Below are 144179 nucleotides of genomic sequence, written 5' to 3'. Positions count from 1 at the left end.
ACCTGGGCAGGTGAGACTGACAAGACATCTTCTTGAATAAGTGAGCAGCATCTGATCCATCTCAACTCACCTCATGCACATGCAATCCTTCCTCTGCTCAGATGCAAACAGGTTTGTTGTCCGAAGAGATGGGAGGGTACAGTGTCAAATTACAGGACACAGAGCTAAGTAACCCTTTTTTCCCAAATTAGGAAGCTAGCTCCCCTACCCCTAAACCTGAAATAAACCCTGCTTTGCTGATTTTGGCTTGGCTAGAGTTAATTTTCGTCATAATGTCAAATATGGGGCTGTGTTTCAGATTTGTCCTGAACACAGGGTTGATAATACAGAGATGTGTTTGTTATTGCTGAGCAGGGCTTACACCAAAGCCTCTTCTGCTTTTTGTACTGCCAAGCTAGAGAGGAAGGTGGAGGTGCCTGGGAGGCTGGGAGGAGACACAGCTAGGACAGGTCACCCAAACTGACCAAAGGGATATTTTAGACCATTTCACATCATGCTCGGTATTTAAAATGGGGGGAAGAAGGAGGAAGGGTGGGACACATTTGGAGTGATGGTGTTTGTCTTTCCAAGTCACTGTCAAGTGTGATGGGGCCCTGCTGTCCTGGAGATGCCTGAAGACCTGTCTTTCCATGGGAATTGGTGAATTAATTCCTTATTTTTCTTTCCTTTTGTGTGCAGCTATTCCTTTCCCCATTAAATGATCTTTATATCAACCTACAAGTTTTCTACTTTTTGCTCTTCCAGTTCTCTCCCCAATCCCAATGGTGGCGGAGTGAGACACTGACTGCATGGTGCTTGGTTGCTAGCTGGGGTTAAGCCATGAAATCATACAGATCTTTCAAACTTCTTAATGTCTTTATGAGCACACTCATTGCTCAGAAGAAGACAGAGCACAGATGTATGATTGCTGCTCAGGTCCTATGCTGAAGGCCTAACTAGAAGCTAAGAGATAAGTCAGTCTTAAGCCTTTGTATAGCACTGATCTCAAAGATATGGGAATATATAAAATATGCAGACTGAACTGAAAGACTAAACAGAAACACTCTTCAAAATAATCTGAAAGCCCAAAGTGAAGGACTTTGAGACACCTTTTGGCTGGCAAAGTGCTCAACAGTCTTTTATGATCAACTTAACAGCTTCCTAGAACCTACACACTAAAATACCGCCCAGGTCCCACCATTGGAACAGTAGTTAGGAAACTATTAGTTTTCCAAAAGTTTGCCATAATTTAACAATTTTGTGACATAAGTAAAGAAGTCCTTGTTTAAGTAATGTATCAAATAGTATCAAATAGCCCCAAGCAACCCAGTCCAACCCCGGAGACGTGCCTGCTTTGAGCAGGTCTTATTAGACACCTCTACTGGTCCCTTCCAACCTAAATTACACCATGATCTTAGAGTGCAAACCACCATGTTGTTCTTATAACCCTAACTTCTCAAACATTTCTTCCCTTATTCCAAAACTCCTAGCAGCAACAGCTGCCAGGAAAGCCTTACATGTTCAGCTTCTAGCATAGGCTTTGCTTTCTCTATTTTAAATCCTTATGTTATCTTCCCGACCTCTCTGAAATGTCACCCATTGAAGCAGCATCTGCAGAAGTTTTTTTCATCAGTGCCCAGTGACCAGTTAGGTCCAGACTTTTAGCCTTATATAGGTCCTTTTCTAGCATGTGTTTACCATAAATTCCCTGCAGAGATGAGTCTTTCCCATAAAACACTGTGAAAATTAGAGAACAGCAGGCCTCTAGCACACAGAAATATGCTTGTGGACCTTGTAAATGGGAAAGAAGATGAATCAGAAAGAAATACAATGGGTTTCACCTTCAGAGTTTCAAATTTCTAATTTCTAATGTATTCTTAGTAACTGCGTGTATAGCAATTTTTGCAAGGAGATTTTACAGTCCATAATGTCTGCTATGGAAACAGGAAAAAAACTAAAAGGAAGAAGTGGTAGGAAACAGAATAAGGTATGGTAGGTTACACAGCCATCATGACTGAATAGTTAAAGCTATGACAACCGTTTATCAAACTGGCACAGAAATAACAACACATATATCTTATCATAAACACAGTGTGGGAGAAGAGGCAGACAATAAAATAATGTAATGCACTTCGGTGGCATAAGCTGAAGATCTCCATCTATTTTACAAGCATGCATTTTAGCTTCAAGCCTAAAGTACAAATAATTAGTATCTCTGTTGTCCTTTGTGCCACTGAGTCACCACAAAAAGTTAAGAGGCTGATCTGCACGTTACTGAAAACATCCAGTTCTGTGCACATTAAGCAAAGCAAGCCCACCCAGTTGGTCATGGCAGTGCCTACTCTCAACAAGGCATCCAACCCAACAAGCAGAGCTCCCTCAGCTCTCCCGTGAGCCAAACAAAACTTTGAACCAAAAATTTCCTACCATTCTTTGGAGACAGGAACTGGCCATAAATGACTACCACTGCAACACACAGAAAGCCCAGACTATGATTGTGAAGACAATATTGGGAACATATGTTCCAGGCTGGTGCTACTGTACAAAACCTTATACACTTGCTCCAAAGCCCACCAAAATAACTCTTGAAAACAACTTATAAACTTTGGAAAATGAAAACATGACTAATAAAGTTTAGTGATAAAACAGCTGCCAGGGACTCAAAACTACCTGCAACAACTAATTTAGCGACTGATGTCTGTCAAGGCCAAGTGGCTTGCAGTTCTCTCATCTTTTGTTGCATACAGATACTCTTTTTTTTTTTTTCAGCAGGCAGACCTGGCTGAGGAATTAGACACACACAGATCAGCTATGAACATGCAAATGGGCATCCTAACTGTACTGGAAGGGGCCACTAGCTAGCACTGAGGTGATCAGCATTACCCTTTGGGGTCCAGAGAACTCTTCAGTGACCTTTATTTGCAACAGGAGGTCAGCCCTTCTTTTTACAGTAATGCCAATTCAGTCATCAACAAATCAATCAGTACAGGTATACAGATGTTTTATAGAGTCTTATGTCTACTATTATTAATGTACCAATATCATTACAATGTTTTTAGACCTGTTATCCAAAGAAGTTGACCTTCAATGTGCAGGATATGCTAATGACCGTACTCTGTGTGCATGTGTATGTGTGTGTTTAAAAAGTATCTTGTCACTGAAAATGTGTCACAGTGCAAAGCTGTAAGTAACCTGGTGAAAAACTGGGCTAATTCAGAGCGGCAGCGAAACACAGGAAGTTTATGAAAAAATAACATGTGGTGAAACAAGTTGGCAGTGAAACTTCTGGCTTTGCATATTGAACATGGTGCTTGGAATACACAGAGATGTTTTAGGGAGAAGCAGGTAAAATCTGGAAAAGGTTAACAGCAGCAAGCTGCTCCACAGGAGGAATAGAAAGGTACAGCAGAATTATTAATTACATTATTAACTTTGTGTGTTAGCCTGGCCTCTCACAACGCACAGCTTTGTGGGATGCAATCGAAAATCAGTCTCCTATCACAAACACAGGGAAGAAAAGGTCCTTTCTTTAGAAGATAACACACAAGATGAGGAAGACAATACCAGAAACAGCTGTAGGAACACCTGAAGAACCATGCTGGAGAAGCCTTGTTGGCCACTTCTGGCAGTTGCCAAAATGAGAAGGAAAGGAACACCAAGAAAGGCTTTGAACAAAAAAGGAACAATTTGCTGCCAATGGAAAGTTTGCTTTTTCTACTCTAACTGTTGTAAGTTAAAGGCTGATTAATAAATTGATGCATAAAGGCTTAGAACTTTTCTTAGTTTTGTATTTATTTAGTGTTAATGTTCTCACCATTCACAATAAATATTTCATTTTTTAAAGGTTTTGACAATCAAGTTATACAAATCAAACATTTCCCTCACATATAAGTTTGTTGTGTGTCAGGGAGTGTTGTATTGTGTTTTTATATCTCTGTAACAGTTCTGTAATGTTTTGCCCCTTCACCCCCCATTTTCTCCCAGTGGTTCCACCCCGAGCTCTCCCGCCTTTCCCTCAATGCCAATCTCCCTGAAAATGCTCAGTCATTCCCCTGTCCCCTCCCTGGTACCCTGTCCATCACTCGGCTCCCCATCCCACTCTCCCAGAATCTTCCACCTTGGGCATCGAGTGAGTGGACAAGGGCCACGGGTCCCTCCCTTGAACTTCCCCCATTGGTTTGTGTGTCTGTCTGTCTTTCCGCCTTCCACTCCCCTGAATCCCTCCACTGGGAGGTGGGCGTCCCTTCCCCCTGGTTGCCGCCCCGGTATTTGAGCTGTTGCGAAAGGCTTGAGGGTATTTTTGGCCTGGTCGGATGCAATGGCATTAGGTGCTCCTCGGAGGTCGGATTAAACCTGAGACTTTTTCCCCGGCCTTGAGTCGACTCCCTCATTACTTTGTCGGACGCCACCTCTCCTCCTTACACGGCAGACAGCCAAGCACTCTGTCTTAGCCGCTCCCCGACTTTCCACAAGAAACAGGGGAGTGTCCCCCGCTGCTGACTGTGCCTCTGCCGGGCAGGCGAAGCCAGGGAGCTTCAGGGCAGACACCATGGCAAGGGAGTAAAGCACTTTGCCCATTCTACATATAATTAGTTCATTAAGTGTTTACTCCCCACTAACTACATCTCCTCATCCTCCACAGAGAGTGTGTCTACCAGGGTTCTCTGGATTAACAGCTGGATTGAGAGTTTACATGTGCTTTCCAAAGCAGTATTTTGGTGCTCAATAGAGATCTCAGGAGGTGCATGCTACAATTTATAAAATCCTGTGTGTCCTCTATGTATCCATGTTTTAAGAGTGATGGGGTGAGTTCTTTTCCAGACACCTGAAGATCTTCCTCAGCAGTCCAGGCACCATGAGCAGAGCCAAAGTCACAGATCCTACAGCAAAATCTTCACATGGCCACAGATCAGCAGGCCAACACACTAAATCCAAAGCATAAGGGAAAACTTGAGGATGACTGGGGATAAGATATCCAGCCACCCCTTTTTCGAGGGACAAGACAGGTCTTTTGTCAAAACACACAAATCAGGATTTTTGTGTTTTCTCACATACTCAGTGCTCCATGAGCCCTTTGTGAACAAGAGGGAGAGAGCAAAATTCCCTCGTCTATGGGGTCCCACAGGGCAGGATGGCACATCCCTTAGATGCTTTTGGATACTGAGCCAATGATAATTCTGGATACTGCAACTTTTAGAGAGCTGGTCTCCAGGTAGGACAGCCTCCCACCAAATATCCCTGGGAGGACCACTGCCCCATGCAGGGCCCAGAAACCTCTCTTGAGGAGGAGCAGCTGCTGCAAAGGAGACCTGTACCCATCTGCCCGAGATTACAGCTGCGTGCTGTTGCTCCTCAGGGAGGTGCCAAGAGGGCCTACCCCGACGGGACAGAGGGAGTAGGTCGCATCTTGCAGAAAGCTAAACACCGGATAATGCCACACATGCCCCTCCTGCCACCAACAGGTGCACTTGCACTGCTGGAAGAGAAAACGATTTGGAAAACTGCTTTTTCTCTCTTGCTTGCTCCCCTGAATGCTAATCAACGGCGCCGGCTAAAAATACCCAGCAAGGCTGGCGTGTGCACGGCAGATAGGGAAAATGGGGGAGCTGAAAGGTTACAGCTTCCCGGAAGAAAAAGGGACTGGCGAAGAAGAGCCTTCCTCAAGAACCCCTTGCCAGACTTGCCTGCTCCAAGGCTGAGGTTCCAGCTTCTCCTTCACAAGGCTACTGCAGGTCCTCCCGGAGGAGTCGCCGGGCCACCATCTACCGGGGCGACTTTTGGCACCACCCCCAAACTGGCTTCCACCCCGGGCGCTGCAGGCGCTCCCGGACGGGGCGTCCCGAGGGTGCTGTCGTGGCCATTCGTCCCTCGAGCCCCGCCGCCCACGGGGTGCAATCCCACAGGGGTTCACCGGCGGTGCACGAAATAAAGAGGGCTTATGGGGACCGCCGCCCCCGCCGGCACGGAGGACTTGCGCCGGGCACGCGGCCTGGGGGCCTTGGTCCACTCGCTCGCTGCATCAGAGCCGCCGACAGACCGCAACGCGGTCATAGCGATGCACGGTAGCTCGCCAGCCTCCTGGTGAGCGCAAGAGCTAAGAAATAAATAAATAAAATTAAGAGAGGGAGAGAAGGCAGGAACACAAGCAGACAAGCAGCAGCCCTCGGCAACGGAACCCGCGGGGGTGTTCAAACCCCCGCCACCCCCTGCCCGAGCCGCGGTGCGGAGCCGGCCGGAGGGCGACGTGCGGGCCCCCGCGCCACGCGGGTGGGAGGGCGGGCTGTGCTGCTCCGCCGCCCCCGGCCTCACCGGGGACTCCCCCTGCCACCCGCGACGGCCCGGTGGGCCGCCCCCTCCATCCCCCCGCCCGCCGCGGCTTCCATCCATAATTAATCGCCCCCCCGCAGCCGCCGCGATAAGAGAGGGCGGGCGGGGACGAGGAGGCGGCGGCGACCGGGAGGCGGTGGGGGGAGCGTTGCGCGCTCGCCGCGCCCGGCTCACTGCGGCCGGCAGCTGCCTGCCGTGCGGAGCGGAGCGGAGCGCAGCCGCCCCGTCGGGGAGCGCCGCGCTCGCATGGCCGCGCCGCGCCGCGCCGCCGCCGCCGCCGCGGGGCCGGGGGGGTCCGCGGGAGGAGGATGAGGCGGACGGCGGGGCGGCGGCGGCGGCGGCGGCGCGGAGGATGAAGTGGAGCGTGCGGGGAGCCTGCGCCGCGCTCTCCAGTTGCCTCCTGCTCGCCTGCGCCCTCAGCGCCGCCGCCGTGGGCCTCAAGTGCTTCTCGCTGGGCTCCGAGCTCAAGGGCGAGCCCTTCCGCCTGGGCACCGCCGCCGGCGCCTTCTACTCGGGGCTGCTGCTGGCCGCCGGCCTCTCGCTGCTCGCCGCTGCGCTGCTCTGCTGTCGCCCGCCCGACGAGGCGCCCGTGCCTCCGGCACCGGCCTCTGCTTTGGCCCCGGCCGGGGACCCGGGCCCGGCGAGCGGCGGCCCCGGCGGGGCGGAGGCGGCGGCCGCACCGTCGGGGCCGGTGGAGAAGGCGTCGCCCGGGGGGCGGCAGAACTTCCTGCTTCTGGGGGTGCTGGTGTTCATGCTAGGCGTGCTGAGCGCCTTCGCCGGCGCCGTCATCGACGGCGACACTGTGTCGCTGGTGGAGAGGAAGTACTCGCACTATTGCCTGCTGCAGCCCGGCGGCGCGACCCGCCCGCGGAGCGGACCCGCGGCCCCTGACGGCACCGCCGCGGCGGTCCGCTGCCAGAAGCTGCGGGACTACCAGCAAGGCTTGGTACTCTCCACCGTTTTCAACGCGCTGGAGTGCCTCCTGGGCCTGCTTAACCTTCTTCTTGTCAAGAACTACAAGGCCGCGCAGCAGCGCGGACGGAGGCGGCGGCGGCGGCGAGCGGCCCCGGCGGCGGCGGCGGCGGCGGGCGGGCGGCGGCGGCGGCGGAGGGGCGGCGGCGGTGGGCGGCGGGTGCCGCGCCACAGCCAGGGCTCCCTCTTCTCCGGAGGCGAGCCCGAGCTCAGCCCCGGGGATTGCCCCTTTCGGGCCGTCTCCTACATCAACGTGGGCGTCTTCCACGTCTTCGACGAGGCCGGCGTGGAAGTGCACTGTGGTGGACATCCCTCCGTCGAGCTGCCCGGCTACTCGCCCATGGACCCCGAGCTCAGCGCCTCCTATCCCTATTGCTACCCTCTGCCCAGTGAACAGCCCCCTGCCTACGAGGAGATCTATCCTGGGGAGCCCTGCGCTCACGGCACTTAGCGTCGACCGCCGCCGGGACGCCCGGCTCCCCGCCCGGCCCCCGGATCGCCGTGACAGCCAGGAGCGGGCCCGCCAGCGCTTCGCAGCCGCGGGGCTCGGGGACACTTCTTGCACCACCGACGGGATGGTCCCGCCGTCGCGGGCGCAGCGGGACACGGGCGGTGTGCCGCCGTGCCTCTGGCTCTGCGGAAGCTTCTCCCTCCCTTCCTGCTCTCCTCTTCCTTCCCCCCCTTCCCTCCCCCACACCGACCCTTCGTCTGCCGGAGGCTGAATTTTCCGAAGGCTGCGCAAGAAACTCCTAAGGGTTGGTTCCTCCCGTCGCCTCTCCTCTGTAGCCAAGTTTAGTTCCCTTCAAGTGATTCATCAGTCTCCAGCTTTAGCAGTCCAGAGTTACCCATTTATGATAACCAGCCAGTGTAAGGAAAAGGTGTCATGAAGCTTCTTTACCTCTCAAAAGAGCTAAATTTCTAAACAACGCAGAGACATTTGTGTCACGTTTACTAGAGGTGTATTGGGGATCTTTAACGTTTACACTACTCCTTGGGAGAATTGAGTTCTGTTTTAAGATTTAGTGAGTTAAAACATTTGTTTGTCTTGTAAGATGCACATTGAGAAAAACCTGCACTTTGAAAAAGAAACAGGAAAAAATCAACAACGTTTTTGTACACTGACGTGCCTGCTTTTGTTGATAACTTCTTACTGTAAAGGCTTTCAGAAGTCTATAGTGAAAATGTTTGGTAAATTCACTGCAGTTTAAAATTGATGATTAATTCCTTTACTAAAATAACTGAGATGTTGCTAGGATATGGCAGTTAAAAAGGAAGTCCAAATGTAGTACACATTCCTTTTTGTAAACAGGTTCTGTGTTTTTAACGCAAGGCAAGATTTCTTTTTGTTTTGCACAGGTGAAGGGCATAATTCTATTTTGTACAACTACATGGTTTACCTTGTAAAGAGTTCCATTTTACCTGTTACAATTCATCAATCTGGTAAGCTTGAATATTAAAAGTTTTATTTGAAAAATATATATATTGTAAACAGCCTTAACTGGTGCAGTAGTCACAGTTTTAAAGGATATATATATATATATATATATATATATATATATATAAACCATCCTGGAAGACATCTTCCAAATGTGTTTTCAAACAATATTTATACTCCTATTTTAAAGCAAGGATTTTGTTTTGTTTGTTTGCTTTGTTTGCTTATTTAAAGAAAGGCCAGTCTGATTTCTGAAAAGGGGGAGGGGGGATGTGATGGGATCATATGCTGTTAACTCTTCATGTACTGTGAGGTATTAAAAAGGGTTTCTGCAAAGAGAAGAAATGCTAAATTCTCCTTTTGGATTCTAATGTGGAATGCCAGTACCAGATAGTATTAAAACAGTGCTAATTAAAGAGAATCAGATGCGACATATTTTATTACATCATTTGAGAACAGACAAAGGCTTGATTTCATGTTGCACGAAGAACCAAATAGCAACTCTTCTGTTTGCATTTGGTTCAATACCCCCTCCTCCAGTTAAGGTATATTGAAATGAAGTATTACAAAATAACCTTTTTGTTAATCCTGTGTTTGGAGCCTGCTGCATAATGCCAGTGTGTCAGCTACCCAGGGGCTGGGGGGGTGGGGGGAAGGTGGAAGAGGAGAGGAGACAGAGTGGAGAGAGAGTTAAGAGTATGCAAAGTTACAGTCTATTTCTGTGGTTAATGGAAAATTATTTTGAACTTTTTAGCTGCAGAGGGGCTGACGTAATTTGCAGCCTTAGAACTGGAGAGAGAGAGATTTGATTCTAAAATATTCAAATATTTCTGCACTGTTGCTTTCTAAAATGTTTTGACTTGCACACTGTATAATCTAAAATGCAGAATGCCTGAAAAGTCTTAAAGTTGCAAACTGATGTCTGTGAAGCTCACATTTAAAGTTCTAATCTAGATAAGAGAGTGAAAAGCAGCAGTTGCCAATTTGTCGAGTAGTTCTAAATAGCAGAAATTTAAAATAGAGCTCCTTTGGGCCAGCAGATTTCCTGGTGTGGAATGCCAGTCTAAAACATATGCCCTAGCTAGGTCCCATTTTAGTACTGAAGATTGGTTTTATGCTGCCTCTCTGCAGATGCACCTTCTTAACCCCTTATGGGAAAGTAAGAAGTCCAGTAATTTTTGCCTGTAATGTTGATTTAGGCACAAGACCAATTCCATAGCATACCTTATTGCTCATACAAACGAGATTTTGCAAAATGAGTAACAAAAGCAGGGAAACTAAATTCTTATGTAGGTCTCCAACTGAATGAGTTGGAGATATAGTACCCGATACTGAATTAAATGGGAACTGCTAGACTGCAGAGTGATTTTGAAAAACAGACAAACCAGCTAGGTGCCTAAATACAGATGCGTAATAATAGTTGTTGGTTTTTTAAAAATTGGCTACATACATTGTAGTTCATGGAAGTTGTATCCTAGTTTTACTTAAGGAATTGGTTTTTTTGTCATAAAAAGACAGCATTTAGGAATTATGAACTAGACAATTCTGAAACTCCAGATGTTCCAAAGATCAGTGCTCAGGGAAATAAATGGAAAGTCAAGAAAGCTACCTATTATACTCAATTGTTTAAATGTAAACAATTTTAGACTATGGATTTTTAAGATTGTTAAAGTCATAACTTTTTTTTGTATGCATGTGTGTGTACATGCCTGTGTAAGTGTGTTTGTGTTTTATTTAAGTCTTTTCAGGATGCCATTGAATTAGAATATTTATTTGCAGCTCTGTTTTAGTTCCCAAATTTCTACTTTTCTTCATTTGGGCTTTTATCTCTGGAGTAGTTTAATTTAGTGGTGGACAGATTGCCAGAATAATGTCCAAGTCAGACTCCCACGGAAGCCAGTAGGCATTGTTTCATTGACTTCAGTGGATGGGCACAAATGATATGTAACACCTACTCTAAATAATCTTCAAAGTAATCTTGATCTTCTGGCATGACAGGATGCAGCAGTAGCATATTATTTCTCAGTTATTTGTGATTTCTATGGATAGCTGTATTAAGGGAGATCACCTATGGTGTTATACATATGTTTTTAAAAGCAGGAAAAGAAATTGGCAGGCAAATTGACCAAACAAGTCGTGTTTTATTAAAGATGGTGTATCAGTGTTTCAGGTATCTGGTGACTAACTTTTCTGACAAAACGTGAAACACCACACAAATTTATTTCTCAGTGAGAAGAAACTTATAAATACAGGATATGAGATGAAGCTTCACAGGCATGATTGCAGTATTGTGAAGCTGTTTTTAGTAAGCCTGAGTCATCATTCTATCTTCTTGAGCAATAATGTTAGAGTGTATAAACTATACTGTGCCAAAATTGAAAATAGGCTGGTGTGGGAAGCATTGGAGCTTAGGTTAATTACCTGAGAGGACTCATACTGTCCCTTTATTTCCCATTTTCCATCACAGGATTGTCAAGGCGAATGCGAACCTGATCAATTCCTGTCACCGAAGGGTGATAACTGCAAGGCTCCTGCCTTAAGTGGCAAAACCAGGGAGAAGGGAGGAGAAACATGTATGTGCTCTCAAATCTCCATTTTGCCTTCCTGAAGTAATGACAAGACTTCTTTTTGCCTTATGGCTTCTTGTTTTAATTTGCTTCCAGCTTTAGTCACATCTGTTCAAAGGGAAGGAAGAATAGGCTCAATAGTACTCTTTTGGTCACAGTGAAGTATTGATTTAGTAGCAAACTGCTCTCAGCTTTTGTGTTCCTTCTGCAGGTAATAGTGGCTTGTCAAGGTGGTAAATCAAGTCTGCTGTGTTTGATGAGACAGGAGTTGCCTTCATGTGGAAAAAATTTGTTCCCACCAGCCTATTAGCAATTCACATGAATTATTTTCACACTCCAACATCCTTGCTTAAATCTTACTTATACTTTGCATTGTAATTGACAGACTGAATATACATTAATCTAAAAACAGGAAAAAATATTTTAGAGGGAAATTGTATTAAAGTAGTACAGATTTTACTCAAAGTTTGATTTCACTGTAGGACTTCTTTGGTTCACCAAAAAGTGTTATGGAGGCTGGTATAACTTCAATATATTTCAGACATACTGTTTAGTAATCAGAAAAGGTTTCTGAATGTTCACAGGAGAATGGCAATCTGTTTCTGCTTTTGGATATAGTACATATGAAAACCTTTTCTTCATTTTGCCATTTAATCCAAGATTGATCCTCAAGAAAATGTCAGTAATTGATCTTGTAACTTTAAGATCAATAAAATAAGTTTTAAAGCACAGCATATCCTATAAGAAAAGCCTAATGCTCTTCATTTCATATTCTTTATTGTCTTAGGTGGATGTCTAATAGTAATAATAACTGAAACTAGTATTTAATTACCATTTTCATTACAAAAACTTGGTTTTCAGATACTTAAAACTGGTACAAGAGGAACCATGGTATAAAATTCCAGGTTTTACCATGAAGTTGAGTCTGTTTCCATAAGTCAGGTATTTCTCAGTTACAAGATGTTCAGATATTTTAGATAAATTCTGCTGGTAAAAATGTTTTCATTTTGTATGATGGCACTCTATATAGGTGTTAGAGTTACCTCTCCTTAATACAGGCACCTATTTCCAATTAAAATGTATAAGGGTAGGACTCACATTTGTCATGATCACTGTCCAGTTTTTAAATTTCTTAATTATTTCTCAGTAGTTAACGGCATGGGGCTAGGGCTGGTGTATGTTCCAGAATCAGCCGCAGCTCATCTAATAACAGTTTGGCAGATAACAGATGGACTTCAGGAAATCCACAGGCTAATGGAGTGCTGAGGGAAAATCTTCAATCACCTGTTGCAACAATTCAGCATACAGTGTTTCCCACACCAAAGGAGGCCATGCCTAAACAAAATAACTAGAAGAAATCTGAATTTTAATTTTAGTATATTGTGTTCTCATTCTTGCACTACCAGTTCTGAAGTTCTTCCCTTGCATAGCTTTTGAGGAGTGAAATCCTTCTAAAAATATTATTTGAGTAACTGCCTTGCTTTCTATTGGCCAGGTGTGCTATGTACTTTCTAGCCAATGTTGAGGCACCATGGGGAAGTTCAGTTGAAGTTTATGGCTATGTTTCCCTGATGTCAGCCTAGATAGTCTGTAATTGAAGACCAATTCATCTAAGAAGCCATAAGACTCTCTTAGGTGTATCTCCTTTACAGATGAAAAGTCCTGCTGTCCTGTTTCATTCCTTTTTCAGACCCAAACACCTTAAACTTCAGTGAATTTACCTTGAGGCAGGAGTGGAGATGACATTACAGTTTGCCACTACTTTGATTTTAGAATTTTAGATATCTGGAAGACCTCCTTAGGCTTTGTGGAAAGAAACACTTCTAGTGAAAAACATATACTGACTCATCACCAGAAAAGTCAAGTGTAGATGTATTCCCATAGCAATACAACTTAGCAGAAGTTACCAGGGTTTAACTTATGGACTACTTCTGGCACGGGTCTGTCTGATGGGGAAATTCATTTAATGGTCTTTGCAAATTAATAATTTGTTTCACTTCATCAGGTAGGATTTAAACACCTACTAAATACCTCAAGCATCCTTACCAGTTTGTCTCCTCTGTGGCCATTGTTAGTAGAGGATAAAGTGAAGTGTGGGAAGAGAGAAAGCTTATCATGATCCTCTTAATGGGTTCAGAGGACTAAATGTTCCAAAGCATTCATTGGTTTTATATAAAGATTTGAGAATGGAAGAATACCTATAATATCTAAAAGGATTATTTTCCAGGGTTTATATATTTGGAAATCTAACACTTAGGTTTAGAAAAGGTTCTTTCAGAATTTGCTTTTTCTCCCAGGTTCTACATTTTAAATGAAAGCTCATCTCACAAAAATACTCAGAGAAATCTCCAGGCATTTAAATTATTAAATTTAGGGAGATTAAGTAGAGCTGTTCTACAAATTACTGAGTGCCACCAATTCCTGTAGAGGTCATATAAGGAATTTGACACATGGTGGGGATAAGGCCTTACTTGCCAACATTAAAATTCTGGCATTTCGTCACAAATGAAGGAGGCAACAGCACAAAGTTGTGCTACAAAAAAGGAAGTTACAGGCAATCAGTCATGGATTTTGGATGAGGTATGTACAGTCTCAAGGTCTATGCAACTGCCATCCATTCATTATTAAAATGTGTGCCCGCACACAGGATTGTCAATGGTGGATCTGAGTAGAGGCTGATCTTGCTACATCTAGGTCCAATGGCTCCTAGAAACATGGAAAAGTCCTACCAAAAGAAACTCATATTTCACTAGAAAGGAAAGAGCCACTGAGACATTTCTATTTCCTTGCATTTTGGAATCTTTACCATTTCCTGAATGACACAGAAGCTACTGGTATATGCAGATTGTCTAAATTAGACTCCTAGGAAGATAGGAAATGAAAATGTAAGTGTTGAAAACTACTTAATCTGTAGTAAAACCTTTTGATGTGTAATCAAAAGTTATGTTAATTCCAGTAGCATTTCCTCCTGACCTGGGCACTCAAAATTACTAGAATTGAAAAAATTGCTACCACCAAAATAAGACTGAAAGATTGAAAAAAAAATAATATTCTGCTTTCTGATTCATCTTTTGCTCTAAATCAAAAAGAAATTCTGATACAGCTCTTTGTGAAACTGTTGCTAAGAAATATGGTTTGTTATTCTGAATGGAACATAAGGGTGCTTCTCTCAACAAACTGGGAGATGATAGCTGCACAGAAATACATTTGGCTACTACAGAGACTTCCTTATCAATGAAGTCCCTAGAGAGCTACTAAAAATATATTGAAAGGCACCATCATCATCCAGGTTTACCTGGACCAATGTTAACTGCATTGAGCTTCATGTTCCCCTAAGCAATGGAGCTTGTCTTGTCAGTGGGAACAAGCATCTGTCTCTTGTGATGCACTAATCCAGGACCTGGATACATGCAGGGAGCTTCTGGCCCCTGAGAGTCAGAGTGCTGTGGCATCGTGCTGTGCGTGTGTCGAGAGTGGGTGAGGTGCGCAGCCCAGGTGAAATGCTGTTCTGTGTTAGAACAATGAGGAAAGCAGATTGCTGTCACAGTGCCAAGTTCCAGACTTGTTATGAGTGGTCCTGGGGTGCAGCCAGAGCTTGGCTGCATTTGGGAAGCTGCTTCTGGTTAATTTCTGCTAAAGCAAGTTGTTAAAGACAAGTGGAATGGGAAAAGAAATAAATGTCTTTGTTGCTACCCTCTCCCTCCCTCTCCAAAAACAGTAAGTGATCCAATTGCAGACCTTCACAACAGGGGTGTTAAGTTGTGTCTTGGCTTCAATATTTATCCTTTGCTTCCTCGAGCAACTTCTCCAAAGGACCAGCCAAGTCCACACTGTCTGTTGTCTCTTTGCTTATGGGGAGAGCCTGCTAATGGTGTACTGAATTACTCAATCAGCTGGTGGGGCAATAAATAGAAATGAGCAACAAATTATACTTGGCACATTACAAGAGCGATGAGCTGCTCTGGGCTGTCCTTGAAGGGCTGTGGCAATTCTTATCTGCTTAAGGTCTGCAAGATCTAGAGGTCCAAGAATGAGGATCCCTGTTGGAAGTTTTCCTGGATGAATTTATCTCAGAAGTGAAAAAGCAACTGTTCCTGTGTTTCAGTAAATGCATCTTGGCATCCAAGCATGAAAAGGAAAAAAGTATAAACAGGGAAGAAGCGTTGATTCATTCAGGGTTCATTAATTTTTCATCAAGGGCAAAAAAACCAAACATTAGTGTTAACATCTCAGATTCAGAGAATTGCTTCATTGTAAGGGATTTTGAAGCTGACTGATAAGGAAGCAGCAGAAAGTACACCAAAAGAAAATTGATATTTCACAATGCTACTGTCAGACCATTCATAATGTTAGCAAAGGCTAACAAGACCATGAGTTTCCTCTTCCCTTATACACGCAGCTAGAAATACAGCTAGTCTCTAGATGGTATTCAAAACCTTCTATACATGACTAGACTAGACTTGTGGTCCAGTACTTTCTGTGTTCATAGCTACATGTTGGGACTTTTCAGTGGTGTGTGTCTGTGTGTCTGTGTGGGTTTGTGTGTGTGTGAAAAACGTGTACACTGGCTGTGGACAGATGGCCATCTTCATCTTCCCTACTGCCACTGCAGAGCCAAGCTCATTCATTCTGTTCAACACTGCAGCAGAACATCAGAGCACGCCCACTTAGGCACTAAATCTCAGCAGAAGTGCAGGCACTGCCAGCATCGTGGAGCCACACCTGACTTTTCTCCCATCACACTCCATGGGGGTTCCCAGTAGAACCTGCAGGTCTGTGGGCAGAAAGATTCCACCACAGATTTTCTCAGCAAAAAAAAAAAAAAAAAGGCCAGCAGGGTACTGTTCAGATCTTCAGCTTCTCAATTTATACTACAGGCCCCTGACATCCTCAGCAGCAGAGACTCTCAGTGCAACCAAGGGTGCAGCACACTAGACTTTTGTCAGGTGCCAAAATAAATGCCTTTCTTTCCTGGAGGAGGAATCACTGCCACAATATGCGGAAGAGAAGCCAAAGCACTCATCTCCCTAACTTACAGAGTTATGTAGTTTGAGATAGAGAGGGCCAGGGTGCTGTCCTGTGGTCTCCAGCCCCTATAGCTTATCACCTGATGCACATTGATACATGGGGAAGCAGAGGGAACAGAATGACAATCACATTTAACCACTTAAATTAAATACTGATGGACCAGCCAAGGGGCAGATATGGAGTTAAAGCACACAGAGGCAACCTAATCCTCATCCTGCCCTCTCCTGGGCACATACCTAGAGAACTTCAATAGGGAGAGATTTTGTGAGGGGAAGTTTCAATTGCATCAAGTGGAAAGAAAACCCCGGTTTACAATGGAAATGTTGCCCCCCCAAAATGGTCACCTTGCTACAGCAATATAGAAACACAAAAGAAATTCCCAGGAAAGGCAATGTAAATGGAGACATCCAGCTAAAACCCACGTAAACAGAGTAGAAGCTGATCTCTTAAAATTCCACACCTCTTCTTTCTTTTGGAACAGCCACATCATTTTGTTCTTTGCATTTTCAGCTCGAGCTCTTGGGAAAGATAGAAGCTGGTAGGAGACAGACACTGATAAAGGCTGTACTGGCAAAGTGTCAGGTAAAGGGAAACCATTTTTACATTTCTGCTCTGACAAAAGAGGACAATATAGTCTAGACTGAAAGCTTAGATGGCAGAAGCAGCAGTGATTAATTGCTCTAATTAGGGCTCCAAACAGGAAAGAGTGAGTTTCCTGAGCTATTGCATGCTAAATTTCCTCGTTCCTATGAATAACTGTATTGCTCAGAGGAGATGGGCATCAGAGTGCATCATCAGAACATTTACCCACTTCAACCTAGAAATGCCACTACAGCCTCAACACAAATAACTAATGCAAAGAGACAACAGGCCATTTTGGCACCTGGGAGGCAGCGTAACAGTCCAGTTCCTCTGCTTCCCTAAAGAGATCATGAGTCAGAGAATCACAGAATCATGGAATGGTCTGGGTTGGAAGGGACCTTAAAGACCAACTACTTCCAACACTCCTGCCATGGACAGGGAGACCTTTCACTAGAGCAAGATGCTCAGAGCTCCATCCAACCTGGCCTTGAACGCTTTGACGCTTCTGGCAGCCACAGCTTCTCTGTTTCAGTGCCTCACCACCCTTACAGTAAAGAATTTTTTCCTTATATCTAATCAAAACTTACTCTTTTTCAGTTAGAAGTAATTTCTCCTTGCATGTCACTACATGTTCTTGGAAACATCTCTTCCCTTCTTTCTTGTAGGCTCCCTTCTGTTACTGAAAGGCCAAATTAGATCACCCTGAAGCTCCCTCTTCTCCAGGCTGAAAAATCCCAATTCTCTCAGCCTTTCCTCATAGGAGAAATGCTTCATTCCTCTGATCATCTTGGTGACCTTCTCTGCACTTGTGCCAACAGGTCTATATCCTTTCTGCGCTGGATGAAAGTTCATGTATTCTGTACCCAGAGCTGGATGCAGTGTTCATGTACTAAAATGCATGCATGAAAATGGGTGAGCTCCTAGTCTACCACACCACCATGTGCTGATTTTAGTGAACTACGAATTTCTGCTGGCCACCAAAGAATTAAAAGGAGATTTTTCTGTAACAGGGCTGGTATCTTAATCCTTTCGTGTTCTTTACTGATGTTTATACCCTTCCACCACCACCTGCCTTTTACCCACCAGTGAATAAATGTCAGGTCCTGATTCTGACCACTTGTGGTAGATAGGGACAGGCGAACGGAAGATTTCGGAATGTAACGGAAAGCAAAACCCTCTCCCCCTCATCCTGCGATATGTAACCAATCACCCCTGAGACATGTAGCACCTCCTAACACCAGTAGTCCTCCACTCCCTACTAACCCTAGCCAGGCTCACCATCCCCCTTTTGACGTAGTAGGGCCCCTTGACTATTTAACCTCATGAGATAAGGTAATAAACGCCATTTGACCATCCACCACATTAGTGTCTGTGCATGTCAGTGGCCCGAGTGACCCGGGCAAGGCCGGGTTACCGTGCTGTGTCTTGAAACCAAGTCGCCTGCCTTCTCAGCAAAAAGCAACACCATTTTGATGTGGACAAATGGAAATAAAATCACTACAATCAGTAGAATTACACAAAAAAAACCTACCTTAAATCACTAGAAGGAGAAGAGATCACATGAAGTGCTGACTGTCAGCTTTGCAAAATGCAAAATGCATTATGGGAAATTCTGAGTATGTTTCTTAAAAAAAAAAAAAAACCAAAAAAAGCTGTAAAGCGTTTAGCAAAAAAAATCCCACAACATTCTTGTTGGAATATATCCTACATGGCCTGAGAATCAGCCAACTTTAGCAACACTCTTCTGTCATATGCAGGAAAAAGCTTTTGCTTCAGCTGAGTCCAGCTGCTTCTTATTGACAATCAGATGTACTGGCACAGAGAGCATCTAATCTGGATTGTGGCCATCTACAAGTAGTTAGAAGCACACAGATAATAATGGTTCATCATTGCACACTGATTTATATGAGGCAGGCAGCAACATGCATATGTCCATTATTTTTCTTTCAGTCTTTGTTTGAACTCCTCACTTGCCTGACTAATAAAACACAATGATAGAGGCCACCAGGAAAGGAGGAGCTTAGCATAGGTGCATGCCAGCAGCACTTCACATTCAGTAAGTACAGGGTTCCTTTCACTGTCTGTGCCTGTCAGAGGAGTTTCTACAGTGCTACATCACTAGAGAGGCTGCCATCAGGTCTGCAGAGGATTGCAGGCTGGTCTGAGAAATGTGCCTACTGGTAAAGCAAAGCAGAGCAGAAATATGCAAAGCAAGCCTCACTGCTGATTGTACCCTCTCATTTGTATGCTCAGCACTCTTCCAGTAATGAATCATCAGCCCAAGTTCTGCTCAGCTCATCATGGCTAGAAATACTGCAATAGCAACAAACTGGGTGGGGGGGACACAGATTCATCTCCAAATGACCAAGCAGGGAAGATAGTGGATGGCTATGAAGCTGGCAAAATTATACCTTGCTGATGTTGAAAGTGTCATAATATACAGATATCCATGGCAGAGTTGAACAGACAAAGAGATATGCCATGACGAGGTGCATCAGTGGTGAATCAAATGTTATTCCCCTCTAGTCAGAGTACTCTAGAGTACAGCAAAATTACACAGCTATGTCCATGTCTCCTTTAGTGAGGAAACTTTTCATGTCAAGGCAGGGGGAAGCAATGTAAGCCATGGGAAAAGAACACTCCATCCCTTTCCAATAATCCAAACAATCTAGGGAAAACCCACAATGTTTTAGACAAAATGCTTCATACATTCCCAACCAGAAAGGCACACTCTGTTCCAGGTGTCTGCAGCACTTACATAGTGCCTGGAAATTGCACCCTGGCAAGCAACAGAAGGGAACTACCAGTCCCATGGACACCTGAGATCAACTATGAACTTTTTCCTAGTGATCCCATCTCTGGAAAAAGATACACCTGTGCCTGCCAAGAACAAAGCTTACAAGGGGAGATAACAGAGCAACACAATAGGGGTTTTTACAAAATTTTATGATGAGAGAGTGAGGGAGTTTTTTGTTAACAGCTCAGTTTTGGTTACAGAGATTTATGCATCAGCTTAGCCAAGTGGAACAAAGCAGAGGGCTAGAAGAACTGGAGGGACACACCAACTTCCTTCCTCATGGGTTGACCACGTGGTTCCTTAGACAATGTATGCTCCTTTTCCTCTGTCTCAGTTCCAGAAATTGCTGCCTTTGCCATTTTTGCTGCCTGGCAGTGTTGTGGAAGGAGGTAGCAGCTCTCCATACCATTACAACCAGGACAGATAGGGCCAACAGGCCAATAGCCCTGCGCAAACACATTAGCTCCAAGAATTAAGACACTTCCTTTTTCTGCTATATTGTTGATAGGGAGCTCCTGAGGTTCCCCTGCATACCATGCAAGAGATAATAAAATGTTGTCATCTGTCTGAACTGAACAGTAACTGCTACCAATAGTTTCTCTTGTTTTCTCTCCTTTTTTTTTTTTTTTGTTTGTTTGTTTGTTTGTTTGCTTTACCCGTCATTTGTCCCCAAAATCAAGGGATTGCCTAGGGTTGGTTTGGCATAGGCAAGAAAGCAATAAAATAATGTACATTCAGCCTTGCTTATTGTGCAGACACTGAAGCAATGCTGAGCCAACACTGAAACTGCTGTGCATGTCAGTAGCTTTGTCTGAACCTGCTGGGAGAGGCAGAGATATGTTCAAGGCTGTGACCTAATGCTTATGTTGAGCCCAGGTCCTCATTACATAACACAGCAGCACTTCTAGGGTGCATCCACAGCATATTCTTGCCTCTTAGTCACTCTCCTTGATTGCCTGAGGTATCTGCTTATGTGCACCTCAAAATGCATGTAGCAAATTAGATTCTGAGTTGAAGCCAAAGAAATAAATACCTTCTTGTAAACCACTGTGACCCACCCATATGCTGCCTGTGAGGATGCAGGCTGGGGAACAGCATGTCTGAAGCAGAAGAAGAAATGTCAGATTGGCTGGAATCATAAAGTAAAGCCAGAAAGGGAAAAGTGCTCCATTCATACCTCTGCCAGCAAAATTTGAAGAAGATGGTTTCATCAGTTGGATTTCCAAATGAGCCAAGATTCAAACATGCAGCATCACTGAAGTCTTGTTCATGTACCTTTCAGCTTCCTGAAAATCTCATTGTTTCTCTATACCCCCAATATTTCATGTTCAAATCACAGCACAGATCCTATCTGCAGAATCTGCAAGACTGAAAAAACTTCACAACCAGAACAGCAGGTACAGACAATCACTGTAACAGATCTAGCTGAGACCAGGTACCAACAGTGATACATCATGTCAGCTTAAGCAAGAATAAAAAAAAGCCTGCCCAAGGATCTCAGTGGCCTAACACATCTCAAGTATGATAAAATCTCAGCAATATTAAAATTATTCTACTAGCCAGCTCCAAAACCTCCTCGATAATCATCCATTGTTATGGGGCCACCTATAGCCCTTTGGTGAAGGCAAATAAGTCCATATCTAGACTTTCAGTGACAGGAATACTGCCTCTTCTCAGCTCTCAGCAGGTACTGGCATCCCCAATGAAAATTAATTTCCTGGCTCCCTTCAAGGAAAAGTGAACCTTGGAGTCCCCAAGATCAGCCAGAAGATAGGTGGGGACCAAGTTAGTATGACCTCTTATTCAATGCATTTTTCTAAATCAGGACAGAGATGCTGAATGACTGATATTTGAGCATTTGCTTTCTTCCGCTTTTCAGATGCTTTTCCTATGCTTTTCTTTCACCCGTGAGAGGAGTTCCTATATTTCTCCTTTTGCAGCAACTTGCCCTGCAGAAGAATGACATCATTCCCCACCTTGGGACTGCACTGGCACACAGAGCCCAGACCTTGGAGCAGAAGTGGGATACAACAGAAGGTCATTTGCCCAGCTTCTGTCTATTAACTGCTGGCCACAGCACCACTAAGCTCCCACTGGTGCTCCAGAGGTGCTGGCTGGGTTGTCTGGTACAGAAGGAAGGGAGTACCAGGTCAGAGATCCTAGCCAGTCCTGAGCTGATAGTGTCTCTCAGCCATAAAAAGCGGCTGCTAGAGCAAGATCAGCCAAGCTCAGCAGGGTGTGTGGGGTCTTTTGCACACTGGCCTTTCTCCTCAGGGCCAGCAGGCAGACAGCAGCTCTGAGCTAAACAGGAGACCTGCTGCACTCAGGTCTGCCTCAGTCTCTGGCAGTGCATTCTCCAGTTGAAAGACCCAGAGCAGCAGCTGGGATAAATTGCCCAAATTCAGCTCAACAGTTATTCAAAAGCCAAGGGAGATACTGAGAGGAAGTCTTGACTCCCTCAAAGGCAGAGAGGCTCTGCAGGGAGACCTAACAAATTACAGGGCTGGGCAATCACCAACTGTGTGATATTTAACAAGGGAAAGTGCTGATTCTGCACATGGGACACGTGGATGTACGGATAGATTAGGGAACAAGAGGCTGGACAGCAGTGTCATGGAAAGGGTCCTTGGGGTCCTGGTCGATGGCAACCTGAACATGAGTCAGCAGTGCCCTGGCAGCCAGGATGGCCACTCATGTCCTGGGGGGCATCAGGCACAGCATCACCAGTCAGGCAAGTGAGAGGATTGTCCCACTCTCCTGTAACTCAGAACCAGCTTCTCCTTCTTCCCTCCAGGCAGCTTCTGGGCAAGAGCATTTGTTCTCACCATAAGCCATACATACCCACAAATGTAAACTAAGCAAGGACACCAGATACAGCAAGAGGAGATGGCTTATTTTGTCACCACTGTTGCCCTGTGATAGGGCCCATTCATAATATATTCTGTCCCTTCAGGTTGTGGTCACCACATTCACAGCACTCTTAATCTGTAGGGGGTGAATCAGCTCTGCCTCTTCCTAGGGCACCACAAGCAACGATGCCATAACCCATGCTTTGCAAACCACACAGGCCCAGCAAAGCCTGGCTTTTCACAGGCCTCAAGTTCAGCTGCAAAGGGTTATCTCAATAGAGAGACATGAAACCCCCACCCTTTGTGGATAATAACTCAAAAATGCAAAACGAAAAATTAAACCTGATGGCCATGTTCTGCATAAAAGATATTAATCTGGCAGTGGTGAATTATCTGCTACATTTCACCTCTTCTCTTCACAGATCTTTAAATTACAAAAAGGTGATGTCTGCTCATCCATTTCTTCCTCAAACATCAGCTTCAGGGTTGTGATGAAAGAAAAACATTAAAGTAAAAAAAAAAAAAATTAACAAAAATATCTGTATAATGAACTGATTTTTTTATACTTCCCCACAGACCACCATTGACAAAAATGGCTCCTGAGAATATAACGCCAAGAACTCCCTGCAGAGAAGGAAACCCAAGCCTTTGTAAGTGCCATTAACACTTATGTCAGGACTGCTCTGATCTTCTCTCTTTCTTTGTCACCCTCAACCTTATACATCATTTCCCATCCTATTTGCTCAGCTAGGCACATCCTTGATCTGTATTTCTGAGATGATGCCACCTCACAAGGCCAGGAATAATCGGCAGTACATACACAGCATAACCTAACTTAAGCATGTGAGCTGGAAGCATGTACTCTGCAGTCACTAGGCAGAGAAAAAGGCTCTTTTAAAGCACAAAGCAAGAACAGGAACTTAATTTGGCTGCACTGAATTGCCCTCTGAAGAAGAACAAGGTGCTTGATGTTAAATCAGGAAGATAATCTCTCTAGATAGTTGAGGATTTACCAAATATAGCCAAAATGATGCAGCATGCAAACTCACAGGCACAGGGACTGCACCAAGTGCAGAAATGGAAATTGACTGTGCTGCATGAGGCTAATGGGGAGCTCACCCATGGGCTGGAGCACACCACTGCTCAGGCATAGCTATTTTCCCACAGAAATCAAGAAGGGAAGGCCACTTGCAGCCCTCGATGCTCCAGTCCCCTGTGATGGCCAGCAGGTGCCCAAATATGGACAACTGCCTTTGCATTTTCATTTTCCTGAACTCTAGCTCAGGGGAGGTCTGTGCTGCAGCACATGCCATCACACAGTGCCTGGAGATGAGCCCTACCAGCAGGCAAAGCACAGCCCTGTTCCTGCTCAGTGACTGCTCAGAGGGTGGTTTCCATTACTGCCTGACCCCCACGGGCAGGGAAGTGGAGTAATTCAGCTGCTTGGCTAAAAATAGGAGGAGAGACTTCCCTTTCTCCCTTTGGCCTGTTCAGTGAAAGCTCTCCACACTGATTTGAGCCACTTTAACCGCTGTCTGCCTCTTTCCTTCACTAGCCTTTCACAGGTCTGATATTCTCTGCCCCTACATTTCATACCCAGTCTACCCACCTCTTCTCTGCCATGCCACTTCAGACTTTTTTGTCTTCTGCTTTTGCAGCTGCATCCTACCCCTGCAAGTTCCCTTTCCCCATCACTATTTGTGTTGTCATGTTTAGGGCATCACAGATGCAAACAGAAGGTATATGAAACCATCATTTTGAGTTCAGCCACATTGCTGCCATGCCCTCTGATGGTGACAGCTGGCAGGAGTTGATGTCTGCTGCAGGCATCTGGACTGGTGGATTTGAAGTTCTGCATAGCCAGAGAGCAAACCAAGTGCCAAGAAATACGATCCTGATCCTTTACACAGCATCCACCCTCCTGTGACAGCACAACAGCATCAGGTTAGCAGCTGCCTGAGCACTGGGAGGAAGACTAAGAGGATGGACTAAGGCATGTGGCAGCTTGGAGCAAACTGAGACTCAGACTGTACAGTAGCTGTATATTAACTATCTTTGTTTAAATTCTTGCATTTGCTCCACATAAAAGTTAATCCAAATGAGAGCAGAATCTGGCTTTACTTTCCATGTGTCCCATATTCTATTACATAATCCCTTCCAAAAGTATTTAATTGCACTTGTAAGTACAGTGTCTCTGATACTAGAAAACTCCAGTGATGTACCCTACTAAAATCCTTTGGCCAGCATCTACTGCTCCATGGAAAGACATGAAAGTCTTGGGCATTAAGTTATTACCAAGTAAGCTGCTTGTAGGTTGTTTCTTTCCAGCCTCCAATGAAGCTGAAGGATAATCTCTGCCTGAAAGCATAGGACTGAATATGCTGATTGCTTTCTTGTAACTCCTTTTTTGTAATTTAAGAAGAATACTGTTTTTGATCCTGATTACAAATGCTGTGGGCTAGATGCTAATAAACAGTTGGGAAAGAAGTCATCAAAACAGTACATGCCTTTCTCATCAGCTATGGCACAAAGGAGTCATCATGGAATTTTACTGTCATTACAGTACCTAACATTAAGACTTGTGGGTAGAAAGATAATTTCACGAGTCAGTATTCTGGTCTCAAAGCTGCCACATCACATTTATGTAAGATGTGGACTACTGACCACTTTTCTGGAAAGCAGTCCACACTTCTAATGTTTTTCAAAACATAATGTTGTCAGAACTGGGTTATAAAACAAACAAACAAACCCCAATAAAGGCAAGTTTATTATAGTAACATTGTCAGAATGTAATTATTCTACTGAAAATATAAATCACTGCATATTTATTTTAGACCAACATGGCAGAATCTGTCCCACTCCTTTGCAAAAATTTCAGTGAAAAGCAGAATTTACACTAGATGAAGCCAAGTATCCCTGGTGCAGAAGATGTATAACTACATAGAAAATATATTTCCCAAAGGAAAAATATAGCTGACAACTTCTCATTAGGTAATTGCAGATACTGTCATGAGACATGAGTTATCTATCCAGTGACAAAATGTCATTCATCATTCCCAAAGGTAACTTATTAGATTTACCACCTCTCAGGAGAAAATGAAAGGCTATTCCTGTGTGGTCTGTATTGCTGACTCCCCAGGACAATTTCCTGGAGTCTCCCATACAAACTCTCACTCATGCCTGATGGCCACACACAGACTGGTGCCTGGACTCATGCAAAACATATAACTGTGCAACAGGTTTTTACTGATTTTGGAAGGAAAAGGATTTTCTGACAGAGGAGCTGTTGGCTGGCTTGCTTTCAGTTCTTGTGAGAAAGAAGGCAAATGAAAGTAAGAACTGAATTTAGTGTTCAAATGCTTTGTATTGTTCCAGAAAAGTTACAGTGCTGACAGCAAGAAATTCTGGTGCAGCACATTCACAATGATAGTGGCAGTCACAGACCGTGTCCAGGCCCTGTTTTATCATTTTTCTTTAATGCACTACATCCTTTGCATCAGGTGGGACAGCCTGGGCAGCGCAGGAAACTAGTCAGACTGAAAAGGAGTAGTGTCCTCTTCCAACTGGAAAACAGATAAAATCCAACTGAGGCTTCTCTTGAGCAACCAGAGCTTGTGCAAAGGATCAGGTACCAGGTGTCTGGGGAGAGAAGTCTCTTCAGCTAGAAGAGAACTAATGCATTAGAGGTGAGACAAAAGAGAATCCCAGCCAGGGCAAAGGAGACTGGAACATATTGGTAATGCAACAAAGGTGTTCTTCTCTTTGCTCTTTGCAGCTACTCTACAGTTGCAAGATGATCATCTTCAACCACCTCACAGACAGCACAATCTGCAAAAACTCAGGTGAAAGACAGAATTCTGCTTTGGGAAAGCTGTCAAACATTACTCCCAAGCTCGCTCTTTAACAACTGAAGGCCTGAGTAAAAGATTAAATTGAAGAAGGGAAGAAGGGTAGTTAATCAACACAAGACTTTTCTTTAGCTGAAACCAAACAAAACAACATGTTTTTGGAACTTGCAATATCATACCTCCTGTATAGAAGAAGTATTTTTACTGCCATCCTTACAAATCCTGTGATTTTGTCAAGAGGTTAAATGTTTATTTTGTTATTCAGCTTAAGATTCAGGAATCCTACAGATGCAGATTTTGCTCTCAAAGTTTCTAGCACTTATGGAAATTTTAAAAGCTTCATAAATCCCTTTCCCTGTCTTCTTCCTGCCCCTAACCTTCTAACCCTCAAGAATAAAACAATAATAAAAGAGGCCCTCTATGATTTTTACATCTCTGCCATAATATAGAGATGCCACTTTAACAATATTTTTCATGGAAAATTTATGAAAAATTTTTGCTACCACTAAAGTTACATTCCTTGATAATAATCTAAGCTATTAAAATAGATTTTTTTCCTTTCAAGAAAAAGACTGGAGCATTTAAATTAACCTTCAAGAATTAGAGATAATTTTCTCTAATTAACCATTCCAATTTCTTCCTAAATGACTTCCCCCAGTAAGGCAAAGATATTTTCCTTCTTAATTCTGCTACTACTGTGTCTAAAATAAGTCTACACTCATTTTTACATGTCATTTTCTGCTACGGTGGATCTAATAAAGCACCTGATTTACAGAACAGAATGCACAGTGCTTAGGGGCTACAGAGAGAGGTTGTCCAACCCGTTGGTTTCAGAGAGTAATTAAAATTTACCCTCTCTCCATCAAATAAGAGACATTTTGCAAGCTCACTTCCCAAAGGTCAGCAAAGATGACCATGACTGGAAGAAGAAGATGATTGAGGTGATATGCTCTGAGGATCAGTGATTAAGAGCTGGGAAAGAGTGGGAAGTGCTGGTGTTCACACAAGGTGACCTGCTGCTTGGTGCTGCAGGGGTGGCCACATCAGGCAGAATGGCCAGAGACAGACAGTGGGGCCAGGGAAAGGACACATGCAATGAGTGACAACAAGTGGCACAGATTTCTACTGGGGAGGGACAGCCAGGGGTGGTGAGGGCAGTCCTGGAGTGGCAGAAATCACTACACCCACACCAGAGAAGAAGACCCATCACTGAACTCTGCAGCAGCCTAAACACAAAATGGGAAAAAGCTTTTTGTCCACAAAACTTAGCTGTCAGAGGTATCAAGAAGAGGATTTTAGGTGAATTGCCAAATTGTCTTCCAATATTATCTCACATATTATCCTTATCCAAAAGAACAGTTGTTACTAGTCATAGTCCAAGACTAGATACTGGAGCTGGGTGATCTGTGGTCTCTAATCCCAGTCAAGCATTTGCTCCATTTCACTTATAGACTTCTGTTGCATCCTGGGTCTGGGTTCAGATTAGGGGTTCTGATCTTTGTTAGTTTGATGGTTCCGTGTACCTTCGTGCATCCCCCGTGTCCCCCTCCCTCCCCCCCACCCCGTGGTGGTTAGCTCCAGGCTACCTGCCATTGGAGCTTCCTCCTGCCACTCTTGTAACCACTCCCTGCCTATTCCTGATGATTCTGTGTCCGTCACCCCATTCCCACGATCCCACTCGCCCCAAAGCCCCATGTCCACCCCTGCCATGTTCCCATTGGTCGCTGTAGTACACGTCATCACCACGGCGTCTGTATTCATTGGGTGGGAGGACTCCCTGTCCTCCCTGTCCCAACCCTATATCATCCCGCTCCCCCCCAGTCCTGGTGCCACTTTCGTCCACGCAAGGTTGGGAGCGGGCTGCGGCTTCTACATTGCAGCTCTCGCGGCCAATAAAGCATCCAGACGTCACATGGACAGATTTGGACGTTTTCCCTGCCTCTTTGTTTCCTCCCTCGCGCCGATGGCAAGGCGTGGCCAGCAGCCCGCCCCGGAGCGCAGCAGCAGAAGCGCCCAGAAATCGCAGCAAACACCGGCCCCGACGAGAAGCCGAGACGCTCAAGCTGGGCACTCAGGAGCTGACCGGGGCCAAGAAAAATAACACACTGCCACTGACTTCTCCAGAAAAAAGGGAGACCCTACTCTCAGGGGGAAGATAATCTCTCTTATCTTGTGAAGGAGAGATTTTCAATATCTTGTTAATCAAGATAACTTTAATCATTCAGTATCATACATATTCCCCCCAAACAGGCTTGCCATGTTTCTCCTCATGGAGGATTTTCTAGGACAGAAATCATGTCCATGCATGGAGAGAAACTTTTTATAAGGACATGCAGTGATAGAATAAGGGGGAATGGTTTAAAATTAAAAGACCAGAATTTAGATTAGATATTAGAAAGAAATTCTACCCTATGAGGCTGCTAAGGCACTAGAACAGGTTGCCTAGAGAAGCTGTGGATGCCCCATCCCTGGAAGTGTTCACAGTGACGCTGGATGAGGCTTTGAAACGTGTGGTCTAGTGGAAGGTGTCCCTGCCCATGGTGGGTGATTTGGAGCTGGGTAATGTTTAAGGTCCCTTCCAACCCACACCATTCAAATAGAAGTTATTCTATGATTCTGTGTCCAGCTCACTGCACAGAACAAGTTCCATCACAGACAAGATTGTGTAATGAACCCCTGGGATCCTGAGTGACTTCCTCTGCATTGTGTACAAATGGTTCAACACATCCATTTCAGTGTGTAACAAATACAGCACTTGCATAGAAGAAACCAGTTCCTCTGCAGTGCTCCAACTCAAAATTACTGCATAACAATTCTGATCAGGACATTGAACATCTGGAATTACAGGCAAACATCCAAATATCGCAGATTTCAACCAAACATCCTTTTCAGCAAAGTTGGTATATGTGAAAGAGCTGTAAGCATAACAGCTTTATGAGCCCAGAGCCAGCCGATCCTGTCAGAACTGAAATCTCCTACTCACTCATTATAAAATCAGCTCTTTTTTTTTTCTTTTTTCTTTTTTTTTTTTTTTTTCTTTTTTTTAACAACAGAAAGCAAGTATTTTTGGCCTTTTTTTTTTTTTTTTTTTTTTTTTTTTTCCCCAGATTTTTTTATCAAAGACCTCAGGAGAGCCATCCCATCTCTCTTTCTATTCTCCCTGTGCTTCTCAGGTTCTAATTCTCTGGGTTTCCATGTTATCACTACTGGCCTGACTTTCTATGCCTTATTCAAAGCCTAAGGAGTCACTGGAAGTTTTTCTGCTGATTCAAGCCCTGAGCACACATGCAGTCTCCAGAGAGTTTGTCAGGGAAGGATTTGCCTTTATCCAGTCCAAAACCATTTAGATTGCAAACTCAAGAGAGGCCTCTGGAGTCAATAAAAGGAAGCTGCAAGTGTCTCCCGAAGCTCACTGCGTCCCAGCACTTGCTGTCTCCTCCCTGCCTTGTGAAGCAGTACAGACATGAGCAGAACAGTGGAGAAACAAGGTTCCCACCATGGGAAACACTATGAGAAAAGAAAGAGAAAGAAAATCCCAGGAGCTGTAGCCAGTCTCCCCACAGACCAAAAAGCAGGGGAAACCTGGACAACCAAAAAACACATTTTCCTCCAAAACACAAATTTGGCATACACAGCTGTGGGGCCACTGGAGATGCACATGCAGAGGGCACATTACCCAAGTCTACAGCTTCTAGACTGAAACGTTTATGACAGAGGAAGAACCAGCATTAGACCTCTGGTCAGAAGAACATTATAGCTTTGGGTAACACATGGTCACTTCTTGTTATCATGTCCGTGAAATGTGTTAAAACTGGATAAAAATTTAGGTATAAAAGCAACTTATATCATGCCTACAGTAGCCTTCTCACCTTCCTCCAAGGGAAGAAAGATTGAACCCAAATGATTCTTACAGTCTTCTTCCTGGCAAACAAAAAATTTCCTCTTTACTTCAGTGTTGCAGTGCATATTTCATAAAGAGCAGAAAATCCTTTGCTAGGGAGCAGAAGTTTGCTATTAACAAATGCAGTGTGTTACTGTCTAGTGGAGCAGAGAAGCTCACAGAAAATCTCTTTTCCCCTTTTGATTCAAAAGGTCATACAGTGTCTCAGAGACAGTATCTACTACTTTCATAGCTACTTCTATAGCTTGGATAGAACTTTGCATAGCTGCCTGAACGCTAGAATTAGTCCTTGGCATAACAGTGAAAATTCAGCCATTGAGTTACTAGTGAGAGTTTGGCCATTCAGCTAGCAAGGAAACCCTCTCTGAGCTTTTGTGCAAGGTCTTAGAAAACATTAATATATCCAACAGCAGGAATAGCAGTCAAGTAGTACTTCAATACAGCTGTAGACAAAGCCATGTCAACAGCCCAGGTCCAGGCTCCATCTGTTTCACTCCCAGATTCTGATCCCAGATTGATAGCAAAGATTTCATTTGATTTAACACCCTCTTGGAGGAAAAATGCACAGCTGACAAGATATTTTTTACATTATTGTTTCCATCATGATCATCTTGCAAACCTGCACTTCTAAAGGTTATCCTGTTTCATGGTGCACACAACAGAGCATGGAAACTAGAATGCAGCAGAATTGTCTGCCATGAAATGGGGATGTGCTGGTCCCCTCCCCTGAGACAAGTCTCAGTTAGCCTAAGATGATGTTTGTCTTCTGCAGACCATCTAGAGTTGTGGCAACATAGACAGCCCAAATGTACATGCTTTGACTTCATGCTCATAATTCCATGTGCCTTGCCAGTTCTTCTTCTGTCCATGGCCTTCCTTGCCTAGGCTAAGGAAGAAGTTTCTGCATCGTCTCTCCATTCCTGAAGTAGCACAGTGACACCACTGAGCAGGACGGGAGCAAAGAACTCCAGATCAGAAGGCTAAGAAAATGAACTCTCTCCTTTATTTCAAATGTACCGCTCTATATATAGAGAACATTGAGAAGACTAATTTCATTGGTCTAAGAGTAAAAACATCCCACACCATTGGTGGGCAGTGAATGACGCACAGTGTCAGAACAGATCTATAAACAATGTGAATAACAAGATAGATTAGAGAATTATTTACATTCTTTCCCAGCCGCTTCCCAGGCTGTTGCCTGGTTAGAAAACCTTTCTCTTTCTCTCTGACTGAGCTGAGAATACCCACAGCACAGAGGAAAGGGTGATCTGGCATCCAGCTGTGGCACTTTTCCCTCAATTCTTCCCTCGCTCCCTTGTGCTCAAGCAGAACAGACTTGCCTTGCACTTGGATCAGCCAGGTTTGGGGCCCAGGAGGAGTTGGGGGAGCAAAGGATTATGCTGAGATAAAGGAGAGAAGGGACATGGAGTCAGATCCCAGAATCTGCAGGCAGTTCCCTCTCTAGTATTCAAGTGGCTGGGTACCCTGGGGGTTATCACCAGAGAGGCAGTGCCTTCACCTCACACCCGTGGCCAAGCAACCAATGCCAAGACAGTGCTTCCTGCAGCACCATGGAGGTTGCCAGTAGTCCAGCCTGCCCCATGCCCCCACAGAGCAGTAAAGCAAGCCCTGAGATGAGCCAGGGGGAGGACGCATTGCTGCTGCATTCCTATGTGATTCCTCCACTTTGAAGGATGCAACATGTGCAAGTCACTCTGGGGAAGAAGACTGAGCCACAGTAGTGATTAAAGCAAGCCCACAGTGCCCTGTCAGCTTTCCCCAGACGAATGGCAAGGTAGGGATTGCTGCTCTGCTAAATGCATGTAGCAGGAGTGCTGAGGTTCAAGGGCAACCTCTGGAAGAGGGCTGAGACTCCATCACAGCCCTCAATTAACCCAGATGGGAGAAACTACCCTTCATTTCAGCTTTGAATTTGTTTTGTTTTAAGCTGCAGCAACTGGATCTTGTTATCTGTCTGCCTGCTTTACTGAAGAGCCCTCTGTCATCACAGCTATGTTTCCAGCAGGTACTTACAGATTTGGATCAAGTCAGCCAGCGGCCTCCTGGGTGATTAGTCAAATAAATTGAACTCCCAACTGTTTCATTACAAAAGCAACTTTCCTGGTATCTAACTTCTTTCCCTCCCTCGCCTCAGAGCCTCCTCCAAATTAGCAGCATGTTTCTGAGCTGCAGACTCAGGGCTGGATGCAGCATTTCTGCTGCAGTCACCCCAGTAGCAAGCACAGTGGTGACACCATTGCTCCACTTCTATCCCAGTGCTGCTCTTTTCATCCCAGACTCACTCTAGGATACTCTTCTGGGTGAATATCCAGCATAAGATCTGTCATGATGAATATGGGCTGCCTTCTTCATTGACAAGACCTTTGTCCAAATGGTTTGTTTGCACCCAGCTTAAATGGTGAGCTCCAGGTTCTTTTATAGAGTAGTAACATATGTCAATAATTATTTTCTAATCTGTGTTTATTACAACCTTAGTATTGTAATTTCTTTTATGACCCCTGATGCCTTGATCTACATCCCACTGTTATCTGTTGTAGCAGTCAGAGGCCCTGCAAGGCCTCCATGGCGGTCACTAGCCTAAGATAAGTAATGCAGAGTCATGATGAGTGGAACAGAGCTACTCCTCTTCCGCACATCAGACCCCTGTTATCTCTCTGTAAGGCTATAGGTCGTATGCTCCTCGACCTCAGCCATAGGACAAATCCTGATCCCGCAATAGCCTATATAAACCCATACCATTGCCCAGTTCAGCGGAAGAGCTGTCACTGGAACCCTTTGCAGAAGCTGCCAATAAAGACATCTCCACAGAACTCCACACAGCCTTCACCTCTCTCCTTCCCTGCGTCTGCTGAGGCACTTTGCGAGCACAGAGCTGAAATCACTAAGAGCTGGAATCACTCCACAAGTGCTCGCTAAAGTAGCCAGCGGCTCGGAGCTAGCCCAAGGGCCCAAGCAGGCTGCGCCTCATCAGCACAGTGCTATCCGGGACACCTACGGCGGCTGCTGCCCTGGGGGCCAGACGGACCCCCGGGGAACACCAAGCCGTAATAATCTGTCTCCTTAAAATTGACAGGAAGATTTCTTCTCTTCCTAGAAACAAAGACAGATTTACTTATCAATGGATATGTTGGCACACATCCCAGGCCATGTCAGGAAGTTTTGTCCCACTAGCTGTCAGTCTGAGAAGGGCTCCTGGGTGCATGCCACCAACACACCCTTGTCATAGTTGACTGCAATATGCCAAACCAGCCAGAAGAACCTTCTAGAAGAGACAGTTTCTCCAGGGTAGAGTGGGATTCAGCTCCAAGCTCTGTACCTTGTGTAGCAAAAGCCAAGAGCAAGGAAGGAAGGAAGTGGTTCTGTGGCTATGGCCTCTTCACCACAGAATAGCGGCACTACAGGGAGGATCCATGCTCCTGTCCCCTTGCCATATCTGCTGTGCCAGGGTGCAGCCATTCCCAGAACAGTGATACAGCTCAGCAACTTCACATCATCATGTGAAGGAAGAGTGTCTCCCTGTCTCCCAGATCCCACCTAAGTTTTTATTCCTGCATCGTGGCCAGTGTGTATTCCTTGAGCACCTGGGGCAACCAGGATTGGACCAAGGTTTCAGGCTGCTAGTCTCCAAACCTGTGTCATTCCTTCATCCAGCAAGCATCTGCAGCAATATCACAATCACTGCTATAAAGTTCAGGGTGGCCCCTTGCAAGGAAAAGAAGATGCAGCAACATTGTCTCTCTGTGCCCAGCTGCTGGAAAAAACTTGAAGGTATTTCCAGCTGTTTGAGAGAGAGTTTAATGCATGGAAGGGTCTGTCCCAGCTCTGCTCCATGGTCACATCCTCTCCAAAGGAACAAGAGGATGCCTCCAACTGCTGTGAAAGTGAAGCTCTGCTTGGAAATCTGACCTAAGTCACCCAGCCTGTCATCAGAGAGTGTTAAAAAAGAACTGCTCCACGAAGACAACGAAGGCTTTTCTTCCTCATTATGTGTCTTCTCCAGGGTACTTATTTACCACAAATTTAAAGATTTTGCTTGGCACTACTCTGAGCCCAAAACACTCTGAGGCATTGGGCCATGAAAGGCACTGGAAAACATTTTTTAGCCAAATAATTGTTTAATGTCTTTTCATTTAGAAGGCATTTTGACAACAAATTCCACAGGGATGTATTCAAACACTCTCTCAAGAGTCATTTAATGTGGGGCAGGTGATACATGACCATAAAGGGTTTCAATTTGATTTGGATTCATTTTATTGCCTTTCCAGAACTCTTGTTCATTAACAAATGCTTGCTGTATGAACTTTTTTAACTAGTAAAGTATTAATTTAATATCAGTAGCTGTTTGGCTTGACTGTTACTCAAGACATTCTCAAAAAGCTCACATTTCCTTTGATAAACATGGAGGTACTGTTGCAAGGCACTGAACACAACACGAAGGAGCTTGAGGGCTGAGTTAATTTTGTGTAAGTAGAAAACCTCAAGTGCAGACATTATCCTTTGTTTCCAAGAGCACATTTGTCAGCTCATTGCATAAGGAAGAGAAATCAACTCAGTAGACTATGGATAACTTTTTAGAATAGATGCATATCAGACATATTTTGGTTTTGGGTTTTGGATGACAAGCCATGCAGAACTATGAAACTCTGTGTGTGTGTATGTGTTTGCAGTGAATTTATTGACTGAGTAGCAGAAAATTCTGTAAGGAGGTGGACCAAGAAAGAGGAGTCCAAGCAGCAGACAGAAACCTCTGTCCCTCAGGACTGAGCATTCACATTTAGTTATGCCTAAACTGATGGCTTAAAGCAGCAGGACAAGCAAGGAGGAAGAGCATACAACTTTTTTCATGTTGTGGCTTATCCAAACATTTTGTCATGCATGTTGGGGTTTTGGAGAGATTTAGCGCTTTACAAGCACACATTACAGGAAAAGGTCCATAAATGGGGACATGATTGCATACATAGAGGAAGGCACATTCTGGATGCTGCAAGGAGAGTTACAGGAGTGGTCCTGTGACTTACAAGAGAAAATACGCACTAGTTTTATCATCCCTACAGGTTGTCCCTACCTTGCAGTATTTCCTTATTTTCAGAATAGCCCCCAGAAGCTTACAAGAATTCTCCTGCACACTGCAGATGTTCCAGCCTGTAATACAAATATCTCCCTCCCTTCCTCCCAGGACTCCTGCACAAGATCAGCTGGCAGTCCTGAAGCTACCTGAGGTTTTCAGAGAGAAGAAAATATTAGCATTTTCAAAATCACAGGGTTCCTAGGGGGCAGCAGGGTGGCCAAAGCTGTATCTGACAGAAGCTCACCCCTCTGCATCTCGATCCAGTATCATGTGGCTTTCTCTAGCACAAACTCCTCCATCCAGAATAAAGGCACAGGCAAAAGGTTATTCTCCTTGCTGTGGAAGCAGCGGAAATTTTCCCACTGAAAGGAAAATTTTCTCCAATGTACAAAAAGAGAAACAATAAAAAACAGCTATATAATAACAAATAATATTATTTGTTTTGAGTAGTCAGAACTTAGTTTAGTATCTCCATGTGAAGCTCTCAGATCACAGAAACCGACTCTTATAGTGAATAACTTTTAAATCTGGTATGAATGGATATTGATAATGCTGTAGCAGTAGCCTGGAAGAGTGTGCACATAAACACTTAATCCTAATCCAGAACACATACATGACTCCAGCTCTCTACATTTACCACTCTATATCTTTCAACAGCAGGAATTTCACATACAATCACTTCCAACTCTAGGTATCTTGTTTTGGAAATAATCTTTTAAAAATATGTTAATGCTTTAAGCATCCCACACAGAACTGGTATACTCTGAGTTCTCCATTATTCTTTTAGCATAGTGAATGCACACTTAAAATTTCCTAATAGGTACTAAGAAGCTCAAGGCAGAAAAGATTTCTAAAATAACTCATGCTATTTTCAGAGAATCCAATTTAAACAAGTGCCAGCTAAAATATTTCTGGATTGAAAAGTTTTCTATAGTAACTTGCAAATACAAAATCAGTCACCAGGACAGTTCTAGCTGCTATCTTTTTTGTCACAGACCTATACTTCTGTCCAGTTAAAAAATCCTAGTTTGAAAATAGAAAGGTGTGAGATGAGCACTGATTTTTATCTAAATGTTCCAAAAAAACATATTCATGTTTCTAAACCACAGATTACAGGTGAGGTCAAAGGATAACTCTGTCCATGGGTTAGTACAAAGCTTGCTTCTACAGCTGCTGGAGGAAACAGAGCTATAGCTTCTGAACGCAGGATTGATGGTCAGGTTCTGGCCAGTGCAAGTTTGGGCCAGTTGTGGCCCACAGCCTTCTCTGTGGATCTCACAGACCTTGTGTTGCAGCATCCCAGACAAGTGCATTTGCAAGATCAAGACCAGAAGACCCACTTGTCACAATCCGCTTGTGCGGGGTGTCATGATGGTTCTTTTCACCGATCCCAAAAGTGCAAAAAGGCAAACAACAAGGGACTATCAGTTAATCACAACAAATGTGCCTTTATTAGGGGCCAAAACAGTAAATGCGATAGTGGGGATCTGAAAGGAGATAAAAGGAGAGAGAGAGAGAGAGAGAGAGAGAGAGAGAGAGAGAGAGGGAGAGAGAGAGAGAGAAGAGGGGAATGGGAATAACTACCAACACAGGCGAGATCCTCAGTGGTCCAGACGATGGGGATCCATCTTGTCGTGTCAGGGAAGCCTGCAATTCAGGGGTCCAGTTATAGTCCACAGAGGAAAAAGGGGGGAACATGCAGGACAATGAAAGTCTATTGTGATTGCTGCGGGGGGAACAGGTGAGTCCACTGAAACCACCAAGGCAGGATGAACACAATAAAGAGTAAGTCCATTGGAATCACTGAAGAAGAACAGGTCATGTCATTAGTGGTTTCCCCACTCCCTGTGGTAGGGGTCTCAGTCTCAGTCCTTGGGAGAAGGGTTCTCCATCTCTGTCTGTCACGGTGGTAATGAGGGAGATGAGAGGCCTTCAGTGAGAGACCACTAGAGTCACCCCAAAAGTTCATTCAGCTTAAAGGGTGGAGAGTGAGCAAATATGCAGTAGGCCGTTCCTTGCTGGGTCCATGCCAGGTCTTTGCCAATTCCTTGCCAAGTCCTTGCCAAGTCCTTGCCAGGCCTTGTTCGGAAGAAGCTGGTGTGATGATACAGCAGTTGCACCTGCACTGCCACTCTCTCCAAGCCAGAACTGCAGTGGGGGAAGGGGTTTCTCCTCGTGGCAATTGAAAGGCAAAAGGAGAATGAGGGGGGCTTCAGACAGCCTCTTACACCACTCTATGCCTATTCTGTTTTTCATCCTGGCTCCCCCTTTAAATTCTCACTGCAAAGCAAAAGCTACTTTGTGATATCAAAAGGGGGGAAACTGGAGCTGGACGTAAAGAGAAGCTGAAAACCTGATGTCAGTTGCACAAAGGCTAATGGGTAGTTCTGTTAATTTGTTTCCAAATGGTTTCTGTTAAAGCCTTTGGGGTATTCTCTGCCCATCTGGAAGTCAGGCTGCAGATTTCAGCCTCAGTGTGAGATTTTAAGCACCTGCCTTTCAGCAAGCAATTTCCAGACTCCAGGCTCTTCTCACAGACTCCTGTGACCCTTACTGTGTGCACCCAAGTCAAAGAATCTGTTAGGAGGACGTATGAAAGGTATGAAAGGCATACCTGCTCAGGCAGGCAGGGAAACATGGCTCGTCCTTTTCAACATGTGCTGCTGCTATGAACCCTCCTGCCCACACTGGTGCTGAGCTTGGGAGAGGGCAGCCATCACTCTGTGCATTCAGGTCCTGGGACACAGGGTCCTGCTTCTGCTCTGAACAGCTTGGATACAGCTTCTCTCTCACAGCAACTCCTCATGTCCCTGCACCACTCCCCAAACTCCCCTGCCACTTTTTCATAGCTTGATCTTTCTATTTAGCTCCTTTACTTCCAACACTAAAGACTGGTCCCCTGGGGCAGCTCTGTAAGTAGAATCAGCAGATGGAATTGTCTGTATCAAGAAGCAAACATCAAAAAAACTGCTTCTTTATCCCCAAAGAAGTGGATGTCAAGCACCTTCCCTTCCTGGAAAGATCGAGACTGTACAGGTCTCTAAGTACACACATAGGTCTCTAGCTGCCACACAGCAGACCCCAGCACACAGGAAGATCTGAAAGCCTAGATCCTAGAAACTCAACGAGATCAATCCCACTGGGGATGGAGGAGCCAAAGCAGAGAACTGACTAGAACACACACGCATCACTTCTTCCTCTGTCCCAGTTGGACAGACAGAGCACAAGCCATCAGAAAAGTTCATGCACTGCTGCTTTAAATAGCAGCTAATTCCCAAAGCCCAGAACTCAACAGAAAGCTGCCTGAGGAAAAACATTCAACAGCCTGAAAATCCCAAATTAATTCATTCTGATCACTGCTGCCAAATAAACTGAAATGGATTCATGGCAGCACATAGCAGACAACTGACTGTAAGAGCTGGCTTTTGGTTTGTTACTTGGCTCTCCAAAAGACATCACAGCACATCTCCATGCAGGGAGTTCCATCTGCTCTGCCCCCAAGCAACATTTGTAAGACAGGAGGCCAGGGGCGGGGGCTTGGGTTCCACAGTGTGTGTGGGCATGCACCTGCTTTCAAGGACATGTTGAAAATCCACTGAAATAAGCCTGTGGAGCATCAGGGCTGAGTTCACACTTGCCCCAGCAGCCCCAGTGCAGCTGCTCGCCTTCACAGAGTCGCAGTGCCATTGCCTCAGCATAAGCACTGAACCACCCGCCCTGGCCCATCCATGTCTGCAGAGGGTGGCCTCCTCACCAAGGATCTCACACTAAATTCTCTTCCTGCCACGTTCTGCCTCTGTCAGACCCTCGAGGTAGATCCTCTTAAGACAGAAGCAACAGTTACCTCCAGGCAGTGCTAGTGCCCACATCACTGATATGGGGTTTCTGTCTTCCCTCATAACCCATCTGTGCCAGAACTTCACACACTGAAAATGAAATCTCCCAAATGAGCATGTGCACACCTGGGAAAATGTGGTGGCTTTCTATAAAGCACAGAAATTAAGAGCTCCCCATCTTCCATTTAATTTGGGAGTCTCATCCTCTGGCAGCCCTTAGCTCCTTGAAACAACGTCCCCAAGGAGCTCAACCCTCACCTGTCAGGGCCTCATCAACTGACTTCTTGCTTTTGTGTGGTGCACCCAAGAGAGCAACCTGCCCAGAAAACTGCTCCCCTCTTAGATTAGACACTGGAGATCCATGCACACCTTCAGGTTACTCTATTCTTGGCAGTACACAAGCCCCTTGAAACATTGTGTTGCTTTTCTTTCAGGCTTTTCACCTGGACAAGACAGCCCTGCTCACTTCATCCAGTTTAAGAAAGTTTTTGCCTTTTCTTCACAAATTCACTTTGAAGTCTGGAAAACAGTTGTCTTCAGGTCAGTAAAGTCTCCAACAATTGGAAGGAACCACTGAAATGTTGCTTCTCACACACCAGAGGAGAGGACTCACCAGAGAAATCATTCCTGTCTAGACACTTACATGAACATGGACATTCATAAGTCTGGGTGGGACTGCTGAGTACTAGCTTAAAGGACATCAGTTTCTAAGAGCACCAGTTGAAAGCTTCCCACAGAGCTGCAGGAATTGCCAAGCTCTTCCTTCCTGCACATCAGCAGGCAGTGAGACGCTTTCAGGGTTTTGCCCAGCCATCTGCAATGTAGTAGGCTGCCTTCTTCCACAAGCCCTTGCGGACGGCCATATCAGGAAATGTCATTAGTTGGGGCTTCTGGAAGGTGGCACATGTTTTTCTCTGGCTTTCTAACTTTTTATCACTGATATTTCCCTCACATGCATATTATTTGTGAAGACATTCATACAAGAACTTGCCTGATTTTTGCCTTAGCTAATAAAACTTAGTCTCTCCCCTTTGTGCCTTGCCTTTACAAGAAATCATGTCCTTTCTAAATCTGACCCTGTCTTGTGCACAGGGACATCTTATCTGGTTCCCTGCAGGTCACACTGCAAGCTGTGCTGAGGGCAGTGCTCCTCATTTTCCCTCTCAATCCTTCAGCTTGCCTAAGTAATGTAAATATTCACAGCGCAGAGGAAAACAACTCATTATCTGAGAGAGGAAGCTCAGCTCTGATGGATGCTCACCTGCTTCATACCAAGGAACAGAAAGTCAGCAGGAGGGGGTTGTACTGGGTTTCAGTATGCTTTGGAGGTGGGGGGGACTACAAGAGTGGTCCCATGTCTGTGGATACTGACAGCCTGGTCAGAGAGAAAAGGCCAGACAAACTTTCCCAGGAATTCTTCTGGGAAAAGCTGTGAGAAGCTCAGAGAAAAGAATTTAACAATTCTTATCTTAAGTTTCTGCACCTGGTGTTTGTGAACATATGGAATGTGTTATGGAAAGATGTTTACCAAAGGGTGGTTTCTTAATTAGGCAATGGTGACGGTGTGTTGATTAAAGGACCAATCAGGTCCACCTGTATCAGAACCATGTATAAAAAGAATGGGTTTCCTAATAAAATTATTGTTAGCCTCTGATCATGTATGGAGTATGTGTTACCTATCCTTCCTGATCCTGACTCAATGGTGACACATGTCCAACACGGCCAATGCCAAATGGCTCCAGGGTAGACCTGCCACTGGTCAGGGCTGAGACAGCCAAGCATTATAGTAATGCCTCTGTGATAACGTATTTTAGAAGGAAAAAAAAAAAAAAAAAGTTACTGTGCAGATGCAATTGCGGCCGGAGAAGACTGGGATAAGAATATGAGAGAGGAACAACTCTGCAGACACTAAGGTCAGTGAAGAAGGAGGGGCTGGAGGTGCTCCAGGCACTGCAGCTGAGATCCCCCTGCAGCCCCTGGTGCAGACCATGGTGAAGCAGCTGTGCCCCTGCAGGCCACAGGGATTCACAGGGATGCAGAGATCCACCCACAGCCTATGGAGGAGCCCTGCACTGGAGCAGGTGGATGCCTGGAGGAAGCTGTGACCCTCTGGGAGCCCATGCTGGAACAGGCTCCTGACAGGAACCTGCAGACCCATGGAGAGAGGAGCTGGAGCAGATTTCCTGGTAAGACTTGTGACCCTGTGGGAGACCCATGCTGGAGCAGCTGTGCCTGAAGGACTGCACCCTGTGTAAGAATGACCATTTTGCAGCAATTCATGGAGAACTGTCTTCAGTGAGAGGGATGCCACCCCGGAGCAGGGGAACAACTGCCCCTGAGCAGCAGCAGAAACAATGTGTGATGAACTGACCCCCATTCCCTGTCTCCCTGATCCTTTGGGGAAGGAAGTAGAGCTGGGAAGGGGCAGAGGGAGAGGAGGGGAAGATGGTTTTTAATACTTTTTTTTTTCTCATTATCCTGCTCTGATTTTGCTAGTAATAAATTCAATTCATATCCTCAAGCTGAGTGAGTTTTGCCCATGATGGTATTTGGTGAGTGCTCTCTCCCAGTCCTGATCTCAACTCATGAACATTTTGTTATCTTTTCTCTCCCCTGTGCATTGTTGGAGAGGAGTGAGAGTGTGCCTTTGGTAGGTGCCTGGCATCCAGCCAGGGCCAAACAACTTCAGGAGTAAAAGCACACTTCAGTTAAAGCTCCTGACTGCCTAGAGCTGGAGGAACTCAGACAACTATTCCCTCATCTTGGTCATATTGAAGTTCTAATCAGAGGGCTCTAGAGAAAAACCTGCCACTGCCAGTTTTCTGTCCCACTTTGTGACACATCTCTAAGTTTTACCTCTAACCATGAAATCAGTGCTGTGAATTCAGCCTGGACTGAGGAAGATAAGCATGGGTAGAAGCTCATTTTTCTGTGACTACATTGCACAGCAGAAGAAATGATAGGCTAAGTGTTTCCCTTTTGCCCTTCTTGTGCCTCCTCCTGCAAGATCAGAGCTAGACCAGCTGCAGTTTCCATGCCATAATATGCTGCCAGCCTCATCAGTTAGCAGACTGAAATACTCATGTTTTTGTGGCGTTTTACACAACAGACAGCAGTTAAGAAGAAGCATGCAGAAGAGGATGAGTTTGATCTCTGACATTTAATTTGGGAAAAAAATTAATTTGTCATTAAAAGGAGTAGAATCACAGAAACTTCTCCCTACCCCGTTTGTCTACCAACAAGGCAGTAATTGCCTTGTGAAAGTAGAGGCACAGCACTACTGATCTAAAACAACTTTTCTCCCTCTTGAAACATAGTAGTTTCTGTCAACATAGCTATATGAAATGCAGCAGATGGACTAAAACATACACAGAAAAGCATGCATAAAATTGTGAGATGCACCCTGAAAGAGGCACATGGTAGTGGTGTTCCCACAAGCTGGTTTGTGTGCAGCTCAGTAGTGCAAGGACTCAGCAGTTAAAGCAAGAGAGGGTAGAAGTTGCCTGAAAGCTAGAAGAGATGACACAGAAACAAGTGAAACAAGCAAATGCAGATGCCGTCTTCCACTTGGAGTGGTCTTGCATGTTCCTGTAAGAGGCTGTGTTCAGAAAATAAGGGATTTCTAGATACATATCTATCACAGACTTGCTGTGTTTTTCTTCCACCAGTAAAACTCTCTCTCTTTAAAGCAATGAAAATTCTCAACCATTTTCTAGCTTCATCCTTCTTACAACAAGCTTCCCTTCTTCATTCACAAGCTGTGACAGGACCTTTCTTGAGATGTTACCTTGAGGGAGCAAGCAGCTCTGTGAAGTACAAGCCATAAAATGAGTGCTTTGTAAAACATTAATGCATGAAAAAGGAAATTGCTCTGTACTATCAATTTCAGCAATGCTCAGGGTGCAATGTCTATGGATATTTGTACATGACTTTTACAGCTTTCCCACCCTATTCCTGCTTTTCATAGCATCATTGTTAAGAATGATTTGGCTAAGAAAGATTTAGCTTGTAAGGGATCTTTGAAGATCCTGTAGCCCAAGACTCCTGCAATAAGCAGGGACATCTTCAACTCTATCAGGTAGCTCATAGACCTGTCTAACCTCACCTTGAACATTTCCAGGAACAATGCACCCACTACCTCCCTGGGAAACCTGTGCCAGTGTTTCACCACCCTTATCATGAAATATTTCTTCCTTATATCCAGTCTAAATCTCAAAGAATCATAGAATCCTAGAATCATAAAATGGTTTGAGTTAGAAGGGACTTCAAAGGTCATCTAGTTCCAACTCCCTTGCCACAGGCCAGGACACATTTCACTAGACCAGGTTGCTCAGAGCTCAACCCAAGCTGACTTTGATTGCTGGAAGAATGGGGCATCCACAGCTTCTCTGAGCATTACTCTCACAGTAAAGATTTTTTTCCTAATTCTAAATTTACCTTCTTGTAGTTTAAAACCATTGCTGCAGATCCTAATAAAATGTTTGTCCCCATCTTTCTTTTAGAGTCCCTTTAAGTACTGGATAAGTGCTGTAAGTCTTAAGGAGGTTTTTCTTCTCCAGGCTGAACAGCCTGAATTCTCTCATCTTCCTAGGAGAAGTGCTCCAGCCCTCTGATCATTCTTGTGGCTCTTCTCTGGATCCACTAGGTGGATCTAGGTCCATGTCTTTCTTGTACTGTTTTTCTACCTCCACTACATTGCTCTGTGCAGGTCTGAAGCTGCACAGAGGGTGATCATGACAGGATCCTATTAAGTGCTTACTAGTCAGCAAGCGAGGCTAAACACAATGAGACCTCAGCACTCAAATACTGTACTGTGGGATGCTGTTCATAAGAAATCATCCAGTGTGGAGCAGAATGAACGTTCCTTGAGATGAAGAGGGAGAGTTCTCAGTAAGAGCAGGGAGTTTTAATTGGCAGTTCTTATAAATGCTACTGGTCTTCAAACTAGATCAGTTTTCCAGCACTAGTTGTTTTGTCCAGCCTATGTTTTCAAGACCTCTTTAGTTTTCTTTGTATTTCAATTCACAAATAGAGTGGATTGAAGTTAGTCACAAGCCTTCAAGAAATACCTTGAAAACAGATTTCAACCTAGCTTTTTCACATTGCCACCAATAAGTTGAAGATTCAGTCCCTGACACTGGATTCACATATTTCAGTCTTCCTCATTTGCCTCTGTTCATTTGTCTTCCTGGTGTTTTCTATGTCCCATCTAGCTACTTCCATCTGATTCCAAACACTCCATCCACACTGCTCTTTTCCTGCCTGCAACTGTTCTCACCACTTCTCCTCTCCTGACAAGTCTCTCCTTCCAACGACCAGCAGGAATAAGATGGAGAGTGCCTTTCCTAGTATCAAGTCTGCTAAATGCACCCAGCCTTGAACACAAGAGTAGCTGGATGTCTGTGACATCCCATCAGAAGGCCTTCTCCACATGCTTAAGCATTTTCAGGATCTGGATCTTTGATGCCCTTGAATTAGAGAATGCACCATTCTCTTTGCATGATCAACAGCACTTAAGGCAATTACACTCAGAAAATAGTACTCAGTATGCATATGCCTACATAAAAGCAGCATGACACTAACATTTCAAATGAAGAATTAAACTTATTTGGTCTTTATTTGCTAAGAGTACTTCATACATCTCAAGCAATACAGCATCAGGCAAGTAAGAGATTTCAGTAATGGCAACTGGAAATTGTTTGCAAGTTAGGGCTGTCTTGGCTCTATGAGCAAAACACCCCTGATTTCAGTGGGAATAAGCAAGGCTCAATTAAAAAGCCCATTCCAGGGAAACAGTATGTTTAGTGGAGTTGGGGGGTGGGGGGAGTACATCACACGTAAGAATATAAAATTATCTAATTGTTCTGATGAAAGAAACCCAGCAATTTGATTTAAGCATCTAACAGCAGGTGAAACACTTCCAGGGAAGTTACACTTGCTCTGTATTCAGCTAAGATATTTTCAAACCATCACATATCAAAATACAGACTAATTATAGTCTTTGCATAAAAGAGGAACACTGCCCAATCTCTGTGCTTTTGTTTCATCTAATCTACGTTCATTGCACTCCTCATGCAAATGAGCATATTTGTTACAAATGAAGTAAAATTACTTCGCTAATCATCTAGTATTTTATCATCTGAGTTTCAGACTTTAAATATCTTGTTTGTCTATACCTGTCTGCTAGCTGTGGTATATAGCACATGGTATACTTTTGGTATCATGATGTTTGCTCTGCAAAATTCATCCTAGGGCAAGCAAGCAGGATCCACACAAGTGATCCTTAAAATGCAAAAGGAAAGTCAGACCTTTGCTGTCTCTGCTGATCTTTGAGCTAGGACAGTATTGTGTGTCTCCTCGGGTGGCAGACAGCCCCCCCAGTCATGGCCCTACAGCATTCAGTGAAGAGGAAAAAGCATTAATTCCCAGCTCACTGTCCAAGTCTCAGGCAGGCTGTGTGTCACATACCCTGACAGATGCAGCAGTGTGGAGGAAAGATGGAAAGGGTGACTCATTTTGATCTTGCACTTGTACTCAGGAATCAAAACAGGCAGCAACTCTTCAGACTCCACCACAAGGATGCTAAGGCAGAAGTGCAGGTGTTGACCATGGTTGTAGATAAGAGCCTTCATCAAAACCCAGTAAAATTCTGCTACTGAGGCACATTTGTCAGATGACTGTCTCTTTAGTGAGTAAGAAGGAACTTACAGGAGCTTCTTCACTTTGCATTTAAATAAGGTTGTTCCAGGACCAGGGGAACTAGCAAGGCCACTTTTCATCACTTGCTCTTTGCCCAAAGTCCATGTGCACTGTCTGGTGAGGCTGCTGTTATATGGAATGGACACTAGCTAAGTCCTGACTGCCCAGTCTTTACAGAATCACAGAATTTTTAGGGTTGGAAGGGACCTCAGAAGATCATCCAGTCCAGCCATGCTGCCAAAGCAGGGTCACCCTGAAGCAGGTGTCATGGGAACATGCCCAGGTGGGTTTTGAACATCTCCAGAGAGGGAGACAAAGTGACCTCCCTGGGCAGCCTGTTCCAGTGCTCTGCCACCCTCAGTGTAAAGAGAGAGGTGTTAAGGTTTTTCTTGTTAAGGAATTTCTTGTATTATGGTTATGGCCATTAAACCTTGTTCTGTTGCTGGCACTGCTGAGAAGAGTCTAGCAGCATACTCTGGGCACATGCCTTGGATATATTTGTATGCATTGATGACAGCCCCTCTCAGCTTTCTCTTCTCCAGGCTAAACAGGCCCAGCTCCCACAGTTTCTCTATTCTCATAAGGCAGATGCTCCTGACCCCAAATCATCTTAGCGATTCTCCACTGGACCCTCTCCAGTAGCTCCTCGTCTTTCTTGGACTGAGGAGCCCAGAACTGGACACAGCACTCCAAATGCACCTCACTAGAGTGGAGTAGAGGGGGACAATCACCTCCCTTGACCTGCTGGCCACATTCTTCCTGATGCCCCCAGGATCCCACTGGTCCTCCTGGCTGCAAGGGCACTGCTGGCTCATGGACAGCTTGTTGTCCACCAGGACCCTCAGGTCCTTCTCCACAGAGGTGCTCTCCAGCAGGTCACCCCCAACCTGTGCTGGTGCCTGGGGCTGTTCCTCCCCAGGTACAGGACTCTAAACTTGTTGAACCCCATTAGGTTTCTCTCTGCCCAACTCTGCAGCCCATGAAGGTCCGAGTGGCAGCAAAGCTTTCAGTGTGCCAGCCACTCCCTCCAGTTTAATAACCTCTGCAAACTGGCTCAGGGTCATTTTCTATCTCTTCATCCAAGTTGTTGATAAACAAGCTGAGTAAGACTGGACCCAGTATTGGTCCCTGGGGAATGCCACCACTACAGCCCTCCAACTGGATTCTTACTCTGCTGGTCACAACCCTCTGAGCTCTGCCATTCCAACCAGTTCTTGATCCAGTCTTGACACATTTCCTGAGTTTACCAATGAGAATGTTTTGTGAGACAGTGCCAAATGCATTGCTGAAGTCAAGGTAGTAGCAGAGGCCTGCCCTGGGAACTTTCTACATAAGACACTGTGGATGTTTAGTCAAGAGGTATGGGAACTCAGAATATCCTGCAACATCTGTTTTTCTCCAGGTTTGATTTAAACAGGTCAACAGGGCAGATAAGGTCATATACATTTTGTTTCCTTCTGCTCCCCTTTCTCTCCACTAGCAAAACTTTTTGAGTAGAATGTTGAAATCAAAGCCTATTGGAAGTCAGCTGTTGCAAATTTATATGTAGCTGAAGTATTGGTTCCAGTCAGACAATTGTCTTGATCATTGTGATTGGGTTTTTCTAGTTGGAGTTTGGTTTGGTTTGGTTTGGTTTGGTTTGGTTTGGTTTGGTTTGGTTTGGTTTGGTGTGGTGTGGTTTGGGGGTTTTTGCTTGGTTGGTTTTTCCTTTTTTTTTTTTTAATTCTGAGGTTTTCATAAAAGGGATTTATTTTGGCTCACTCAGAAATGTGTTGAAAGGGCAGATAGCCTTGACAGCACAGCCCACCCTTCAAAACTGCCCCACAACAGAAAAATTCAACACCATTGCTCTCAATAACTACCATTTTGTCTCATCCTTGCACATCCCTTACCACTAGCTCTACTTTCCCTTAAATGTTTATCACATCCCATCAGGGAATCCTCTCAGTCTGCTACTGCGAGCCTCAAAAATGAGCCCCAGTGCCCTTACAGGGATTCCCCAGGCTGCCCTCTGTGCACCCAGACCTGCCAGGCATGGAGCTTCTAATCACACACAGCTGAGAATGGCTCTCCACATATTAATATTTCACACACTTCACACATCAGACTACACTTTGTAAACCAAAGCTGTGCCCCACACTGCTGATCACCAAAGGATTTACCACTGCAGGCACCTCAGTGCAAATGACAATATGAAGTGCTGTGCTGTGCTGGGGTCCCTGAGGCAGTGCCACCCATTTCCCTCCCATGGTGGATCTCCACAGGGCTGCCCTGCACACTCATGGCAAAGCAGAAGGGAAGCCACTACTTATGTGCTGTGGCACACTGTTGAGCAACATTAAACAGGCAATATTGGAGACTTTCTGCCTCACAGAGCAGAAAGGAGGTGTTTGCACTCCCAGAAGCATGTCTTTGTCAGAGCTGTGGACAAGAAATCTCCAGTCATAACTGCACATCCAGCTGTGAAAATCCTCTCTAACAGGCCTCTCTGTCTTTTCTCAGCAGCTGCCTTGTGTTCCAGTTGTGAAAGGGAAGGACCAGGGACCTTACTCCAGTGACAAGGCATGTCCAAAAGGGTTTTTGTGGAGGAACTAGGCTTTCAGTGCCACTGCCAAAAGTCCTTGACCACTGATGTGTAGGGTGAATTCATGTGCAACCAAAATCTAAGAAGCTGTTTGCCTACTCCTAAGCCACTCACTGCTCTGGGCTGTTAACTCCGGCCATGTTAGTCTCTTACAAATTTATTCAAAACAAAAAAACACCCACAATACAAACCAATTTGTGCCAAACCAGCAAGCCAGACACTACACCACTCTCCAGTGCTGTCCCTGTGACCACAGTCTCAGCTTTCTCACGGTACCACCCCATACTAATAGCCTTTGCAGGTCAGCAAAACCTTAAGACCAAGAAGGGCTATTTGGGGAACTCCTTCAGCCTCCAAAGGCAGCAGCTTTTCAGGGCTTTTTTTTCTATTAGGAAAAGTTGAGCTCAAGTCTTCCTATCTACACAGATAGAATCGGCTCTCAGGATAACAGGTGCATGGTCTTCTGTGTGCTTTGGACCTCATGTCTTCCTGGTGGTGAGTAATACACCAACATGCAGTACTGGGTGCTTATTTGCTGTGTGAGTGGGACTGTGTCAGGTTCTGCATCACCACTAGTCTTTGCAACAGACATCAGCAAATACAACACACAGCAGCAGTGATGTCAGAGGTCTAAAAGGTATAAAACAGGCATAGGTGGTTAAAGTTTTGCCATGTATAGTTCATCTTGAGACTAAGTACCATGCTTAAGGCCCATCTCTAATGGCTGGCATCCTTAGTTCTTCAAATGACATGCAAAAACAGTGGTGCTTTGAGCAACAGATCGATCTTTTCACTGAGTTACACCTTAACCACTGTATCACACTGAAAATGTGTCTTCAGTACCTTGCAGGTGGGGAGGACAACAGTATTATACTGGGTGGGAGAGACAGCTGAAGGAACAGGGCTATTCCTCATGGCAACCCAAGCTTTTCATCAAATGCTGAGGGACAGGTAACAAGTCCTTTGGGATGACCCCCTGGGAAAATAAAAGGAATTAATGTCCACAGGCCAATTTCTCAATCTGAAAACAGAAAAACAACTTCAGAAAGTTAGTCACCTATGTGTGTCCTACCAAACATACCCAACACAGACCTGTAGAAATCACAGCCAGGCCTGACAGGCAAGCTGAACATTTTGGGGAACCATCTGAATCATAACAGAGGCAATAGCAATATAGGGCACCTCTTGTAATCAAGTCTGGGAATACTCAAGGTACAGAGGCACTGAAGGGCAGATGACATTACAAATAGGGTGTAAATGCATGGCTATAGAAATTAACAACAATTTTCAACTGTTAGGTTAATCTATTTTTTTTTAATGACACAGATATTTTCTTTTTTGTTGTTGTTTTTTTTTTTTACTATGAAATCAATTACAAAGTTTTTGACTTCAGGAAGTAACCTGTGAAATGGTCACTAAGAAATTGCAGAGACAACTTCAAACACAGCAAAACCACAGAATCCTTACTAAATGTTGGCTGGAAGAGAACTTCGGAGCACACACAGTACAACTTCCAACACACATCAGGGGTAACTAAATGAGGTTGCTGCAGTGCTGGAAGATCTCCCAGGGTGGAGACTTGGGGCTCATCCCCACAGTAAACATGCAGGTAAGAAGAGTCCCCTGACCTCCTAGAAATGTTCTGTGCTCCTATTTGTGCCTGTTGCCTTTGAGGCTCTCCCTCTGCCCTTCTGAGAAGAATTCACCTCTGTGCCTCCCCTCCTTTGAGCTGATGGCAGCCAAAAGGTCTTTGATGCATCCTCATCCCCAGGTTGAAACAAGGCACAAATCACTGCAAACTTAGATGATAATAGACTGTTCATGATTGCACAAAGGTCAGATGGGCAAGGACTTGCTGAGGCTCTTAGCTAACCTAATTGCTTAATCAGCAGTTTATAGTAATTTATTTAGATGACAATATAATCACTCACTAAGCAACTGGACAATTATCCCTGGTGTGAAGCACACCAGAATTAGTAAAAAAAAAAAAGAAATATCTCCTCCCAAAGACCTTGTAGAGTCAAGGAATTTATTGCCTGGAGGAGCACAGGACTCATGGCATCCACAGGGAAAGCACTTCAGGATTCAGTAAAATTTATGGCATGTGTTTAAGGGGATTGATGGAACATGCAAGTCATTACATAGAACTTAGAGAAAAGACAAAAGGACAGGAAAAGGAAAAACCAAGATGGTTCAGAAACGAATGAACATGGGAAAGCAGAGGAAAATGTAGAGAAAAAGTGCTGGCTCTATATAAACAGGCCTCTAGTGTGTGTATTTCTGTGTGTGAGTCCTTCACTTCATCACTGCTGAGTGCTCCCTCCTCTCATTAAATTCTACTTCTTTTGGGTGTATCGTCTACTCTTGATAGATGTTTATGAGCAGCAGTGAACTTCAAGCTGGACTCACTCGTAAAAGAACAGGTCTGGATACCAGCAACAGAAGCTGGAAACCTCTGGGATTCCCTTATCTGAATGACATCAGCAGGGCAGGCCACTGGGATCTAAGCCAAGTACTGGATAAACGGTCCATGCAGACGTGTGTGTGCATTTGCTTCTTGAACAGTGATGAGCTGGAGAACAGGATCAGGTTGTCAGGGCTGCTCAGTAGCCCATGGGCACCATCCTGCACCACTACCAGCCAGGGGCACGTGCCCAGGCTGTACTGCAGGTTGTCAGCAGCCCCTTTCTCTAGTGTGCCAAGCTCCCTCCAAAGGGTGGTCCTCTCCTTTAGCATATATGCCACTCCCCCTACTTGGTACCACTTCCAGATTTGCTCTGGTGTCTCCCCTCATCCAGTTTAAGAATGATCCTAAAGCGCCTGGCCCTGGTATCACATCACTTCTTCTCTGCCAACCAAGGCTGAGATGGGGTGACTCAGACCACTGAAGTCTGAGCCCAGAGATCCAGTCCACCCTTAAAGCACACTCATCTATTAGCTCAACATGTGGCTGCCAAGTACACCCTGCTGAAGGCCTTGCTCAAATTGTCCAGCATCCAGCACACTTCCCTTCTCCACAGAGTCTGTCATCTCTTAAGAGAAGAAATCAAGTACCGGTGGGCCAGAAACAAACTGTCCTGCAAACACCCTCTCAGTCATTTTCCCTCCATCTATTTCTTGGCCAAGAGTCTCCCTCTGTATTATCTACCTGTGGACTGAAGAGAGGCTATGTCCCAGACTTTCCATATTTCTGTTAGATGGTGCAATGCCAGCCTCACAAACATCCCCTGATCACAGTCTTTCATAGTTAGGAGAGCGGGAGGCCTACCATAACATCAGCCAGCTCCTTCTCCTGCCCCATTGCCCAGTGGGATCACAGCTTCCTTCCCCTCCTTCTCCTGGAGAAGCACTCAGGAAAACCTTGGTTTTTCAGAGGATATTTCATGAAAACTTGCAACTGTGGCCCCTCCTCTGCAACTGTGCAATTGTGGAGCTAAATCTTGTTTAGTTTGCAAATGCCTGGTATGAGGGATTCCAGAAACTGCCCTGACCCTTACAGAGAGAACCATGGAGGAATAGTATCCTACCACACATGCCCTGCCTGCTGGAAAGGCTGGGGCTCACATTGTGCACTTTGTGCTGGCTTATGTAGAGGCAAGGAAAATAGAGGCTTCTTCTCCTAGAGAGCAGAAATACATATATGTAGTACCTGAAATATGAATAGATTTAATATTTTTTTCTTAAGCCTGAATTCATTTACAAGAATGAAACTGAAGCTTCACCACTGCGAATCCATGAGACCATACCGGACATCAGTTACAAGCCTGGAATTGTGCTGACTGGTGGTGATCTAGTGAAATTTAACAGAGCAAGCTGTAGCCCACAGTAACTGGTTGCACTGTCTGACCAGCAGTAAAAGTGCAGAGCAGAAATATTTAACACGGCAAAACTTTATTCAAACAAAGAAAACATCCCTGCTCAGAAGGTATTTAAGGAGGAGTCTGTGCCTGGGCACAGGGCACTACTGAGGAAGTCCAGACTGATCCCACATTGGAGCAGGGAATACAGGTGACTTGGACAGAAGAAACTGGTATGCTCAGAATGCTACATTCCCAGTAGCATTCCTGCTTCCCACATAACTTGCCTCCTTGTCTGAGGGTTTGAAACACTCTGAACATGATGAGAAGTGAGGTGAAACAACTAACTAGTGAGATAAGAATTTGTGTTCAGGCATTTGCTTTATATTGATTTAAAATAAAATTATTATAACATAATCCCCCAATTAAAGCCTGGTTGCCTGCAGCAGGAACTAATTCATTCCTTCACTGCCTAAGATTTGCATTACTAGAGCCCATAAGCTCATGAAGCATTATTTCATTTGCCTACACCCAAAGGGAAAGGGTGAAAAAGAATAGAAATGTCAATTCTGAAGTTGAAAGCACCATGTTTCTTTCACATATCATGCAAACTCATGAGCTGACTTGAGACAGAGATGCAGTCTCTTCTTCCTCTTCTCTCTTTTCCTAGTACTGAAGACCTAAGTAACAGCTTTCCCAAGCCATTTAATCCTACATCCAATGTGGACATCTTTCAACTTCAGAGAAGGGGGACACTGATCATTTAACTAAGTAATCTGAAAAATGCAATCTTAATACACACACAATAGTTTAGGTTCCACTATTTGATAAAAGAGATATACTAGAAGAAAAAACAAACAAACAAACAAAAAAGCAAACAAACAAACAAAAAAACCCAGAAGGAAGGAATAAAAGATGTTGTAAATGTCATCCCACATTGTTTTAGGATTCTGCACACCAGAAGCAACTTCTGTTCTGTCCCTTCCATCTCTTTATTAGCACCCTTTCTCTCTGACTCAAATGTCTCTATAAACATACTCTGTACAAATTTTAGGGAAGACTGCTTACAAATTAACAATGCAAGTAAACAGAGAATATGTTGATAATGCCAACATGGCTGCTAGCCAGCAGGTAACAAAAAAAAAAGTTGAGAATTGTGAAAATGGTAGATACACATTCACAAATACAAGCTGTTTTAAATGATCATAATTGGCAGGAAAAAGTGATTTATTAGAAGTATTTAATTTTCAATCTTCCAGTAGGTCACAGTAAATGACATTAAGATCCAGTACTCTGTCCTCCAGGTAAAGAGCAATATGCTGCCAGTGTATTGAAAATTTTTGTTGTTTTATAGCTGAAAAAATATTTCATTATGAATAATCAAGATGGCCTATTATTAATGTACAAAAATTAAAGGCCTACATTTTGAGATCTGCATTATCTGTAACATGAGACAAAAAGTTCATCAGCGATTTTAACTGTACTGTCAGCTATATCAGTCTTGAAAGATTTAGTTTTCCACATTTGTGCGGCGTTCTGGTATCTCTCCCGGGTCCAGAGCAGCCTCCGTGCCCAGCAGGGCACTGCAGCTCCTCCGGTCCCGCCGCTGCTCCCAGGCTCCACGGCTCCGGGAAGGTGGGTCGGCCACTTCTACCACTGCATGCGAGGGACCTCGATAAAAGGGGTGAAGGAAGGACCAAATTCCCCGCAGCAGGAGCTGAGAGCATTTTATTGGTGTACACCCAACCCCTGCGTTGAACAATATGGCCAGCCGGCCATATTGCACAGAGGTTTTATAGGGGGTGGAGCGGGGGGTGTCACATGGTCTGGGGAAGCCAATAGGGACACAGTAGGGGACGGCACCGGGGCCTTATGCGGCCCCAGGGCGTGGCGTGGCCCAGGGAACCAATAGGGGCACGGCAGGGGGTGGCACAGGGGCCCAGGGGTATGGTGTGGAAGGCAGGAGCCAATGGGGAGGCGCCAGGGGTGGCGCCGGGGGCCCAGGGCGGCCCCAGCCGCGGTGGAGGGGTAACAGCAGGAAAGGATCCACAGGAAGAGACAGGGGGGATGGGAGCCAGGCCACGTGGTAAGGCAGCTTGGGAACCGGGTACTGCAGCCAGGGGGGGGGGGGGGGGGAAACCGAGGGATACATGGGGGTACACTGTATTTGCTAAGACACACTAGAACCCCGACCTAAACCCAAAGTCTGGGATGCAACATATTTGTAACAAAATTTAAAAGGTCTCTGTATGCTTCTCTTCTGATACACCTCAAATATATTTAGACTAATTCATATTAGCCACTAAGATGGACAAAACTAAGAGGCAAAAAGACCCCACATGAATACTGATAGTCAGTAAAGTCATTAACATGATGTATCTTCTTGACAGAAGCAAGGAAAACAACATTGTTAGAAATTAATTACAGCACATTCAAGTGAGATGGCTAGACAGGTCACTAGGGGGATGGTGATGCAAGCTGCAAACACACCTTTTACATATTTTATTCTTCTGGTAACTTAATCCATTAAACTGTTTTCCTGTTCACTACTTGCAGCTCTTTACCCATGTGTGGAAAACATGATCAAATGTTCAGCATAGCTGCACTGACCTGATTTATCATTTATACATTGATAAGAAGAAACAACATTTTAGCGGTGAATGGACTCCATAAAAATTCATTACTTTGTTAGACAGTAAGTGTTTCTTATTCAGGGTCTGAAGTGCAGACTGAAATCCGTTACAAATAATGATGGCATGCATCTTAGAAAGAAAATGCTGCTTTTAAACAGAAATGCTTGCTGCCTATGCAAAACAAACAAAATCTCTTACCTAGGATGTTTGTACAATAAAAATTTCAATGTATCCACTAGAAAGAAAACAAACACAAAAACCCCCTGAAGCTAATGGAGTCAGAATCTTGTGAACAGCACCTAGAAATCCTGCACATTTTTAGGATTCTGTGGTCTAAGGAAGTTAAAAAATTGTATGCACACAAGATTTTTTTCTGTGCCCCTGAGGCACTGTTCTGTATTTATATCAAGATATATATTTTTAAAATCAAAACATGTAATATCACCATTCAATTATTTGGGAAGTGCGATAATGACAGCTATAGAACAAAAGGTATCCATGACAAAACAGTTTATTTCAATTCAACATTTTTAAAGCAAACTCAATTGTAACACAAGACTGATCTTGACTAAAAAAACCCAACTAATTTAACAATTTACTCTTCAAAATCTTCACAACAATTTAAAGCCGGTATTTTCCTTCTTCCATTCCAGTGGCACACTGGACATTGCAATGCAGAACCACATACCACACACCTGTTTTCAGTCTTGCACTTTGTGAGAGTGGTTCTGATCTATTGCTGTGAAGAACATGCAGACAACAGCTGTGATGAACACATGCACTCCCTCGTACAGGAGCTTTGGCGAGAAAACACTCCATATGAACAGGTGGTAGCGCAGACCTGTCACCAAAACAACATAGACAGCAACTGGAATTGAACGCATTAGAGCGTAGCAGAAACAGCCGTGACCCACTGCTGCGGAATTCCTGGGAACAAAAACAGACAAGTTCATTCTAAGGTAAACTCATAAAAGATACTGGAGTTCCTCCCCTCTTTAGCATTATTTCACAACACAAGGAGTATTTAGAGATCTCCACTTTGTGTTTGATTGTTAATGCAATGATGAACCAATAAAATTTGTTCTTGTCACCTCTATATATCCTATAATGTGTATGTCATATATGTGTGTGCCATTGCAATAAAGGCGCCCAGTAGTTCACTTCACACTTAGATTGTTCTGTATTTTAATGTATTTTATTCTAATTGTCAAAGTTTCCATTAAGCAGTTTCAAGACCGCTTTGTCTCCTGTTGGTCTTACAGTGCCATTCCACAGAACCTGAATGGTAGGAGAAGAGAGGACAACAGTACTCCTCACAAAGCTTTCTAATCTGTTCAACAGACAATCAGATGGAGCCTGCACCCCCCTTATAAAGAGCATAAAATTTGTCAGAGTGCACTGCTGCCCACAGCCAGCAACACTGTACAAAACAACATAAAAAACTGTGCTATTGGAAAACTTTGCAGAGCTCACTAAGATAACATTCTCCAAAGAATACCATATTCTTAGGCTCATAGGAGTAATACATTGCATTCCTGTCACAGCTGCTTAACTCAGCCGGGTCCACTGCATCCCAAGAAATGTCTGCCCCATGTAACCTACATGGTCCGTATCAGCCATTGATGTATTTTGCTAGGTGACAATAGTCAGATGAAAATGGAAGTGAAAAGGTTTTCTGCACTTTGATTGTCCTCTCTCTACTGAGGCACTAACTCAAAGCAATGCTGGGTTGGCCACTGTCCAATTTCCCCAAAATACATCTGCAGAGATTAATTCACATTAAATTTAGATGTTTACCCCTTCAGACAAAAGGAAGGGAAAAACTATTTCACTGGAATAATAAGCGAACATTTTCCTCTCCCCATCAAAATATTTTACATAAGCAGTTCCCAAAAGAACACACTGGCAAAGAGTGGAAATGTTTTACAGCGAAATCCTGATTTGAGAATCTGTTCTTCTCCTCCCAGTTTTTAATTCTAATCTTGTTCCAAGTAATAAAAATTTAACATGGCTAGCACTTCTGCAAGATGTTAATTAGTCACTTGTGACTAAGTAAGCTACAGAATGCAGTATTTTACATAAACCGTTAAACTTCTTACTCTTTAAATAAAAATAACTTGGATACAGCCCTGGTTTCCAGTGAAGTCAAGATCTAAATTCCCAAGGCTTTCAGTAGAAGGAAGAAGAGGTCATGAAAGCAGAGTTTTAAAATCAAGAACAGCAGGCATGAATGACTGAAAAACATACATTCAGTTCACAGAAAACTATTTCCCTTGCTGCTTAGCCAAGGAAACTGAGACTTGGGAGTGAACTAGACTGCTCCCTGTTTCTGCATAACTACCTTAGTCTTCAGTGAGCTTGTGTAAATAAACCAGCTTTATGTTTAATAACTGATTTTGTTGACAAGGATTAAACAAAGTGCAGTTCACTCAGTCTTAGTTGTTTTCATGCTGATATGAGTTAAAACAGTATTTGTAGTAAAAATACTATTTGTAATAGATGACCACTGAACAAACAGAGGAAATGGCTTTTCAATCAGATAAACAGACATTTTAAAAAACATTTTATAGAGTTAAAAATGCACTTGATAGACCATATAGATGAATCCCCAGGTCAATGATACAATTCTTTCTGTATTCTGGTATCATAAAAATAGCTAACTGTTTTCTACTTATAAGATACCTCTACTTATAAAAGCTCTCAGCATTCACTTCACCTCTTAAGACAACACAGACACATACCTTCAGAGGTAAAACTTGGACAGTTTCACTGTATAATGCAGTGCTGCAACTTAGATAAGGCAGCAAAAGCACACTGTATTCACAAAGTTAAACTTAAGTGGGATTCAACAACAGAATAATTTGGTTTATCTCAGAGCTGGTGAAAGCATTCACACATGGATCACTGTGGACAGAGCACTGGAATGACTGAGCAGTTAGACCTACTTGGCCTGATCCTAAGGCAACAACTTAGCTTCAAGCACATCATCATTCTTTCCTCTTACTTTAGCCAGGGACAAAATTTGAACAGCTAACAGTAATGCCTTTGTGTGCTCCTTCTCTTCATTCTACAGACACAGTGCACACAGTGTCTCCAGGCCACAAGGAAGGCAGCGTCCAGGGATCAGGCAGCTACTGATAACATGATGATGACAATCCAGCTAGTTCCACTGGTTTCTGAGTTACTCCGAATGAATTCACCAGAGGAACAGAGAAAGCTGGCTGTGGGATGCCACTCATGTATTCTCATGTTTATGATCTGGACCAGCCAGTAATGAATAACCTTGCAAATTCTCAGTGCTGTTTCAATTAAAGTAATGGTAGACTACAGGACATATCTAAAGTATCAATCTGTAACTAATCCACACTGAATCGTCTCTTCAGCAATGAATACCTTTCATTATTTAAAGGAGAAGAGCACAGACAGATATAAACTACCTCCATGTTCTGACAAAAACAGTCCACTATTAAGAGCGCTGCACAATGCAGGACTAATAAAAAGGAATACTCAGCTTCTAATAATCAGCTCATGTAGGAAGTTAGCTTATGGGGACATGAAAGAGAGATCCATATGTGTTACAGATGACAAAGCATATTCAAACTTCATATGAGATCCAGGAAAAACAATGTTTTTGGAGAGTTCTGAAGCAAAGAATACTACAGATTAAAATCACTAAACTTGCTGTAATTAGAATGCAAACATTAAGTATGGTCTAGAAAACATACCAGCTTTCAGCACAAATTGTCTCTTTTAATGGAAAATATTTAATACATAGTAAAATATGCCCAAGAAACTGTTATATTAATAGGTTTAACACTTCTTTGGATATCCTAAACCCTAAAAGTAGATGTTTCATCAACAAATTTTTCACCTCTCAATCCATCTCTAAGGTGCTGCTGAGTAATTCAAGGCTTGCAAAATTAAAAAACTACGATGCCAAAAAAAACAAACAAACAAACAAAAAAAACCCAACAAACCACCAACAAAAAACCACCACAAAACAAAAAAAACCAAACCACTATTTTATTGTGAAAACATGTCTCCTAGTCATATAGAATACTTGGCAGCGGATGGCAACAAGTTTTGTAGCTTAAAAATTGTGAAAAATGCATATTTTATGATTGGCTTTACACAATAGTTACAATGAACATTATATGTGGAATGTTGGAAAGTTATGCTGTATTAATTCTCTCAAGTAGTGTGTTGAATGTATTTTTAGGTTATAACACAATGTTAAAATAGAAACTATACTATGTAAGATACTTTTTAACTAGCTCAAGAAAGAGATGAGATAATCAAGGAATTCTTCGCACAAGGATAACAATTACAGAAACCCCTAAATTTTCCAGAGGAGAGGAATTTATGGCTTTCCTTATCAACAGAAACGAACTTCTTCAAGCCTGACTGAGACTCAAAGGCGCCTGGGAATAAACAGAAACTTTTTGACAAGTCCCAGACGAAGTTCTTGTTTTAAATAAAATATATGCATAATCATGAAGTATTTTGTATATGCAACAGGCTATTGCTTTTAAGGTGATTCCTTTGTTCACAAGGCATGCTTGTCGTGGCTTAAGTGCCCGAGAGCATCCGGATGTCCGTAATTCTTTGCTTTTTATTGTCTTGTAATTGTCCTAACTCTAAATTTTTATTACTCTAATTGTATTACTATTTTTATAACCATTTTATTATTATTAAACTTTAAAAATTTTAAAAACCAAGTGATTGGCGTTTTTCACAAAAATCAAGAAAAAAATCTCCATAGACAGCCCTACAAATGCATCCACAAGGAATTTTAAAATACACTTTACAGTGTTTAAAGTGTTCCAACCCTTTTTCCAACACACCATACCAAATAAACAGTTAAGAAATATATAAGCATATAAGGGTGGCATACCCTAGTATTGTTGCTCTTCTAGGGTTGGAAGAGGAGGGTCATTCTGGAGAGTTTCAGTAAGAATGTGCTGAATCCTTTCAATGCCAGTTACCCTCTAGCGTTTCTGCCCTTCCACCCCCCCCCCCATCCCCCACTTTTCTAGCTAAACATCACTGCCTAAGTTATCTCCTACTGGAGATACTGAATTTGCCTGTTTGAAGGCAATTTTTACTGCATTAGCAACTTCTACAGTATTAAATGGTGTTTCTCTTTCTAGGCATTCTACATTTCAAAGATCTCCCTGTTTAGTGCCCTCTGAAAAAGACCTGGCATTTTGCTCATCTGCCCCAGATATACTAATGAAGAGTTGCACTCAGAAACAAACTGTGTAGCACTCCAAATTTCTCCAACATCTTAGAGTATCTGCAATGCGTAAGAAATTTCTCTGATCTAAGAAAGTATCAATTGGTTCAGCAATTGGTTCAAGAACAAGCTTGCTACATCTCTCTCATATGTCCCGTTCTCACTTAGTATAATTCTACAATACTATTTTAGATTATAGAACACAAAACTGCATTGTCATTGAAAAACACTTTATATTTTTAGCAGTTCCAAGGGAACCAGGAGTCCTCTGGAAATTTACATTATTAACTCTGGTAGAAACTACCAATCAGAACAACATTTTTAATCCTATGAAGTTACAAGTTTTGTCACCACACCCTATCAATGGATAGGTGTCAAAAATGGTGGTTGCCAGCAAGATAAAAGGGCTGTAAAGTGTATTCTGCTGCCATGGAAAGGATGGAACTTGGGAATGACTAATTTTTCTCTGCACTCTGTGTTCTTTTTCCCAGTAAGAAAGGCAGAGAAGGTACAACTACCTGAGCAAGGTCATGTCTGTGGCAGTAAGTTACAGGGGACTGTAGCACATGTGGATTTTAGTACAGGGTTCAGCAGGTTCTCACAAAGACTTAGCTGTAAAATGCTATTAGGACTTGAAACTTCTCTTAACTTCAGCATCAAGAATACAAAAAATAGAATTGCATCAATGTTTTTCCCTGTTCTCACTGCTGGAATAATCAGTTGTGCTGTGAGCTTTGTGTCAGCAAAATAAGCAAAAAAAATCAAAAAACCACACACACACAAAGAACCCAAAACAAAGACACATACACCAAATAACCCCCAAAAAACCAAAACAAACAAAAAACCCAAACCAAAACAAAAAAGCCCTCTAAACCAAACCAGCCTATTCCTGTCGACACCGTCCCAGATTTTATTGCAGCAAGGTATAACCAAACCATCTTAACAAGCAAAACACAAAACATAAGCTATTTCAAAGCCCAGCATCAGTCAGTTTTCTGTGACTTTTCTTCAAGAATTCACTGAACAGTTCATAAGGTTTCCAGTAGGAAAAAAACCTGAAGCATTTTACACTGGCGTCATACATGCAAGAAGTAACAAGGAAATTTATAGGTTTATTTTCTGTTAAGGTGCATCTGCAGGCTTTCCTGCTCATCTTTGTAAACAAACAGTTTTTCTTCATGACCTTAGCTAAAGGTGTAAAGAAAAATTGCATCCAACAATTGTTATTGACAGATGGGATCTTAAGAAATTTAACACAGACTCTTAATGTCCAAGTTATTCAATTAAATTCAAGTGTAACATGTTAAAATATACCAGTCTAGCAAGACACATCAACAGTGACACAAGGCATTTCTAGAACGGTAAAGCACAATTTATTTAAATATGGACAGGAAACTGGCCAGGAAGGCCATATGGGTGGTGATCTGTGTTTTTTACTCTGTGTGGCAGCCAGTCACGAGTAGGGTCCCACAGTGAACATTACTGAGCCCCAAACTGCTCAACATTTTCATAAATAATCTAGATGGTAGGATTGAAAGCACCTTCACTAATGTGCTGTTGGCACAAAACTCGGCATTGAGGTGGACACAGTAGAAGGGAGAGCGGTCTTACAGAAAGATCTGGTCAGGCTATTAAGATTTATATGAAGTTTAACAAAGACAAGTGCAAAGTCCTGCACCCAGGTTACGGCTAGGATGCATGTGGCTGGGAAACAGTGCTGCTGAAAGGGATCTGGGGGTACTGGGGGACCATAAGCTAAACATGAGTCAGTAGAGCAGTGCTGCAGCAACAGTTAAATCATGTCCTGGGCTGCATACTCAGGGGCATTACTAGCAGGGAGAGATGTGATTATCCCAACTCTACTGAGTGCTTGTCAGGCCATACCTGTAGTACTATGTTCAGTTCTAGTTCCCCATCCTTCCAAGAAGACATGGACAGGCTGGAGGGCTCTAAAGAAGGACTGGAGAGCATGAAAGAGCTCTACAACATATGACAGTAGAAGTTAAGTCTCTTCTTCACAGAGAAGGCTCAGGGAGACTTCATCACAGCATTCCTGTAATTAATTATTTCAAGATGCCAACAAAGGATGGAGGTGCTCTCCTCACCAGGTGGTACATGGAGAAAATATAGGGCAATGGGTACAAGTAGCACTGGGAGAGGTTTGGTCTCAGTATAAAAAAGACACTATCTATAGTGAGAACAATCAATCACAGATACAATCTTGCCAGGGATCTGGTAGAGTCCCCATCACTGCGAATTTTCAAGACAAGACTGGACAGCATGCTAGATGATTTAATGGAGGCTCCTCTTCACAGAAAAGGTTGAACCAGATCATCTTTTAAGGGTATCTCCTACCTGGGGTGTTCTGTGGTTCTGCGAAGCAATACTCACTCTTCTGCACTGAGGGCAGAGTCAATTCTTTCTTGAATTTTTTCACTACAGTAACTATTTTTAAACTTGTAACTTAAATAAAATAACAGCTCTCTCCTCAAATTACTCTTGCCATCCCAGTAACACACATATTCAAGAAGAATTTGTTAACTTCAAGAAAAGGTGTGAGAAAAGATTATAGAAAAATCCTAGATAAATGCAGAATGACAGTATGTCATGTACAGTCCTATCCACAGCTACCAGAACTAAACAGTTATGTTGGCCATGGAACAGAGGAGAACAGAAAACTAATGGTGGAAAAGGAAAAAACTTGTAAGAATAGTAGGACTAGGCCAATACCAGCAAAAGTACAGGTTACACCTAGAAACACTGCTACAATAAAGAGGTATAAGTATAGAGGTAAAGAGGTATAAGAGGTACAATGAAGAGGTACGTAAGTGAAGGTCTACAAATATGACCCTCTCTTTCCAGTAGTGCTCTTCTGAATGACTCTGCTTCTGCTTGAGCAGCAGCATAAACCACTCAAGAGTCTAACATCATCACACAGCTCTTGCTAATTTAAGAGAGCAAACCAAGTTGGTACTATGCTCCAATCTGTTTCAGAATAAAGAGGAAGGAATATGCAAAGTACTGAAGACAAAGGAGTGATGGAGTAATTTCTTCAGTGAACGGTACGTTCATGCACTGTATCAAAATATTGCTCCCAACTTTCTTCACAGCTTTTTCTAGCACAATGCACAGCATATTCTTCTGCAGAGACTCTTTTATTTTTTGTGGTGCAATGAGATGCCTTCTGGGACTACACCGGGATACTCTTACTAAGCCCAAGTGTCATATACACTTTTTACTTTGGCAAGTTTATAGGAGTGATGGACTTCTTAGTAATTCAGCTTTGTGCAAATTACTTTTAAGAGCAATACTCAGCATTAGGATAAAGACTGCAGAGCCCCACATACTTTCTCTGGAAAAAAAAAAAAAGGATTACAGCATGATCTGTAAACCTATACCCTAAGACCTCTGCAAAGGATGAGACACTGCTAATACCATTAAGTGTAAAAGGAACAGTCAACAAAAATAATTTCATCTTAGGAAGTAAAAAATTGCAAAATCAATCTGATTTTTTATGAAGATACCTTGATTAGTATCTGCAGACCCTCCTCCTATTTGGACCCTAGTTGAGAAGACAGGCAAATCAGCACAGGATTTTTCAGGCCCTGATTTTGATGATACCATAGTTGTAATGGCTCTGAGACAGAAAATGTAAACAGACACAAGTTTCAAAAGACTGCAGACAGTAATTTGCACTTTGAGTAGGGGAGGGAGGTAGGAAGGACTCCAGAAAGGAAGGAAGGACTCCAGGAAGGAAGGAACGAAGGAAAGAAGGACTCCAGGAAGGAAAGAAAGACTCCAGGAAGGAAAGAAGGACTCCAGGAAGGAAAGAAGGCAGGCACAAGAGGGGAACATATATTGATTGAGAGGGACCAAGAGTGTGTAAAAGTGATAAATATTCACAGTAGAGACAAGGGACACTTGTGCAAACAAGAGGTAAAGTGTGTATGGGAAAGTGAAAGAGCCCATCAGAGAGGGAATGCACATGATAGAGCAAGAAATTGAGGAAGAGGAAGTGCATGGTAGAAATATGAGAAGTATGAAAGAAAGATGAAAAACAACAGGGAAAAGGAGGGGAAGTATACCAGGGACATACACTGAATGTATGGCATATGGGGAAGCCAGAGAGAAAATGAGAGAGTATGTGCACAAGAGAGAGGAACGGTGCAACAGAAAGAATGAAAAAGTGTCAGAGAGGGGAAAGGCAGGGGGAAATGTACACATGTGGAATCACAAGCATCTGATAGAACAGGAAAGTACACAAATTAATTGGAAAGTTTCCAAGTCAGCAGAGGAAGGGAGGGAAATGGCTGCGTAAGGGAGGGAAAGTGTGCCCAAGACAGGGAAAGTAAAAGCAATAGAGAGGAAGTCTAAGACTGTGAGATGGGGAAAGTGTACCAGAGAGGAAAAATACATGCAGAAAAAGGGGGACACACTATACAGAGAGAAGGAAAGCATTCATGCAAGGAAGTAGAAACTTGAAAGATGAGGAAATCAGTGATAGAGCATGAGGCAGAGAGGGTGGAGAAGCATACACAAGGGAAAAAAGTGTACAAGGGCAAGCAAGGAAAACTGCAGCAGACCAAAGGAAAACCACATGCAACAAAGTAAAGGCATGAGAGAGAATTCTAGGAATTGAAAGCATTAACTAAAAGGAAAGCATAAAAAACAGGGAATGTGTGAAAGAGGGATGGAATGGGTGAAAGTGAGACAGAAAGCATGAGCAAAAGAGAAGAGGGGAAGTGAAAGAGCAAGTGAAGGCATGGGTAAGAAAAAGGTAGTATGCATGAAATTAGAAAAGTACAAGCAAGAGAGACTGGGATGCTGTTCAACTGAAACTAAATGTGGTCAAGAGAAAGCATTAAAGACAGTGAAGTAAAAAAATAGAAACAAAATATGTGAGACAACCCACAAGAAAAGGAAAAAAAAAGTAAGAAGTGCCACAGGGATAGGGAAGTGCATATGCAGAAGAGCAGGAGCCAACGGAAAGCCCTGTGAGGCAAGTGTGAGAAAGCAAGAAAGTGATAGAGGGAAGCGTATGAAAAAGTAAAAGAGGGTAAGAGGTGAAAGACATCTGATAGGGGGAGCCAAAGGTACAGTGGGTGGGAGGGAAGGGATGTCCAGAGAGGGATGAAGGGAGTGCAAGTGAGAGGGAAAGACCCCAGGAGAGACAGACTGATGGGGAAGGAGCAGGTAGGAGTGACAGAACCTGTGTATGCCAGTGAGTGCCAAGGTGTGTGAGAGGCAAGAAGGAAGCAAGAGAGGGAGTGTTAGGGTGAATTTTGGCAGGAAAGTGAGGGGGCAGCAAGATGAATTAAATTATGGAGGAGAGAAATGCAAAGAGAGAGGGAACTAGCAAGTAGACAGTGAGAGGAGTGCTACTGAGTGAGAGACACGCAAGAAGTACAACCAAGAGTGACAGCATGTGGTGGGGCTAAAGTGCAAGTGAGTGACATGAAGTATGCAAGGGAGAAAACTACAAGGTAGCAAAGTGAGAGATCATGATAGAGGGAAGAGTGTGGGGAATATGGAGGAAAACAAGAAATCATGTGCAGGAGGGAAGGAAAACAACAGAAAGAGAAAGAGAAAGAGAAAGAGAAAGAGAAAGAGAAAGAGAAAGAGAAAGAGAAAGAGAAAGAGAAAGAGAAAGAGAAAGAGAAAGAGAAAGAGAAAGAGAAAGAGAAAGAGAAAGAGAAAGAGAAAGAGAAAGAGAAAGAGAAAGAAGGGAGAAAGGAAAGCAAAAGAGATAATAAAAGATGAAAAGGGGCAGCATGAGAGAGAGAGAGGAAAGGAGCACAGGAAATTAACAGTAGGAGTAAGAGAGGAAGTACAAGCACAGGAGAGGAGAACTGTGTGCCTTGTACAGCAGTGCAACAAAGGGGGGCAGCAGAAGAACAAAGGGACAGAGGGCAAGGGTGCGCAAGAGAAAGATCACACACACAAATGAATTAAAGCATGCAAGCGAGAGATAGAAAGCTAGAAAGATAGAAAGAGAAGGGGTCAAACTGCATCCAAGAGAAAGAAAATGCACAGTCAAGAAACAGGACATGAACATCAAGGACAGCAGTAAGGGCATATGACAGAGGGAAACATACTGTGAGAGATGTAAAACTAGAAGAAGTGTGAAGGGCAGCAAGTGGGACAAGGACAGAGAGCAAAAAGAGAGGGAGGAAGCAAGCTAGAGGGGAAAAGCATTATGCTTCCAAAGGCTGGAAGCATAAGCAAGAGGGAAATCAAAGAGGAATAATGTGAGAAAGGTGGGAAAGAGTGAGACAGGAGGTTAGTGAGAAAGACTTGACACAAGATAACAAAGGAAACCGTACAGCACAAGGGAAAGAAAAAGTATGCAAGGGAAGCAAAGCATTAAGAGAGTGAGCACGAAGTGCATGTCCAAGACAAAAACCACATGCCAGACAGACAATAAAACTGAATGACAGCATGAGGCAAGATGTGTGTGACAGAGGGAATATGGATGAGGTGAAGATGGAGAAGGGATGTGAGAAAGTGCGAGATGAGCAGAACATGACATCCATGTAAAGTTCATGGGGAAGCACATGACAGAGAGAGGCAGGGCATCTGAGAGGGAAGCAAATCATATACTGCTGAGAAAGTGTGTGAGAAAGATGAGGCAAGTGACAGAGAGGGTAGGAGTTGGAGAAAGAGAGAGGTAAGGGGCACTGAAGACAATAAGAAAGAGGGAATGAGGAGAATGGGAAGGCTAGAGAAAAGGAGAGGGAGCAAGACAAAGGGATAGTGACAGCAAGAGAGAGGGAACAATGACATTAGACAAGACAGAAAGCACAAGTGGCAATGAAAGTGCAAAGAGGAAGGGTAATTTTGTGAGACAGAAAGCATGCAGGAGAGGGAGAAAGACATAGAAATGAATAGTAATACACATGACAGAGGGGAGTGCCAGAGAATGATAACAGCAAGCAAGGAAAAGCACACATGAGAGATAACATAAACATGACAGGCAGAATCCATGTGAGAGAGGAAACACATGAGAGTGAGGAGGATGCATGTGAGAGGGAGGCTGTTGAGACAGACAGGCACAAGGTGCACCACACATGGGTTAAGGACACAGAGAGAGGAAAAGGGTGTGGGAAGCCTGTGAAAAGGCAAGTGTGAGGAAAAAAAAGTAGAAGAGGCAAGTGATAGAGCCAGAGAGAAAGGGATAACGAAAGGAAAAGAGAAGGATACTCAGGGAGAATTACAGAATCACAGAATGAACTAGGTTGGAAAGGCCTCTTTGAGGTCATCAAGTCCAACATATGAGCTAACAGCACCTTATCAACTAAACCATGGCACTGAGTGCCATGTCCAGCCTTCTTTTAAACATGTCCAGGGACGATGACTTCACCACCCTCCTAGGCAGATAGTTGCAGTGCCCAATCACTCTTTCAGTGAAGAATATTTTCCTGACATCTAACCTTATCTTGCCTTGGAGCAGCTTAAGACTACATCCTCTCGTTCTGTCAATTGTTGCTGGGGAGAAGAGACTGACCCCCACCTGGCTACAACTGTAGAGAGTGATAAGGTCTTCCCTGAGCCTCCTTTTTTCCAGGCTAAACAACTCCAGTTACCTCAAAGGGCTTGTGTCCTGTACCATTCACCAGACTTGTTGGCCTCCTCTAGACACGTTCAAGCATTTCAACATTCTCCCTAAACTGAGGGGCCAGAACTGGACACAGCACTCAAGGTGTCGCCTCACCAGTGCTGAGTACAGGGGAAGAATCACTGCCCTGGCCCTGTGTCCTGGTTCAAGGTAAATTTGGGAGAGAATCCCCAAAAGGGTTCCTCTAGAAGGCAGATTCAACTAGCCCCTCCCCCAACCAGTTCGGGGAAAAATACTTCCTTGGAGAAAAGTGGAAAAAACTGTTGATTAAACAAGAAAACCTAAACAATATTAAACAATGAAATTTCTTGCCACTTTAAAAGAGAGACAAACTCAGAAAAAAAAAATCCCCCCCAGCCCGGGCTGCAGCTCGGCTCACTCAGTCTTTGATCAGTCCCTCTGGCACTGGAAATGCCGCGGCCCAGGCCCGGCCCATTGGGCCACAGGTACGAGCTGATGGTGCTCTTCTGGTTGTTCAGTCCAGAGCAGTTTGAGCAGGTCCAAAGAAAAGGAAAAAACCACAGTCCAGGGAAGTTCTTTGCCTAAGCTAGCTAAAACTAACTAAAAAGCAAAGGAGAGCTCTGTCTCGCTGTCTGTCCGTCTGCCGACAACACAGTCCGGGAGAAGGAATGTGGAGGAGTGAGTGCCGTTTCTGAAAACAAACTTCGCACTTCTTCTCCCTCCCTTCACTCCTGGAACAAGTCTTAAAGGTGCAAAACTTATTATTCAGCATAAACAGAACAGACGACTGGGGATAAAAGCATCATACAGTCAACCTAGGACATTCCACCCCTTATCCCTGTATCATCAGCTTACTACTAAAACTAATATATGTATTCTAACTCTACAAACACATCCAATATACAGCTATACAAAGACAATGGTAGTAACATTCAGCAAACAGTGATATTTACACATAGTTCTCACCCAGCAATCAAATCTCCCTGAGGTACACATCATGTTCTTCCATCTTTCTGCATTATCCACCATGTGCAACCTGGTCCCTGAGCAAAGACAACCCCACAAATGGGTTTGTCTGTACTCGAAGCAGAATTGATCCACACTGTCTTCCCTAACAAACCTCTGACATGTACCACTGGGACTTTGTCTCCATCTACTATATGCAAAGGCTCAGACTGGGCCGGGCCCACTCGATTGGTAGAGCCTTGGGTGTTAACTAACCAGGTGGCTTTTGCCAGATGCTGCTCCCAGTTTTTAAAAGATCCCCCACCCAATGCTTTCAAGGTGGTTTTTAACAGTCCATTGTACCTTTCCACTTTGCCTGCAGCTGGTGCATGGTAGGGAATATGGTACAACCACTCAATGCCATGTTCCCTAGCCCAGGAGTTGATAAGGCTGTTCTTGAAATGAGTCCCATTGTCTGACTCAATCCTCTCAGGGGTACCATGCCTCCAAAGGACCTGCTTTTCAAGGCCCAGGATGGTGTTACAGGCCGTAGCATGAGGCACAGGGTAGGTTTCCAACCATCCCGTGGTGGCTTCCACCATTGTGAGCACGTAGCGCTTGCCTTGGCATGTCTGGGGCAGTGTGATGTAGTCAATCTGCCAGGCCTCCCCATACTTGTACTTGGACCACTGTCCACCATACCACAGGGGCTTCACCCACTTGGCCTCTTTGATGGCAGCACACGTCTCACAGTCATGGATAACCTGAGAAATGCTGTCCATGGTTAAATCCACCCCTCGGTCTTGTGCCCACTTAAAAGTGGCATCTCTGCCCTGAGGCATCATGGGCCCATCATGCTAGAAACAACTCCCCCTTGTGTTGCCAATCTAAGTCTATCTTTGACACCCCTATCTTTGCAGCCTGATCTACCTGCTCATTGTTTTGGTGCTCCTCACTGGCTCTGCTCTTGGGGACATGGGCATCTACATGACGAACTTTCACAGGTAGTTTCCCTACCCTGGTAGCAATGTCTTTCCACTCATCAGCAGCCCAAATTGGTTTTCCTCTATGCTGCCAATTAGTCTTTTTCCACCTCTCCAGCCATCCCCACAGAGCATTGGCTACCATCCATGAATCAGTGTAGAGGTAGAGCTTTGGCCAGTTCTCTCTTTCTGCAATGTCCAGGGGCAGTTGAACAGCTTTGAGTTCAGCAAGTTGATTTGATCCACCTTCTCCTTCGGTAGCTGCAGCAAACTGCCGTGTGGGGCTCCATACGGCTGCTTTCCACTTCCGTTTCATTCCCACAATACGGCAAGAACCATCAGTGAAAAGAGCATAACGTGTTTCCTCTGCTGGCAGTTGGTTATATGGTGGAGCTTCTTCAGCACGTGTCACTTCTTGTTCCTCTTCATCAGCAAGACCAAAGTTTTCACCTTCTGGCCAGTTTGTAATTATCTCTAAAATCTCAGGGTGATTCAGGTTTCCAATCCAGGCGCGCTGTGTAATAAGAGCAATCCACTTGCTCCATGTAGCACTGGTGGCATGGTGGGTGGAGGGAACCTTTCCTCTGAACATCCACCCCAGCACCGGTAATCGGGGTGCCGGGAGGAGTTGTACTTCAATGCCAATCACCTCTGAGGCAGCTTGGACTCCTTCATAGGCTGCTAAGATTTCCTTCTCTGTTGGAGTATAGCTGGCTTCAGACTCTCTGTAGCTTCGACTCCAAAATCCTAATGGTCGGCCTTGAGTCTCCCCAGGCACCTTCTGCCAAAGGCTCCAGGACAGACCATGGTTCCCAGCTGCAGAGTAGAGCACGTTCTTCACACCTGGTCCTGTCCTGACTGGGCCGAGGGCTATTGCATGAGTGATCTCTTGCTTGATCTGGGCAAAGGCTTGTGGCTGCTCAGGACCCCAGTGGAAAGTGTTCTTCTTGCAGGTGACCAGGTAGAAAGGGCTCACAATCTGGTTGTACTCAGGAATATGCATTCTCCAAAAACCTATGGCAGCCAGGAAAGCTTGTGTTTCCTTCCTATTGGTTGGAGGAGACATTGCTGTGATCTTGTTTATGACATCGGTGGGAATCTGACGCCATCCATCTTGCCACTTCACTCCCAGGAACTGGATCTCTCGAGCAGGTCCCTTGACTTTGCTCTTCTTGATGGCAAAGCCGGCTTTCAGGAGAATCTGGATTATTTTCTCTCCTTTCTCAAACACTTCTGCTGCTGTCTTCTCCCACACAATGATGCCATCAATGTACTGCAGATGTTCTGGAGCCTCACCCTTTTCTAGTGCAGTCTGGATCAGTCCATGGCAGATGGTAGGACTGTGCTTTCACCCCTGGGGCAGTCAGTTCCAGGTATACTGCATGCCCCTCCAGGTGAAAGCAAACTGAGGCCTGCACTCTGCTGCCAGAAGAATAGAGAAAAATGCATTAACAATGTCAATAGTGGCGTACCACTTTGCTGCCTTGGACTCCAGCTCGTACTGGAGTTCCAGCATGTCTGGCACAGCAGCGCTCAGCGGTGGAGTCACTTCGTTCAATGCACGGTAGTCCACTGTCAATCTCCATTCTCCTTCAGATTTACGCACAGGCCAGATGGGGCTGTTGAAGGGTGAGTGGGTTTTGCTGACCACCCCTTGGCTCTCCAGCTCACGGATCATTCTGTGGATGGGGATCACAGCATGCCGATTTGTTCGGTACTGCTGGCGGTGCACTGTCGAGGTGGCAATTGGTACTCATTGCTCTTCCACCCTCAGGAGTCCTACTGCAGATGGGTTTTCTGATAATCCAAGTAAGCTGTTCAATTGCTTGATGCTCTCTGTCTCTACAGCAGCTATTCCAAACACCCACCTGAGTCCCTTTGGGTCTTTGAAATACCCACTTCAGAGGAAGTCTATCCCTAAAATGCATGGGGCCTCTGAGCCAGTCACAATAGAGTGTTTCTTCCACTCATTTCCAGTCAGGCTCACCTCAGCTTCCACCAAAGTAAGATCCTGTGATCCCCCTGTCACACCAGTGATAGAAACAGATTCTGCCCCCACATGTCTTGATGGGATTAATGTGCACTGTACACCAGTGTCAACCAAAGCTTTATATTCTTGTGGTTCAGATGTGCCAGGCCAACAAATCCACACAGTCCAAAAAACACGGTTTTCCCTAGCCTCTACCTGGCTAGAGGCAGGGCCCCTCTAAGCCTGGTTATCCTTCTTTCCTGGGGCATATGTCTTGGAGGTTCCTTCAAGTTCCTTCCTTTCAGGAAATATCGTCATCATCATCATATATGGAAGTTCGGTTATGGGCCACTGGAGCTGCTTCCTTTTTGGTGAAACTTCCTCTCGGAGTTTTGCCTTCCTTCAATTCACACACCCGTTGTGCCAGAGCAGCAGTAGGTTTTCCATCACATCTCTTCATGTTTTCTCCGCAATCACGCAGGAAAAACCACAACTCAGCTCGTGAGGTGTACCTTCTTTCCCCATCTGGGGAACATCTGCGTTGGGTACCAGAACCCCTGATCTGTATTGCTGAGATTTGGAGAAAACCCTCTTTGATTTCCTCCCTGAGTTTCTTGTGGTTCTCTTCCATCCTGTCTTCTAACTTCTGCAGATGTGTTTCCATTGCTGCGATTCTGGCAAGTGCTGGGCCACGTACAGCATCTGCATATGCTCGGAGCTTCTTGGCCATATCAAGCATGGTCTCCTCATTATCATCCCGCTTCATTATTGCTAAAGCAGAAGCATATTCTTGTGGCCCAAGTCATACAAGTTTCCGCCACATCACGGGTGTACATGGTACCAAGTCTGGATTTACAATGGTTACATCATCTGAGAAGACAATCTCTGCCACTGCCATTTCCCTCAAGCATTGAATTCCTTGTTCTATAGTCTTCCACTGGGTTTGCTGCATATAAAGATCGTCTGGACACAGATATCTTTGTGCCACACTTCCCAGGACCTGTGCCCAGAGACTCTGAGAGTCAGCCCCCCTCATCATTCCTTGGTCAATAACTGGATCATGTGACAGGGATCCTAAATGCCTTGCTTCACTACCATCCAAAATTGTAGCCTTGCCTGCAGCATCCCAAAGACGGACCAACCAACTAACTATAGATTCATCAAGTCTTTGAGTGTAATCCTTTCTTAGGCCACGAAGATCCTTCAGGGAATAGGACTCAATAGTGGCTTCTGATCTTGAATCAGTTGCTTTAACTCCAGCTTTTGTGTCAGTAATTGGCTTTGAAGGTCCTTCCCCTGGATCATCATCATCGATCACTGGCCAATTGGTTTTGCCTGTGTGCTTCTTTCCTGCAGTGACTGCCAGTGGCTTAGGGTTACTGTCTGGTTTAGCTACAACCTGAGAAGCTGGGGTGCTGACTGCAGCCTGAGTGACTGGGATAGCTGCTAGTTTATCTCCCTGCCCCCCTTCCTCTGTCTGCTGCCCTACAGTATCTAGCAGGGTGTGATAAGCATAGGCCAGGGCCCAGCTTATTGCAATGATTCTTTTCTCCCTAGAGCTATCATGGCACTTCTCTCTCAGGCAGTTCCCCACTTCATTTGGGTTCTGAATTTGTTCACGTGGAAAATCCCACTCTACAGAGTCAGAAAATTCCTTCAAAATTTGGCCCATATTTTCCCATTCTCCACACCACTCAGGAGTTTCCACACCTGGGTCAGGGGTCTCATCAGCTCCCCTGGACATCTCAGCCCTCACTTTAGAGAAGCTGCAGAAGCTGTATAAAGGATGTTTACCAGGAAAGAGACCAGAAAGATGGTCTCTTTAACATTCAGGGAAAACTGAACATTCTCAAAAAGTGACACAACAGATTCAAAGGAGAAGAAGGAAAGGAGAGGCTGGAAAACCTCATCCCCTGCTCCTCCTCTAATAAACTGGGTGCAATTACTAATAAACCCCCAAACTAGGGGTAGTTCCATACTACTGGAACTAGGACGCAGGGTAGGACAAAGAAACCATAAACCATACATATCTTGAACAGACTACAGTATCTTTGTAAATGCCCTATAAACCACTATCACCAAGGCCAGCACAATAGCTATTTTAATCCGTGCTCCTCTACTGTAAAAACTATGTGTAAGGGACAATACTCCTAGTGACCAAAAAGGTACTAAAACCTCAAAGAACCCTAAAGACCAGAGCCACATGAAGGCCTCCACCCCAAGAGATATTATCAGTTCAAGCAACATGGTTACTGACTGCTGTAACCCACTACAGAACAAACACAACAAAACTGCAATCAATAAAGTTTTTTTCTACTTTCTCGAGCCACACGTTGGGCGCCAATAATGTATTTGTCCTGGTTCAAGGTAAATTTGAGAGAGAATCCCCAAAGGGGTTCCTCTAGAAGGCAGATTCAACTAGCCCCTCCCCCAACCGGTTCGGGGAAAAATACTTCCTTGGCGAAAAGTGGAAAAAACTGTTGATTAAACAAGAAAACCTAAACAATATTAAACAATGAAATTTCTTGCCACTTTAAAAGAGAGACAAACTCGGAAAAAAAAAATCCCCCCCAGCCCGGGCTGCAGCTCGGCTCACTCAGTCTTTGATCAGTCCCTCTGGCACTGGAAATGCCGCGGCCCAGGCCCGGCCCGTTGGGCCACAGGTACGAGCTGATGGTGCTCTTCTGGTTGTTCAGTCCAGAGCAGTTTGAGCAGGTCCAAAGAAAAGGAAAAAACCACAGTCCAGGGAAGTTCTTTGCTCAGCTAACTAAAACTAACTAAAAAGCAAAGGAGAGCTCTGTCTCGTTGTCTGTCCGTCTGCCGACAACACAGTCCGGGAGAAGGAATGTGGAGGAGTGAGTGCCGTTTCTGAAAATAAACTCCGTGCTTCTTCTCCCTCCCTTCACTCCTGGAACAAGTCTTAAAGGTGCAAAACTTATTATTCAGCATAAACAGAACAGACGACTGGGGATAAAAGCATCATACAGTCAACCTAGGACACCCTGCTGGGCACACTATTCCTGATAAAGGCCAGGATGCCGTTGGCCTTCTTGGCCACCAGGCCATACTGCGGGCTCATGTTCAATCACCTGCTGACCAGCATCCCCAGGTCCCTTTCTGCCTGGGCGCTGTCCAGCCACTCTGTTCCCAGCCTGTGGTGCTGCAGGGGCTTGTTGTGACTCAAGGGAAGGATCCGGCACCTGGACTTGTTAAACCTCCTATTTGGAGTCCTATATTGGACTTGGCCTATCTATCCAGCCTGTCCAGGTCCCTCTGCAGAACCCTCCTACCCTCTAACAGATCAATACTCGCTCCCAGCTTGGTGTCATCTGCAAATTTACTGATGGTGGACTTGATCCACTCATCCAGATCATCAGTGAAGATATTAAACAGGACTGGTCCCAGCACAGACCCCTGAGGGACACACTGGTGACTGCCCACGAAGTGGATGTGACACCATTCACCTCCGCTCTCTGTGCCTGGCCATGCAGCCAGTTTCTAACCCAGCAAAGAGTGCTCCTGTCCAAGCCAGCTTTTCCAGGAGTGTCCTACGGGCAGATGGTGTCAAAGGCTTTACTGAATGTCAGGTAGACAACATCCACAGTCTTCCCCTCATCCATCAGGTGGGTTACCTGGTTATAAAAGGAGATCAGGTTGTTCAGGACCTGCCCCTCCTAAATCCATGCTGGCTGCATCTGAGCCCTGGGCTATCCTGTAGGTGCCATGTGACAACACTCAAGATGATCTGTGCCATAATCCTGTCAGGCACTGATGTCAGGCTGACAGGTCTGTAGTGTCCTGGATCTTCCTTCCTGCCCTTTTTGTGGATGGGCATCACATTTGCCAGCTTCCAGTCATCTGGGACCTCCCCAGTGAGCCAGGACTGCTGGTAAATGATGGAGAGCGACTTCACAAGCTCATCTGCCAACTCCCTCATCACCCTGGGATGGCCCATCTGGGCCCATAGACTTGTGAGCATCTAAGTGGCTCAGCAGGTCTCTGACTGTCCCCTCCTGGATTACAGGGGGAATGATTCTGATCCCTATCCCCATCTACCAGGCCAGGAGGACAACTTGCCTTTCTGTTGAAAACTGAAGCAAAGAAGGTGTTAAGTATCTCTGCCTTTTCCTCATCTTTAGTTACTAAATGCCCTCCCGCATCTAATAGAGAATGGAGATTATCCTTGCATCTCTTTTTGACATTAATGTATTAAAAAAAAATAAAATATTGTCCTTCACCGAAGCCAGTCCTTTACCACCAGGAAGCTTTCCAGCCATTCTGCCCCCAGCCTGTAGGTTGTTGTGATCCAAGTGTAGGACCTGGCAATTGGTGTTTTTGAGTATCATACCATTGGCCTTGGCCCATCAATCCAGCCTGTCCAGATCCTTCTCCAGGGCCTTCCTGTCCTCCAGCAGATCAACACTTCTACCTAACTTGGTGTTGTGACCTGATCCCTTGTACAGATCACTAATAAAGATACAGATGAGGGGCAGGCAAAGCACATGAGAAAGAGGCAAAGCCTATCAGAGAGAGGGAAATGTGGGTGCAGAGATAAGAGAGAAGAAGCTTCACAGTGAGAAGGGGAAGAGATGTGGGAAAGGAAGAGAAGAGAAACAACTGGAGATAATGACAGAGGGGAGAGAGGAAGGGAAGCCACTCTGTTTTGGGAAGGACTCAAGAAAGCTTGAAAGACAGATAGGAAATCCCCAAGAGAGAGGAAATGCAAATCTAAGAGGGAGGGAGGCTCAAGAGAAGCTAAAGGCGGTGTATGGCTAGAGGAAGCTCTACAGATTTAAAAGAAAAACTATAGAGATGGAAAGGACAGAGAACGAGTGGGAAGAAAAAAGCACAAGTGAGACACTGCAAGCTTAAGAGAGGCATAGTGCATGCAAGAAAGTATGTCTGTCAAGAGACTGGAAAGCATACAAAGGAGAAAGTAAAAGACAAAGAAACAAAGGGAATGAGGGAGGGAAGTCCTAGAGAAAAATGCATGTGAAAGAAGAAGGGTGGGGGAGAAGATGAGGACCCAGGTAAAAGATTTAACATGGGACAGAAAAGGAAAATTGCAAGCAATTTGCATTTAGGAAGGCAAGAGGTGGGGGGGGGCAGAGAGAAGACAGATGTAGCACCAGACGAAGAGAGAGACTGACACAGGGAGAGAGGAGAATGAACAGAGGTGTTAAACCACATCCAGGTGCCTCAGTTTGACTGGGACACTTCATATGCATAAATAAATAGTTATTCTTGTAATCCTATGCTTTCCATCTTGATCTCTCTCCTCAGTCTGCATGTAGCAGCCTTATCTTGATGCAACTGTGAGAGGGAGAGATGTGATGCACATGCAAGTGAGAAAAAGTATGAAAAACAGGTGCAAAGTGTGTCCAAGAGAGAAGGGAAGTTTGGGGTGCGGTGGTGTGGTGGTGACAAGCGGATAACGAGGGATAGGGAAGATACCAAACAAGCTAAAGAAAGGGATACAAAGGAATGAGAGGAGAGACAGCAAGCAAGATAAAATGAAGGACAGTGAGTCAGAGACAGCAGGAAGGCACATGGGAAAATGAAATTTCATTTTATAGCAGCACCAAGCTTCACAGTTCTTCATCTACTATCAGCGGGGTTGACAAATCAAAATTCTCTTACATGGTAGTGTAGAAAAACCTAATCCCTTTCATACAAGCTTATTAAAATTCTGCTTATTGCAGAATGATATGTTTTTTGAAAATAACATACTGCATGACCACCTATTATCCTGCAACTTTGTGGAAAGTTAGTTTTCCTCTGTTAAGTTCCAGTTCAGTAACAATAGGAAGGACTGACATAAGTTTATTTACAGACACAAAACTTAACCAAGCTTTCATTATTATTTTTCAGCTTTTCAAGTCCCTTTAGAATCCTGCTAACAGTTTCTGACTAGACTGTCATTATTCTCTGAGGATACTCTGCATGCTTACCATTGGAACACACAACTTCCCCTAGGTTACTCATGCCCAACATGGTTAATACCAATTGTCTTAATATATTCAATAAGCTTTGCAGGTATCAACATTTAATGAACTCTTTTGTGTAAGCAACATTGGGAAATCTAACCATACAGGATGGCAGAAAAATACTATCTCACAACATGGAGGTTCCAAACAAAAATAAAGAACAAATACTGCATCCTTTTGTACAGCAAAGTGGTACAACATACATGCAGTGTAGGTAGTTGCAGTTCTAAAGATGCAATGCGAACTGTCAACTCAGTTATGTGCTCTTGAGCAAAAGTCTCATGAAAACCAGAAGAACAAGAGGAAGAAGACAATGTAACCATGACAACCTCAAATCAGAGCTTGGGCAGAAATAAAAAGTATTTTCAGAACCCTTTCAATTTAATATTACCCAAAAAGAAAAAGTGGTAGACTATTTCAATTAAAAAGTATAACTGATATTACTCAAAGTGTCTCTACCTAAGACTGCAGTTCTATTGATGAGAACAAATCTCATAGCAATTGCAATAAAGAGCATCAGTAAGACCATTTAAAAGCCAAATGAGTAAGTCTCAATGATTTAGGCAGTAACTAGCACACTGGAGGACAAGTTCTCAATTAGTCATCAGTCATTACTGGAAAGCAAATCTCATGTTGGATACGCTAACTCTACCAAAAACTGAATCATAATTTTTAAAGTTCTAAATCTATTCAGATACCTAATTTTACCTATAGAAAGCAAAAATAACCTAACCTACCCCAAAACTACTAAAACTGATTCATGGAGCAAAAGGATGATATTTATTTTGCAAATGGATTTGAAGTAACTTGCTATTTGTTTATAACAGAAGCAACCCTGCTTTGACAGATCACTTTCCAATTAGAAAATACTTTTCAATACTGAGAATCATGGCTGCCTGGAAGAAGCCTCATAGGAAAAGTCAGTGTCTTGACAACGTGAAAAATGAATGAATGAAAATTTATCCATCACAGAGCAGTAACGAAGTCCAAGAGAAATCTTCAGCCATCTCTACAATGACACCATCTCAGGAAAAACATAAGTGAGCAGAATACTCTTCCAGCTTGTGGCAACAAAACCCCAGCCTAGTTTTAGCCAATCACTTCCAGATTTCTATGCATATCCACAAACAAGTAAATAATCTCTGTATTTCTTTTTATTTATTTAAAGAATGAGACTGCTACAATATAACAGATAACAAGTGTTAACAATTTTAGAGAATGCAGCCGCATATACTCTTAGATGCCAACATTTTTTCAGCTTGCACCTTTTTCTTTTTTAGGTTTTGCTAAACTAAGTAAGACAGAATGGATTTAAACAGAAGAATTAAAAACTACTTGTATAAAATATTGAAGGGTTCAGTGGAAAATGTTTGGACTGTCCTTTGTCTTTATGGAGACACTTTCAACCTAGGACTCAAAAAAAAGGTATATTGAAGCACTCACTGAATGTCCACCTGACATCAGAAGGAAAAGTTTTTAATGCATTAACATGGGTAGTGAACAGGATTAGATTGCAAATGGGGGTGTGTATTCTATTGCCATCTGTTAGAGGTGAGCCAGTTTCTTCTGTTAATTGGGCCACCTGTTAAAACCAGGTGGGGCAATTTTCTTTATCTCTTCCATGACCCATTCACCCTATAGGCGATATCTTCTGTTAATGGCCATTGAGTGTCACTGCATGACTGATAAAATTACATCATCCCACTGTGAGATGCTCTGCCCAGGGGGAGGGGCCAAGCATTCCTACCTGGATATAATCTGAGATCTAGAACACCACAGGCAGCCTTTTCCTACTGGATTCCCAGAGGAGCAGCTTTCTTCTCCGCTGGATTCTCAGAGGAAGACCAGGCCCATCTACATCACCACTGGATCTTCAAAGGAAAACTGCACCCTTCTACAGGATCACTGCTCCAACAGAACCACATTTGTCACTCCAGGAGGACTGCAGCCAATTGGACTGCATTCCAATTGGACTACTACCAACACCCTGACCAGCAGGGTGTCAGGTTGTATTTTGACTCTGTCAGTGTTGTTTTGTATTACTGCATTTTTATTTTTCCTAATAAAGAATTGTTCCTACTCCCATATCTTTGCCTAAGAGCCCCTTAATTTCAAAATTATTATAATTCAGAGGAAGGGGTTTTATATTTTCTAGTTCAAGAAAGGCTCCTGCCTTCCTTAGCAGACACCTGTCTTTTCAAACCAAGACAGGGGACTCAATCAATCCAACACATTAGGCTGAAGATGGCAAAAGCTGACATGAACTGCTGAAATACCTTAGCTAGCACACCTTCTTAATTCTGTTTAGATCAGCATCATAAAAGAATTCAGAGCAGAATTTAAGTTTGTTGTGCCAGAGCTCTACATTAAGAAAATCAAGGCATAACATTAAAGTTATGCAACTATTAACACATTCCAGTTGGGCATACATCCATTTTTGTTATCTTAAAGCCATTTACTAATGCAAAAGCACTGTTACAACTTGATATCTGAGGAACAAAAACTAATAGGCATGCAGGCTCCTAGTGCTAGGAAACACCCACCCTGACACCTAACTAACTAAAGCAACTAAAACACAGATTTCAATGTGCTGATAATCTGAAAACTATCACGATGCCTAACTGAAGAGTGGTAATTACACAACACTGTGAACATCACCCACATGACAATTTTGTTTGGGTAGGAGCTTGGAAACTGAATCCATCTGGAGTGTACTGCACAGTGAGGTCATATAATATAGGTCAAATTATCCAACAACATGGCCCTTTTCCATTTTTAATGACCCAAAACCCCAAAGTTCTAATTCAGATCAGAGCAACAGAGTGGTCACTGTAAAAACTACCTTTTATATGAACCAGGTACTCACAGGAATTTATGCAAGTCACACACAGAATACTTGGTTAAGTTCAGGCATCAGTTTAATCAGTACTCCCCATCTCAAAAATGGTTTCAAGACTTATTGCACAGTTTCCATGGAGACTGAAACTAAAGAGTTCTTTTTCTGTCTGCAAAAATCCCTTCACATTTAGGCTGCCAACTTTCTTAGGAGAGCCTGAACGATTAAAAGTGGCAGTAATATCCATGTTAGTGTCTATCACATGCCACTTAATTATTTTAGAAACACATTTACCTTTCCATATGAGGAGAATATCTTATAGTTTCATGAGTTTATTCAGACGAAAGCAAATTATTTAAGGACTTCCAACTACATTTCCACAGCAAATGTACAATCTGAAAACCTCCTTATCTTCTATCCCACCTTATCATACCAGCAAAATATATATGGGCTACATGTATCTAATGCACTTTCATCTCACAAGTAAGCTCTTAATGTCTCTCATCACATCTCCACAAGCAAACTGATGAAGTCCAGGCTAGGAAAAGTGGACATTCAGGTGAACTGATAAACTATTGAGATGCTGCAGAAATTCCATCTGAAAGCCAGTCACCAGTGATCAACCACAGGATGTCACACAGGGGCCACTACTGTTTAATGTCTTCACTAATGAACTAGGTGATGGGCAGTGCCACCTCAGCAAGTCTGCACACAATACACAGCTGAGAGTCTGTGCAGGAGCAGGAACAGTCTGTGCAGGAGCTGGGTTTGCAGATGGGTCTGCTGCTACTTAGGGGCATCTCGACAGGCTGGAGAAGTGGACTGATAAGAAGCTCAAGATGTTTAACAAAGGGAGATGCCAAATTCTGCACCACACACCAGAACAGGCTTAGGGCTGACCATCTGGAAAGCAGCTAGGTAGAGAAGGACATACGTCACTTCTGCTGGACAACAAGCTGAGCATGAGCAAGCAATGTTCCCAAGAACCAACCCAGGGCTGTAGTGTGAAAAGTGGAGCCAGCAGGTTGAAGGAGGTGATCATCCCTCTCTATTGAGCAGTTGTGAGATCACATCTAGGGTTCTGGATCCAGTTCTAGGGTCCCCAGTACAAGACAGACATGGGTCTACTGGAGCAAATGCACTGAAAGCTCACAAAGATGTCTCAGCGACTGGAGCAGCTGACAAAATGAGAGGCTAAGAAAGCCAGGACTGTTTAACCTTGAGCAGAGAAAGTTTGGCAGGGTTCTCAAACAATGTCCATAAATGTCTCATGGGCAGAAGATGTACTCAAACTCGTCTCACTGGTGCTCACTGAAAGGATGAATGATATACAAATTGCCCTTAAACACCAGTGAACGACTGTTTAATCCAAGTGCTGCTATATGCTGGAAGAGGTTGATCAAGAAGACCCTGGTGTATCTCTGCTTGCTTTGGCTGACCCTCCTTTGTGCAGGAGGGTTGGACTCCAGATTCAAGTATTCTGTGGCTTCATAAATGCAAAGTGCCAAAAGAGGGAAGGGTATGTATGCCTACTTGCATCTAGGCATCGCTGCCCAATGCAACACAGCTTTAAAGAATTTCAGCAAAAAGCTCTGGTAAACCAACCCAACTGATGCAGCTGTAAATTACATTCTGCTAGAATGGCTGAAATTAACAAAGACAGCCTTGGAATCAGGCTTTCCTATCCAGGCCAACCTCCTCAGATGCAACAGCTGTTAAACAGGCTGCAGAATGCAAGGCTCTTTGCTAAGAATGACACTCCTGAGTGGTTCTGGGCACATCTTAATCTTGCTCTCAGAAACACAATCAAAAAGCAGGGGTTTGAATTTCACTGACCAAGGCACATTGCTATAAAGCAGTTAATAAGAAGCTTTTATAAAGAACATCCTAAAGCATCTAGCATTTTTATTTAAAAAAAGTTCAGCCTCCCATACACTTAAGAAAACACATGAAGTAGCCAACCTCTTGCCTTCTGCAGTTTCAGCTTTGGTTCCAAGAAGTAACAAGCAAGTAATAAGAATCATTTGGACAGCAATGGCAAAGCACAAGAATAAAAAATAAAAAGCATATAGACCAAGTTCTGAGCAGATTAACATACAATTTAAGCAAGTCCCAGCAGGTAGAGATTCCAGTCCATATTTATGGACTGTTTCATTGAGGAAACAGCCTTACCAGTTGATTTAAATGAAACTTAGATTGACTACAGACACAAACTGCTTGATGGAATCTACTTGCATAAGTGATGTGGGTGTTACAGGCTGTAGCTACCCACTTAAGAGCAGGTTAAGTCAGCTCTGTGCCTGGCAACACTACTAGCTGAGATTTAATCTGCAAAAATTCAGCCAGGAAAACATCAGAACAACAAGCAACACTACTGTAGAGACACATAATTTGAAGCAATATCAAACAAGTACAAATACTCAAAGATTTTGTCACCAAAAGTTTTTCGTTATTTTGTTAGAAAAGCTTTTCAAAAACATGCTGTATGTTATCATTTCCTCTTCATTGTATATTAGTGTTCCTCACAGTCTGCAGTTTAGGCTTTAAACAACAATAAAACTTTAAATTACAGGAGCTATATCTTTTTTCCTACTTCCCCACACAATGCCACCAAGGTAGTGCTCTCTACTCTGCTTGGAATCCTCCAAACTCTAACAAAAAGTGCCAGTTCCACAGCACCTACAGTGTAACGAGGAAGAATGAAGAGTTAGACCGCAAAAAAAAAAAAAAAAAAAAAAAAAAAAAAAAAAAAAAAATCCAACATGGCAGAAACACGGATGTGAACTGTTAAAACAGCACAGAGCTATTTTAAACAAATCACAGCAGAGGTATAAAGGAATTGGGAAAAACAGGACATTGACAGAATGCAAGCATGGGTACGATATTTACCAGAAGACAAGTGGCAACACTTTTTATATGCACAGGTTCACTCTTTTGTAAAATAGAGTGAAATAATGTAGAACACTTTAAGAGTTTGGATACTGGAAAAATGTATTGGTTGAGCAAAGTAGTAACTAAAACTAAACCAGGGAACATTAAAAGAAGAGTTAAAACTCACTTTGGTGTCAAGTCAGCAGGTAGTAAAGAAAATTCAAGAAAGGGCTTTCTGAGGTTACATAAATCAAGACATCAATAATTAGTGTACTCCACATATACTCCTGCTGAAGCAAAAAAGAAAAAAAAAACTAGAATGAACAGAGAAAAGACTGGCTTTCAGAAGTATCATACTCAAACACCAGTACTTAGACCTTATCAATCTATTTAAGACCAAAGACAACTTCAGGCTAGTTGGCCCCAGACTAAGAGGTAAGGTTCTACAGTGAGTCTCAATTTACACTAAGGAGTGCATGAGTAGATCAGTACAATGACCCAGCACTGGTCTGCATAAATCCACAGCAACCAAGTAGAGACTGCTAGACATCTTTAGAGAGCCATGTAGCAGACAGGCAAATCAGTGAACAAAGGTTAATCACTCTGAATACCTGTTAAGGAGCCTGTTAATCCAGAAAAATGTACACAGGGACTGTGTACAAATTTACTCTGCTAGAACAGATCCCTCCTGGCTCAAAAACCTCACTTGGTCAGCTGGTGATCCCATCTCCTTACTCCTCTAATGAGCCAACACAAGGACACAGTGTAGGCATAGACCAAAACAGAGAAGCAAAATGAGAAGAGAGAAGCCAGAAAACAAAAATCACTAAAAGATGACACTGTGTAGATAAAAGGGAGTCAGAGGTTTACAGATGTTAACAAGTAAGACAAAAAGTTGTGATAAACTAAATATTGTCTAAAATCCCACCTGCTAAGTCTACTGCAATATTTTTACAAACAAACAAACAAAAAAAAAAAAGTAGATAACAGAGAAAAGACTCTGAGATGGTAAGAATTTAGTCACTGTCAAATGTCAATTCTGTGAAAATTCATGAAGTTTTGGTATTTGTGAATTGATATAATACGATATGGAATTCACAACTCTCCTATTTTAACATATTGTATCACTCAGTTTAAATACCCTCAATGATGAGTTAAAAGCAATTTTAGAGTCCGACTGGATTTTATATGCACACTCCTAAATTTCATTAGCATTTTACAACTGTCTTCTTAAAATTCCAATGCAATAATTCATTTTATTTTAACTCATCCACTACACAAGATACTCAGAAAAGTACAAATATTTTAGTTCCAAATGACTGCAATAACCAGTAACATACAATAATATTAGTGTGTTTTATTTATAAAACTTTCCATGTCACTATGTCAAAGAAGGACATTCAAAGAACATCATGTTAGTTAAGTTTGAATTCTATTATAATACTTTAAAAAGCCATTCTCCAGAACATGCTGTCATTAAAAAAAAAAAAAAATTAAGTAATTTAGCACAGCAAACTGAGAAGTCATTAAGAAACAAAATTAGTAAAACATACATGTATATTCCCAAAGAAAAACTTCTGTAGATAAAATGGAACTGGAAGAGTTAGGTGAACTTATACTGAAAAAAGTAACATGCGTATTTTTAATACAAAACTAACTTTCAGGGAAAAAGATTATGTGAACAAAAATTTATTTGAAAATAGATATACTTTATGGATGGTGTTTATAACTGCAGTGCATAGAGGAGCATTACTTCAGTTCAAAAATTATTACCTGCTAACTTCAGAACTCAAGTAGCATAGCAGATGGATGGCCCAAAGGAAAGGTCCTGCATATGTTGCAAATGCTGTAAGGAAGATAGCTGGTATCTCCACGTAGCTGTCTAGTCCCACAAAACCTGCTGAAATGTCCACAGTAGCAATGCCATTTGAATTTCCCTGAAAATAGGGATAAAATAGTAAATATACAAATACCTCCAAAAATACATTTAAAATACATTAGAATCATATTAATTATTGCACCCATTAAGGACTTATTCTTTAAATTGCTTTACAGTACAGCCATATTCTTTACATCTGAATTTCAATAAATCAGCTTACCAAACAAGTGCTCATAATTAAAATTTACAGATTCAGAAAGGCATAAACAGCATGCTATTTTGGGAGTTTTGTCTGCAAATTAACATGCCTATTGTTTAATAAGTTACATTTAAAAAAAAAATAAAATAAACAGCTCCACTTGCTGATTTCAGACACATTAATGAAAAATATGTATTTTTTTGCCACACAAGGTTAAAACAAAAGATTTTAGGTCTGCTGCCTAAAATTACACCAGGAAATAAATATTTCTTGCCCTTACAGACAGCAGGACTCTAATTTAGAGCTGTAATAAAACATTACATCACGGCAGAAGTTCCTGCATGTAAACAGATTAAGACAGGCAAATTTAGAAAGGTTTCTCCTTCTCAAGTCTCTCTACCACATAAGATTGTATTGGAATAGACCAGAAGTCAGTTTAGATAGCCTGAATTATCAATAAAAGGCATTTAAACCTACCAAGAGAAAAACAGAAGGAACATACAGCAATTAAAGTATCAAGAGCTGTCAAAGTTTGGTATGTTTTACCTAGTTTTCTTTTCCAGTGACCAGGCCCACTAAATAACACGGAACAATGTAAAATGGAAGGAAATGTTTTCCATTGAAAATCCAAAAATACTTAACTTTACCCAAACACCTAAAGTAACAAACACACCCTAAGATTAAGGCAGAATATTTCTTAAATTAACAGGTCATAGATAGGTTTCCTCAAACTAGTGAGAAAGCTCTTAGATAGTCTTGCTGTACCTTGAGAAACTGATCAGCTTCTACAGCACTGATATTCTAACAGCCATCAAACCCTCTTTGTCCACCCACGGAATCCCAGAACAACAATAATTTAAGGACTGTCACCACTGATAGCCTTAGACTCAATTCCAGCAGAGCCTATGAGGAGTGGTGGCTCCCCATTTCCCTCAAACCTGACCTCGGGTCACCTTAGTGATTGCAGTCCTCTTGAACTGCAAGTTACCCCAGCAAGGAAGTGTTAGCATCAAATACACACTTCTGTCACAAAGCCCAGAGCACACCAGAGCAGACAGTGTGATGAAGTCTTGAGAAGATAACAATAAAACAAGAACCTAAAGACCAAAAAAGTCTTGTGCATCTACTTTCCTAACAAAGAACTGCTTCAAGAGGGTTCCCTCCTGCCAGGGGAGCCCTCAAGGAGTTGCCTGATGTGGGATCTGCAAACTCACAACTGGTGCACAGAAGACAGACAGCTTTTTTAGGTACATAACTAACTAGGCACCAGCAAAAAAAAACCCGATCCTGAGACAGCTCTAAAATTTAAGAGAAAAAAGGCATCTGTATTGATGGAACCACTCAGAGCCCATTATGAGCAGTCACCATCTCCAAACTCACCATGAAGATACCCCCATAATGTAAGGGAAGCCTGAAGCTGTAAGAGAGCTGTATGGTATGGATTTTACCAAGATATCATACAGTAAAAAAATCTTCACTTATGACTGTTAGTCTTCCTCATTTTGACTTTCATCATGCACCACAGTAGTAAATCACTGCACCCATGTAATCAATTACTAGTGCAGCATCCAGCAATGACAGGAGCAAAGCACAGTACAACTAATGATAAACAGCTAAAAAAAAAAAAAAAAAAAAAGGCGTGTCTGTGCCCTAGAACCTGTAATATGAGACTGTAAAAGAAAGCTGTAAAATAAGGCTGCTCCTCAGGTTTAACCAGTATAGACTGAGGTCATGGCAAGAGCAGAAAGGTAAGTGTAGCACTTTTAAGCGCTGAGCAGGGTTGTACTTCTCAACAAGCTGGTGTTTGACAGGGACAGGTAGGGAGGGAACTTGCTCTCTTTTCCTCCAGTCCCTGTCCACAGCAGCAGGTCTTTTGCCCACCACATCTACTTATTTTTCACTGCCCTTCTCCTCTGCATGACACGTACAGAGTAGAAAAGCTGAGACATCAGGAGATCCTTCCCACTCATGTCAGGAGGAGCTGAAAGGTCTCTTTACACTGTTTAATCCACATGCACATGGTTGATCTTTGGCACCTTGGGGCAACTCCTCATGCCATTGTATATGAGAAGAAGCAAGAATAAATGCAGCAGTGCATGTCACTGGTCCTGCAGAACCACTGCAGGCAAAAAAAGATGTACTTCCCTATGGAAGGTAGTCAGGGCAAGTAAGGAACCTGGAGGAAGGAACAGGTTCTCCTTCTCCTCAGCTCCCTGAGTCCCTTCACCACAGGGCTCACTCCATCTGTCTTTGACTTTGTTTAAAGTGACACAGCTGTAGAACAAGGATGCACACATTTGGATCCACACACAACTCCAATCACAATGTGAAGTGCCTGAACATCTTACTCCTACTGTGAATCTGCTGAGCCTCATGGATACTACTGCCAGTGTTCTACTGGAGGAGCCCTGGTGAGTAGTAAGAAGCATTTTTTCTTTACATTAAATATCTTTCTCCAAGAAAAAGTCTTGTATTTACACTAAATTTTCATAGCTATAAATTCTAACACTCCACCCAATAAATAACTGACAATTCAGAGTGCCTCCTTTTATTTTAACATATCACTGTAGTATTTCAGAAGAGGTTGGCCAGAAAGGTTCTGCTGTCTCCAGATAAACCTTGGAGGTTTTGAGACCCTGAGCCATCTAGTTTGACCTCACAGATGACACTGTTCTGAAAATGGGACTGAACTGTGAGCTTGTTGAAGTCCTTTCCAATGTCAATTATCCGACAATGCTTTGAAATCATAACAAGAAAAAGTTAAAATCACTTTAAAATGTCACTTAGTCCATCTCTTTACTTAAAGGCAAGTCGAATTAGATATAAATGATTCTAAATATACAAACCTATTCTGGTTTCCTACAGTGATAAAAACCACCAGAAACTAGAACTGTATTTTCTTTCTCCCATTCCGCAGATATACTGCTCTAAGCATGGCAACAAAACCCTGCGACACTAATAAATACATACATAGAATTTGTGTTCATTTATGAGGATTCACGCAAGGAAATGAAAATATTTTTAGCAATATTTACAGCAAAATAAGTTTTTAATAAGCTGGTTTATTAAAGAGAAAAAAAAACAAGTTATTTATTTCTATTCTTACTGCATTTTAAGGACAAATAGTAATCATAAAGATACAGCACACTTTTGGGAAATGACTGCTGAGTTATGAGATGTGGACAACTCAGGGCTTAGGAGAAAATAATCAATTATTCAAGCTCATTGCAAAATTCATCAAGAGATTCTCAAGCTTGCATTAATATCCTGAAAAATAAGTAGTATTCTGACTAAATGTATTAATTTCATCTATTTTTGACAATACTGGAGTATTTTAAACTTTGTTCACTTCATCAATTCACACAAAGTGATAAATCAAGCAAAGATCTTAATTACTTAAACAAGACTAGAAAACAAATTTGATTTACCCAGCTCCATATTAATAACACAGCACTTTATCCAGACAATCTCTAAAAACCTCCAAGCATGAAGACTGAACAACCGGTGTGAGCAACCTTTTCGTGAGCAACCTTTTCCTTTGCTTACTATTCACAAAAATCTTGCTAAAATGCTAGAAAAATGACATCACACATAGCCTTCCCATTTAATTTACAACTGTTTCACAAATTTGCCTTTTAGATCTGAACTGCCAGAGAGCAGAAAAGGACTTCCTTTGGTTCAGCAAAGGAAGGTATGCTGGGAAATGAATGTGAAAACAAGGCAGGTAAGAGCAGTAAGACAGGACTCTTCAGTGGCATGTCCAGGCCAGGGCTGGATCCAGAGACAGTGATCAGGGCTAGATGCAGCCCAGGGACTTCAAGTCTGTAATGACAAGTTCAAGATTAGGCCAGAAAGCCCAATCATCAAGTCCAGGTCCAGAGCACGATCAAGAAAGTTTAAGACAGGCAGACACATACCTGCTTAGACAGCTGGGATAAAGCATAGTCAGTAAAACATCAGACTAATAAAGCAGAACCAGAATGGAAAGAAGAGCCAGGCCTCTCCCTCTGCTTTTCTCCCATCAGCTCCTCTCTCAATCAAGGACATGACCCTGCTAACTAATCTCTGAGACAGGAGGTGCACTTAGGGTAGGGCTCAGACACAGATGAAGTGTAGAATGCAAAACCAAGTGTAAGATCAAGGTATTTGTTTTCAACCCATCCTTTTTTTTTTTTTCCCTACTTACATTCAAAATCAAAAAGTTAGCTTCCACACCCAGGCACTTCATGTTTTTCCCCCCATGTTCATCAGCTATAGCAACTGATTAATGAAAAATAGTATCTGTTCCTGTCAGCTTTGCTTATTCTATACACTTGGAATTTTTGCAGATCTACTTCCATGAAGTCTTGAAGGACTCTACAATACTTTTTTGAAAGAACAGTGCCTCATTCATTGAATATGCTATCCTGAACAAGGCTATTTTTATTATCATATTCAAAAGGCCATCACTTATAATCTACACTCAGCAAGACAGAGTTACTGCTTTAGTCATTATGTACCATATTGTCTACCAAGATTTAATAATGGCTCAGCAACATGGGCAAGTGTCATTTACTTCATAATCACACCAAGTTGTGCAAAAAGTAGTTCTCCAAACCTCTCTCCTATTTCCAGGTGGAAGCATTCATTTTTTCATATATATTTCTCTTCTCCTGCCTCATTTAGCTAGCACAGTTTAAATTTAGTATCCAGTGTGATCTACATCACCAATGAATTTTAGTGGTATTCAATTTTTGTATTTCAACCATAAGCCTACTATTTTTTTTAATGCTACATTAGATCTTTATGCCTGTCTGGAAATTAAAACCCTAGCATCACTTTGAACTCAGTCAGTTTAATACTGAGACTCTAGTGACCACAAAACTTGGAGAAACAAAGCCAAGGAAGACATTTAAATCTATGCCAGCAGTACATAGCATACCTAATAATACAGTTGTGCTTCCTTCACATCTCTCCCCTAGAATTCTAGCACTGGTATTGCTTGCTCCTGAAGCAGTAAAAAAATGACTGTCTGTTACCAAGAACAAGCTGAACAGAGGTCAATACTGAAGGGGAGAATTTGATGGACTCCTCCAGCAGAAACAGCCCAGCTCTACTTCCTTAATGCTTATTCAGTGTCTGAGAACAAACTATACATGCTCTCTGTTTGAAAGACAACCCTGTCCTAAGTCAGTCAAAATGTAAGGACTCAGCACTGATGGTCATGGACAGAACAGGTAGTTGCTAAGACCTGGGACACATGAACTGTACTTAGTAAGAACATTGTCACTTCACGGGGAGGCACAGAAGGAAGGTGAGGATCTGAAAGGTGTCACCATGCAAAGACCTTCCCGGTTTTCCCACAACGTAAAAGAAAAAGATCAAACGGCTTATTCAGACAATTAAAATCTGTTATTAAACTGGTATGGGTACATCCAGACCTCCACCCTTCATCACTCACTCAAGGAAGAGCTGGAAAATGTACACAACCATGCAGAATCATCTACAGCTTCACGTGAGTCACTTGCCTATGGTACTCTCAAGATACATGAAGAAAGCTTGTGTGCTTGCATTTGGCAAAGGAGGTGTGAGTAAACAGGGAGAGGTTACCTCCATGTGTTTGGGAAACTGGTGTCCCAGTGCAGGGGATAGATTGTTTTTTTCCAAATGAGGTACACAAAATAGCATAAATATTGGTAAAAATTGTCCTGTTGTTTTTCTGGTATGGATGATGCATCTATAGTCCAGTGACTGGCAGTTAATTATCAATATATAATTGTCAGTTAATTATGTGTCACTAATAAACTAAAGAAACATTTCAATCCTGATTTTAAGCTGTACAAAGTGAGCACTTTTCCCTTTGCAACAAGTCATTCATACTCTAGACAGAACTCAAAGGAAAGGAAAGAAGATATTTAAATACATTTTTAAAAATCTAATAATGAAGAATCTGCTCTTGTATGTTGCCAGTTTTTTGATTTTCCCAGATAATGCAGATCAGAATGCCACACTGAGAAAAACAACATAAAAGAGGCGTGAAATTACACATAATTTCTGTAACAAGTTCCTTCTGTCCTTGGAAATATGGACCCAGACTGGAAAAACTATTCTCAGAACAAACTGAGAGAAATTTACAAATTGAAGAGAGAGCATTAATTAAATTTTGAAGCACCTTTGTAGCTGCTGTAATTTATGAACTAACAGCTCGACCATTCTGCTTTTCTATGCTAATGCTCTGCATATCAGATAACTGCTTTCAACTGTGAAATGAAAAAAAAAATCCCTCTTACCCTCATAATTTTCTTCTTTCCATACCTCCACAACAATTTTTTCATCAGAGAATAAAAGAACAAGCCAACATCTAAAGATGGGTATTTTGGTCAAACTCTTAATCTCCATCCTAAAAAGGCATCTAATATTAATGTACTTATAACATTTCTAAAAGAGAACCAAAAACTTGTTCTCTAAGGGGGATTGGGGGAGGGTGTTGGGAAAGAAAATTCCATCTGTCTTGACCCTTAAAAGCTCTTTTTTCACTAGCAGAATTGATTTCTCTCTTTCTGAAACATTTCTAAGATGTTCTGAAAACAGGAAAACAAAAAGAGAAATAAAGAAAGACAATAGAGGAAATCCTTCCTGTTCAATTACAATTCATTTGTCATTCTAATCAGTCTTCAGCATCGTAAATAGGCACACATAGTTTTTGTGGACAGACACAAAAAATTCTAGAAGACTGTTAGCATGTTCTTCTGAAATTGATACTTTTTAAATGGTACTGTGCTAAAATAACTTAAGAATTCCTCAAAACTTTTGCTAAGCCATTGCTAATTCAAAATAATCTTTTCAAAGCTAGAGCTTTAGGACATGTGATGGGACACAAAAAGGCAGCTTCTTAACTGGGCCTGCTCTATTTCATACATCACAGCATGGGAAACAATATGGGGGAAAAAGCTTTGCTGTGCTTCTAATAGAAGTTTTGATAAGTAACTATCACCCAGATTAGATAGTTTTCCAGATCTTACAGTGACAGGACATGCATAAAGACCCATCTAGAAATCTGGCTCATAATAGAGCAATAGATATTTTCTCATTTATGAGATTTGGATGCTGTGACTCAGCAACATGTCTATGCGGAAGAAATTCCCTTGTCAGAACTAATTTTTCAAATACCCTAAAGTTCACTGAAATCTGTATCATACTAGAAGTTATTATTTCCAAAGGAAACACTTCTAGAAGAAATGTCAAAATTGCCAGCAGAGTGATAGGGCCTAGGCAGATGCTCTGAAACTGCAGGATGTGAAAAACCACAATTTGCAGTCACATAAAATGGAAATCACTACTTCCAATCTTCTAAAAACAAAAAAAAACAAAAAAACAAAAACAAAACAAAAACAAAAACAAAAAAAAAAAAAAAACAAAACAAAAAACAAAACAAAAAAAAACAAAAAAAAACAAAAAACAAAACAAAAAAAAAAAAAAAAAAAAAAAAAAAAAAAAAACCAAACAACCACAAAAACAAACAAAAAAAAAACCTCAATTGCAAGGGTAGTTGAAACTGCAAAACATTCATCATGAAAAAGAGCAGTCTTCCCCATAACACCAGTTTAAGACCTCTAGAAAGCTGAAACAGATGTTACCAGATCCTGTTATCTTCTATTGGTCTTGCATAAATATGTTTTTATTGGTGTAGAAAAAAAACCTTCGACACAGCACAGTAAAATGGAAAGATGTATCAAGCTCTTGATAACTCTAACAGCTTATTTCTGGAAGATGTTTATAGCTGCTTCAAAGCTGATATAAATTCTTCCAGAAAAGTCAGTCCCAAATTTTTGGCATCATTCAGAGCAGAGAAGACACAACATTTAATCTGCTATATTAAATTTCCAAAACAAAACTATTACTTTAAGAAGCTTTTGTTTTCTTTTCCATCATACCATACTGGCTGAAAATACATGGCCTACATTTATCTAAGGCACATTCACCTCACAAGCACTTTTAACAATCTCCTCAGACAAACGAATGCAGTCCAGGCTAGGAACCTAGACACTCATGTGGACTGGAAACTGCTGAAATGTTTTCACAGGGCTGCCATCAGCAGCTTGAAGCCCATCTGGAGGCCCATCACTAGTGATCAGCCACAAGGATTGACATTGGGGCTGATACTGTTTAACATCTTTACCAATGACCTGGGCAGTGGGACAGAGAGCTCTCTCAGGAAGTCTACACACAATACAGAACTGGGAGAGTGGCAGATACAGCACGTGGGTTGGCTGCTATCAGAGGTGCCATCAGAGGCACCTCAACAGGCTGAAGGAACGAAATAACAAGAAATTCAGCAAGTTCACCAAAGGGAAATGTCAAATCTAGCACCTGGGGAGGAATAAAATCATGCCTTTGGTGACACTGGGAACTAACCATATGGAAAGTAGTTTGGAAGAGATCAGCCAGCCATTGTCCTCTTTGTGCAAAGACCAACAGCATCCAGGACTCCATTAAGGGCCTCCCTAGCTATATAAGGGAGATCTCCATTCTCTCTAATAAGCAGTGGTGAGACCCACATTTGGGTGCCTGGGTCCAATTCTGGGCTTGCCACCATAGAAAAGCCATGGGTGTGCCAGAAAAAGTCCACTGAAGCAACCACAGCTGACGCAGGAACAAAGCACATGTCATACAAGAAACTCCCTGGGTCTTTTTACTCTCAAGAGGAGAAAGCTCAGCAGGGATCATAACTACGTATATGAGAGGAATGTACCTGATGAGAGGAAGTACAGAAAATGTAGCCAGACTGTGACTTTCTCAGTCACCCAACAGTGACTACCAAAGGGATGAAAAGCAATACACAGAAACAGAAATACAAGAAGTTCTGATTAAAATCAGAAAAAGGTTTTTTTATTAGCTAGGGTGGTCAAGCTCTGGACCAACTACCCAGGGAGCTTGTAGAGTCTTCACCCTTTTGGGTATTTAAAATAGGGAGTGGACACAGTTCAGACCAACCTGGTCTGTTTGACCTGCTGATTCATGTCAGGGTCAAGTTGGACTAAATGATCTCCAGAGGCATCTTCCAGCTTCAACTCTCCTGTAATTTCATGGTCATGTGAAATTCTCAGCCAAGTATACCAAGAATTCAACATTGAAAACATTTATGAACCATTTGCTGCTTTATGAAAAAATCTGAACCATTCTTTTTTTAGTCTCTTTTCCACTAGGATTTTTGTGCCAACCTCCTCCCCATAAAATTTTTGGTAGTTCTTTGTTTGGTACCTCAGTATAGAGATGGCTCTGTCTTCAGCATTTTGCCAGCTGCACTAAGGGGTGCTCTCAGAAGGCTGTAATCAAAGCTGACTGCCTGAACAGTAACATTCAAAACATGCAAAAGCCACTCAAGCAAGACATGCTCTCTGCCCTCTAAACAGGAAAAGTGAGTAGGAAGGGATGAATCATGATGATCTTACCTGCATGACCAATTCCCTGTCTACATATACTACTCTCAATCAAGCCAACTCTCAATCTGCAGTTACAGTACCCTAAGTTTGACCGAGTTTCAACATCCCCAGCCATGGCTCAGAGGTAGTCAACTGAGGTCTCACACTGAAATTTTGGAAACCCTACCTCTTAAACCTTAAACCTTTGTCCCAGGTTAACAAATGCTCTCTTTAGACAGCCTGCTATGTTAAGTTCTAACAATACCAGAAGTAGAAAGATCCTCTACAGCTTCAGTGCAAAGCAAAGTTTTGTGGAATTGCAACCTTATTTGCAATGCAGAGAACTAGGTTATTGAAGTCAGTAAGGCTCCTCAGGAAAGAAAGTATCATTTGATATAATAAGAAAAAAATTAGTTCTGGTTCTTATAAGAGATCTTACATGCACTTTCTTTCAGTCTTAAACAGTATATAGACCTATCGTAATTCTCAATAACCAGTGACAAAAGCCACCTGTCTTTTACTGGTATTAATCAACTCAGATTAATTTTTTGAAGTAATTATCACCTGAAAAGTACTTATGAGGCCCATTAACAGACCAAAATCATCCTGGTATAGGTCTCTGAACTTTGTAACACTTTTGAAAATCTGCATTGAGGATAAGACACTAAGGTATGCATCTTTCCCTGAGTCTGAAAACTAAACATTATTAAAGCATTTAGAAACCAAATCCTTCTGAGAACTCAATAAACTCTTCCACTGTAACATTTAGTTAGCATTTTATTCAAAATGGACAATATTTCTTTGAAAAACTATTCCATTTCCCACCTCTGCAGCAGAGAGAGTATTCAGCTTACCTGAAAATAGAAGAAAGCTTGGCCAAACCAATAGTGCATGATAGTAATCTGTGCTGCATCAAATTTCAAAGGTATCCAAATATATTTTGTCATCATTGTCTGAATCAGTAGACAAAACACCAAGACTGGTAAATTGTGAGGTCTAAATAGAAGAGCTGCTAGGAGAACCAATCCACTATATACTTCCCATAATCCTGTGCTCTTCATGTTGGAGTCTGCAGAAATAACCTGTGACTTTAGTAAATCTTTAGTGCCAGTGAAGACTATGCCAAGAACAAAGACATAAACAAAACGAGCTTCAGTAATCCCCCTAAAGAGAAAATAAAATTGAAAAAAAGTTTAATAAATAAATAAACCAGAAAGATTAGTTACTTACTAATACCTACTTTAGAGCCTTTCAAGAGAGGTCAAGACCAACCAGTTCTGCTGAACAGGTTAAATCCAAGGCCAGTATTTTTGAAAGCCCTAAGCAATTCCATTACAAAACAATGTATGTTTTAAGATGTAAGTGTGATTAGCACTTACATTATCTTCAGACCACTTATAAATTCAGTTGCCTCTTAATTTCCAGCTTCTGAAGGAAACACAGCATGTTGTCTAAAAAAGTTGACAAGAACAAGGATCAGTAAGCTTAAGAACTGTGACCCGCTATTCTAGAAGTGCAAGGTCTGAGAAACTAGGACTGAAAGGGACTACAGCAAGTCATCTGATCCAATCTTCCTGCTCAAGGCTCAAACAGGGTCATCCTAGAGCACATTGCACAGGATTGTGTCCAGATGGTTCTTGAATATCTCCTGCGACGGAGACTCCACAACATCACCAAGCAACCTGTTGCAGTGTCTGGTCACCCTCACAATAAGGAACTTCCTCAAATTCAAGATGAACTTCCTGCGCATCAGTTTCTGCCCATTGTCTCTTGCCCTGCTGCTTGGCATCACCAAAAAGAGCCGGGATCCATTCTCTGACACCTCTTTCAGAAACACTGCTGAAGCTGTCTCTCAGTCATTCTCTTCTCAAGGCTGAACAGGCCCAGCTCCCAAAGCCTTTCCTCATTGAAGAGAAGCTCCAGTCTCCTAACCGCTTTCAGAGTCCACCTCTCAACTCACTCTATGACCTCCATGTCTCTCTTGTCCTGAGGAGCCCAGAACTGGACACAGAACTCACCAGGGCTGAGCAGAGGGACAGAATCACCTCCCTCGACCTGCAGGCAATACTCTTCCTAATGCACCCCAGGATCCCATTGGCCTTCTTGGCCCCCAGGACACACTGCTGGCTCATAGACAGCTTGTTGTCCATCATGACCCTCAGGTGCTTCTCTGCAGAGCTATTTTACATCAGGTCACCCCCATTCTCTGCCCAACTCTTCAGCCTTTTGAGGGCTGCACAAATGAGCCATTCAGCCAAGATCTAATTGTCCACTCATCCAGTCCACACTTCTTGAGCTTGTCTACGAGGGTATTTTAAGAGAGAGTGTTGAAATCCTTGCTGAAATCAGGGTAGACAACATCCACTGCTCTCACCTTGTTCATCCCTGTATTTGTTTCATTGTAGAAGCAGTCAGGTTGGTCAAGCATTATCTACTTTTATTGAAAGCCCATGTTATAGAACACTCAACTGCAAAAGCAAGGTATGGAAAAGCAGCTCTCTGAACTACTAAGCACTTTTGAAACTAAGAAGTAGCTAAATGAGCTTGGCTTGTGCTCTGCTAGATGTGGCAAATCCATCTAAAAACAATAGATGGTGCATTTGGAGTTTTTTGTATCAAAAGGTATAGAGTATAACTATTAGATTTTCCTTATATTAATTTTTATCTGACTGGCTTCTCATCTGTCACAGTGAAAAGACACTTCATGTGGCTTAAAATCAAGCACACATCACAAAAATTCAGTGCTGGTTACCTACAAACTACAATTCTATTTGTAAGAATGTAATTCCAACCTAGAACATCCTATCCAACTTATCCCCTGATAGCCAAAGTGTTCAACACCTTGCTGAAAACAGTTACTTATCTGCTGATGAACTTACTTTGAAATATCTTTGCCACCATATTGCCATGGAAATGTGACATTTCCAATAGCTGCCCGGTAACTGTAGACTCCCAGGAGCCCGAGTGCCATAGCAATTTTTGAAACCAGGGAGCATCTTCTTTGAACCAGAAAGAAGATCATAAGAAGGGAGACAGCAGCCAAGAAGGAGAGTTCAGATTTATGTTCAGAGCTGGGGAAAAAAAAAAAAAAGACAAAATCCCTTTTAAAAACAATAATTAGTGCTAAACACATTTGATAAAGCCTTAGCTAAAGCACTGTATTAAACAAACTGTATTAATTAATGCAGCACCAAATTAATCACTGCACTGGTGTCTGTTGTAAACTTTCCAAGAGGTATGGTAAAATATTCTAGTATTTTTAGAAAAGCAGTTTTATTAATGAGGTTTCTATTCAAGCATGCATATTAAAAGTGTAATTATTGTGTTCCACTATAAGCTAGTTATTCTGTTAATCATATAAAAACTGAGCTGCATATTGCATAATGGAAAATGGTCTACTGCTTTTAAACTAGAGTTTTGTGATTTATGCATTTTGAAAAAGTGTGCTTTTCTTATATTACAGTATTTTATTTTCTAGCGCTACACAAAAGATTTTTGCATTACAGGATTAGAGCTGTCTTTTGAAATAACTACATACGTGTTTGTTTAATTTTAGACACATTACCTATCCTACCACCTGTAGAACACTTTACCTACCCAAAATGACCAAAAATATACTTACATAGTTTAAAACACACACACACAGAGACACACAAATTCATTAGCACAATATGATTCCCTTAAGCAACTATAGAACCTTGTATTATGTCAATACATACAAGAGACAGAGAAAATTTGCATGATCGGTAGAGAAGATCACAGATACAGCTTGTTTGTTTGTTCCCCTGCATCTTAAATAGGTAACACTCATTCCAGAAACAAGAGCATTCCATTGAGCATGCTGCCAGTGTTATATATTTAAATCTTCAGTAGTAGGAACCAGCACTGCAAAATGTAATGGGGTAAGGCAAAGATCTGCACCCACCCCTTAACATGTAGTTTCAGAAAGCCTGCTGTAGTCCAAGGATTGCCAAGCCATGCCTACTGAAAATATTCGCAGTATCCCAAATAATATAAAACCACTACTTTTGTTAAATTTGCCTTCAGCTAACAATAATGTGTAGAATTTGAGAGCTAAGGGCTCCATCTTCTGTTTTCCACAACTCAAAATTCCATGATAAAAGATTATTAACTTCAGGAAACTAACAGTGTGCCTGGGCTGTTAACTGCATTGAATTCAACCACACTTATGAAACTCCAGTTTTATCTCTGATTTAATAAAAATTATTGTACTTCAGAAACAGGTTTCCAATTCCTTAGTATACACTTGGGAATATCAGGAGTTACACTTATCAGGAGCTTGACCAGTAGCTGTTCCAAGTGTTGTGCTTGAAAAGTCATGGAGGTAAGGTTGTAGGGCAGATAAATAGTCCTATTAGTTCTGCATTCAGGACCCAGTCAAAGGAGCTCGTACACCTTAATAAAATTCCCAAGAGATACACTGTTCTCTAAAACCCAGTGGAGAAAAATGAGAAGCGTAAGACCTAGAATACTATGAGACAGAAAATGCAGTCGACAGAAAATGTAGATGTTTCTCCTCCCAATTATTCTTCCTCTGCACATGGAGAGAGCAGAAACAGTGGACTCCTGCAGCAACCTATGAAGATAATGTAAGCAACACCTTCTTTATGCTCAAAATATAACAAACTAATTTAGTAGCCACTAAACCTTTCAAATGAGCACTTACAGAAAACTCTAAGCATTCCAGTCATATTCTCCTTGGCTAGTCATTGTATGAGAGCAAGACAAATCAGGGATCAGTAACAGCACACCTCACCATCATCTTTGTCTCTTTATCTAAAAAACTCAATATACATTGAGTTTACATTCTTGACCGCTAGCACAGGGATTAACATACAACTCATGTCCAGGTCTTCTTGGAACAGTCTTCTGTGATCTCTTGTTTGGAATTTTTTTGAATCATATAAATCTGTTGGAAAAAACCCTACCCATGTGTTTCATAGCATATGCTGAAGAAACAAGGAAAGCAAATCAAGTCAGCAAAATCACCTACAGTTTCAAGGTTTTCCAGCCAAGGTTCTTACAGTTAGGCAGCTAAAAGATATGTAAGTAGCATATATTTTGAAAGGAGATGGTAGTTGTTTAACACAGAGTCCAATCATTTAGCAAAGTTCTAAATGGTTTTGATAGTCTGCTCAGAAATACAAGCACAAACAAGCTACTCTGATTTCAGCTGCCATGTCCTGTGTTTTGCACAAACCACAAAACTGAAAGTGAAGAACCAATAACTCCCTGAGAGAAAATCTGGTGAGAAGGGAAGGAAAAAAGAGGACTTTGGCTCTGCCTTCCTACTGTAACAGCTTGTTAGGTCTACACTCATACTTCTGGTAATAGAATGAAGGTTGAAGACATTTTCTTCCACTGCTTGGACCTCACGTTATTACTGCAAATACAACTAGAGTGAAACAAATTATAAATGTGCATGATTAATAACTTAAGTGGATAAGGTCTTTTTTAATTGTTTCTTTCATTTTACAACTGAATACACAGAAGTAACAAGGTGTGCTAGCTATGAGGGGAAGGGCATTTGGGGATGGTTAAGTACATTATTTAAAGAAAATGTTGTCATCTTCCCATGCTGATGCTTCTTGTCACTTCTCTTCAAGCTGACACTGCCATGTAGCATCTCTGACACCTTTCAAGTATCAGCACTGACCAAGATTAACAGCTAACTGAATACCAACCAAACAGTCAGATTTAGATTGCATGTTTTCTTCTATTTCATCTACTGTTTGATTTTCTTTTGCTCTTTTTCCCATCAAAGTATTTTTCAGGTTTCACAGTCTGTCTGCAAATAACAAAGAACATTTTCCTTATTTCTGCACTGCTGAATGCTTTCCTGGTAGCCAAATTCAACACACTATAGGTAGATTGCTTTTCTGTGCTTTGATGCTTACATCAAACAGGAAAATCTGGACAACAGTCTCTCTGTTTTAAATGCTGAGCCCCTTAAGCACTGTCTAGTTAAGCAAAATCCTAGTCTGAGCATGAGCACAGATGTCCAGAAGATCAATACAAGGGAACAAAAAAGAGGGCCATTTGTTCATTAGTTTCTCTTAGAGACAAAATAGAAGGCTGGCTAGAAAAAGCCTGAGTAGCCCAAATTCAAGCTAACAACAGCACACATGATCTAAGTAAGATTCTGTCCTAGGGTGACGGTATGGTGCTTGTATCCCAAATTGTGTGTTCTGTTCATGCCTGATATTATGTTCTGTGCCTTCAGGACTGACTCTGAAAGTGAAGGATTGTTTTGTCTTGTTATCAGCCGGCTCACCTCCCTCCATGGTCTGTGTCTAGGAGAGGCTTGGCTGGCTTGGTTGGCTTGCTTGCTTGCTTGCTGGCTTGCTTTTGCTTATTAGTTAGTTTAGCTAGGCAGTCCAATTTTTACCCTGGACTGTTTCTTTTTTCCTTCCCTTTCCCTTTCCTGAATATCATCTGAACCTGCTCTGGACCTGGACCTGGGAAACATCAAGAAACACCGAGAGTCTGCATTTTGTGACCTGCAGCAGCCATCCCCAGCACCAGAGACTGATAGCTGGGCAACCACTCCCAGGAGAGACTTTCTGAATTTGTCATCTCTTCAGAACGGTGGAAGAGTTTTGTCATCTGGTATTGTTTTTTTGTATTGGGGAGTGTTTTTGCTTGTTAAATAAACAGGTTTTTTTTCCATTTCTCTCTGAGGAAATCCTTCCCGAACCAGGTGGGGGAGGGGCCGTGGGGGGTTTGCTTTCTGGGGGCTCCTTCCAGAGCTCTTCTCCCAAATTTTGCCCTAAACTAGGACAGATTCCTAATTCTTACAAGTAGAAAACACGCTATTAAGACATAATTACACCAGTTAAACTAATACTAAAAATAGAATAACAATCAACCTTATAGACTAGCAATGCATTTTGGGAAGAAGAATAAGTGCTTTATGCAACTCAGTTTATCACTAACTTTTAATTCATACTCTAAGGAAAACACATAATCTCAATACTGATCAAATCACTAGGAAACAGACATCTCTACAACCCTAATATTATGTGAAAGAGAAGGAACAAAGATGTTAAAACCCTTGACCAAATAAAATGCAAGCATGGAAATTCCAAGGAACAGGAATTCCCAGACACTTTACAGACCACAGGATGTGTAAAGATTTAGCTGCATCATTGACTAACCTTTCTGAAGCTTGTTCAGTGAGGCATAAAAGAGTTATACACTCAACTACATCCTATTATTCAAATCCAAAAATTGTCATACTTCGAATATTACTGATCTTTTAACTCTATATTGTAACTGAAGTTTATGTCACCATGGACACATACATAATATTCTCCTGTTAGGCTGAAAATTGCTCCATTGTTTTAAGTCAGGATGTAGCCCCACAGTAGCCTGAGCCAACATGTGCCAGGGCTGCCAGGGCTCTGCTCTTTCACTTGGTCCCTAAACACAGCAGAAGTAATTACACCAATGAAAGGGAGAAGGCAGAACTGTGATAGTGACAGTCCTAATCACATATCCTCTTAGCCTGCCATGGCACAACACTCTGGACTGTTGCATAAGCTTCTTAAGCCTTCCACAGTACAAGGTAGGTAATCATTGCTTCTTTCTCAATTAGATTTGAAAGGCAAGTGGGTTTTTGTAAGGACTACTTGACAACATCAGAAAGAAAAAACTGTTTGTCTGCAGCACTTCCAAAGATGCAGACACCTCCACCTTCTCTTCATACAGTAATTTCAACAACAGCAGTGCTGACTTGTATACACTTCCCTTCCTGCATTCCTGTTACTAAGCCAGCCCACCAATTGCCTGCCAAGACTGATGGTAAATCAGAGTGAGAAGAGATCCAACTGAAAGCCAAGAGTTTCCCATGCCATCTTGAGTTATTTTTCCAGACACATCTACTCAGTGATGTAGTAGCTCACCATACGTACACAGGAACAAGTAAAATACAGGCCAGTGAGGTGAGGAGAAAGAGAGCAAGTTCCTTGCCTTGTATGGCAAAATATAGAATTTTAGCCAAACGATCAGTCACAGCCTAAGACTACAGATGTAGAATCTTTTCTCTTCTACTTGCTTCAAGACCTAAGCAAATACACTCAATGTGAGGCTGTAATTTGAGGAAGAAATTAATCTGTAAAATTGTGATGTTATGTTCTAGTATCTAGCTGCTGTACTTCAGCTTTACTGAAGGGGAAGGCAGACACTGTTAATAATAGGGTTAAGATGGCTTTATGAAGGAGAATACTTTATCAACCTGACAGATTTTTGTGATGAGACAAGCTCAGCCGAAGAGCACAAAGCAGGCATTGTTGTTTTTCTGCTCTTTAACAAGGTTTTTAACACCAGCTCTCATAACAGTCCCATAGGCAATCTCATGCTATAGAAGTGGATAGTCAGATGGACTGAAAAGTACTCAAATGCTGGATTCACAGAGTTGCCATTAGTAGCACAAAGTCCACCTGGAGGGTAGTCTGTCAACCCTAGGATTTGGGCACTGGCCCCCACCGGGGCCCATATTGTTTAATGTCTTCACTAATGACCTGGGCGATGGGGCAGTGCCCCTTCAGAAAGTCTGCACACAATACACAGCTGGGAGGAGTGGTTGATATGGTTGGTGGGTCTGCTGACACTCAAAGGCCCCTTGACAGCCTGGAGAAATTGCCCACTAGAGATCTTATGAAGTTCAATGACCGCAAGAGGAAAATCCTGCACCTTGGAAGAAATAGCTACAAGTATTGGGACAGACTGGGGGTTCACCATCTTCTCAGAGATGGTCAGCCTGGGTGGACTCGACAATAAGCATGCAACATGCCCTAGTAGCAAAAACAACCAACAGCGTGTGGAGCTGCATATACAGAACCCTACCAGAAGATGGAGGAAGGTTATTTCTCACCCTGGGTTCAACCATGGCTCCAGTTAGGGGTTACCCAGTACAGAGAAAGATATGGACATATTCAAATTCATGTGAATTCCAGTTCTCAGGGACAAAAACCAAACACAAAAATAGAATCTTCTCTCCCTTCTCCCCTCTCCTTCTTCAACAAAAAACACAAAAAAAAAAAAAAAAACAAAAACCCACAAAAACAAAACAAAACAAGACACAAAAAAAAAAAACAAAAAAAAAAACAAAACAAAAAAAAAACCAAAAAAAAAAAAAAAACCCAAAAAAAAAATAAAAAAAAACACCAACCCAGAGTAAATCAGAATAGATGTAAAAAGATTTGGATTTACCGGAGTAGGCTGTTTGGAAGTTCTTGACAGGCAACTAGTGTTAGAGCTGGGCATATAGGATTTCCCACTTTTGTTATAAATTAGGAAGCACCTGCTCTATCTGCAGTCTACACTCCATCTATGTTATCCCCCTGAGACCCCTACAGACCAAGGCTACAGAAGGTTTTGCTGCTTTCCAGGCATACTTAGCACCAAGAAATCAGAGGTGGGAGCATACTTGTCATGGTTGGACACTGGCGCAATGCCAGCGTCCCCATGAAAATGCACTTTCTCTAAATAAATGTTGTGAGATGTTATCAGGAACAGAGCAGAGCAGGCCCAAGCTTAATAACAAAGGAAAAAAAACTTTATTAAACTACTACTAATACAGAAAACACATAAACTGAATCCAGGATGAAGACCTTTTAAACCACCTCTCTTCCTCCCAATTCTAAAAACACTTAGCATGAAACATCACCTGGGATTTCTGATCAAATTACCACCTTTCAGATAATCAATACTTAAACTATCAAGGGAGAGAGAAGTCTCTCTTGCACTACAGACCCCCCAGGAAACACAGCTGCCCCCCTGTGTTTCCCTGTCACACATGGCAACTGCCTGGAGAAAATCTGCCAGTGTGACACTCTCTTTTCTAAGTCACAGTGCTCTCACTACCGTGCATGGACAGACTGCTCATAGGGCTCCTTTAAGGATGCTTTGCCACGGACTCAAAGATACAACAGTTCAGCTTCTCATCTTCGGACTACAGTCCTCCCTATTTTCTCCTGGGGCCGAGGGGTCTAAACAGGACTCATCTTCTTCTCGAAGACAGAGGGTATTACCATTCTCTCTTCAGCTTTCTTCGTTTCTCGCTATTCTTGTGCTGTTCAAAGCTGAAACCGGTCTCCCTGGGTCACTACTGCATCCCCCTAAAATGCAGTCTCTATTGCAGGACATTTTAGTTCAGTCCATGGCTAACAAGAAAAGTCCAGCTAAAAGCTACTTCATCATCTCCTCTCACCTAAATATTTCTTCTTCTAACATCTCAGGTCCCGGACCATCTCTCTTCTACTACAAATCAAGGAGGAGTAATACTTTTAAAAAACCCTCATTTCCTGGAAAGGGTTAAACGTTCAGACTCTTTGGACGGCTGATATTTCGGTCCGATGTTCCGCTGCCTCCCACGCTGGGCACCATCCCCCACCCTTCTCCTTCTCTTTTGCCGGCAAATTTCTAGGTGCCGCCAGGCTCTCTGTCTCTTTCCCTCTTGGGGGGGGGAGGCAAAGGTATCTCTACTTCTTTCTACCCTTTCGTCTACAGGAGCTGGCTGGTTTCTAGACCCTCAGCCCCTCGGCCTACCTGGGCAAGGCCGCGTGGCTTCCCCTCCCCCACCCAGCCTAAGGCTGGGCAGGGGAGAGCCTGCACTCTCTGACGACCGGAACCAAAAGAGAGAGTTCTCTTGGGAGTTCTTGCTTTTAACTCCCTGTGTTCTCAGAGGTGTGTCCATACTTTCAGTGGTCACTCCAGGTGCCAATATCCAAACTTGACCACTGATTGGTTTGACCTAACTTCCTGGAAAAAATTCACTTCCATGTCAAACCACGACAATACTAAAGCAAGACAGGATATTTGAAAGTTAAGTCCATGCATGCACACCCAATTTTTAGAAGTCTGGTAACATTTCCAAGAGTAAATAAACATCTCTGGCAGACCACATAAGTAAAAGCATGTATCTGAAACAAACCAAATTTTTCAGCTGCAGGAGTATCAGATCCTTGTTTCATGGCTTTGTGGCACCAGCACACTCCAAGGAAAAGGACTGACAGTCTGAAGAAAAAATCTGGCTCAGGACATTACTGGGCAAATAAATCTTCTGCAGATGCTCAGGATTAATTGTAAAAATCCTCACAGTCACACCAAATCACACTTCATCCAGCTCACACAGTGGCTTAGCTCATAATGAAGGAGTTATCTATCATATGGACTTGATGTAGGAAATATGACATTTTTTCCTCATTTCCTCACCTCAAGAGCAGAAATGCACGGTGAAAACTCTGGTATAAAATAACTGCTATAATGCAATAAATTCCCTCATAACTCATGTCTTTCAGCACTCATGCCTGTCACTGCAATTAGCATTTCATCTGTGAGGCTGCCAATAAATAACAAGTCTCATATTAGTCCATTTGCTCATGTAATTTTTAATGAATGATTAATGACATTTCATCCATGTGTTGTAAAATACTAGTAAGAAATCTACTTATCTTATATAGCAGAGCCTCTTCATTTGCTGTTTGCAAAACCTTGACTAGACAGTCAAAAAGTATTGCATCTCCATCCACTAACTGAAGTACATGAGACAGTTCAAGTATCACTGAATAATAACTGTAGTTGTTAAAAATACTGAAAAGTATTAGAAAAAGCAGCAGCTCTTCTCTGCTGTACTGCCAGTTATAAAAATTCTCTTTCTTGTTTATCATATTGCACTCAATAAATCCCTTCAGCTTTTCACCCATTACATCACATTACAAGCATGCAATAGACAAGGAAGAATTTTATATGTGGCATCTTCTCTTTTGACTTCATAAAGTTTGGAATTATGCAGAACCTTCCTGCCTTAATTTCAGAAGTTTAATTCTATCAAGGGATTTTTAATTTCTCAAACCAGACACTGCTGACTTACACATGGAAAATATTTACTTTTTGCTTCTGATAAACCTATCATGTATAATTGGCATTAATTAGATAAGTCATGGTGCAGGGCAAAGATTATAAACTATTGATAGTACACAAAGACTCCTGCATGAAACAGAAATGAAAAATTCCTTATGTCATGTCATCTTTTATCTGCTTTGTATGTTTGCAGCACTTTCTGATCAGAGACTGTATAGAAAAATATATATTTCACCAAATTAAACACACATTAATTTTTAAATAAGGCAGAAAGTGTGACAGGAAATCAGATACCCACCTTGTCAACCAGTGTCCGAAGTCTGGCCGATGAGCCCACTGAACACCTGTCTGATTCAAGGACCGAAGCAGCCGACAGCAAATAAGGATGATCCATGGAGTTGCTAAGCTTATCCACTTATCTGATCTTTTTATGAATTCAGATGAAGAGCTGGCCTTGCCCAGTTTTGAACTACTTGCTGCTGGAATGTCTATATTCTTGCACTCAGAGGATTCTCCAATACTATCAAAAGTTTGTTTCACATTGGTGCTATGTTGAGGGTCACATTCTTTCAGAAGAAAATTATTTCTACAAAGTTCCTGACACAGCACCAAACAAAGTGTATTGATAAGGAAATACCAGGTTTGATGTTCCTCTTCTATAAAACTGCTTGCCGCCAAACTCAAAACATGGCCAATAGTTCCAGCCAGAATCAGGACATCTGTTTCTGACCAGTTATAACTGGACACAACAGGATTCTGTTAAAAAAAAAAAAAAAAAAAAAAAGGAAAAAAAAACCCCAGTGGTGAAAGAGTATGTAAAACTTTCACTTGTAAGTATTCACAGTGTGCTTACAGCAATTTACAGCAATGAAAACAAAATAAATAGCAGGACAACTTATTTCTATCTTTAGAAATCTCAAAATTTCAGTGAAGCATACTCAGCATTACAACATAGTAATAATTTTTAAAACTGCATTCTGTTTGAGGAATAAAACTTCTCTATGAATAATCATCACAACTGTATAGATTAAGATTCCCTACCACCCTGTAACAGAATGTTCAAAAGAAGTTCATGCCCTGTTGCATATTTGTAGAAGTAAAAATAGAAATCCAGCAGAAATCTTGAGATATAGATAATAGGTAATTCTCTAGTAGTTGAAATCTGTGATATCTTCAACTCAATACAGTAATAACCTTCACTACTCAAGTTAACAAAGTTACTGCCTGATGGCACCCCTTAACCTTGCTTAGCTTGAAATGCATCTTTCATCATAAAAACTACTTTAAACTGTTACCCATCCATTATTTACTTTACAGACTGTGCTTATCTAAAACCACTATATTTTTTTTGTCTAATGCCTTCATTAGCTCAATTTCCTGTTCTCAGCAGCTAGTTGGAATTGCCTTACCATTACTAACTTCAAGACAGAGCTAAAGAGAAAGCGTTGAGAGTACCCAGTTTATTGATGTTATCAGGTAAAGAACCATTTCAGCACACAGAGAAAGCCATAAAAAGACCACAGAGAGACACAAATGTGGTAAGTATGCACTAAGGAAGATCATAAAGATGACTAAAACTCTTCAGCCATTAATTGACAGGCCAGTAAGAAATCTCAGGCATAGCTCTGAAGAGCGTCAGTCTGGACTCTGTAACAGATAAGGGAAAAGTGACAGTACATGGGCATCACAGATACCTGATAGGGCCTGTGGATCTGTACCAACTCATTAAAGAGAGTTTCAAGAAAGTGTAAAGGGTGGGGAAGAGGGGGTGGTGAGGAACATACTGGAAATAGGGGCAAAGTAAGAGGGGAAAGGAGAAAGGATTCAGTTACATATAAGTTACATTCAGTTACATATAAGCAGGAGCCAGAGCACATCTCTGAGTCCAGCGACTGTGGTCTATCCTGTCTTATTAAATCCTCTCCTATCTTCTCTACAAACCCACTCCCTGTTCTGCCTGTGGGTGTTTCAAGATGCCACTGCAAGTAGCTGGGGACAAGACTGCACGTCAAAAACTTGAGACCAGAGCAAGTAAAAGCAAGAACCAGAGGACACTGGAACCACCAGGAGCTTCCAAACAGGCTTTAACAAATAGGCTAACATACATGCTCGTGAAGAATTTTGGGAAAGATACTGTCAATACACTGTCATACATTACTATTTTATTTCATCTCATTTTGCACTATTACAGAATACGATGGAGAATCTCTTAAAATGTATTTTAAGCACTTAATGAAACAAAAATTTAAAAGCCAGATTGAAATTACTGCATGCCATTTTTACTTCAGAACAAAGATCTCTGAAACTACTTTCACATTCACTTCTTTAACTGTGTATTTTAACTACATCATCCTCCTACATTTGACCTATGAACAAACTTTTAAAAAAATCTTGAATATTCACAGGGATAAATTGCACAGAGAATCTACTAAATTAAAAAATACATAGTGTACTACAATTCCTACACAGTTTAAGTCATGTTAATAGAAAATCAAACCAAATTGACCTTTAAGTCAATAACAAGAAAGCAAGTATAAACTTTACAAGTATCTCTGAGCATCTTAAATGCAAGTATCACTTGTGTTTATGACTTACTGACAGCAGCATATATACTTTTGTTCAATAAGCAAGACAATATAACACAGAGAAGACAACAAACAGATGACACAAGAAGATAGTTAACATTATTAGGAATTTTGCTTTAGGGAAAAAAAACTTTCGCAAAATCGAAATTTAATGAGATGTATGTGAAAGAATGCAGGAGCTGTAATTACAATTATGATCTATTAAAATCTTCTTCATTTCTTGTGTTGTTAAAGAATACATTACATCAAAGTAATTTCATTTTAAAAAACTCAACACAACAAACAACACAAACACACAAACAAAACCCCACACAACCAAAAAAGTCCCCATGAGGTTACATACAACAATAATGTGGGGAAAAATACCAATAATCAGAAAAAATGCCCAGGTTCAATCTAAATTTACTAGCACTTGAAATTTCTTTGGTGTTCTAAAGACCACTCAGGTTTGTTTAGTACTCTATTCTGAAAAGCAATTACCATATGCTGGTATTTGGAACAAAAGGACAAAGTAGTCTGTGCAAAGACCAAAGAGCATGAAATTCACAAAGCTGGGACAAGAACAGTACATGACAGATCTTCAGGAAGTTTAAGTTCCAATAATTCTATCATGCTGACCTTAAAGTTCTTGGCTAACTAAATAAATGAGCATGTAAGCACCATCTGCTTGCAGAGACAAAGGAATCTGCGATCCTAAATAAATGAGAATGAACAAGTCCGTGATGTAATTTGTCTTCTTTGTAAGACGTAATATAAAATCTATAGAAGGATTGGTCTCTCGTATCTGGTTTCTGTCAGCAACTGATATGAAAACTGAAGAAGTGACACATTATCAATAGGGAACATACAAAAACGTCATTAAAATGATGGCATTAATGTGAAATGTCCCAGGGTCAGAAATCTGTATTTCTTGCCCGCTTGTCTCTCAGAACTTCAGTGAAAAGAGAAAAAAATTACTCCTACATTTACACCAAAGCATTAAAATCCAATGATATTTACTGATAAACCACATTTCAGATTAGAGTTAAATCACTATGCAAAATTATTATGCAAATTACAATCTCCTGAGCCTTGATAATCTTAAGAAATTCTAGAAATACCTTCATCAAGGTTTTCTAAATTTACTTCTAATCCCTCATATATTAACTGTGCCTTATTACAAATACCATGAGTATGGTGTCATATACAGTCTGACCTTAGATTATTTAGATTGTACCTAGTTTGAAATGTAGGTCTTACTCTGATATTCACAGTTCTGTTTTTCCAGCTCCTGAACATTTCCAGCCCTCAGGAACTCAGCAGACACTCCAGATATTAAAAAACCTGTATGACTCTCAGTTTGTTTGGTATCTTGGCAAAAAAAAAACTTAAAACAGAAGCTTTTGTTTAGAAATCTTTAAATGCCAGGCTTCAAATGATGTAAACATATCATCTCCCAAGCCAAGGTTTTAACAACTGATGTATCAGCACTAGTATTTAAGCAATACAGAAACCAACCTCTCTGCCCTATCTTTGAACATGCCTTGCTAGCTTGCGAAAGTGTCAGTACATAAATGACAGAGTACATGCACCTTTGATCATTAAATTTTGAAAGTTCTTCAATTTGAAATAAAGCCTCCTGTAGTCTGTGTTCTGAGTCTTATTCCAGTTGTCCTTTTTTGGCGGGGGGGGGATTAACCATCTACAGTTAATGCCTGAGAAATTCTGCAAGTACTTTTCAGATGAGAAACATTTTATTTTTCATGCTCACCATCACTCACAATTTAAACACTTATCATTATGTTCTCTTCTGATACCTGAGCTCCCTGAACCCATGATTCTCTATGATGGTAGCGTTTCCATGACAAAGTACTACAGATCACACTTGCTCCTACATTTTCACAGCAGTTTGGGATAATTTTTGAACGCTATCTAGTAAAGTCACCACCCAATCAGCTTTTGTCTCCCCAAGTCAGAAAATTCAAAAATATTTTATGTGCAATTGCATAAAAATGTAACATTGTTCAATTCATCAAGAATATCAAAAATGGAGGAAAATAAAAAATAGTGTTAAATGAACAGGTGCTTTAAAATAAACTGAAAGAAGGATATTTTGTAGATGTGATAAAAACCCACTATAATTCTGCGTAATGAAAATTCTCAAAACCTCTACTTGACAAGCCTTAACTTCTGTATTCTAGTTGCAAAAAAATGGTTAGTTTTTATTTCTATCAGAAACAGAGCAAAAAAACCCCCACAATTAGTAGTAGTAAATACCATGCTTAAATCAACTACCAAGCAATTACAGTGAAACTATGAACAAGAAGTTTAAATTTTCAATGATTTTCTGGAATTCATAAAGGGCTGCAGAACTATTTAAAGCCTGAAGTATCATTAAAAGAAGGGACTGCTAGAAACACAGCAATCAGAACCTATAAATAACAATCAGGAAGCAGATGCTAACAGTGCCTGCACTGGTTCTCAGAAAATTCATGAACTTGGTAATCAGTTTCTATATTCAGCTACAGTGGGGAAAAAAATCATTACAAATGAGAAGCACTTGAGAGAAATCTTTAGAAGTGAAAGGAAACAACTGGAAGGAAAAAATTTCTGAAGCCATTAACAGGAGAGCTTATCTTAATTACTTTTAAAATACCTTTTATTTTATTGTATAGCTTGAGCTTAGAAAAGGCTTTTTAGCTTTTTTTTTAACCAGAAAGGCCAAAATTCAGGATTCTACTCCCATCATCAGAAGACGAGGGCTTCAGAATTCTTTCAGAAGTGGACTCCACAGGCAGATTCGCAATGTGGAGATGCACAGGTCACAAAACACTTGGATTCAGAGCTATTTTAGCATAAGTGATACTCACAACTCACACAGAAGGCCCTCTGAGATCAACACACGGCATATAAAAACAACCCATTTCTACCCCAAAGCCTAGGCTTTCTACTGGAAAGGGGATGAAAAACAGAGATTAATGTTTGGAACACATCTGCATTACAAGCAGCACCAGATTTACACACTGCTCCTTTCACCTTCTCCTGGCTCTGTATTTGTCTAAGCAGACCCAAAAAAAACCCCACCACATCATTCTACAACAGCCTTGAGACTGGTAAAAATGTCATTCAGAACCAAGTCAGAACCTGCTTGCATGTCATTCAGAACCTGCTTTTACACCTATCTAGAATGAAGGCACATACTAACTAAACCCAAGAAATATTTCAAGCTTTCTTTGGAACTTCAACATAGACAGCAAAGCCTCTCTGACTGATGCGATGAGATACATCCAGTAATTCAGTCACCTATGGAATAAGAGTGAAGACAGGATGACAAAAATGTATTTCTACTGGTCTGAATACAAAGTCATGCCTGCCTAACCAGAATTACTATTGCCTAAACTTCATAAAATATACTTAAGCCTCCACATTTTCAGATATATCTCAGGTAGCAATATGATCACAGACCAACCTGGGATGGAGAATCCAGTATTTTTTATTTCTATCTGCCCCAGCCCTGGAAAAACACACATACAAACAAACCTGGAAAACATTGCTGAAAATCTCATTTGTGTATTATCAACTTGAAGCAGATGATCTGAGGGTAGTGGGACACTAGAACAGGTTGCCCAGAGAAGCTGTGGATGTCCCGTTAGGGTCAGGCTAGACAGAGCTCTGAGCAGCCTGGTCCAGTGGAAGGTGACCCTGCCCATGGAAGGGATTTGGAACTGGAAGGTCTTTCATATCCCTTCCAACCCAGACCATGTTATCATTCTGTGATTCTTTGAGACTATCCACCTGGAGAAGAAATGTATCATCTGTTGTAATTGCTCTCCATGCTATTGAAGTGGCATGTATGCAAATTTTATGCAGGTCTACAAAATTCATCGTATTTAGATTTCTACTGTTTACTAAAATTAGAAAAACTAGTAACAAGATGAAAAGCAAGTTTATCTTTCATAGTTGTGTTTGTCATTGCACACCAAGTACATGTGCGATTTCTACACTGGAGCATTAATAATTATTTCAAGGTTAAATTTTTCTTCTTTTTTTAAGAAAAAAAAACACTTAGTCAGAAATTACATACATACAGAGAGACATGGAGCTCCTTCAGCAGGTCCAGTGGAGGGAAACAAAATTATAATCTGGTATCGTTTGAATAAAATATATTGGCAACCCTACTTATAAGAATTTAGATTTAAATCTACACTCAGGAATTACAATACATATCTGCACAGACTGCAAAAATTTTCTGAATTGTAAGAAATATAGCTGTTACAAAATGTTTCTTCAAGTCAGAAAGTTTGCTTTATTTCCTTGATAGAGCATGTTGTCATATCATAAAAGCAATGTACTTGCCATATTTTGTCAGACACTTAAAAAAAAAGGTACTAAACCCCCAAGCTTGATTCTATGAAACATAGATTGATGAAGGACTGTACTGCAGAGAGACTGCACCATAACAAGGAGTACTATGAGCAGTGAAGCTATTGAACATCAGAGACCTTTGAAAAATATGACTAACAAGCAGTAGAAAAAACAGCTAGAAGCTGATTTTATGGTGTGACTGATAGCTGTTGGCACACTAAGTTTCACAGTGGAAAAAAAGACATTTCAAATTCTATTTCCTTGGAATTATTCTACTGAACACAACAATAAAACTCATCAAGTAACATACAGAAGGTAACTCCTTGCACTGAGAACACTTCGAGAACTCCAAAGATTTTAACAAACTCTGTTTCTTAAGCTCAAAAAGTAGAAAAGGCAGATTAAATTATCTCACTCACTTTCCAAACTATTAAAAAAAAAAAAACCCAAACATTAATAACACCAATACAAGAAAAGGTATACTGGAAAAGTATATTCTTCTTAGAGCATTACTGTCTGTGGTATCTTCCCTTGTCCTTTGTTCATATTGCTGTAAAGTATTATACATCTGGCTTTAATTGCAATTGTGAAATCTAACTATGTAAAAGCATAGGATTTGTACAAGGCATAACTGTTTCCGATCTCATAAAGTCAACCGAAAAATACTGTACAGTTTTTAAAAAAATTCTTCAAATCATGTCAAAAAAAGCACTTCTTAGCTCTTCATCAGGTCGGTATCATGCCACAGGGACAACAACACATTTAGCTTACAATTTTAAATAATAACACATATTCATATTGCATTACAAATAAGAATTTCTTTAAGCACACATAGAGAAAACAAAATTTTAACTGACAGTATTATGAAAGATAGAAGACCATATATGAAACACAGTATATGAAAGATAAAACATTTTGAAGCATAATTAATGAATGCTCTCACCTTTGGTGGAAGTCTGTAATTCTCAAAGATCTTTGCAATAGCAGATAAAATACCACACATGAGTGCAGAAATCAGCATCATCACTCCAACTGCTGTTAACCAGGACATACTGCAGAAATAGCACAAACTTTCTGCTGATGTGCATACAATGACATGAACAGCACACAGCATCAGACACATCAAGTAGAATAGCAGAGAGAATAGTAGAGGAGAGAGGAGCACTTCAAATTCTGCCTGCTTACTCAAGGCTTTGGGAATACTGAGCAAAAGCAGTATCAGAACCTAGGAAAAAAAAAGGAGGATTAATACTTTGAAAATTTGGGTTAGCTAAAGCATACAGTAAGAAGTCACATAGAAAATCATGCTGTTGTCATCCATGTTACTCTGCTAATATGCATACTTTATCAAAAAAACCTGTGAAGAACTATGTTGGATTTCTTCTCTCCCAGTCACATATTACCATATAAATGGGAGAACCCAATATTGGCTTTTCATTTATTAAGGGCTTAAACACTTAAGTTCCCAAGTTTTATAAATCATCATTTACCTCCTCATCTGTGGCAACCAATTATATGTATGACCTTTATTCTTTGTAAAAGATCTTGAACTCCCAGTATCAAAATAGTTCCTAAGCAAACAAATTTGACCCATTGTTTGTCACCTGCAAATGTCTTAAGTTAATATGCGCTGTCAAAGGCAATTTATTTCCTGTATGAGAAATATATATGTATGAGATCCTGCTGAGCTAAACAGCTTCCCAAACGAGGGGAAGTTCTCACACCATCACACAAGTGGATTCTGAATTTTTAGCTTATGAATTCTCCAAGTATTTACTTATTGTATCTCTCCTTATCATAGTTGAATTTATTGGTTTTATTTTCATTTTGCTCTGACCTCCACATATATCAAGCAGAATTCCAAGTTTTCTCTTACATAACTGTGGCAGCAGAGATGAACAACACAAAGAAACTTTCTGCTACTCATATACAAACCTTTACCAAAAAGTGGGAAATTTCAGCCGCACACTAAAATGTTTGCAAGCTGCAGAGATAGAGCTAAGACTAGACTGACCTCAATCAGCTGGTGCTAGGGCAAGATTAAAACAAATCAAAACTGTTGCATCCCGGACTTTGGGTTTAGATGGGGGTTCTGATGTGTGTTAGCAGATTCTGTGTATCCCATGTATCCCCTGGGTTTTCCCCTCTGTGGTGACCGGTTCCCCAGTTACCTTACCATGCGGGCCTGGCTCCCATCCCCCCGGTCCCTGCCTGTGGATCCTTTCCTGCTGTTACCCCTCCACCACGGCTGGGGCCACCCCAGGCCCCCGGCACCACCCTTGGCACCTCCCCATTGGCTCCTGCCTTCCACACCACACCCCCGCAGCCCCGGGACTGCACCAAACCCCAGCGCCGCCCCTGCCGTGCCCCTGTTGGTTCCCCCGGGCCACGCCACACCCCGGGGCTGCCCCAGGACCGCCCCAGGCCCCGGTGCCATCCCCTACTGCATCCCTATTGGCTTCCCCAGACCACGTGACACTCCCCCACTCCACCCCCCCATAAAACCCCCACGCAGCCGAGGCCATGCGGTCATATTCCCCAATACAGGGATTGGGAGCGCACCAATAAAATGCTCTCAGCTCCTGCTGTGGGAAATTTGGTCCTTCCTTCACCCCTTTTATCTAGGTCCCTCGCACGCAGTGGAAGAAACGGCCGACCCGCCTTCCCAGAGCGCACGACGCCCGGGAGCAGCGGCAGGACTGGAGGAGCCGCGGTGCCCGGCTGGGCATGGCGGCTGCTCTGGAGCTGGGAGAAACAGCAGAAAGCCGCACAAAACAAAAACAACTATATTAGACCACAGTCACCCTATAATCTTTCACTGTCACTTGTGAAGACCTATGCCTAAAATTTTTCCCACACTACAGTGAGACATAGTAGATAAAAAAAAAAAAGCTTTTCACTAGTCTGCTGTTTCTTCATATTCTGCTGCATATTTCATTTGGTTATGAAAATATGCAGTTTTGAGTAGCACACTGGCTTAAGTCTTACATTTCAGCCCATCACTTAAAACTAAAACAGCACTCACAGCAGAAAAATGCTCAAACTGTAGGTATCTACCAAACTAAATTTAGGTCTTTTGAGTAAATGCACCATTATCAGTTCACGTCTAAGAGGTATTCTCTTCACCTGAAATACAGGATAAGTGGCATTTATAGCATAGTGTAGTTTGAAGAGACATCTGAGTTTCTCTACTATTATTTATTTAATGAAGGTGGAAAATCGATATCAAGACAAAAATATTTTGGAGAGCCAGGCAGCTTCTTTAGTATTGCAGTGGAGAAAAGAAATAACTCCAGCCATTTTGCTGGAGTCTTACAGCTATGCTGAGCATACACTGCTCAACAAATATTTCTGTGGTTAGTACCTGCATATTTCTTTGATGAAGATTGACTGTGTATAACACCTAAGATTTGGTTTCCAGAAATCGTAAACATCTACAACTGCAGTCAAAAAAAAAAAAAAAAAAAAAATCCAGTGCTTCAGACCTGAAGTAACTGTCAACAACTTGAATGCACAGGTCCTAAAAACAAAGGAACAAAAAAAGATATACACCTTCAGCTTTGCACTGAACTTTGTCCACCTCCAGATTTTCTATCTGTAGAGCAGGAACACAACCTACCATCCCATCTACCCAAAAGCACCATGGAACTCATTCCTGTGAAGTGATCAGCAGACTGACAAACCCCACTGAGCAGCCATTTCAGAAGCACTCTGTATGTAGAGAGCAGTGCATGTGAGACAAGGCACAGAGTGCTGCCTGGGCAAAGGAGACCCAGCAGTTGAATTTTCCCCAAAACATCAGTTGGAGAGATCCACTTAAAATTAAAGATATGTGCCGCCATGACTGCCCTGAAACTCCCTGGCTTCACTTGCCCGGCAGAGGCACGGTCAGCAGCAGGGGATACTCCCCTGTTTCTCGAGGAGATTCGGGGAGCAGCTAAGACAGAGCGCTACACTGTCTGCCTTGTATAAGGAGGTGAGGTGGCGTCCGACAAAGTAATGAGGGAGTCGACTCAAGGCCGGGGAAAAAGTCTCAGGTTTAATCTGAGCTCCGAGGAGCTCCGAATGCCATTGTATCCGACAGCCGAAAGTGCCCTTGAGGCTTTCGCAACAGCTCAAATACCGGGGCGGCAACCAGGGAGAAGGGACGCCCACCTCCCAATGGGAGGATTCAGGGGAGTGGAAGGCGGAAAGACAGACAGACACACAAACCAATGGGGGAAGTTCAAGGGAGGGACCCCTGGCCCTCGTCCACTCACTCGATGCCCAAGGTGGAAGATTCTGGGAGAGTGGGATGGGGAGCCGAGTGATGGACAGGGTACCAGGGAGGGGACAGGGGAATGACTGAGCATTTTCAGGGAGATTGGCATTGAGGGAAAGGCAGGAAAGCTCGGGGTGGAACCACTGGGAGAAAATGGGGGGTGAAGGGGCAAAACATTACAGAACTGTTACAGAGATATAAAAACACAATACAACAGATATGCTGAGGTAACATATGAAGAGATATGAAGAGGTAACTCCACAGCAAGCATTTATTTCAGGGTTCTAAATCTATTAGTACAAGGAACAATTCCTGGAACTGTAAGAATTTTCCATATAAGGTAGTGCCTGTTCAGAGCAGCTATACTCAATGTTAGATAAAGAGGAACAGCTAGGGATTTACTTGCCAGACTCTTTTTTTTTTTTTCTAATGTAGTAAAGCTACTCAAAAATAAAAGGTTAACTAATATGGGAGTAATTGAAGTTGCAGCACATCTGTGTATCTACTGTAACTAGCTACACTAAAACATAAGTAATTCATATCAAAAGCATCTTGAATCATTCTAAAGACCAGATTTTACTTTAAAAAGAGTAGTAATCCTAAGCAAGCAGAATGTCAGCCAACCCTAAGAACCTATATTCAGTAATTTTAAAGACTAATAAGTGTATATATAATATATCCAACACCAAGATACTTTACTTTTGTGCACTTAACTTTTACACAGAAAAATCTATTTTCATACCTCCATAATGATCACAGTCCCCACCATCATTGAATACATGTCATATTGTGCCACTTGTTTGCTTAATGAAGAACTCAAAGTCTTGAGGGCCTCCAAGTATTGCTTCAGGACCTTCTTGCCAAGATTTAAGAGTATTTCTGAATTATTTCCTTCTAAATACAATTTGATCCAATTACCATGGGATTTTTCTGCTATCTTAAAATGTTCATATCCAGGATCTGGAGAGAAGGAGAGAAAAGAAGCAAAAGGATTCACGAACAAAGAAAGATTACTTAGAGATGTGATCATATTTTTATATTTGCTTGCATAATGTATAAAAATATATAATTGTTATGACAGTTGAAATTTTTTTCACAGGTACAAAATTACATTATCTTTCTGCAGCAATACCAATTACTTGGCATACAAGCAACTAATTCTAACCTAATAAACTGTCAAGACCTCTAACAGTTGACAAACTTATTAAAATAACCATTAATTTTTACAATGTTTCCCAGACAAACAATTTAAATGCTTCAGATACTGCAGGGGCATGACATAAGGGGCGAAGAAAGCAATGTTGTCCACTAGAACTACTCATTATCTAGAACACAGTGTATAAGCTAAGTAGGAAATGATCAAATAGCTGATGTCTAGTGAAAACACCAAAGGAGACAACACACACACCACATCAGCTGGAAGTACAGGCTGGATGAGTGGATGGTGGAGGTGGACTGAGAACTAAAAGAAAGGCAGAGCTCAGAGGGTTTTAATCAGAAGTGTAAAGTCTATCTAGTTGGAGGCCTGTTCGTAGCAGCATCCCCCAAGGGTCAACACTGGGTCCAAAGAAGTTTAACTTATTCACCAATGATTTGGATGAAGGCACAAAGGCCTCCCGTGAAAAAATTCCCAAATGACACAAAGCTGAGGAGGTGGCAAATACCCCAGAGGGATGTGCAGCCCTTCAGAAGGACCTTGACAGGCTGGAGGGATGGGAAGAGAAGATCTGAATCTGAAATTCAACACAGGCAAGTGGAGGGTCCTGCACCTGCGGAAGAACAATCCCAGGCACCAGCACAGGCTGGCAGTGACCTGCTGGAAAGCAGCTCTGTGAAAAAGGACCTAGAGGTCTTGATGGACAACAAGCTGTCCGTGAGCCAGCAGTGTGTCCTGGGGGCCAAGAAGGCCAATGGGATCCTGGGGTGCATTAGGAAGAGCATTGCCAGCAGGCTGAGGGAGGTGATTCTGTCCCTCTGCTCAGCCCTGGTGAGGCACATCTGGAATGCTGTGTCCAGTTCTGGGCTCCTCAGGACAAGAGAGACATAGAGTTCCTGTAGCAGGTCCAGTGGAGGGCAATAAAGATGATGAGGGGACTGAAGCATCTCTTCTACGAGGAAAGGCTGAGGGAGCTGGGCCTGTGGACCTTCAAGAAGAGATGACTGAGAGGGGACTTCATCAATGTCTGTAAGTATCTGAAAGGAGGGTGTGAAGAGGATGGAGCCAGGCTCTTCTCCATGGTGCCCAGCAACAAGCAGGAGTCTGCCAGTTGATAAAAGGCAACACAGGAATGCAGGAAGTTCTACCTAAACATGAGGAAGAACTTTTTTACTCTGTGGGTGCCTGAGAACTGGAGCAGGTTGCATGGAGAGGCTGCAGAGCCCTTTTCTCAAAATATGCAAAAATTGTCTGGACACATTCCTGAGTAATGTGCTGTAGGGGACCCTGCTTCAGCAGGGTGGTTGGACTAGATAACCTGCAGTGATCCAGTCCTACTTTACCTAATCTGTGTTTCTGCTTTTCAAATATTGGTCATTGAATACAGTATGCATTCACAATACAAATTCAGTTGAAGCAAGAATAATTTTCAGAAACTTGTAGTAATTTTCAGAAACTTGTATCTCACCGAAACGTATGCTATGCATGAATATTCACATTTATATGCATTTTTCTGAAAAATAGATGTTTCATTTCACTTCATACTAACAGTACTTGCTATTTCCCTGCAATTTGACTTGAAAGGTAATGATAACTTAAGTACAAAAGACTGATTTGGAAATTGTATGTAACTTGCAGTTCTTCCCTTCTTAGCTGAAAGTAGGGTGAAACATTTGCTGTACAGTTTCAGACAAGAAAGGTTAATACAATGAGTGAAATAACTTTGGTGTCACAAAGACTTAAGTTGCGGCTCTTTTTCACTCCTCGTAGATGAAGAGTGTATTCTACTTGGAAAAAAAAACTTTATCTTTTGTTAAGCCTTTTCAACAACATCCAGGAACATTTAAAATTTTATTTCAAGTGAATGAAGGTGAATGAAGTATTTCTATTCTCAATTAATACAGTCATGAAAGAATTGTGCTTACTATTTACAAGTCTCTTATCATACAAGACATTTCATCATCTACTGTGGGTTGAATTCAAGGTGAGAATTTTAAAAGGCAATGTTTAACTCAAAACGTCCAGTCTGTTTTCCCAAGACTTCTAGCAGACTCCAAGGCATGCTGACCCTGCTATGCAGGGGGCTTGCAGGGATCTGCCAGAAAGTACATTCCAGCCAGCAGCAAACACCTGTAACAAGAAAGCTGCCAGTGCACACAGAGGATTTCATTTCCTTCCTGTAATGCTTTTAACTTCCCTGTAAAGTTTCTCATTCAGTATATTTGAAATAAGAGTTAAATATTCATACGTTTGAGGACATCCATAAAGGATCATCTAAAATGAGCTTTAATCAAACTGAGATTTGACATGACACTTTTTCATTATACAGAAGACTGAAATGAGTTCAAGCTATATTTTGAAACATAAATAAATTCCTTCCTCATCTTCTGCTCCTGTTCTGCCTCCTTTTTATGCTTCTTGAGTAGTCTCCCTCTTCATTCCTTTTAGCATTTTTATTTCATTCTCATCTACTCCTTTCCATACTAACTGCCCACCAAAACCACTGTGTCCATGTTATGAAAGATTACTTTTAGCCGAACTCTTATGTGATTTAAAGATCTTTCAGACAGGAATAAAAGACCATGGTTGCCAAATTTCATTGGAGAACTCCAGTTATATTGGTTCAGTGCACATTTATATGCAGAAGGCATAAAATATTAAAGGTCATGGACACTAAGTTGTTGGAGAAGCATTTTGGTAACAGGCAGGTAATATTTTTGGTAACAGGCAGCAAGTCACTCCCATACAGGATACTTATAAGACAAGTCAAAAATGAAGCAAAATACAAAGCAAGCTTGCCCAGCTGCACATTTCACAAAGCACTGGCAGTGTTCTACTTGCATAGTATTACATTAGCAATTTGTGCTTCAGCCTCACTATCATCTTATCACAACCAGATGGATAAGTTTGCAAGCATCTGTTTGACAATAATTTCACTTAGTTCCAGTCACAGGCAGCAATCATTTAAAAAGAGTTATAAGGAAAGAATGAATAATGTAAAAGTGACTTCTCCAGTTTCAACATATACATGTCCCAGTAAAAGTAAAATTATTTTAATCTAATACAAGTTCAGGATCAGTCCCAAATTGAAAAGCTTGCACTCATTTTAATAATACCAGCCAACTTGCTCTCAAGCATGACTCTTCATTCCACTGTAAAATGTCTTTCAAAGAAAAGGTCCTAATTTATCATTCAACTACACGTTCAGAAGTTCAGAACATGAGGGAAGCATTGCTATCTCACACTGAGGTATGAACAGTGTGTTTTTAGATAATTCTTCTCTCAGCTTTTTAATTTTTGCTAGCTATTTTTATTCTCCTTTTTCAGATTTTTTCTTTAGCTGCATGTATCCACATCTATCAAAAGAAAACCTAATGCCTCACATTGTAATTTATTAGGATGTTGCAAAAATATATGTTTTAAATAACAAAGCCCTTAGTCAACCTTCAAGTTTATCATGTAAAATTTAATTTACTTGATGATATGTTTAAGTGTGAGGATTCTTCTGAACCTCAATAAAGCAAAGCCCAAGTCCCATTAAATATTGTGCAACCTCTTAGTTTGAAAATGCGTGTTTATATGAACAAACATGGGGGGGGAAGTTACTGACCTGCCTTTATTCTGCTCTTTATTTAGTAACAGATATATTTAAAACACTTGAAGATGAAAAGAAATTTTTGTGTACTGTTACAGTTTGCTTTTAACATTGGAGCAGTTGAATTCAGGGAAATCCATGGCTTCTTTATGAAATAGCTTGTTAAAATTATTTTGCCTTCCCATCTGACAGCAACTCAACTCAACTGACAGCTGACTTCATTTCATTGTGTTAAGAAAGAAACTAGTATTCCACCAAAAATGAATGCTTATGTAACGATATAGCTTAATATGGGTGAGTCTTTTCCTGACTCAGTAATCATCCTCATGGTCCCAACAGCTGGTGCTCTAACCCCTGTGCTGTAAATTACAGCACTGGACAGGAATGCCATGTTTTCCCCTTCAGTAGAGCTTACTGGTTTTGACCTCAAGAATTGATTTTTTTTTTTTAAGCAGCAAGGCTTATGCTATCCTTGCAAGCATTTTCAAGTATATCTTTCACTTTAAACTGAAGTTCCAGTCAGAGGCATTTCTCTTGGCATTGAACTGAAATGTTATGATCTACTAGTTGCTACTAGAGGAGAATCTGCATTGGAAAGCTTGAAACTGCAGCAGCAGTTTCAATGAGTGATGTCCAACTAAGCAAATGGTAGTGATGTCCAACTGACTCCAACTATCTTTCAGGGTTTCTTTCACTCAAAAAACCTGGCAGAAGACCTTGTCTGTGGAATTCAGAAATTATATAGCCCAAGAGCTTTCAGCAGAACTCTGATGAGTGTTCAGATGTTCTACGAATACAAATTAAAAGGCTCTGAGCAGTGTGAACTAAAGAAGATTGCTCAGATCTGTGTCCAGTCAGGTCTTGAATGTTTACAGGTATGAAGCCTCCACAACCTCTCTTGTCAACTCATAACAGTGTTTGACAAATCTTACCTGAAAAGGTTTCCTCCAAATTTTTTTTTGAGGATCACCAATTAGACCCTGGTCTCATCTTGTTTATTCCCTCCCATTATATAGTACCTACACTGATAAGACCCCTCCTAAACAGTCCTAGCACCCTCAGCCCCTCCTCATATGACAGACGTTCCAAACCCTTCCTCACCTTCATGACCATGCACTGCACTTACTATGTTATATCCACTAAATTATGGTACTGAGAAGCCCAGCACCAGACCCAAGACTTCTGATGCCTGCTCACCACAGCTGATACAAGAGGCAGGATTGACCAGCTGATGACTGTTCTCCTAATGCCACCTTGGATGTTATAGCCCTTCCTTTCATGAGGGTGCTCTGCTGCCTGATATTCAGCTTGGTGTCCCCAGTCACCCTGTGGTGGTTCTTCCAGCTGTTTCCAGTCAGTCAAAACCCAATCTGCTATGGTACATTGGGATTACTTCTTCCCAGGTGTAGGATTTGGCATTTCCCTTTGATGAACCTTAAGAGGTTCCTGTCAGCCCATTTCTCCAGCCTGTCAAAGTGCTTCTGAATGGCAGGAGACCCACCTATTGCATCAAGCACTTCTCTCAGATTTCTATTGTGTCCTTCCCTTGCTGAGACACCATTTTGTCCCACTGGCCAGATCATTGATGAAGATGTTGAATAGTTCTGGCTTGAGTCAAGGCCTGTGGTTGACCACAATAGCCTTCAGGGGGACTTTGTGCTGCTGATCACATTCACATGAACCCAGCAGGTGAGCCACTTTTCAATCCATCTCACTGTCCAGTTATCTAGCCTGAAATGCAACAGGATGGCTGAAGCACAACATGAGCACCATAGATGGTGAAAGTAAAACTTCCTCTAGTTGTCTGAATAGCTACGAATTCCTTACAATCCAACTGTCTGCCCTAGACACCTATAAAATATTGCCCACGTTGGTCTGTGCACTAATCTTGACCCAGAAGTTCTCAACTATTTCATCATCCACTCCCAGGCATAGCTACATGCCTGTCACCACTCTCTCACATAAAGATCAATTTTCCATCCTCAAATTCCCAACTTACAGTCTTAGAATTGTAGAATTATTCAGGCTGGAAGTTGATTTTAAGATTATCTCATTCATCACCAGCACTGTTAATGGAGACATCTTTTGCTACATCACCACTCATTATTTATTTCCAATCAGACATTAAGCCACCAACTTGACAGACACACAGCCAATTTCTTATTCATTACAGAGTCCATTTGTCAAACCATATCACTCTAACAACAGCAGCAGGAATGTTCAGGGAGGCCTTACCAAAGGCCTTACAGAAGTCTAAGTATTTGACACATCTTTTGTCCACTGATGCATTTACTCCATCATAGAAGGACACTAAATTAGCCAGGCACAATTTGCCCATGGCAAAGTAGTGTCAGTAATTTCCAATAACCTTTTTGTCTTCCACGTGTTTTGATACGTCTTCCAGGAAGATCTGTTTTGTGATCTTACCAAGGACAGAGGTGAGGCTGACTGGTTAAGCAGTTCCCAGGATCCTCCTTTTTTTAAAAAGCAGGCAACCTTCTTAATATGAATCAGATTACTGAATATAATAACTTCTCTGCAAGGTAACCTCCTTCTAGGGGAATCCTGACAGATGTGTATGTGTCTGTATTGGGATAGTGGGATGGCATTTATCTTCATTCAAAAGCCATGCAAAACAAATGGCCATCCATGCATGCTCTTGAGTTACATATATTAGTTACTGAGTTAGTGACATTGTCTTTAGTATTTCTAAGCCTGAAGTACCCACATCAATCAAACAACACTAAACAAACAGAACATACTGCTTCCCTGCCAGTCTTAACTGAACAGACCAAAGCATTAACCTATAGCCTAGCACACCTAGGACACTCTAAGAAAAACAAGATCCCTCTAAGAAGTTGACAAAAACAGGAGAAATCAACATTAAGACTCTGTAGAAAAAGCTACCATCATTTGGACCTAGATTTGCACCATGTTATTGAGACTTTCCATGACTGAAAGGAGAGAAAGTCATTGTGGATGCTTTGCCTCCCAAACTCTTTCCAGTAAGGTCGCACCTCTAGTAAGTTTGCAGTCACAAGCAAGCACCATAAAAAATTCTCACATTTTTATCCTCAGCAATTTTGACTTTCATTTCTCAGATGAAAGCTACAAGTCAAAATTAAGCTGTTCCCAGACAAAAAATAAAACTAAAATGAAGATACAAACAAGAAGCTGGTAGAAACTCCAGCCTGCATCATCAGTGTTTGCAGAAATACTGTCAGATGGAGTTTTGTGATGGCATTTTCAGCAACACAGTCATATCCTGAAACCCCTCAAAAGAGCAAGTTCCTCACTTGACACAACTGGGTTCAGTGAAGAAATCTGTGCAGGAAAAAAAGTCAGAAGAGATGGAGCATGGGTCCTGCTATAGGTATGTTGTTGCTACAAGCAGAATTGTTCTGTTGAGAATCCAAGGTTTAATTATGATTAGAAGCTGTGATGTTGAAAGATAATTGATTCTTGACCTAGAACAATCATTTTGCTAATATCTACGTTGCTACCCACTTTAATTATTCCTAGCTGTAAAACAGCTCTGCATTCTCATCTAGTTATTTTAATAATTCAACATATTACAAATCAATTGACAAGCTTCACAGTCACTTTAAGACAACATCTTCTAATGTCAATGGTAAAATATTCTCCTTCACCCTCTAACTCAATTTTTTCACAAAATTATCATGTTAACTTAATTATTTATACTGCAGTTTGTATCATGCTTCCTAATGAAATACCACATTTTGCTAGGCTTGGTTTATTTTTTCTACTTGTTTTTATTTTTTCCTCCAAATATACACACATACCCCCATGCATTTTTAATAAGCAGTTCTTTAGGTTCTCATTCCAAATAAATACATAAAAATGAAATAAAAAGATAACTTACCCTAAATTATCTCCCAGCTTTACTTGAAGCATCTTTTTATTTAAACTAGAAAATTCAGTCCATTGTGTTAATTCTCCAAATAGCTCAGATTCAGTGCCCTATATAGAACACCTCACAAACAGCAGTTATGAAATCACTGAGATTTAACTACACTGGCAGTTTTACTTTAATCTTACTCCATCATTATTTTTGCTCCTTTGCCAACTAGGAATATTAGCAGTCATTTAAAAAACTGCATTCAGAAGCAGTGTATCAAAAGTAGGTTGCAGTAAAGATTGAATTCAGTACAACTGTTCTGAATACTCTCAAAAGAATAGCTAACTTGCAGTACAATGCCATACTATTGAATTTAGAAGTCCAAACTGTTTTATAAACAATCTCCTTGTAGTATATCTGGAACATCTTTTTAGCTAATTTACCTTTTCCATATGCAGGCGTATTCTCTTGCAGCAATCTGCTAAGCTGGAACCCATTCAAGTGCACAAAACGTAGCTGCTCTCTCATTGTCTTGCCTCCAACAACTGGTAATATAAGGTTCCCAACACTGTTTCTTGAAATTGGTAGGCCAAGACCTATTGCCAGTGTGCTAGCTAAATCTGTTTGCTGCACATGTTCAGGTTGGGCTAGAGGAGCTAGAATTAACAAAAAAAAGAGAAAGAAAAAGAGAGAGGAAAAGAAGTATTTCAATAACAAGCCCATTCTATTTCTCCAGAGATAGCTGGCACCTTATTATTTTCCAAATTGTTTCATTGGTGTTAGATCAGCTATTTTAAGTGGTCTACAGAGAGCTGACTGATCTTTTTCAGCTGCTATCCTCTGCTGCTGTAATACAATATTTATTAAATTCTTAGCCAGCACCACTTTTCAATGCTAACAACTACTGTAAACACAACATAAATGTTATACAAGTACAAGTAAGAAAACAGATGGTCCAGGACATCACCTTAATATCAAATTGCAGCCTACATCATAAGAGGGTTTCATAACTTTTCCATTAGAAATAATAGAAACCACTACAGTAGGCCAATTTAATATATGAACAAAGAATGAGAACCTAAAATAATGTTGGCAGCATTCCAGAAGCTTCTCAATATAATGACAACAGCTCAAGATTTACTTGATACCAGGTTGCTAGGAAAACAGAATTATACATCAGGTAAAGAATGTTGAGGCTCCAAATCCATGGCTACATGCAGGCAAACCCAGTGATTTTTAAAGGGTCCTGTAAGATTCCATTAACTTATTGCAGTTATCAGGATTAGGCTTCAGTCCCACAGAAATCTAGAGACATTAATGATTTTACTAACGTAAGGAACCTTCTGCTTAAGATTGTTTTGCCAGCTGTTCCTTTTCGTGCTGAACTAGTTAGGTAATGGTGTTTTTCTATATGCTTTTATTTCATTCTCTTTGTAACTTCAGGCATTGAGTGTTTTGACTTAAATGCAGTATAGAAAGAATTCTATATAGTCTTTATTCCTTTCAAGGCTGCTTTTAAGAGCATTAAAATTTGCCTCATTTCTCATCTAGCTCAAATTAATCCCATACTTTTACAGAATGCCATCTATAATCCGTAAAGCCTTTTTGCATGAGTACCTTTATGTCAGCAGTTTTCAGATTTTATCTTTAAAGGCAAGTTCTTAACTGGTAAAAAAAAGCCAAACTACCAAACACATTTAGCCAATCATGGGTGACACATCTCTGTAGAAGGCTATAAAAGTAATATCCTGACAGCATACTGAATGTAAAAAGCCCACAGGATTACTATTTCGAGGTCTACCAAATTAACCACAGTCCATTTTGTTTACAGTAGGATCATAAGGGGCAGTCACTAGAATCCTGATTACTGTACCAATGAAAAGTAAACTGCTGGATATTTACAAAGGCATTAGAAATCACAAACTCTATCCCAAAAGACAGGTAAATAGATATATTTTACTGTATTGTAAAAACTGCTCATTCAGGTTAAACCTCAGAGAAACTAATTCTAACAAGCAGGAGACTGCATTTACAGAATCTATACTCTTGTTGCCTGGCTGTCAACACATGCTAGTGAAATTCACAAAATAAATATTTAGCCAAGAGATTTGATCCACTCTTGACTTTGTTTTGTTTACAAACCTGAGACAAGGTCAAGGACTCCTCAAGCAGTGCTTTCTACTGCAGCTCAACAACTTTACAAACAACAGGAAAATCTACCTCCACCGTGCTGTGGGAACCTCCAGCAAGATAAATAAATCAAGGTTCTGCACACATTGTTTTAGAGGAAAAGAAATCACATGGAAATGAGCAAGTGGCAGAATGAAAGGCAGCATTGGGGAAAATATTCACTCCTGGTATAACTACATTCCACCAATCCACTCAATCAAGGAGCTTGTTTAAGCATAACTCTACAAAGTAGACTAAAGATTCTCTACCACTCCATTTCTTTATTGCCTCTTGCCTTTAACTATCTTGCTTTTATTTTTTATCATTATGTGCAAGTAGAAAATCAGCTTCAGAAACATGTGAATTCACATCAATGATATAAAATTAACTAGCTTATACAGTAAACACACTCATGGTCCATATTCTTTCTTAAGACTTAGCAATCAACAGTCATGTTATCAGTGCCATCACCTCTCACCTGTTCACAAGGGTCAGATCAATTTAATATTAAAAAATAATCCTATTTCCAATAGTCTGTAGTCTCCCAAGGACTTTCTTCCTCCTTCTGGTGGACTCTGTGTGAGAAATTGTCATTCATTCTTCCATCCTAGCTGTCTGAGAGAGAAGAATGGAGGCCAAGGAAATATTCTGGCCACGAAAGACAAAATTTCAACCTACTTCAAATAGGATTTTGGATCTACACCTATTCATTTACCATTAGCCCAGTATCCTGACAACAGATCTCATTAGCGCTCAACATTCAGACAGGACAGTGATGTAAAAGATTATCATCTCAGACATACACAATTCTCTCACTGGTTACAAAGCTTGATTCATGGTTTCACCAAGATACAGATGCTAACTTTGGCTTAAACCAGAGTTTTAGATTACATAGAATGGGCTTTCCCAAATAACTGTAAAACAAACCAAAGCACTTTTCAAAAAGAATTCTACCATAATATAAATTAAGAGCTGCCAGTGTGTTCTTGTCCTGGTTTCAGCTGGAGAGAGTTAATTTTCTTCCTAGTGTCTGGTACAGGAGCTGTGTTTTGGAATCAGTATGAGAATAATGTTGATAACACACTGATGTTTTAGCTGTTGGTAAGGAGGGCTTACTCTAAACCAGTAACTTTTCCACTTCCTGTGCTCTGCCAGTGAACATGAGAAGCTGGGAGGGAACGCAGTTGGAGAAGCTGAACTGAACTGGTTGAAGGAGTACTCCATACCATAGAGCATCGTAGCCAGCCACACAAACTGGAGGGAGTTGACTGGGGGCTATGGACTGTTGCTTAAAGGTGGGCTGGGCACCAGTCAGCATGTGGTGAGCAATTGCACTGTGCATCACATGTTTCTCTTGGGTTTTATTCCTCTCTCTCTCTCTCCCCTTTCCCTTACAGTAATAACTACTATAATCTAAAATTAAATATAATAATAATAATAGCAATAAAGACAGGGGGAAGAATAAAACCCAAGAGAAACAAGTGATTCACAATAAAATTTGTCACCCCTGCTGACCGATGTGCAATCCATCCCCAGGCAGTGACTGGCAGCCTCATTTTATATACGAGGGATGATGTTCCATGGTATGAAATATACCTTTGGCCAGTTCAGGTCAGATGTCCTTGCTATGCCCCTTAATGGCTCCTCTTGCACCTGCTCAATGGCAGAGCATGGGAAACAGGAAAGTCCTTGATTTAGAGTAAACACTAAAACACCAGGCTGTTAACAACATTATTTCTCATACTGAATCCAAAAAACAGTCCTGTACCAGCCACTAAGTAGAAAATTAACTCTATTTCATCTGAAACCAGGACAGTTCTAAAAAAGTTCATGCTTCTTTGATCCTTACCACTTCTCTTCCCAAAAGCAGAGCTGATAAACAGCAGTGGTGTGTGCACTTCTCCTGCTGAAGAACCACCATGACTGCCTGTTTCAGACATTCCATGATCCCCACAAACAACTAACAAATTGGGAAGAGAAGCTTCCTCCTGCAAATCACAGAAAAAAAATCTAAGTTACCATACCAACACAAATAATTTATATCATTTCACTATCTTCATCATTTTCAAACATGAATATGTCTCAAAATTAACTTCAGTTTTGAAACTTGCTCACTCTGGGGCGGATAATAAGAGATCACTGCAATTAAGTGTAACTCAGTCATTTTTAAAAGTTAAGGCACATTCATATCTAACACACTTGTCAGTATCTTAGCAAAAAAAAAAAAAAAAAATCACAAAAAAAGCTTTAAAAAAAACCCCTGAAGTTACAAATTTACAAGAAACTCACTGGAAGATTAAATAAAGGCTATCACACCATGAGAAGAAAATCAGGAGTCCCAGAAGAGCATCATTAATTAAAAAATATTCCCCCTCTTCATTTCTTCAGCTTCACTAAGTTTCAATATACATGCTGAATTACTCATATTGTAAATACTAACATAATATCAATTCAATATTAAAAAATAATCTTGTTTCTAACACTCTCTAGTTTCCCATGGGCTTTAGGGATTGAAATCTGACTGATTTGGGGTTTAAATCTGACCGTCAATGAAGACTAATTGTTAATGATTGTTGAAAAATGATGTTGAATGAGGTATATGTTTCTGAATAAAGAGAAACAGAAACTTAAGTGAGGCCTGTCCAAGAATCTTGAGCTAACAAATCAAAGCAGCAGAAAATTAACAGTCATTCAACAACGAAGTACTTTTTTATCATCTCTAGTTATTATCAGTACATATTCTATAAAAAATAGAGTGCTTTTATTATGTCTGTATTCTAAAACAGAGATCAAGGCTTGAATATAAATGGTAAAAGCAAAGGTACTAAAAAACAGCAGAAACACAACTGTAACATTCATAGAACTTCCACACACAGGATTTAACCTTTCTTTTCATGTAATAGTATCCACTTGACTAAAAATACTATTAAAATTTCATGATCACCTGTTCTGAATTGCAGTAGCTAAAAGCAAACAATAAAAAGAGCTTCAGGCTACCTGGAACTAGGATTTGGTATTTCAGTATCCAGACTGCTTAGGTAAGTGATAACCAATATTTACAAATCTAAAAATAGATTCAGATGTGCTACATTTACCATAAAAAATACAGATCAAGACCACCACTTCCATTTGAATTTATCAAATATCTAAGAATTACATATGCCTTCATAATTCTGGACATCAGAGCCATAAGCAACACATGCCCATTACTGCAGAATTTCATTAGTAGAAAGCATACCAACAACCATTTTAATTCACAAGTGATGGAAGAATTTTGGCAGGCATTGCTCTCCTCTTCCCACACATCAAAGGGATGTTACTTCCCACAGCTGCCCAGAAGAGGCTGTTAGCAGATGTTATTAAGGTCAGCCACCAAATCCTTAAAAATGCTACACTGGGAAATGGCCCAGGAAGGCAAAGAACAGAATACACACTTTAGTCTATGAATAAAGAAGCTACCAACTACAACCAGCAAGCATTTTAATGTCCATCCACAATTAACAGACACTGACCCAAGAAGAAGCTGTTTTACCTTTGAAAGAAGGGAAATATGAATCTTCTTCAGTATGTTATCCATTTCACGAAGTTTTGGTCCCACTAATGGGCTGTTTGGCCCAGTCATATGACCAATATGGTCCAACCCCAGGTAATGTAGTATTAGGAGATCCCAGTCTTCTCTCTTTAACACACTATCCAAATGTCTGGTAACATTATCATCAACCTCAAAGAAAAGGAAAACTACTATAAGGTAAAAAAAAAACTTTCCCTTTTAAAAAGTACAAAAAAATTAACTACACTACCATGAAAATTCCATAGAAGTTGATGAGATTACAATCATGCACAATGTTAATATGAAAAAAAAATATTAGTTCAATGTCAGGCAGTCAAATATATTTGTCTAAAAATAGATTCTTCACCCCATTTAATCTTTTCTGGTAAGGATGCATCGGATCACATGCAGACAAGGCAAATGGGTTGCCAAGTTTCCACAGAAACTTTTAAAAACTGTTCCAAGAACTTTTCAGTCACTTCCACCCTGCACACTCCAGACTATCACTTCACATGTGATACATCGTATCACAAGTACAACAAAACATCTCAGTTTAGGGGTGGGAAGCTCAGGGGTACAACAAACCCTAATCTCTCAACTCCATTTTTGCTAGCGTGCAAACACAAGAAGATGGTACTTCCTCAGTAAAAGAACTGACAACATAGTGAGAAAGAACAACTGTTTGAAAAGTGCTATTTTGGGCCTAACTCAACTGTTTTCCTGCTTAGATTGACAATACATTTTTAGTTGCATATACTCTCTTCAGTTATTAAAAAACCCTACAATATTTCCCATGTGATACTATTTTGTTGAGTCTGTATATAACTACCGAAAGAACTATAAAAATCTGTGTGTTTAAGACTATATTAAGGCACTATAAGGACTGCATAAAGAGCTTGGGAGCCACATAACCACATATCTAGTAGAACAGTCGTACTTTTTACTCCCGGTAGAAGCTTTTGCAAGTCTCATCAGCATAACCAATTAAACATGTCTTCCAATTCACATTAGACCTTCCTAACTTCCTTAAATAATAAAATACTTCAGTCAGTAGCAGTAGATCAATGGCTTGAGGTTTTACAAATCATAAAGGTTCAAAAATGAAGTAAATTTGTCAAAGCATTTACTCTTCTAATGTGACCCAAGTAAGAATTATTAGAGTTTGTTTCACTTACTTTCTATGCTCCCTCTTTTACAACATGAAGAAGCACTGCTCCCATTGCAATTGCAAAAATGATGCAATACTATAAAAGTATACTTTTAACAGACCAAGCTAATATATTAATAGACTTCTTAAGGATTGCACTTACTAAAAATATCTGATAGCAAACTGAAAATGTGGACAGTAGAATTTTTAAACAAAACAACTAGTCTAACTTCCAACCACAACAAGTTTTGTGAGAAAATGGCATGTTTACGTTAAGTTATAGAATGATAAATTGATGAGTACTGTATCATTGCAACACTTTTTACAGCATATGCATGAGGGATTCAAATGCTTAGCTTTACAGTGCCCACACCAAAATTAGACACAAATTCAATTTCTATTTAATTGCCAGGTGAATATTTCAGAACAAGGGCAGATTTACTCACTCATTCTCAGAAACTAACACTGTTTGTTTGTACTCAATTCATTTAACTTGGGATCATACAAAGCCGCTCACCTCTGTAAAGTCTGACACAAAAAACGATGTTGTTCCATCATATTCCACAAAGTGCTTTGGGAACAATTTGACCCAAGTATCATCACCATAAAATATTATTCTTTTCCCAGCTGTTTTTGCCTGCCATATCAGATTGTCATCCAAGACAGCTGGAGAATTGAGGTTCACAACAACATCGATGAAACCAGGTATGCTACCTGTCATCAAAGCCTAATGAAAGGAGAAAAGAGACACATTGAACAGGAAACTTCCAGTGCTCAGAAAACAGTAGCAATGGGAGGGAGCAATAAGCCAGATGGCAGACAAATCATGTTTTTTGTAAGGAAACATAATAAAATAAAAGAACACAAGCTGTCTTGCCACATAACCTCATCTGCCACAGCACAGCGCTAGTTGAAGTCTGTGATAACTGCTTTACAGAAGGTAAAAATATTACTGTATCAATTAATTAACAGAAAAAAGACTTTCAGTCTTTTCATCAAACAAACAGTTGAAGTTTGTTTCATTTACTGGTCATTAAACCGCCAAAAGACAATATAGGTGTAAGTAAACTTACTCAGTATTAACAACAACAGTACCTTCAAAACAGTAAGTAAGAAACTTCCAGAAGAAGCACTGAAGTCCACCTATAAAGTTACCAGACTGCCTCTCCCTCACTCTCCTGCTAGTTGACCTACTAATCATCACTCCCTCAGCCTCTTCAGTGCACAGAGGTGTTACTCAGATCTACCACTGACAAGCCTGGATGATCTAGTATTTTGATGACACCACCAGAATTAATCTTTTATTTACCTGGAACTTTGCAGAATTTCCTTGTTAAGCTCTTTAGAAACATCCCTATGAAAAAACAATTTTATACTATTTTCTCTCAGAAGTTACAAGAACACAGAGATATACAATAAAAATGATCCTAGATAGAAGACAACTGGAAAACTGGACAACTAAGAGACTACCACCTTCCCATGATTACAAATAAAAAGGCTGTGTCAATCATTTAAGCCTAGACTGGGGCCTTATCTGTCCTTAACCTCTTGCCCATGGCAAATCAAGAGTCAATTAATTGCACTACTACAGCAAAGAGACATTCAGCCATAGATTGCACTAACACCACACACATCCTTTATGCCAACTCCAAGCATATGAAACAACTCATACTTCAAAAGCTTATCCAATGAAAAGATAGGAAAAAATCCCACTTACCTTAATTCGAGGCATAGTCACAGTGGGTGGCTTGGCTTCAGCAATGAAACTGTAGGAAGTCCCTTTTTCAACAACTTGAGTAGTATAAGGCATAAACTGTTTACCTTTGGATCCAAACACAAAGTCATCTCTCAAAGCATCTATCAGCACAATGACAACTTTTTTGAAAAGCGGTGGAGGAATCTTGGTCCAGTTAGAAACTATTCCTAAGCAACAAAAACAGGGCATATATAACTCATCAACAAATTTTACTGAAGATGATACAGAAGTTAAAGGACAACTTCACCACAAAAATGAGAGCTTTCAACTTCTTTATTAATTCTATACACAGAAACAAGAAGCTGCAAACAGCAAACCTGAGAAGTAATCTGAGGAAGATGAGTTTTCAAGCCATCCAGCAAAGGAATAACACAACAACTCCAATACCACCTCCAGGAAATAAAACAAGATGTGAAAGGAATGTGACATGAAATTGGGAAAACTAAGGAAAAGCTTTGAAATGGAGAGTGTTCAAAGTAATAAGAAGGAATAGCTGCTACCTCCTCTCTTTTTACTTCAGTAAAGCTGAACTAATTGTATCTGACAGAAAACTTCTGTTAGAAAAAAGACATAGCATTCACCTGTGCTAATACCCAATTTTGCACATCACAACATAAACAGTGCCTCTGCATGAAATCTCACCATAAGATAAAAGATTACAAAGAAAGAGACAATTTCACTGAAACTTGTATGAAACAGATTTATGCACATTCACTCCCTTCAAGGTAGAAGACTATATGACAGACTACTTCAGTAACGGCAGCTGCAGGGCCAAAATCCAATTCCAGAATTCCCTGAACATATAGGTGAGTACAGGAAAATGCTGGTGTGCATCAAGTAGTAGGCAACACCATGCCTTCAAGCCCACCTCTTTCTCTTGCATGGACTTAATTTTGGCCACAGCAACTCTTCATCTGCATTGAGCTTGGTCCACATGGTGACATTCAGGTCTTACAGCAGCATTTTTTCTCCAAGCTCTACAGGTCTCATTTCTCTATCAAGAAATATACAAACACACAAGGGCAAAATGGAAGCAGAATATATCCTACCCACAGGCCTCTATCCAGACACCATTGTGTTGAATTTGACTGCTCAGTACATGCATTATATAAAGTAAGGGGTTTTACAGTCCTTTACAGTAAAGGTTTTTTCCGCAAAAGTGGCTGACAACTTGGAATGGTCACAGATAATGGTGTGTCTAACACAGCAACATCAAAAACAACCTGAGAAATTTTACTTTGGGGTACACATATAAGCATCAACAAACTGACATTCACTGACTAGTTACTGCTAGTGATTTTTCCAGATCAGGAAATGGGAGAGAAGGGCACAGCAGGGAGTAGAAGGAAATCACAACAACAAAATGCTGACTGCAAGCAATCCTAAATAAACTGATAATTTTGTTTTTTCCAGGACTTGAATTATCAATTTATCCAGCATGCTTTGGCTCACCATGAAAAACAAGAAGGCACCACCAGATGTTCTCTTAGTTACATCTTTCCCCTATCCACTGCTTAGTGAAAGAAAGCTTGCTGGACACCAAAAATGTTCAGATCACAAACACATATGCACTACTCCTAACTTCCTCCTGCAATGTGATTTATAGGAAAGTCAAAGTGTTGAGAAGTTCAAATGAATTTGGAGTCATTTACAAGCCATGTGAAAATACTTACTGTAAGATAGCTAAAGCAACACTTTGTCCAAGCCTTGCCATACAGCATGCTTACTTGTCTCTGACAGGTTTACTTGGAAAACAGTTACTCTAAATGGACCTGAACTTCTGTGAAGAAAACCACAGATTGCCTATCAAGAACTTATTACAATAATGTGCTGCAAGCATTCAGCTTTCTCACAGCCAAGACAGCATGCACTCAACAGCAGTCAGGACTGTTCACAAAGGGAAACATTCAGGAGTTAAAGAAGCACTGGAGAAATATTCTTTTCTGAACAGGTCTAAAGTAGGTTGAAAGCCTTCTGCATCATGGTTTAGTAAGCACTACCCTGCCTTTAGACCTTATAATCCAGATATCACTCTGCAAGCACATCATAACTAAGTACTACAGAAAGTAAGTATTTTTCTACTGTCACTCCATTTTTGCCTACTATACCTAGGCTTGCTCATGACATACCTAAATTTAAACTGCTTGTAGAGCCCTGTGGCACACACTTCCACTCTTCAACACAAACCAGTCCTTTCAAAACCAAATTGTCTGACATCTTCCCATCCAATCTCCTTCTACATTAGTCTTCTGCTAATAATCACATGTGAATGCAATATTTCACTCACAGAAGCCTATCAGATATCTGTGACAGTCTTGGTAAACTTCAGCTAAAAATCAGCCGGCCTTTCCGCAGAAACCACTTGGTCTGTTACCAGATTAGATTCTTTCAGTGTTCCTGCTTAACCAATACCAGCACATCACACTCTAAATTACACAACCTTCTGTTCTCTCCACTGCATCTCAAAATTCAAGTAAGCCTGTCCCTACAGGCACAACATCACACACTTCAGAAGAATTAACAGTAAATATCAAGGAGCTGAAGACCCAGTTTGGGAGTTACAGTCCTGTTCCAAAAAGTTAACCATAACTTGGTGTCCCAATCAAGAGGTCTGTATGAGCAAAATATTACTCAATCCAGCTGCCAAGTGAACCTGAAGTTTCATCCCACAAGCTCCAAACTGGTGAAAAACAGTCCCTCAAGTACACAGTCCTCTTCACTTTAATACAGTTTGTGACTGAACATATGAGACAAGTACTTTATTAGCACATCCTCTACAGGCTCCTTAAAAAGATTCTTGAAAACTCTGGTTTCACAAATACAGCTCTGGAATGGAGCATGACCTGTAAAGACAGTGATTTCACAGAAATGGTGATGGACGGCAATACTGTACATATTGCAATCTGCATTAGTACAGTTGCTTTCTCACTACTGAGGTGTTAAAAGTCTCACTGAGGCGGCATTAAAGCACTCACACACCACAGAAATATCACAGAAAATGAACCTCGGACACAATACAGCCAGCGAATGATCACAGGAAACGCGTGAGGCGTTTTAGCTGGCACGGCATCATTTAATGTAAACAACCTGCCATTGAACAGGACCGGGTATTACGGCTCCATCAGAGTCAGGGAAAGGGAAACAAAACGACAGGAAAACACACCCTGCAAAAAAGTGACAGCTGACGCTTGAGGCTTTTCGACTGCGAGCAGGTATCCCTGCCTGTGATCCATAACTACGTGAAAAGCAGTTAAGTTCTAAACTACTCGGGAAGCTGGTCTGGAAACACGAGGGCGCTACAAAAAGATGTTCCGTGACACCGAACGACGGGGTGCGCCTGGCAGCTGCTCGCTTTACCTGGGCCGGGCGGGGCCGGCTCGGCGGGAGCGTCCGCGCGGGCCTCTCGGCGGGGCACGGACCTGACAGGCAGCGGGAAGAAGCCGCGGAGGAACAGCGCGACGCCCAAGGCCTGCACGAGGAGGCAGGAGGAGGCGAACACACCCGAGCGCAGCCGCATCCTGGTTGGCCACCAGCGACAGCAGCACCGACCCTGCCGGCGCTGCGCCGGCTCTGCGGGGCGGCACCTGCGGCACCCCGCCCCTCCTGCCTGGCCCCGCCTCCAGCCCGCCGCCCGCCAACCACCGACGACCGCGCGCTTCCACCAAGCCTCGCTATTGGCCAGCGGCCCGGCAGCCCCTCCGCGAGCGCGTAACGGCAACACCAAAACGGAAGTACAGCCCCTCGTTCCTCCCCCACAACCCTCCTCCTGGACCCGCCTCCGGCCTCCGCATCCGGCCTCCGCGACCCGCCTCTGGGCCCACCTCCAGCCCCACTTCCGGCCTCCCGATCCCTCCTCCGCATCCGCCTCCGGGCCCACCTCCGGCCTCCACATCCCTCCTCCGGACCTGCGTCCCACCTCCTGGACCCACCCCCGAGCCCCGTGTCCCACCTCCGCAATCCGCCTGCGGGGCCCACGTCCCATTGCGCATCCGGTCTCTGCATTCCAGCCCCCGGTTGCCACTCTCGCATCCCGATCCCGCGTCCGACACCTGCGACCCAACTCGTACCCCCCCACCCCGCGTCCCGACCCCGCGTTCCCCGCGGGAGGGGAAAGGAGATTTGATGGATTGCTGCAGCAAAGAATGCGTGGCAGGTGACATGGCACCTGTTTCCAGCCACCACCCACCCACAGCTGCATGCCTGTGCTCCCGTGTGACCCTGCAAGAACCATGTGAGCAGATTCCAGGGTGGTTTTCCCACTGGGTCTTTTCCCTCAGCACAAAGCATGACCTGTTTTGTGTCTCCAAATACAGAGAAAAAAAGTCAAGGAGCCTGAGTCCTGTGGATCCATGCTCTTTATGTATCAGCATCCCTGAGCACTATGCTACCTTTAGGCTACCTGAGTGCTTTTTCTGGCCACTTTCACTACTTCATGCTTCTACTGAGAATACTGATAGCATTTTCATGTCTTGAGATGATCCAAAACCTTGAGATGATCCATTTCTTGAGATGATCCAAAATTATTTTTTAAAATAAATTTCATTTTTGCAGACACTATTCACTTGTTTCTTTGCAGAAGCACAAATCTGAAGGCCCATGAAAGTTAGTATTCAGTAATTAACTTCAGCTGATTATGAGCAGTGCAATGAGCTTCAGAAAAAACATGCAAGGAATGAAAAGCACCTTTGGGCCATCGTATTTAAACTTTAAAATGGCTTTAGGTAATATGCCTTAAAGTTACATTATTTGTACGTCCCCAAGACAAGCTGTATTTGTTGCTTTTTATGGGTGTTTTTCCTCTTCTTTAAACCCTGAACTAGTTAGACTCTCCAACCAGTAACTAGGAAAGGTTGCCTAACGAATATAAAGCAACCTAATATAGGCAATGTTTATGCATCGCAAAACAGCATCTAAGAAATGTCTGTCTTCTTTATATTTCACATGTAAAGCTTACTTTCCCTTTCAGTAAGTGGAAATTCCCCAAGCTGCATCTTTCTCCCATCATTCAAACCTTCAAATTCCCACAGATCAGAATTTGTGTGTTCAGGAAAAAGAGTTTCTCTACAGACATAAAAAAACAGTATCTAGCATGTGATTCACACTCCCTGGGACCTATCACTGGGTATTTAGTGAGTACCATCACCATTTGTCAAGTTCTTGCAGCAACATGCTTTCAAGTCCATTACTGTAGCACGTAACTGCAGGAGTCAAATACAGGAAGAATCCTGAGCATTGTACAAGACTTTAAATCTGTCTGTCTGTGAGTCTACAAGCATGTTACAACATCATATATTGACAATCACTGCTGTGCACTGCTTTGGCCATTTTACAAGCTCTTGGGTATAACCTCCTCTGTTGTGCATAACACATTTATGCCCTGAGAGCTGGTGATTTCATGAGCATTCAGAGAAAGTGTTTGTGTGCTTCCCAGTTTGTAAGCACACAATCAGTGCCACGTGCACCAATTTATGTCAAGGGTACTAGCTGACTTAAATAGCGTTTAGAAGGTTAAAGGTTCATGCCAGAGTGTCTGGAAAGGTGCAATATAGTGCACTACATGTGATTCAGAAGGCTTTTGTTTCATCTGAGCCAGCAAATATTTTAGAACACAGTACAACCCATCCCTGTGGGAGATGAATTTGCATCTTTCCCTACAGGAGAGCATGTTGCTACTGCTGCTGTTGCGAAGAGCCACTCAAGCAAATGTACATCTCTGTGTGCTGAGGAAGAAGAAGGAATTTAGTGCTCTGTGCAAAGCCCTCTCTAGAGGCATTTTCCCAAATCTGCTGAGAAATCAGCAGACTGAAAGCCAACCAAGCCTTGTCTTCAACAGACAAATGGAGGAACCAGTAGGAACACATTTTGTTGAGTGTCTTTGTCACCAACATTTAAAGCAACCAGGTGATATTGTTAGTCACTCTGGCATCCCTTCGGCCTTTCTTCACTGAGGCAACTAGTAAAAAGTAGATAAGATAAAAAATTGGTGTGTCCCATGAGGGAGGAGCACAGTCCTCAGCCACCATTTAGTGAAACACTGCCCATTAGTCAGCATTCAGTATGTCTGCTTCCCCAGCTCCTTCTCTCCTGATTCTTTCACTTCTTACGTTTCACAATTTGGTTAGAAAAACAGGCCCTATCTTCCCTTCTCCTCTTGTTTGAAAATATGCAGTAAGTTTTCTCAGGTTTTTTTTTTTTTTCAATTTTTCCATTCTCTTACTTAGCTTTATTTTGAATAATTCCCTTGTAGATTTGCTCTCAGGCCTGTTTACCTGCTGTTGATAAGTTCTGGGTATCTGCAGCTCACCACCTTGCTTTTTGAACTGCCTCAGTTATTCTCCCTCTCTGGGCCTAATTTAACAGGATTTCACATCTGAATATGTGTGTTTGTGTGAAACCTGCACATTTCTTCTGACACTGACAATGTCAGATATGTGAACACCTCATGCCAATGATTTAAACAAGCATCTCTTTTCTGTAATCAGTGATAGCCCTTAAACTTGTCCCTAATACATTTAATATTGTATTGGGGAAGACACAAGTGGAGCACGAGTATGGACAGTGGCAAAATTGACATGTATAAGCAAAAGCATTTTTACATGCAAGGGGTGTGAGGAAGAATTAATTCAAAATTAAGTAAAGCTGTAATAAAAAACTGGACTTCCCAAGGTGATCTGACACTCTGAAAGCACTGTGATGTAGTTAGAAATTCAGAAGGACACAGAGTAATTTTTTCTCTCCTATCATTTCTCCATTCTTCAGTACATGGCAATTTGAATGTATGTCAGGTCTCTGCTGTATTTAAGACACAATATAACATCAGAAAAGGTTATAAAAGACTGTTTGCTGAAGTGTGACTCTCCTTCCTGCGTTCTAGTGCACTACAAAGCCTCCAGAGATTTGTAGTTGCTGAGGCAAAAGACAAAGCGGAAGCATTGCACTGTAAACCCAGCTTCTGAAATCTGAGACTAAACAGGAATTTCTTCACATAGAAAAAAAAAAAAAAAACATGGTAAGAAATAATTCAATAGCTTTATCCACATAAAATAATTGATTGTCTGTCTTTGTGCGCACACGCACATCGTGTGCACACATGCACAGAAGTCTGCCTTCAGATTTAGCTGTTTTGGAAACTCTGCTTGGTGAGCTTATGGGATTTGAGATTGAGGCAACGAGGGGTCACTGAAGAAGATAACCCCTGATAACCCCTGAGCTGGTAAACCATAGGGAGCCAAAGCCTGGTTTGTTTCTGTAGACTGCAAACTTGCTACTTGCCACAGTATGAGATTACTTGCTTTTGAAGGGGAAGCAAAGCTGCAGAGCAAGAACTAATTGAAGAAAGAAGCTGCTTAGTTTCCCCCAGAGCCTTGCACTCAAAGCTTACACAGTTTAGTAGCAATATCTCTCTTTCTCTGCACAGGGTAGTACAGAGATGTAACTAGTCATTCCTGCTTAAGAAAGCCCTGGCTTTAGAGCTGCGTTTGTGCACTCACCCAGGCAAGTTCTTTCAGAGCTGCAGCCATAAACTGGGGTCACTGAGCATGAACCTCATATGTGCTGCTGATTAGAACAAATCATGGGATGCTCACCCAAGGTAAGTTTTTCATTCAGTCTAAATGAACTGGTTAAAGTGTGAATGAAAAAGAGTAAAACCTCAAGGAAAACTTCTAAAACCACTTATGTAGATGGACTGATTCTGGTAATATTAGTGACTGAAACTCCCCCCAAATGTCAGCAGACTCCACAAGCTAGAGTAATGCCAGTCTTCTAGCCTTCAGAGCAGGCACTGAGAGAAGGAGCCAAATCAGGGCTCACCGGAAGAAACATCTTTTCATGAGACATGAAAACTAACCATAACCTTTCCTCCCTACAATTTTACTCATTTATCTTGCTTATCTTTTACCCTCCTTTAATCCAATTTTCTTTCCTATCTCTCTTCTGCTCTTCCTGACAGCCTTAGCTATTTTTTAGGGAGGTAATGAACAGGGAACCCAGTGATACTAGGTTTTTCCAGATTTAATGATGACTGGAAACAGCAAACAGACATTATTAGTGCCCCTACCAAGGAAACTGCCTGTTGTGTAAGCTGACTCCCTATCAGTTGCCAAAGCATCCCATCCAGAAACATGCAGAACAACCAAATGTTTGCATCTTGGTTACCAGGGAATCCAGCAACTCCTCCCAGCAACTGCAAGAAACCGGACTGTCCCTTTTCCTGCTTAGCTACTGCTTCTCCATGACATTAGTACATTATACTCAGCATGCAGGTGGTGACTCCAACTCCTTTCAGTCTTCCTTGCTTGCTTGATCCGCCTAGTGCTAACAAGATTTCTTTAGTCACATGGTCTTTATCCTACTGAGAATTTCTCATGCTGCAGAAATCCTCTCTTCCCATGTTCCTGTGAGCAATAGTGATAAACAATTACAACAATGAAGTAGGAAATGTAGCTACATTCTCCCATGACATATGACTTTACTAAAATAACCTTCCTAAAATATCCTAGTAAAGTATTTTTTTTTATCTTCATAGACTTCTTGCCTCACATCTTTCCCTTCTCTAAGCCAAAGCCTTAATTTTTAAGTGAGTTACCTGCAGGTGCCAGGTGTTCAATGACACTGCCTGTATTTACCTTAGGCCTAGATATTTTTTACTAGCTAAACACTACACTGTGTTAAAAAATACCAAAATATAACATAAGTATTTCCTGTTTCAAAAACCAGCTTCTTCTCTGACACTTCCTCATGCACTTGTTTCCAGGAGAGAGGTCTTGATGTGTTGCTTTTCACTGCAGGGAATTGCCATGCTGTACCAAACCAGCATCATAAACCTGCTCATCTTAATGCTCAGATGCTCTTCAACTGTCTGAGCTGAGAAAGCAGAGAGTGAAGAAGGCTGGCAGGCATTGAGAGTGCAGGCTGTTGGTGAGCTTGCTAGCTGAAGTGTGCACTTTGTCACATTTCACGCTGGATAGCCAAGTCATTGCCAAGGGAGAAGCTGAAACTATACAAGGGGCCTTAATAAGATGTGTTAGTGGCGCAGGGAGGTCAAGAAAACAAGAAACTGTCAGC

At 41.9% G+C, this 144179-nt stretch overlaps 2 protein-coding genes across 12 annotated transcripts; one reads left to right on the top strand and one right to left on the bottom strand.

Annotated features, from left to right (window-relative positions):
• Positions 1–6647: 6647 nt before the first annotated feature.
• On the top strand, positions 6648–12029 carry TMEM271 (transmembrane protein 271). The gene is made up of 2 exons (XM_054004229.1): positions 6648–8718; positions 11181–12029. The coding sequence occupies exon 1, from the start codon at positions 6659–6661 to the stop codon at positions 7727–7729; it is 1071 nt and encodes a 356-aa protein (XP_053860204.1). The 5' UTR covers positions 6648–6658; the 3' UTR covers positions 7730–8718; positions 11181–12029.
• Positions 12030–55418: 43389 nt separating this feature from the next.
• PIGG (phosphatidylinositol glycan anchor biosynthesis class G) lies at positions 55419–138705 on the bottom strand. Of its 11 annotated transcripts, none has more exons than XM_054003067.1 (13): positions 138471–138705; positions 135075–135280; positions 133875–134084; positions 132193–132381; positions 130510–130648; positions 126935–127147; positions 118624–118841; positions 114564–114845; positions 106990–107447; positions 97685–97876; positions 95660–95969; positions 85100–85263; positions 55419–55850 (listed from the first exon to the last, which is right to left on the bottom strand). In XM_054003067.1, the coding sequence occupies exons 1-13, from the start codon at positions 138628–138630 to the stop codon at positions 55625–55627; spliced, it is 2967 nt and encodes a 988-aa protein (XP_053859042.1). In that variant the 5' UTR covers positions 138631–138705; the 3' UTR covers positions 55419–55624. The 11 variants fall into 11 exon arrangements, 10 of the variants coding, with proteins under 10 accessions (XP_053859042.1, XP_053859043.1, XP_053859047.1 ...); XM_054003069.1 differs by lacking the exon at positions 55419–55850 and adding an exon at positions 83520–83616; XM_054003068.1 differs by lacking the exon at positions 132193–132381.
• Positions 138706–144179: the final 5474 nt, after the last annotated feature.

Source organism: Vidua macroura, chromosome Z (assembly GCF_024509145.1).
Source record: "Vidua macroura isolate BioBank_ID:100142 chromosome Z, ASM2450914v1, whole genome shotgun sequence".
Taxonomy (NCBI): Eukaryota; Metazoa; Chordata; class Aves; order Passeriformes; family Viduidae; genus Vidua; species Vidua macroura.
The sequence above is the reverse complement of the archived record's forward strand: the minus strand, read 5'-3'. Positions and strand labels throughout refer to the sequence as shown.

What these genes read in the sequence shown, in the direction of transcription:
- TMEM271 (XM_054004229.1), top strand. Translation starts at nt 6,659, where the DNA reads ATGAAGTGGAGCGTGCGGGGAGCCTGCGCCGCGCTCTCCAGTTGCCTC.
- PIGG (XM_054003067.1), bottom strand. Translation starts at nt 138,630, where the DNA reads ATGCGGCTGCGCTCGGGTGTGTTCGCCTCCTCCTGCCTCCTCGTGCAG. An exon ending in AAGCTTTCTTCTATTTTCAG is followed by an intron (nt 85,264 to 95,659) that starts GTAAGCTGAATA and finishes CCCTATTTTCAG; the next exon opens with GGAAATTCAAATGGCATTGC. An exon ending in TTGAGTTCTGAAGTTAGCAG is followed by an intron (nt 55,851 to 85,099) that starts GTAATAATTTTT and finishes TTTTGTTCCCAG; the next exon opens with GAATTCCGCAGCAGTGGGTC.